Source organism: Portunus trituberculatus, chromosome 47 (assembly GCF_017591435.1).
Source record: "Portunus trituberculatus isolate SZX2019 chromosome 47, ASM1759143v1, whole genome shotgun sequence".
Taxonomy (NCBI): Eukaryota; Metazoa; Arthropoda; class Malacostraca; order Decapoda; family Portunidae; genus Portunus; species Portunus trituberculatus.
Genome location: NC_059301.1, coordinates 16243 through 157238, shown reverse-complemented (window position 1 = coordinate 157238; position 140996 = coordinate 16243). Strand labels below are relative to the sequence as shown.

General features: G+C 40.6%; 1 protein-coding gene across 1 annotated transcript; it reads left to right on the top strand.

Annotated features, from left to right (window-relative positions):
- The first annotated feature begins 19489 nt into the window (after positions 1 to 19489).
- On the top strand, positions 19490 to 121382 carry LOC123520558. Its single transcript, XM_045282932.1, has 4 exons — positions 19490 to 19640; positions 74693 to 75655; positions 84608 to 87879; positions 121179 to 121382. The coding sequence occupies exons 2-4, from the start codon at positions 74693 to 74695 to the stop codon at positions 121357 to 121359; spliced, it is 4416 nt and encodes a 1471-aa protein (XP_045138867.1). The 5' UTR covers positions 19490 to 19640; the 3' UTR covers positions 121360 to 121382.
- Positions 121383 to 140996: the final 19614 nt, after the last annotated feature.

Here is a 140996-nt window from a genome sequence, read left to right as displayed (position 1 = left end):
TGAATTTGTTCATGCTATAAAGTGCATTGAATTCTAAAGCAAACTAATGTTTCCATGACTATTTTTTTTTTTAGCACAGATGAAGTTTAGCAGTCCCTCGCGTTGGAACCCAAGTACAGTACCACCGCAGCCCGTATACCCTCACTCGACTACTTGGGGCGGCCTGGGACCGGATCCAAGAAGCAGGTTGTTGTCTATGTTGGTGCAAACAACCTCCATACCAACCTCTCACTCGCATAACAACCCTCGTCAAATGACATCCACAAAAATTGGCAGGTGGAGATAGCAATGGTAGCCCGCCTAAGAGTGCTCATTGGCTGCCAGGGCTGATACGTCACTACCGTGTCGTCACAAGGACAAGCAGCCAATCATAAGGTGGTTTCATGTTATCTCTACTCCAGGGCCTATAGGAAATTACATGGCATTGTTCACAAACACTGATACAGCGTCACGTGCCCACAGCTACTCAACACAGTCAGCAGTCCTCAGTGTTTCATCATGGCTAATGATCCCCATAATAAAACAAAGAAACAAGGGCCGGGCATGCAGTTAGCAAGATTAGTAGAGCAGTTAGCATGAAAATAGCGATAAAAGACAGAAAGAGATGCAATATTTCGGCGGTGAGAAAGAGGCTGAAGAGTCAGTCAGGCAGAGGAGGGAGTTGATGAGACGAAAAGCTTTTGATTCCACCCTATCTAATAAAACTTTCTGGGTGGAACCCCTCCAAACACTTGAGGAGTACTCCATACAGGGACGGAGTTAGCAATTGGGGGAGAGAAAAAATCTGGTGGAGACACTGCAGAACGCCTAACTTCATAGAAGCTGTTTTAGCAAGATATAATATGTGAAGTTTCCAGTTAAGATTATGAGCAAAGAACAGACAAATGATATTCAGTGTGGAAGAGGGAGACAGTTGAGTGTCATTGAAGAAGAGGAGACAGCTGTCTGGAAGGTTGCGTCGAATTGATAGATGGAGAAATTGAGTTTTTGAGGCATTGAAAACTACTAAGTTTTCTCTGCCCCAATCAGAAATATTAGGAAGATCAGAATTCAGTCGTTCTGTGGCTTTCCTGCGTGATCTGTTGACTTCCTGAAGGGTTGGACGTCTCTGAATGGACGTGGAAAAATGGAGGGTGGCATCATCAGCGTAGAAGTGGATAGGGCAAGTAGTTTGGTTAAGAAGATCATTAATGAATAAGAGAAAGAGAGTGCTGACAGGACAGAACCCCGAGGAACACCACTATTAATAGATTTAGGAGAAGAACAGTGGCCATCTACCACAGTTGCAATAAAACGGTCGGAAAGGAAACTTGAGATAAAATTACGGAGAGAAGGATAGAAACCATAGAAGGGCAATTTGGAAATCAAACAATTGTGCCAGACTCTATCAAAACCTTTTGATAAGATTAACGCGACAGCAAAAATTCACCTATTAGAGATTTTAGTGAAACACACACACACACACACACACACACACACATATATATATATATATATATATATATATATATATATATATATATATATATATATATATATATATATATATATATATATATATATATATATATATATATATATATATATATATATATATATATATATATGTGTGTGTGTGTGTGTGTGTGTGTGTGTGTGTGTAATTCACCTCGGTCGTCTGCTGATCACCCAGCCAGCCCTCTGCATTACGGATCGAGCTCAGAGCTCATAGACCGATCTTTGGTTAGAACTGAGACCACAACACACTCCACAAACCGGGAAAGCGAGGCCACAACCCCTCGAGTTACATCCCGTACCTATTTACTGCTTGGTGAACACGGGTTACACATTAACAGGCTTGCCCATTAGCCTCGCTGCTTCTTGAGACTCGAACCCGGACCCTCTCAGTTGTGAGGTGAGCGTGCTAACCACTGCACTACGTGGTGTGTGTGTGTGTGTGTGTGTGACTCCCTACCTCACAATCTTAGGTTGTACAATTTTCTCGTTAATGAAAATGTCTATCTCCAACGTAAATGCTATTTCTGGGAACTTTGTATTGCGTCTACAGTATCTCTCTCTCTCTCTCTCTCTCTCTCTCTCTCTCTCTCTCTCTCTCTCTAACATTCATAACATCATAAAAATCAAGAATAAAAAAATACACCATCACCACCACTGTAACCTACAACCACACCCTTAGATCCAAATGGTGAAGAAGAATAGTGGGGGAGCCGGGGTTGAGGGGGATAGTGGACAACCTCTCTCCACAGCAGGAGCAGCGGCCCTCACTGTTATCATATTGAAGGAAAAATTAGCCAATCCAGAGAGAGAGAGAGAGAGAGAGAGAGAGAGGAGCATGCTTGGGCCTGAATGAGTGACGTCACTCAAATGGCGGGAAAATATTCCTGGTAGCATAGACCGCCAAAAACGGCCGAAAGTAATGTTACGGAGTGCGGACTGGCGATCGTCTTTATCTATTTTTTTTTTTTCCCTTGAAAATTTCAGGTGCGGAAGTGCAGATTCAAAATTTCACTTTTCTGCACCTGTCTCAGGTGTGGAGGTACGGACTTAAAATTTTGTCTTTCCCCATATGTCTCTAGTGCGGAGGTACTGACTTAAAATGTCGCCTTTCCGTACCTGTTACTTCCGCACTTTTGAAAATATTTCCGCACCTCTGCACCTCGTTTGGTGGTACGCAGGTACGGAGGAGCGGAGGTGCGGACCGAGGTATGGAAGTGCCTAGCTCTGGAGTTGTGATACACAAAGGGAAACGTTCAGCGAGATCACAACTATTAAGGTAGATCACAGAGTAGAGTCCTTATGGCTGGATGTTAGAGTAAACAAAAGTAAGGTTATTAGAGTAGGAGCTTTTTATAGGCCACCTAACCAGTCAGCAGAGGTAGACAACCTTATGGTAGATGAGATAAATAGGGGGTGTACTAGTCAGACAATTATCTTAGGGGATTTTAATCTTAAGTCAGTAAACTGGGAGAGGATGGTAGGAGATGCTAGTGAAAATAAGTTTATGGAAAGTTTTCAGGATAACTATTTAGTGCAGATGGTAGATAAACCTACTAGGGGGAGGAAGGTTTTAGACATAGTACTAACAAATATTGAGCATTGTTTAAAGGAAGTTGAGGTAGGAGAGACTTTAGCAAACAGTGACCATCATATAATTAGATTTATCATTAATTCCAGTAGGGATAATATAGTGAATAAGACTAGAGTCCCAAACTATCAGAAAGGCAATTATGGTAGGTTACGTCAGTTATTAGGAGAGGTAAACTGGGAAGATAGTTTTGGAAATAAAACTGCACAGGAGATGTGGGATATTTTTAAGGTTGTAGTAAAGGGTATAGTGATGCAGTGTATCCCTTATAAAGATATAAGGCAGAGAAACAGGAAGCCATTATGGTGGACTCATGAGATAGGTAGCCAGATCAGAGAGAAGAAGAGGCATACAGAGAGTTGCAGAAAAGTGGGAAGATGTAGATTTGATTAGGTACAGACAGGTCAGAGATGATTTGAGTAAGGTTATAAAAAAAAGTAAAAGGCAGGCAGAGATAAAACTAGCTAGAGCTGGGAGTAAAGATCCCAAAAAATCATATAGTTATTACAAGGTCAGTGATAAAAGAAATAAGGATAGGATTGGACCACTCAGAAAAGATGGTGTAGTAGTGGATCAAAATGAAGACATAGTAGAATTATTAAATGAACAATTTTCTTCAGTATTTACTAGGGGAAAGAATAGGAAATTCTGTTACAAACAGTGCGACGAGTAGTTTAAGAGCTTTAGAAAATATTGATATAAAACCGGGAATTGTTAGGAAATTTATTCTTGAACTAGACGATAGGAAAGCTAGTGGTCCTGATGAGTTACATGCCAGAGTACTTAGGGAGGGTGTAGACAGTATTTCTGAAGCACTTAAGTTAATCTTTGAAAGATCACTTAGGTTTGCTGAGATACCACAGGACTGGAAGTTAGCTAATGTTACTCCAATATTTAAAAAAAGGTAGGAAGGATGATGCGAATAATTATAGACGGATCAGTTTAACTAGTATAGTATGTAAGATCCTAGAGAAAATCATTAAGGGTAGTATTTGGGAGCATTTAAATGAGAATAGATTAATTAGAGATACCCAACATGGCTTTAGATCAGGGAGGTCCTGTCTTACAAATTTGCTCGATATCTTAGAATATATTACCAAGGAGTTAGATGATGGAAATAGCATAGATGTTATATATCTAGATTTTAGCAAGGCGTTTGATAAGGTACCGCATAGGAGGCTAGTGTACAAATTGAGACTACATGGGATAGGGGGTAGGTTAGTTGATTGGATTAGTGAATGGCTTTCTGATAGGAAACAGAGAGTAGTATTAAATGGGGCAATGTCTGAGTGGAAGGAAGTGGTTAGTGGGGTACCCCAAGGATCAGTGCTAGGACCTCTTCTTTTCTTGGTGTACATTAACGATTTAGATATAGGAATTAGTAGCAAAGTATCAAAGTTTGCAGATGATACTAAGATAGCATGTGCAGTACAGGGTGAAAAGGACAATTACAGAATACAACGAGACCTGGACAGGCTGATAGCATGGGCAGACAGGTGGCAGATGGAGTTTAATTCTAAAAAGTGTCAGGTTATGCATTTAGGTAAAGACAACACAAACTTTAACTATGAGATGGAGGGATGTTGGCTAGAGGCAGTAGATGAAGGAAAGGATTTAGGAGTAGTGATAGACAGGACTATGAAATTTTCAAAGCAATGTTTAGAAGCAAGAAATAGGGCAAATAGGATCCTGGGTTTTATAAATAGAAATGTTAGTTATAAAAGTAAGGAAGTGGTGCGTAGCTTATATAATTCCTATGTTAGGCCCCATTTAGAGTATTGCATACAGGCCTGGTCACCCCACTATAGGCAGGATATCAACATGTTAGAAGCAGTTCAGAGAAGAGCAACTAGGATGATACCAGCTTTGAAGCGCCTGGAGTATAGAGATAGATTAAAGGCATTAAACATGTTTTCATTTGAGAGGAGATGTATAAGAGGGATATGATAGAGTTATTTAAAATGTTCTCAGATACAAACTACATAGATGTGAGATCTTTCTTTACCTTAGAGGAGGGAAGTAGGACTAGAAATCATGGCAGGAAGATTAGAAAGCAAGGCTGCAGGTTAGATATAAGAAAATATTTCTTTAGTCATAGGGTGGTAGACTTCTGGAATGCATTGCCAGAGACGGTTGTAAATAGCACTAGTTTGACAATGTTTAAAAACAGATTAGATAAGCACTTAAATTTATTAGATTTATAATTATGTATAGCGCTGCATGATAGTTTTTATAAGAAATTTACTATAGTTAAACAAGACATGATCCCCATGTATGGGGATTACAGATTGTAGAGGAATTCGATGCAGGACTTAGCCCTGTTAATGGGCCAAATATTTAGAATTAGTATATAATGTATTGTGTACTTGTAAGTGTATCTTTAAGTACTGATGACGAGGTCGCTGTGCGACTGATACAGGATAACCTAGATGGGCCCTGGTGGCCCTTTGTTATCCTATTATTTATGTTATATGTTATACCTTTAATGGAAGGTTCAGAGCACCTCCTGAACTAGTGCTATTAGACCTCAGTTAGGAGTAAATTATCGTTTTGGTAGGTGTGTACTACCTCCTCACTGTAATTCCAGTAGGAATTTTTTTTTTCTAATATTTTGTTACCCTTGGCAACCCTCCCTCTTGCACAAAAAGAAAAGAAAAAAATGTGCTTGGTTTACATATCACTGTGGGGGAAAAGTTTTGAAAACGTTGACTCCCATAAATGGAAAGCTAGATGAGAAGTTACTTGGTCAGAAGTTGAGAAAACAGCTTAATATTTCAATAACCTGTATGGAAAAGCTGTATTTGTTAATAGTCCTTTTGAGTAGGTTGTTCTAACCAAACACCACATTTCAGAATCTGCTGAAAAAAAAAACTTGGAAGAAAATCTGAAGTAAAATGGGTCGAAAAGTTCAGGGACTTTAACGAAAAAGGATCTGTCGGTTACTAATCTCAGGCACGTCACGGAATTTGTATTTTCTTTACCCGGCACCTCAGCCCCTGTGGAGAGAGTCTTCTGTATCATAAATAATATTTGGTCCCAGACAGAAGTAACATGCCAGAAAGCACCTGTTAATTAAAGCCTTGATTTCTTGCAAGATGAACATAGACTTAACACAATTTTTTGACAAGGTAAAAAGAGACCTTAAAGGTGGTGTCACACTAGCACTTTTCCGTCAACTCTTTCTGTCAACTTTCTGAAGACTGTCAACTTTTCTCGACGCTCGTCGTCACACACAAGGTCGCTTCCGCCATTGTCACGTGTGTGAACTGTAAACAAACATGACGGCCCCTTCAGCCCCCGCAAGCTGTTGCTATTTTTTCGTTCCTATTTTTGGCCTTTAATGCTCTCTATGAGAAACTCCTCAGACAGTTTTGTCCACTCATAAACAATAGAGCAGCTCATCTTGGCCAGTTGTTATTTATAAGTTCTGTCTTGGAGCGTCGCAGTCCCAGAGAAATGTTGACAAACATTTTTTTTTTTTTTTATACCCACTTTTCACTGCTAGGCTAGAACATATATATATATATATATATATATATATATATATATATATATATATATATATATATATATATATATATATATATATATATATATATATTTATATATATTCTATTAATTTGAGATTATAGCATCATTCCAGTTAACAAGGAAATAAATTTAATTATAAGAATGTTAATTAGAATTCATAGATATTAATTTCACTGAAAATTAACGCTAGAGGAAAACGGTGCATTTCGCCTGGCTCAAGACGACGGAAAAAGTTGACGGAACACTAAAATAGAAGAAAAAAAAAAAAAACACTGAAATCGTCGAAGGCGACGAAAAAAGTGCTAGTGTGACACCGCCTTAAGAGGCGGAAGAAAGTTAATTATCTCTACTAAAAAGGTATGGGAGGTCGAAAAAAAGAGTATGGTAGTAGTAGAGCTGACAAAAAAGTCTCTCACCGTATATAGTCTACTCCTGTTTTCACTTAGGTAGTTCAAGCAATTCTATGCTTAAGTACTGTAGAAGATATAAATGCGTTATATTACTTTTTTTCTGTATATTGTACTGTAATGTTGCATAATCTTTTCTGACTGAAAACAAAATACATTCACAGTATAAGTATAGCAGTGTGAATAACATGTGAATGCATCATAATAAAAAAATTGTCCCGGTTTATAAGTAGAAATTTATGGTAACCCTATTTGGTGTCTGAAGATGGGATTACATTTGTCCCGAAACGTCACAAGTGCTTGAACAGAAATGGTGATTTTATTAATTGGGGCTTTTCTTCAACCCCCCTCCCCTTTCTCTCTCTCTCTCTCTCTCTCTCTCTCTCTCTCTCTCTATATATATATATATATATATATATATATATATATATATATATATATATATATATATATATATATATATATATGTGTGTGTGTGTGTGTGTGTGTGTGTGTGTGTGTGTGTGTAAAGGTGAACAGCAGATCCGTCACATTTGACTCGAATATTTATTTCATTCGGTCAAAAACCTGTGAGAACACATTTACGTCAACAAGTACACTAGCAGTTACAAAATAATTTCAACAACGTTTTACAATGACAACTCAGCTTAATTGCTACAATGATAACTTGTCTTAATACCAGAATTACTTTATCTTTATTCATATCTCAATCACGCCTCCTACGCAACACCATCTAGGAGCGAAGTACGACTAACACAATATAGGCATAAACAGCAGTCATCAAGGTATTATCATATCATCCTCATTACTCGTACACGTGAACGACCAAATTGGGGGATGACAGCGAACTTACGTGTTTGGGGTCTTCTATAAGACAAGGGTGAGCTCGACCTTTTCATGTATATATGCAATACGTAGTGATACTACGTAGCCACCCTGTGAGATTGTGATTTATCCCTCCCTCCCCCATGCCCTGACAAACGACAATAGTTTTGAGATAGGTATAGGATCCCTGTGTGAATGAAGCGTGCATGAGAATATGTGAAGTCACTTAATGTTAAGATATTAAAAAAAAAAAAAAAAAAAAAATATATATATATATATATATATATATATATATATATATATATATATATATATATATATATATAAACAAAATAAATAAATAAATAAAGCCATTAAAAAAAACTATATGCTTTATTCTAAAAGGAATATTAAAAAAAATATAAAAAAATAAATAAATGGCCTAATACCCAAAACAGGGTGATGGCCATTATTAAAAAAAAAAAAAAAAAAAAAAAAAAAAACGACCTTCCATAGACTCGGCCAAGACACCGTGCTTTAAACACGTGTCGTCCTGCGCTCTGTCCTTCACCCACCTCTGTGTGTTTTTTTTGTACGCCCATCAGGCTTAGGTATTAGTCAAATAAAGTTTCCCATTGTCCCGTGTTTTTAGCTTTGCCTTTTCACTATCCTCTCTTTAGCGGCAACAGAAGGTGTCTGTTGCCAGGTTGTCAGATTGTCTTTCCTCTCACACCTACGGAGGATCCGCCTCAGTGAGCGTGCTTTTGGGGTGAATTAACACCGTCCGGCCCCCCTAGAGTGGTTAGGCAGGACAATCTGACATTAGGTAACTCCTCCCTGACCACCTCCCACTTGTGTCCCGCTCGCATATTTCTGGACTGTACCACAGTACTGCGCGCTGCAGTGAGAACGGATGGAAGACACCGTTTGAGGAGAGACTTAACTAGACCTCGCCGACGCTCACCTTACCCCCCCCCCTCTCTCTCTCTCTCTCTCTCTCTCTCTCTCTCTCTCTCTATTATGCACATGTGTGTGTGTGTGTGTGTGTGTGTGTGTGTGTGTGTGTGTGTGTGTGTGTGTGTGTGTGTGTCTCTCTCTCTCTCTCTCTCTCTCTCTCTCTCTCTCTCTCTCTCTCTCTCTCTCTCTCTCTCTCTCTCTCTCTCTCTGATGTGTGTGTGTGTGTGTGTGTGTGTGTGTGTGTGTGTGTGTGTGTGTGTGTGTGTGTGTGTGTGTGTGTACATCGTGTCACATTTTTTTTTTTTTTTTTCAGGTGCAAGGCATATAACACCGTTCAGCTCATGATTTTCATGGTTGAAATTTTGACTCTTATATGAAGAAGAGATTAATAGACGTTGCTGTAGGAAGGCGGAGGACAAAAAATGTAAGTATGGGGACACTGTCCCTTGACGCTGTCACTTCCCTAGGCAACGGAAGATATACTGTGAGGAGCCAGTCTGCTGCATCCCTTGAGTATGCTGTAGATGTGAAGGCTGGCTTCTGTGAATGTAACGTGGGACAAAATGGTGCTCTCTGTAAACACCAAGTCGCCTGTGCAGAACACAGCATGACAGCCCTCCCCCAAGTATTCGCTGCAACAAGTGAAAACAGGCGGTGGCTGGCGTCAGTGGCAGTCGGAGAAGAGAACACCCCTCCAGAAACTTTTTTCAGAGGGTTGTTAGAACCACCGCCAGAAGTGGAGGCTGTCGGCAAAACAACTGTTTTTCCAGAAGAGAGAGAAGAGGACACTGAACCACCACAACAAGTCATGAAAATAAAGGAAGAACGGTGTTTAGATATTTCAGAATTTGTCGCTGCTGTACAAGATGCGACGGAAAAACACGGAGATGAACATACCGTGGCAGCTTTCGCCGCAGCAGTAAAAAGGATAAGAAAGATAAAAAATTCAAACATGCTAAACAGCATGCTGTACACTTTGGGAACTGATGTCACTACTACTGGAGCTGGCCGAGGAAAAATTCGGTGCCAACCACCATCAATTGCTCGAAAGGGACAGGGAAAACCGAAGGGCGCAGCACCTCTCGGAAAAGGAAGAAAACCTAACTCTTTGATGCAAAATGCAAAGACAAAGAGGCCAAGAAATCTAGCTGAAAATATTGCAAAAAACTTGGCTAATGCCAAGTCGCACGGGAGTGGCCATTAGGACCACACACACACACACACACACACACACACACACACACACACACATATATATATATATATATATATATATATATATATATATATATATATATATATATATATATATATATATATATATACACACACACACACACACACACACACACACACACACACACACACACACACACAATAATATTAAGAGCATGCTTTTGAAATTTATCTAATATAAGCGTATGTTTACTCCTTAAAAGAACGCTTTTTATTGATCCCACTTTAAAATATATAACCGAGAGAGAGAGAGAGAGAGAGAGAGAGAGAGAGAGAGAGAGAGAGAGAGAGAGAGAGAGAGAGGAAAAAATACACACACACACACACACACACACACACACACACACACACACACACACACACACACACACACACACACACACACACACACAGACACACACACACACACACACACACACACACACACACACACACACACACACACACACACACACACACACACACACACACACACACACACACAGAAGCGATACGAAAACACACACACACACACACACACACACACAAGCGATACGAAAACACACACACACACACACACACACACAGAGAGAGAGAGAGAGAGAGAGAGAGAGAGAGTGTGTGTGTGTGTGTGAGCGTCGGCGAGGTCTAGTTAAGTCTCTCCTCAAACGGTGTCTTCCATCCGTTCTCACTGCAGCGCGCAGTACTGTGGTACAGTCCAGAAATATGCGTCCTGTCCATGCCTGACGGACCTTCCTGCCCTCCCCCCGTAAGGGGGAGGGAGGACACTGATCGACGACCCCCGACTGCCAGACTGTCTATTGACCCCTCCAAAGCGACTTTTGTGACTCTCCACTCAAAGACGAACACCCGCCTATCTACGGTTAATTCTTTTATAATAAAGAAGGTCATCGATTGTAATATTGGAAATGTTGCTAATGTTAAAAAACTTGCCAGTGGTGATTTACTTGTTCAGACAGTTAACGTAAGTCAAGTCAAATCATTGTTGAAGCTCCGGTTCATTCATGACATCGAGATCGAGATCGAGGCTTCGATTCCAGTGTCCATGAACTCGTGTCGGGGAGTCGCTTCCCACCGCGATTTTGTGGATATGGAACCGACCGAGATCGTCGATTGCATGACTGATCAGGATGTCATTGAGGCTCGGAAAATTACTAAAATGGTTGACGGTACAAGAAGGAGCACAGCATCAGTCATTCTCACCTTCAGTGCTGCTAAGTTGCCAGAGAGGATTCATGTAGGGTACGAGTCGGTTCCCGTTCGTCCCTACATTCCGAATCCTCTCCGTTGTTTCAAGTGCCAGCTTTATGGTCACCATGGTAACGCTTGTCGGTCTTCCCACGCTTACTGCGGTAGATGCGCAGGAGAGGGCCACTCTGTGGAGCAGTGCACATCCTTGGTAGAGAAGTGCCGTAATTGTGAAGGTGCTCACTCCACTTTTTCACGCGATTGTCCCGCGTGGAAAGTGGAGAAAGAGGTCTGCACGGTTAAGGCTACTGAAGGGATCTCTTACTATGAAGCAAGGATGCGAGTGAAGCAGACGCAGGCCGCGCCTGCTTCAAACGTCTCCTACGCTTCAACAGTAAGGGCTCCACCTAAGATGTGTACTGTTGCCATACAGACTGACCTCAGCGACCTGCTGCCTGAGGACCCATCTGCCACCACAGCTTCCACTTCCATCACTTCCTCATCATCTGCCAAAACTACTACTACTACTACTAAAACCTCTACTCCTATAACTTCCTCTGCTCCATACCTGTCTGCTATTTCTCGTACTCCCAGTAAGGGTGAGAAGACAGACAAGTCTAATAAATTAAATTTAACAAAACTTGAACGTCAACGCCCTTCTCATGTCATTGCCGCTCCCGCGCCGTCGAGAAGGGGTTCTCACGCTCCCTCTCTCTCGACGAGCTCTGGGGAGTTAACAATTGATGAATCGATGGATGTCACCATTAGTAAGGGCCGGGAGAGGTCCCCCGGCAGCGCCTCTGAGCGCAAAAGGACTAAGAAAAACGGCCGCCACCACAACTCTTAAGCCATAATGTTCAAGGTGTTACAGTGGAATTGCAGAAGTATTCGGAATAAAGATCCATATTTGTCACTTTTAGTGAACATACACAGGCCGTCCGTTATTTGTCTACAGGAGACGAGACTGCAGGATCAGCCTGATCCTGCAGTGCTAAAACACTACCACCCGTATAGAAGATATGAGGGACACGGCGTTGCCATATATATACACAAAACACTGACACAAACAGAAGTGACGTTGAATACACCTCTGGAAGCGGTCGCGTGCAGGGTGAGATTCAACGACACGTATCTGGCTATCTGTTCCCTCTACTTGCCTCCCAATACCTCCATTGTTGATGATGATATTACATCTCTTATTAGCCAGCTTCCGGGCAACAGGCTAGTTGTTGGCGACTTTAACGCCCATCATCAACAATGGGGAAGTGAGAGGTCAAGTGTACGTGGGGAGCAGATAGTGAACATTTTATTACAGACAAACCTCTGTCTTCTGAACGATGGAAGTGCGACTCGTGTAGATGATCGGGCTGGTAACGCGTCTGCCATTGATCTGTCGTTGCTCTCGCCAAATATACTCCTGACTTCTCCTGGGAAGTCATCGACGACTCCCACGGAAGTGACCATCTGCCTATCTGCATCTCTTATGCACGCGACATCCCGCCCACCCCCGCCCTCCCAAGTTTAACTTCAAGAGAGCAGACTGGGCAACCTTCCGTGGGGTTGCCGACGTGGATATATCTGGCGAGGACATTGACACGATGGTCAGCAACGCAACACAATCCATATTACACGCCGCTGAGGCTTGTATTCCGAAGACTTCTGCAGTTTACACTAAGCATGGAGTCTCATGGTGGACAACGGATTGCCGACAAGCACTTCGTGAGCGCAATAGACGATACAGGTATTTCAGCCAGCAGCCCAGTCAAGCAAATTTCATAGCCTATAAAAAGGCAAGGGCTCAGGCAAGGAAAGTCATCCGTAATGCAAAGAAAGACTCATTCAGACAGTTTATCACATCTGTTAACCGCACTACTCCTCTCTCTAAAGTATGGAAAACAATAAATATTTTGAATAACAAAAAAAAAATATACACCTATCACTACTCTTAAAATAAACAATCAATAATAGACAACCAGGATGAGATTGCCAACACAATAGCCCAACATTTTGCATCAAGCAAGCAGCACAACTTATATGACCCTGCCTTCCTTCCTCGCAAGGAGGCGGCTGATCTCACTGTCTCAGACTTTGCCACGGGAGACGTAAACTCGGACTACAACACAGAGTTTACGTTGGATGAACTCCTCTTTGCCCTGAAATCCTGTAAAGGGTCCAGTCCCGGTCCAGATAATATTACATATAACATGCTACAACATCTCGGCCACCATTCCCTTTCTAAATTATTAAACATTTACAACACAATCTGGACCTCTCACAGTCTTCCCCCAGTCTTGGCATTTCTCTCACACCATCCCAATTCCTAAAAAGACTGGACGCCTTACGGACCCCAGTGTGTTTCGTCCTATTGCGCTCACGAGCTGTCTATGTAAGATCATGGAACGTATGGTAAAGCGAAGGCTACTATTTGTTTTAGAAGCGAAGGGTCTGTTAGGTGATCAGCAGTCGGGCTTTCGGAAGTACCAAAGCACGATGCATCACCTAACACACCTGGAGCATTGCATTTCAGAAGCTTTTGCCAAAAAAGAATTCATGATAGGGGTGTTTTTAGACATCCACAAAGCCTTCGACATGACATGGCGACACGGTATCCTCATGAAACTCTACGTTCATGGCTTCAGAGGTAACTTGCCCATTTTTGTTTATAATTTTCTTCAGGACAGAACATTCTCTGTCAAGCTTCCTGGTAACGTAATCTCGGACGTTTTCGTCCAGGAGAACGGGGTGCCGCAGGGTAGTGTTCTTAGTCCCATTTTATTTTGTATAATGATTAATGATATTCTGTCAACAACTCCCGTCCCCAGGAATCTTAAATACTCATTGTACGCCGACGATTGTGCGTTATGGCACTCCTCGCCTAACGCACAATTCTCAGCGGGGCGGATTCAGGATGCTCTTGATTCCGTCCAGCATTGGGCCTCACTGTGGGGATTTAAGTTTTCCGTTGCTAAGTGTATCGGTGTTGTTTTCACTAGACGTAACGTACCTGATTTGCAATTAACTCTTCAAGGCCAACCGATACCGTTTCAAAATTCAGTCAAGTTCTTGGGTCTGCATTTTGACAGCAGACTCAATTGGAAGACTCATGTTAATGAATTGCTCATTCGTTGTCGTAAAAAAATCAATGTCCTCAAATACCTTTCTGGTACTTCATGGGAGCAGACAGAAAATCTTTATTAATGGTGTACAAGTCCTTAATTCGTTCTCATTTAGACTATGGCTCACTGGTGTATGGGTCTGCGTCGGAACCAACACTGAGGAGATTGGATGTACTACAGAATGAATGTGTGCGAATGTGTCTTGGAGCCCTGCGCTGCACTCGTGTGGCGCGGATGGAGGTTGAGGCCAATACACCACCGCTACAGCTACGTCGCGACGCCCTCCTTTTATCCCATGGGATAAAAGCGGCTCGGAAAGCTCCCCTCGGTAACACAGCAAACAAGATTATATGGCAGCACCACCACCTCCACAATGCGGTCCGCCGTCCAGTCTCAGTCAGACTACACGCTCTGCCAGCAAACGGGCGTGAGACTGGACGATGCGGACCAGCTCGTGCTGCCCACCCTTCCCCCATGGAAACTTCCCACCACCACCTTCAACATCAACTGGCTTCAGGGGAAGAAGGCTGTGGTTACCGAGGTGGAGCTCCAACACCACTTCCGGGCCCTCGTCGCTGGCCTCCTCCATCCCTACATCTCTACACAGACGGCTCCAAGACAGGTGAATGTGTGGGTGCAAGTGTGTGGTCGTGTGAATGTGCCCTCAGGTTCCGGCTGCCTACCCATACATCGGTGTTTTCTGCTGAAATTTTTGCTATTGACAAAGCCATAGATTATGCTTTAAATTCACTTCATAATTCAGTTGTCATTTTTTCGGACTCTATGTCAGCCCTTCAGGCAATAGAGTCCGGCCGCACGGATACAAATGAAATCCAGGGCAACATCATTAATAAGCTGAATTCATGTCATAAATCCTTCTCACTGGTTTGGGTGCCTGGACATTCCAGTATACGCGGGAATGAACAGGCTGACATGCTAGCTCGGTCTGCTGCAGAGCTCGAGGGAGCATGGAACCTCCGTCGGGATCTGCAGTCCTGTCTCTCAGTTGTTAAATCATCAGCAAAACTCCTGTGGCAGAGTCACTGGGACAACCTCCACCTCCACACCAGGGCGAGTGGGCCTCCTCCAATCGCCCCACAAGGCGGGAGGAGGTGGTCCTCGCACGCCTCAGGATGGGCTGCACCCTCCCCACCCACATGCTCCCCTACATAGCCAACGCCTTCCCACCACAGTGTTCCAGCTGTAATGTCACTCTCTCTGTCGAGCACATCCTGCTTCACTGTGTGCGTTATCGTGAGTAGAGGCGGCCTTTGGCGGCGTATTGCCGGGGTCGCGGCCTCCCGCTAACGCAAACCACCCTCCTGGGTGATGAACACCCGGATGTGGTCGATAGACTGATGATTTACCTGACTGAGGCCAATTTAATCAGAGAGTTGTGATTTATGTGTATATATTATGCTATCTATTTTCCACTTTGTAAATATTTGTAAAATATATATGTAAATAAAAGTATGAAAGTGTATATGATTACAGTTTTGCGTGATCTGATATGAATGTTTTCCCTTTCATGTATATATGCAATACGTAGTGATGCTACGTAGCCACCCTGTGTGATTGTGATTTATCCCTCCCTTCACCATACCCTGACAAAGGACAATAGTTTTGAGATAGGTATAGGATCCTTGTGTGAATGAAGCGTGCATGAGAATGTGTGAAGATACTTAATGTTAACATATTTAAAAAAAAAAAAAAAAAAAATATATATATATATATATATATATATATATATATATATATATATATATATATATATATATAAAAAACCAATTAAAAACTGTATACATGTTAAAATAAAATAAAAAGCTTTATATTAAAAGAAATATAAAAGTTAAAAAAAGTACAAACAAATAAATGGCCTAATACCCAAGACAGGGTGGCCAAAAAAAAAAAAAAAAAAGAAACACCTTCCTCGCCTTTACCACACCACACCTTTCTCTGTGAGGTCGAAACGTAGTCTGCCCCTTCCTGAGGTGCTGGGGTGTAATCTGGGGCCTCGTTACTTCGTCATCATCAGGAACTCTCTGTTCTTATCTGTCCCGAGCGCCCTCGTGACCCCTATATAGGGGTCGTACTCTCTCCGTCATGTAGGCCCAGCTCAGCATCCCTTCCATTAACGGCCGACAGTTTTGTAAATACATGTGATGTATACTTCTCACCTTTACTTCTTTATGTACTCATTATGTACTATCCTTATGATGCTGCTCCACATTTTACTCTTAATCCAGTACCTTAAAATTACGCATATATATATATATATATATATATATATATATATATATATATATATATATATATATATATATATATATATATATATATATATTGCTGCGACCTCCTTCAGCTTCTTCAGGAGGGACGCCTCACAATCTTCTCGGGATTCGGGGCGTGTGTCGGGAGAAGGACTTTACCTGGGTGGCGCGGCGCGGCTGGGGTGGAGCGGCGGGCAGATAAAACCCTCAGGCCTGGCTGTCTGCTTCTATAGCACCCACTCTCACTCAGCTCAGTCACACAGAGTGGGGAGAAGGAAACACTTCTTCCTTATTTCTCTATATTACAGCAACCATATATACACGAGTCACCGGGAACAGGTGGCGGCGGCACACAGGACGGGGCAGGGGGCGGCAACAAAGTACGGGTAACACTTTGTTAGTTCGTCAGGCACTTCACTGTCTCTCTGTCTCTCGTTCACTCTCTGACTGCTCCCCAGAGTACGACTTGTTCTTTCGAGGTCTCTTGCTACACTCCTCTCCTCTGTCCTCGTCGGTGGCACACAGTGCCCCACAAACCACGCCTCCTGTGCCGTCGCACCTGCCAGGCAATGTCCTTACGAGTCTATTTCAGCTCATTAGATAACGCTATCTACCTTAACCGCTAATTACCAATATATCCCTAATAATGCTGGCTACAAGCAATTCACACATGCATGCATTTATTTACACGGTACCGTATGAAAATTATCCCAGGGCTGGCCAGTGCCCTCACCCATACACACACACACACATTCTTATCTCCCCGTGACCTCCGGGGTCACATCTCCTCCGTCATGGAGGCCTAGCTCAGCGTCCCTTCCATTAAGGTGTGACAGTTTCATAAACACGAGCAACCAACACCTCGCTCACCCTCTAGCTAAAGTCTGCACATATGTACTCATATGTACTACCCATATGTACTCTCTTATGACGCTGCTCCACACTCACACAGGCACACGTACACGTATGGGAGGCTGCTGCAATACACCTTCGCAACAATATATATATATATATATATATATATATATATATATATATATATATATATATATATATATAATGACCTTCTTAACCAAACTTCTTGCCCTATCCACTCCTACGCTGATAATCCCACCCTACATCTTTCCACGTTCTTTCAGAGACGTCCAACCCTTCAGGAAATTAACAGATCACGCGGGGACGCCACGGAACGCCTGACTTCCGATCTTTCTAAAATTTCCGATTGGGGCAGAGAAAATCTAGTAGTTTTTAATGCCTCAAAAACTCAATTCCTCCATCTATCAACTCGACACAACCTTCCAGACAACTATCCCCTCTTCAATGACACTCAACTGTCTTCCTCTTCCACAATGAATATCCTCGGTCTGTCCTTTGCTCATAATCTTAACTGGAAACTTCACATCTCATCTCTTGCTAAAACAGCTTCTATGAAGTTAGGTGTTCTGAGGCGTCTCCGCCAGTTTCTCTCGCCCCTCCAACTGCTTACTTTGTATAAGGGCCTTATCCGTCCCTGTATGGAGTACTCTTCGCATGTTTGGGGGGGTTCCAGTCACACAGCTTTGCTTGATAGGGTGGAATCGAAAGCTCTTCGTCTCATGAACTCCCCTCCTCTGACTAACCAGGGCCCATTGAATTATAGGGTCCCTCCACGCGCAGGACTGGGTAGCCGTGGGCGGGACCAAAGCTCTGTGACGTCACGGGGAGCTCTGCTGGGAGGTGCGCTCTCTCTCTCTCTCTCTCTCAGCAGAGCTCCCCGTGACGTCACAGAGCTTTGGTCCCGCCCACGGCTACCCAGTCCTGCGCGTGGAGGGACCCTATAATTCAATGGGCCCTGTGACTAACTGTCTTCACTCTCTTTCTCACCGCCGAAATGTTGCATCCCTTTCTATATTTTATCGCTATTTTCATGGTAACTGTTGTACTGATCTTGCTAACTGCATGCCTCCCCTCCTCCTGCGGCCACGCTGCACAAGGCTTTCTTCTTCCTCTCATCCCTATTCTGTCCAACTCTTTAATGCAAGAGTTAACCAGTACGCTCAATCATTCATCCCTTTCACTGGTAAACTCTGGAACTCCTCCTGCATCTGTATTTCCAAATTCCTACAACTTGTCTTCTTTTAAGAGGGAGGTTTCGAGGCATTTGCTCCCCTAATTCTGGCTGACGGTTTTGGCACTTTTTCTACTCTTTGGAGAGCCAGCGCTCAAGTGGGCCTTTTTCTAACTTTCTTTTTTGCCCTTGGCTGGCCCTCTTCCCTACGTAAAAAAAAAAAAAAAAAAAATATATATATATATATATATATATATATATATATATATATATATATATATATATATATATATATATATATATATATATATATATATATATATATATATATATATATATATATCAGAAGATGATATGCAAGTGCATGAATGTGAAATTCGCCTCAAGGAATTTAGTGCTGAGTTTTTATAAGGAACCTTAAAAAATTAGACATAATTATGGATAGGTGAAATATTTTTTTTTTTTTTTTTATACCGCACCTTTGGGCACTAGAGGCTATGACACACAGCCTGCACAGCCCCAACAAACCCCCAAGAAGAAGAAGAACAATAGTTTGAAAAAGGTGAGTATGCTCAACAGGGATTGCACGTGAAGCTCTGACGGATTTTTTCTTTTTCTTTTTTCTTATGAAAACTGTTGAGAATAACCAGGTACAATAAATTCAATGTTTTGTTTAGTATTTCTTAAGCGTTATGTGTGATGTTTTTACGTGTAAAGTGATGGACAGATTCAAGTAATTGAAAACTACAGCTTAGAAACATGATAGGATAGTTAAAAACGGTACGTGATTAAGTTAACATCTGTAAATTCGAAGATCGCGCGTCCACACCTGGAGGCCATGGGAACCAATGGGAGACGATGCTGCTCGCGCCTTGCACGGCCCCTCCAGTAGTAATGGCTGACTGGTGACACCCAGATACGGCAAGTGTGAATAGCTACCCGTTTCGTCGAACCCCAAGGAAGGATATATTATTTCCACGCAGAGGATAATCCAGCAAGGTGAGGACGAGACTCTTGGACGAGTGGGGTGGGGGGTGGGGGCGTGGCTAGAGCGTATGGCAGGTGAGGGAGAGAAGCTGCTAGCCTCGTTCAGTGGTCTCCGAGGCGCCATGGTAGAAGGCTGAGAGAGGCTGGCGATGTTGATAGTAATTTAAATAAATCCGTATTAGAATGCATGTTTATTGTTTATAGTCGGTGACGTCACATGTAGATAATAAAAGAGGTTGTATATATTTTGTAAATGCCATTAGTTCGCTTTTGTTGTTTGCTTCATATGTAAATCTAGGCTAATGTAAGACTGGAAGTGGAGACTTGGCAACATAGGGGAAGGCAATATGGAGGCTGGGCGAGGCTAGAATCCTTCCAAATTTGCTAAGTGAACCATTGACTATGCGGCAGTCGTTGGGGTTAGATGTACAAGTATCTTTTCCCATGGCACATTGATGAAAATACGTACATACTAAATAACTGTATCGTTCATTGTGGTTAACTAAATGTGTTAATTTGTATGTCGAAGGTTATTGTGTATCAAATATGTGAAAATTATATTCTACGTTTGATGAAATTATTCCTCAGCAGTTATTTAGGCGCAATATTTCCCAGTGAACAAGTTTAGGCTTTATTTTCACTTTGTGATATTGGATTTACCCAAAGTTTATATTTATAAAACATCACTGGTGTATTCAGTAGTTGCGGAACTAGATTTATGTGGTTCCGGTATTATTAACATCAAAGGGAACAATATTTTATCGTCTTCATATCGGAAAGAGGAAGATGATTAGGTCAATAATCTTACCTACATCATTTTTTTTCATTCTCTCCATTGCGTTTTTAACGATTTTGAGGATGGAGTTTTTTTACAATGCATTATGAATAAATATGGTAACGGAATCTCGTGATAATATATAATAACTGCACGGTAGAGGAGGTGCGATTTAGCTTGGCTCTGCAGCACACACACACGGAAGGTGAACTCAAGCTTTTCTACAGGTTTTTAAATGGTAAGATGAAAAATAAGGAAGCAATAGAAAAAAAATTAGTTAAAATAGGGAAGACATACCAAACAACAGAGGAAATGAGTGAAATAATGAATGAGAGTTTCAAGACTGTTTTCACTGAAGAAGAGGATTTTACAGAACCAAATAAGACATTGCAAGAAATCATAATGTACAAAAAAGAAATTGGAAGACTATTAAGAAATTTGCATGTCAAAAGTTATGGGACCTGATGGTGTCAGGTTGGGCACTGAAGGAATGTAAGATCAATTGTTAGAACCAATTTGGGAAATGGTTACAAGCTCATTAAAGTAAGGGAGAATGCCACTGGAATGGAAGTGAGCTAACATAATCCCAATATTCAAAGGAGGAGAGTGAACTGTGCCATTAAATTACAGAGTGGTGGGGAAGATATGTAAAATTGTTGTTGAAGAAATATGGGTTAAATATCTGCAAGAAAAGCAAGTTATATCAAACAGGCAATTTTGGTTCAGGACAAGGTCATGTGTGTCAAGTTTATTAAGTTTCTACTCAAGAGTAGTGGAAGGACCAGAGAGCAGAGATGGATGGGTGGACACTGTGCACCTTGACATAAAAACAGCTTTTGATAAAGTCCCTCATAGCAGACTACTTTGGAAATTGGAGAAGATAGGAGGACTGAGAGGAATGATATTAGATTGGATAAGGGATTACTTGAAGGACAGAGAGATGAGAAATGTGATGAGGGAGGGATACATACTCATCCTGTGGCAAAGTATCAAGTCAGTGTTAGCCCCCCATTTTGTTCCAGGTACATGTAAACGACACACAGTATGGAATGACTAGGTAACTATATTAATTTATTTGCTGATGATGCAAAATTATTATGAGTAATTAAGACCCGAGAAGACTGTTTGGTGCTGCAGGAAGATTTAGACAAAATTTATGAGTGGAGTAAGAAATGGAAGTTGGAATTCAATACCAAGAAATGCTATGTAATGAAATTAGGAAATAGAAAGAAAACCAGTATGGAACCATTTGATGAGAGAGGACAAATAATGAAGACTAAAGAAGAAAAAGGTCTGTGAGTGGTTATACAAGAAATTCTGAGCCCTGAAAAATTCATAAGTAAAATATTTTGAAAAAAACATAAAATGTTGACTAATATTAGAATGGCATATCAATATATGGACAAAGTTATGATGAAAAAAATTATTATGACTTTGATAATATGTCCACAGTTGCAATATGCAGCAATGGTGTGGTCACTGAGCTTGAAAAAGGATATAAGAAAATCAGAACACATAGCTACAGAGATGGTGCCAGAACTAAAGGGCCTAAAATATGAGGAAAGGCTGAAGGAAATGGGACTGCCAGCCTTACAAGATAGAAAAGAAAGAGGGGATTTCTATAATAGCAATGTATAAAATGGTTAACCCCTTCAGTACCATGACATGTTTTCATATTCACTCTGCTTACTGTTTGGTGGTTTTACACAGCTTCAGAAACTTATGTGGGGATTAAAATAGTGAAGACTCTGGCCATTAATCTTAAAACTTCCATAGACTCTTCATAATGTAAATAAAATTGTCTAATCACACCCAAAATGCAAAGTAAAAATGCATCCCAGTACTGAAGGGGTTAATGGCATTGAAAAGATAAACAAGTAAGACTTGGTCCTGGTGACAGGAGAAACTGGGAGGACAAGAAGATATGCAAAGAAGATTAGGAAGAAGCATTGTGTGAAGGATATTGGAAAATAGTTTTTCCACTTAGAACGGTGAAAAAAGTGGAATGCTTTGAATGTTGAAGTTGTTCCATCACATAATGTGCATAGCTTTAAAGAAAAATTAGGTATGTGGAGATATGGAGACAGGACACTAGGAGCCACGCTTGAAGCCTGTACAATATAACCAGGTTAAGACAACTATGTAAATGCACACACACACACACACACACACACACACACTTCTATGAGGGAAGCTATATTTTTTCACATCTCTCCTATAAGTGGCCATTTTTAGTTTTCCCATGCCCTCTCGACATTCTTCCATTCCACATACACAGATCTTCCCTATCCATTTTTTCCATGCCAATCATCACTCTGTATATTGCTATCAGGTCTCCCCTTTCTCTTCTGTTTTCCAGGGTTGGAAGTTGCATTCTTTTCAGTCTGTCTTCATAAGTCAAATCTCTTAAGTCAGGCACCATTTTCGTTGCAGCCCTCTGTACTTTCTCTAGTTTCCTTATGTGTTTCTTTAAGTTCAGCCCACTGTGTTGTTGCATATTCAAGCCTCGGTCTTATCATTGCAGAAATTATTGAATGCAGTGATCCCTGGAAAACAGAAGAGAAAGGGAGACATGATACAACATACTGAGTGATGCCTGACAGACAAAATGGATATGGAGATCAGAAATGGAATGGATGAATGTGGAGGGCATGGGATCTGTGTGAGATGTTATGGGAGAGATGGAAAATATGGCTTCCTCATAGAAGAAGGTGGAAGCATGGAATAGTTTAGACGTGGAAGTGGTCAGCGCAAGGAATATTCATGATTTTAAGAAAAGCTGGACATTAATAGATATGGAGACGGGACAACACGAGCATAGCTCTTTTCCCGTATGTTACAATTAGGTAAATACAATTAGGTAAATACACACACACACACACACACACACACACACACACACACACACTAGAAGAAAAACTGGATAGAGTTCTAGCCGAGAATGATTAGTTCAAAAAAGAGATCTATTTGTTAACGTTAGCGAATAAAGAGCTATTGAAGGAAAAAGTAGAGATGGAGAAAGAAAACCAACAACTAAGGAAACAATGTGAAGAGATGAAGGCTAAACTCATGGAAATGGAGATAAAAATATCCGAAGGGGACTTGAGGAAGGAGGAATGCCTTAATCTAATTGATACCAGGATGAAAGAAGTGAACCATGAACATCAGGAGGTACAAAGGTCGTTTAGGGAGATAGTAAAAAAGCAGGAAGAGGAAAATAAAGGGGTTATGCAGAGGGAAATGGTAAAAGCACTAAAGGAAAATGAGTATGTGGTGAGAGATATTGCTGAAAAGAAAAAATGTGTGATCATAATAGGATTGCGGGAGGAAACTAACAGGAACTGGCAGGACAGGAGGGATAAGGAAAATGACAGGATTAAGTCTTTACTGAACAAGATCTCTGTGGAAGAAGAGGACCAATATGCTGAGGTAGAAGAAAGTGTGAGATTGGGAGCTTTTGAGGAAGGCAAGAATAGACCATTAAAATTGAAATTACAGTCTCAGGTGGCAGCGAAGGCCTTGTTGAGGAGGGCTTGGAAACTTAAGGACTCTGAGGAAACCAAAACAATTTACATAAGAAGAAATATGTCACAAAATGAGCGAATGAAAATGAAGGAGCTTGTAACTGAAGTGAAGGAGAGGAATGACGAAAAAACAGAGGAGGAAAAGACCAATTTTTTTTGGAGGATGAGAAATGGGAGGCTAAAGAAGTGGTGGATAAAACAGATGGAATAGGCATTACATGGAAGAATGAGACTAGGAATAGAATAAAAGTGACTTACACGAACATAGATGGATTTCTGTCTAAGAGGCTAGAATGTATGGATTACCTAAGAAATAACGAACGGACATAATGTGTGTAGTGGAAACAAAGCTAAGGCCGAAATAAAGCTAGACTGGTTTGTTGTAAAACACTACAAAGTATGGAGAAATGATAGAAAAATAAAGGAGGTGGTGGTATAATGGTTCTTACTAAGGAAGATCTGATAGTGAAGGAGGTGAACTATAGTAAGAGAAATGAGGAAGTGATAAGTATGCTTATAACAGATGGCAAGAGGGACATTAATATTATAACAGTATACATACCACCCAGAACCAGTGCTTGGGAATATGAACAGTACCAAATGGTGATGAGAAATACTCTAGACAGAATGAAGCAAGAACTCATCAGAAAGGATAGAGTGATGATAGTTGGAGACTTTAATTGCAAAGAAATAGTGTGGGAAGACTACAAGTGGTGAACGGTGGTGAGTGGGCAGAAGAATTGTTAAAGGTAGCAACAAATAACTTGATGACACAGTGGGTGAGATCACCAACAAGGTGCAGGGGACAAGATGTTGCAGCAAGGTTGGATTTGGTATTTACCAGGGGAATCTCTCTAAAAGAGGAAATTGAACATGAAAGTCCCTTGGGAAAAGCAATCATGATGTCCTAAGCTTTGAGCTGGATACAGAATTAAGCACGAATAAGATTGTGGAACGCAGGGAGGAAAAATTAAATTATACTAGGGCAAATTATAACCATAAAAGGGAATTCTTTAATGAAATTGACTGGTCCGTGGTATACCAGGAAAGGGATATGCAATTGAAATACGATAAATTTATGGATTTGTATAACTCTGCTGTGAAAAAGTTTGTGCCATATCACAGAAAGAGGACTTTAAATAATAAACAGTGGTTTAATAGAAATTGTGAAGAAGCAAAAAAGAACAAAGAAAAGGCATGGAAGAAACTTAAGAAAAACAGTGATGTATTATCAAGAGAAGTCTACAAAACAGCAAGGAATAGATATGTTGAAGTAAGGAGAACAGCACAGAAGGAATATGAACAGAGGGTGGTGGAAAACTGTGATAGTGACCCAAAATGTTTTACAAATTCATAAATGGAAAACTAAATAAAGGGAGGCAATAGAAAAGGTAAAAACGGGAAGAAGTATATGAAGATGCTGGAGATATAGCTGAAATTTTGAACGACAACTTTTGCAAAGTGTTTACAAAGGAGGAGCATTTTATGGGAGGAAGGCCTACGGAAATAAAGCAAATGCAGGACATCATGGTTACTAAGGAAGATGTAAGGAAAATTATAAGCAATCTGGATATTAATAAATCAATGGGGCCTGATGGCATATCTGGGAGGTTGCTAAATGAATGTAAGGATCAATTGTTGAACCCGTATTTGATATTGTGGAAACCTCCATACGAACAGGATTAGTCCGAAAGAGTGGAAAAGAGCTGACATTGTGCCTATATATAAGAATGGTAGTAGAATGGAACCGCTAAATTATAGACCAGTATCGTTGACTAGTATATTGTGCAAGGTATGTGAAGAAGTAATTAAAGCTAAGTGGAGTGAGTATCTAGAAAGTGAAAACATTCTGAGTGAAAGACAGTTTGGTTTCAGAAAAGGAAGATCGTGTGTATCCAATTTATTATGTTTTTATTCAAGAGTGACTGACATACTACAACATAGAGAGGGATGGGTGGATGCTATCTACCTGGACTTGAGAAAGGCCTTTGATAAAGTACCACACAATAGACTGATGTGGAAACTAAAGATGATTGGAGGAGTAAATGATAAACTAGCAAAATGGATGGAAAATTACTTAATGGGAAGAGAAATGAGAACAGTGGTGAGAGGAAGGAAGTCCGAGTGGAAGAAGGTAACCAGTGGAGTTCCACAAGGGTCAGTGCTGGGTCCCATCATGTTTTTGATTTATGTTAATGATATGCCAGTAGGAATTGACAGTTATATGAACATGTTTGCGGACGATACTAAAATTATGAGGAGAGTAAAGAATGTGGAAGATTGTAACAAGTTACAGGAAGATCTTGATAAAATATATGAGTGGAGTAAGGAGTGGCAGATGGAATTTAATATAGACAAGACCCATGTTATGAAAATGGGAAGAAGTAGATACAGACCAAACAGGGATTACAGGCTGGGTGATGAGAAAATTAAAGAGACCAATGAGGAGAAAGACTTAGGAGTAACCGTGCAAAACACCTTGTCACCGGAGAAACACATTAACAAGATTTTTTGGAAAACATACATGCTTCAAAATATTGGCCTTGCATTCCACTACCTAGATGAAGGAATGATGAAGATATTATGTACCTTAATAAGACCCCAGTTAGAATATGCAGCATGTGTCTGGTCACATATGAAGAAAAATGTGAAGAAGGTGGAAAGGGTACAGAGGCTGGCAACAAGGATGGTACCAGGACTCAGGAGTTAGACTATGAGGAAAGACTGAGGAAGCTGGGGCTGACCACATTAGAAGAGAGAAGAACAAGAGGAGACATGATAACTATGTATAAATTGGTGAACAAGATTGACATACTGGATAGAGAGTTGATAAAGGTGACCACAAGTAATCATCTCCGAGGACATGGAAAAAGCTAATAAAGGACATCTGTCTAAATGACGTGAGAAAATACAGTTTCCGCATCGTAGCATTGATAAGTGGAATAAACTGAGCAGTGATGTCGTTGACGCGGTGTGTGTCAATCAGATGAAAGAGAGATATGACAGGAATGGACAAGGAGACAGGACACAGAGAGCTTAGCTCGGGCCCTGTAATACACAAATATGTAAATACACACACACACACACACACACACACACACACACACACACACACACACACACACACACACACACACACACACTTAAGGAAACTTAAGGACTCTGAGGAAACCAATACAATTTACATAAGAAGAAATATGTCACAGGATGAGCGAATGAAAATGAAAGAGCTTGTAACTGAAGTGAAATAGAGGAATGACGAAAGATCAGAGGAGGAAAAGACCAAGTTTTTTAGGAGGATGAGAAATGGGAGGCTAAAGAAGTGGTGGATAAAACAGGCGGAATAGACATTACATGGAAGAATGAGACTAGGAATGGAATACAAGTGACTTACATGAATATAGATGGATTTCTGTCTAAGAGGCTAGAATGTATGGATTACCTAAGAAATAACGAACCAGACATAATGTGTATAGTGGAAATAAAGCTAGACTGGTTTGTTGTAAAACACTACAAAGTATGGAGAAATGATAGAAAAAATAAAGGAGGTGGTGGTATAATGGTTCTTACTAAGGAAGATCTGATAGTGAAGGAGGTGAACTATAGTAAGAGAAATGAGGAAGTGATAAGTATGCTTATAACAAATGGCAAGAGGGACATTAATATTATAACAGAATACATACCACCCAGAACCAATGCTTGGGAATATGAACAGTACCAAATGGTGATGAGAAATACTCTAGACAGAATGAAGCAAGAACTCAACAGAAAGGATAGAGTGATGATAGTCGGAGACTTTAATTGTAAAGAAATAGTGTGGGAAGACTACGAAGTGGTAAACAGTGGTGAGTGGGCAGAGGAATTGTTAAAGGTAACAACAAATAACTTGATGACACAGTGGATGAGATCACCAACAAGGTGCAGGGGACAAGATGTTGCAGCAAGGTTGGATTTGGTAGTTACCAGGGGCATCTCTCTAAAAGAGGAAATTGAACATAAATGTCCCTTGGGAAGAAGCGATCATGATGTCCTGAGCTTTGAGCTGGATACAAATTCATTGCTGAACATCAGACCAGAAATCTTCACATTTCCTTCTCCGTGGAGGAGAAGCCGACCAGATGAAGGAGAAGAATCGCGAGGTGGGTCATCTGCAAGAGGGGACAAGGGCAAATAAACCATCAGATTAAGATGGAAGTGTAAACATGTATAGCAGAGAGATGAAAAGACCAGGGCAATCAAGGAGAAGCAGGCAAAACAGCAGGCTAGGCAAGGCAAAACACTGAGAGCTGAGCTCTGTGTTGACAGGAGACAGATAACAGACTGGGAGGAGGCATAGACATCTCATTTGTTTATGGCGTTTTAAATATCGTGAAAGTAAATTGGAGTTATGGAGACTGAAGGAAAATTGTTAAAATGGATGGAAAACTATTTGAGATGGAGAGATGAAAACGGTAATAAGGGATGCAAAGTCAGATTGGTTGGTGGAGAGTGGAGTCCCAAGGTTCAGTGCTGGCACCACTACTTTTCCTTTTCTGTATAATGATGAGAGTAAACAGTTATTTAATTTGTTTGAGGATGATGCAAATTGTAGAAAAAGAGTGAAGAAGATTGAAATACACAGACTGATGGATTTGGAATTAGCAAAAGGTGGAGATGGAATTTAATCTGACAAAAGTCATGTAATGGAGATGGGAAGAAGATGGCCAGAATTATATAAGATGGGTGAAGAGTAGTGTTGAAAAGTGGAAAAACAAAAAGGATTTGGGAGTGATAATACAAGACCATGGGCAGTTTGAGACTCATATTGATAAGATGTTTGGAGAAACGTATAATTTGATAAGAAATATTGGATTAGCCTTCCATTATATGGATAAAGATATGATGAAGAAATTAATTAGTATGGTAATTAGACCAAGATTGGAATATGCTAGGTGGTTTGGTCCCCTAATAAAAAGAAGCATATAAGGAAGTTGGAGAGATTGCAGAGAATGGCAACAAAATGGTTCCGGAATTGGCAGAAATGACCTATGAGGAAAGATTAAAAGAAATGAATTTGCTCACCTTGGAACAAAGAAGAAAGAGGAGATTTAATACAGGTTTATAAACTGTTGAGGTTTGGATGAAGTGGATAATGAGCAAATGATGTTGAGAGAGAAAATTTTAATAGAACTACGAGATCGCATAGTAAAAGAATAGCCAAGGGAATATGCTTGAAGGATGTGAAGAAATATAGTTTCCCACAGATGTGTGGAGGTGTGGAATAATTTGAGTGAGGAGGTGGTGTCAGCGAGGAGTGTGCATAGTTTTAAAGGAAAGTTGGATGTGTATAGATATGGAGACGGGGCACACAGTATAATACCCAGGCCCTGTAAAATTATACAACTAGGTGAATACACACACACACACACACACACAGACATACACACACAAACAGAAAAGGAAATGTGTGAGAATAATGAATGAAGAGTTTAAAAGGTATTCACTGCAGAAGATGATTTCACAGAACCTAATAGACATTGGATTGCCAAGGATTACAGATTGCAGTTCACAAAGGATATTGGAAGATTACTGGATAAGTTGGAAGTCAGAAAGAGCAATGGGGCCAGATGGTGTATCAGGCTGGGTGTTAAAAAGAATGTAAGAGCAATTACTGGATCCAATTTGGGAAATAATTCAAGTTCAATAAATGAAGGAAAGTTCCACTAGAGTGGAAGACAGCCAACATAACAATATTTAGAGGAAGGACAACTGAACCACTAAACTACAGACCAGTGTCACTTACAAGTGTTGTAGGAAGTTATGTTAAATAATTATCAAAGAAAAAATGGGTTAAGTCAGATGTGGAAGGGAAAAACAGAAATGGATGGGTAGACACAGTATACCTGGACATTAAAAAGGCTTTGATAAAGTCTCATGGAAGACTTCTTTGGAAACTAGATAACATGAGGAGTGTGGAACCTTGTCGAATGGATAAGAGATTATTTGAAGGATAGGAAATGAGAACTTTGATCAGAGATACATACTCATCTTGGGGTAAAGTAACTAGCGGAGTGCCACAGGGTTATGTTAAAAGTTTATGTAATGACATTCACATTGGGATAAACAGTTAGATAATTTGATTCTGATGATGCAAAGTTGCTAAAATTATCAAAACCAGAGAGGACTGTCTGCTATTGCAGGAAGATTTAAAACAAGATCTATGAATGGAGCAAGTGAAATTGGAGTTTAATGCCAGAAATGACATAATGGAACTAGGAAAAGAGTGAAGACCAGTATGGAACTACAGGCAAAAGCAAAGGGATGAAACCTTGTCAGAAGAAGAACTTAGATTAACAAGATTATAAAAGTTAAAAGTGAATTCCATTGAGGTAAACAAAGTGAGATGCATCATAGTACAGTGAAAGGTTTAATGATAAAAATTATGAGTTAAACATTTAGGTTAAATTTAATTTAAGTCATTATAATGTACAAATGAATGTATGTACATAACTTTATAATGTTGATGATCTTAAATTTATGAAGGAGAGAGTGAAACAGGAAAGACATTAAGACAACATGTGGAATGTAAACAATGGATAATTGATCACATAAAAAAACTTATGTACCACATTTCCACAGGCTTTCCATTTTATCCATTAGAGTCACGAGTTCAGGTGGTCTTTTAGCTTGCAAGGGAAGATAGGTCTCATGAGCCTTCTTAATAGATCTGTGACTTGAAAATAATAGAGACAGTAGATGGAGTCAAGATGGTGGCGAACAATGTGTGGTTTTTCACTGCTGTGTCTGTGAATAATATCCAGCTTCACTTCGAAGTAAGAGACTTCCTGGTCTTCAATGAGGACATTCAGCATTTGGTGATTACAGGAAGACAAGCTGCTGTGAGGTGTTATTTTTTTTACAGGGATGAGATGGCGTGTTGTCCAAGGAGATGGTGGATATTCAAAAGCTGTTGCGAGATGACTATGTTTCAATGGACAAAATTATGGATAAAATTCATTAAAAGCGATTTGGTGTTTGTTAAACAGGAGATGGTAGAATGAAATGAAAATAAGTTGTAAGTTGTGTGAACAGTTAAACAATAGGTGATGTAAAATGAACCAGTAACAAATGGAGATAGACTCACTATATGTAGTTCTTAGAGTTGTCCAATAAGGAGACCATACAGAGGATGCTGATGAATTAAAGTGCTCCTACATCCTTGTCTCCACCAATCACTAAAGATAAGCTACATGCATAGTGAAAAATGAATGGCAGATGTTACTCTTCTCTCTCTCTCTCTCTCTCTCTCTCTCTCTCTCTCTCTCTCTCTCTCTCTCTCTCTCTCTCTCTCTCTCTCTTTTTCTCTCTCTCTCTCTCTATCTTTTATTTATATATATTAAGATAAGTTACATGTTGAATATTGAGATGAAAAACACACACACACACACACACACACACACACACACACACACACACACACACACACACACACACACACACACACACACACACACACTGGTCCGTGGTATACCAGGAAAAGGATATGCAATTGAAATACGATAAATTTATGGATTTGTATAACTCTGCTGTGAAAAAGTTTGTGCCATATCACAGAAAGAGGACTTTAAATAATAAACAGTGGTTTAATAGAAATTGTGAAGAAGCAAAAAAGAACAAAGAAAAGGCATGGAAGAAACTTAAGAAAAACAGTGATGTATTATCAAGAGAAGTCTACAAAACAGCAAGGAATAGATATGTTGAAGTAAGGAGAACAGCACAGAAGGAATATGAACAGAGGGTGGTGGAAAACTGTGATAGTGACCCAAAAATGTTTTACAAATTCATAAATGGAAAACTAAATAAAAGGGAGGCAATAGAAAAGGTAAAAAACAGGGAAGAAGTATATGAAGATGCTGGAGATATAGCTGAAATTTTGAACGACAACTTTTGCAAAGTGTTTACAAAGGAGGAGCATTTTATGGGAGGAAGGCCTACGGAAATAAAGCAAATGCAGGACATCATGGTTACTAAGGAAGATGTAAGGAAAATTATAAGCAATCTGGATATTAATAAATCAATGGGGCCTGATGGCATATCTGGGAGGTTGCTAAATGAATGTAAGGATCAATTGTTGAACCCCATATTTGATATTGTGGAAACCTCCATACGAACAGGATTAGTCCCGAAAGAGTGGAAAAGAGCTGACATTGTGCCTATATATAAGAATGGTAGTAGAATGGAACCGCTAAATTATAGACCAGTATCGTTGACTAGTATATTGTGCAAGGTATGTGAAGAAGTAATTAAAGCTAAGTGGAGTGAGTATCTAGAAAGTGAAAACATTCTGAGTGAAAGGCAGTTTGGTTTCAGAAAAGGAAGATCGTGTGTATCCAATTTATTATGTTTTTATTCAAGAGTGACTGACATACTACAACATAGAGAGGGATGGGTGGATGCTATCTACCTGGACTTGAGAAAGGCCTTTGATAAAGTACCACACAATAGACTGATGTGGAAACTAAAGATGATTGGAGGAGTAAATGATAAACTAGCAAAATGGATGGAAAATTACTTAATGGGAAGAGAAATGAGAACAGTGGTGAGAGGAAGGAAGTCCGAGTGGAAGAAGGTAACCAGTGGAGTTCCACAAGGGTCAGTGCTGGGTCCCATCATGTTTTTGATTTATGTTAATGATATGCCAGTAGGAATTGACAGTTACATGAACATGTTTGCGGACGATACTAAAATTATGAGGAGAGTAAAGAATGTGGAAGATTGTAACAAGTTACAGGAAGATCTTGATAAAATATATGAGTGGAGTAAGAGTGGCAGATGGAATTTAATATAGACAAGACCCATGTTATGAAAATGGGAAGAAGTAGATACAGACCAAACTGGGATTACAGGCTGGGTGATGAGAAAATTAAAGAGACCAATGAGGAGAAAGACTTAGGAGTAACCGTGCAAAACACTTTGTCACCGGAGAAACACATTAACAAGATTTTTGGAAAACATACAACATGCTTCAAAATATTGGCCTTGCATTCCACTACCTAGATGAAGGAATGATGAAGAAGATATTATGTACCTTAATAAGACCCCAGTTAGAATATGCAGCATGTGTCTGGTCACCATATGAAGAAAAATGTGAAGAAGGTGGAAAGGGTACAGAGGCTGGCAACAAGGATGGTACCAGGACTCAGGGAGTTAGACTATGAGGAAAGACTGAGGAAGCTGGGGCTGACCACATTAGAAGAGAGAAGAACAAGAGGAGACATGATAACTATGTATAAATTGGTGAACAAGATTGACATACTGGACAGAGAGTTGATAAAGGTGACCACAAGTAATCATCTCCGAGGACATGGAAAAAAGCTAATAAAGGACATCTGTCTAAATGACGTGAGAAAATACAGTTTCCCGCATCGTAGCATTGATAAGTGGAATAAACTGAGCAGTGATGTCGTTGATGCGGTGTGTGTCAATCAGATGAAAGAGATATGACAGGAATGGACAAGGAGACAGGACACAGAGAGCTTAGCTCGGGCCCTGTAATACACAAATAGGTAAGATTACTATGGAAGTTAGAGGAGAAGGGTGGCTTAAAGGAAGCACATTGAGATGGATAGAAAATTATTTGAGGGAGAGAAATAAGGACGGTAGTTAAAGATATGAAGTCAAGTGGAGAGCAGTAGAAAGCGGAGTGCCACAGGGGTCAGTATTGGCACCAATACTTTTCCTCATTTATATTAACGACATGCCAGAAGGGTGAACAGCTACATAAATCTGTTTGCAGATGATACGAAACTGTGCAGAGTTATAAAGCAAAAGGAGGATTGTGAAATACTGCAAGAAGACCTAAATAAGATCTGGGAATGGAGTAAAAGTGGGAAATGGAATTCAATGTGAACAAAAGCCATGTCATGGAAATGGGAAAGAGTGAAAGACGACCTGTGGGAATCTATAAGATGGGAGATGGAGTAGAACTGGAGAAAGTAAAAAGGAAAAGGACTTAGGAGTGACGATGGAAGAAAACAATCAACCAGTAAGCCATATTGATAGAATTTTTAGAAACATATAATTTGCTAAGGAATATTGGAGTAGCATTTCACTACATGGACAAAGAAATGATGAAGAAATTGATAAGTACTATAATAAGACCCAGATTGGAATATGCAGGAGTAGTGTGGACCCCTCATAAAAGAAACACATAAGGAAATTGGAGGCTACAAAAATGGCTACAAGAATGGTTCCAGAATTTGAAGGGATGACATATGAGGAGAGACTAAAGGCTATGGATCTACCAACCCTGGAACAAAGAAGGAGAGAGGAGACCTGATACAAGTTTATAAATTGATCAACGGAATGGACCAAGTGGATAATGAGAAACTGATCCTGAGAGAAGAATATGACATCGAAGCACAAGATCGCATAGTAAAAAGCTGAGAAAAGGAAGATGTCTGAGAGATGTTAAAAATGGAAATGGGAAAAAGTGAAAGACGACCAGTGGGAATCTATAAGATGGGAGATGGAGTAGAACTAGAAAAAGTATAAAAGGAAAAGGACTTGGGAGTGACAATGGAAGAAAACAATCAACCCGTAAGCCATATTGATAGAATTTTCAGAGAGACGTATAATTTGCTAAGAAATATTGGAGTAGCATTTCACTATATGGACAAAGAAATGATGAAGAAATTGATAAGCACTAAAATAAGACCTAGATTGGAATATGCAGGAGTTGTGTGGACCCCCATAAAAAGAAACACATAAGGAAATTGGAGAGACTACAAAAAATGGCTACAATAATGGTTCCAGAATTTAAAGGGATGACATATGAGGAGAGACTAAAAGCTATGGATCTACCAACCCTGGAACAGAGAAGAGAGAGAGGGGATCTGATACAAGTTTATAAATTGATTAACGGAATGGATCAAGTGGATAATGAGAAACTAATCCTGAGAGAAGAATATGACATTAGAAGCACAAGATTGCATAGTAAGAAACTGAGGAAGGGAAGATGTGTGAGAGATGTTAAAAAATTTAGTTTCCCGCAAAGATGTGTTGAGACTTGGAACAGTTTGAGTGAGGAAGTGGTGTCAGCAAAGAGTGTACATAGTTTTAAAGAAAAATTGGATAAGTGTAGATATGGAGATGGGGCCACACGAGCATAAAGCCCAGGCCCTGTAAAACTACAACTAGGTAAATACAAGTAGTTAAATACACACACAGCAAGTCCTATATACAACATCATAAAATGCTCAATAGAAAATGGAACAGTACCAGTAGAATGGAAATGAGCTGAGGTGGTTCCCATATATAAGAGTGGAAGGAAGGAAGAACCTTTAAATTACAGACCGGTATCACTAACAAGTGTAATATGCAAGATGTGTGAAAGAATAATAAGGAAACAATGGACTGAGTTCCTTGAATACAACAAATTAATATCAAGTAGCCAATTTGGTTTTAGACAAAGACGGTCGTGTGTGACTAATTTATTGAGTGTCTATTCTAGAATAGTTGATAAAGTACAAGAGAGAGAGGGATGGGATGTCTGTATTTATTTGGATTTAAAAAAGGCATTTGACAAAGTGCCACATGCAAGATTACTATGGAAGTTTGAGAAGGGTGGCTTAAAAGGAACTGCATTGAGATGGATAGAAAATTATTTGAGGGGGAGAGAAATAAGGACGGTAGTTAAAGATATGAAGTTCAAATGGAGAGCAGTAGAAAGCGGAGTGCCACAGGGATCAGTATTGGCACCAATACTTTTCCTCATTTATATTAACGACATGCCAGAAGGAGTGAACAGCTACATAAATCTGTTTGCAGATGATATGAAACTGTGCAGAGTTATAAAGCAAAAAGAGGATTGTGAAATACTGCAAGAAGACCTAAATAAGATCTGGGAATGGAGTAAAAAGTGGGAAATGGACTTCAATGTGGACAAAAGCCATGTCATGGAAATGGGAAAGAGCGAAAGACGACCCATGGGAATCTATAAGATGGGATATGGAGTAGAACTGGAGAAAGTTAAAAAGGAAAATGACCTAGGAGTGACGATGGAAGAAAATAATCAACCGGTAAGCCATATTGATAGAATTTTTAGAGAGATATATAATTTGTGAAAGAATATTGGAGTAGCATTTCACTACATGGACAAAGAAATGATGAAGAAATTGATAAGTACTATAATAAGACCCAGATTGGAATATGCAAGAGTAGTTTGGACCTCTCATAAAAAGAAACACATAAGGAAGTTGGAGAGACTACAAAAAAATGGCTACAATTATGGTTCCAGAATTTGAAGGTATGACATATGAGGAGAGACTAAAGGCTGTGGATCTACCAACCCTGGAACAAAGAAGGGAGAGAGGGGATCTGATACATGTTTATAAATTGATCAACGAAATGGACCAAGTGGATAATGAGAAACTGATCCTGAGAGAAGAATATGATATTCGAAGCACAAGATTGCATAGTAAAAAGCTGAGAAAGGGAAGATGTCTGAGAGATGTTAAAAAATATAGTTTCCCACAAAGATGTATTGAGATGTTGAACAGTTTGAATGAAGAAGTAGTGTCTGCAACGAGTGTGCATACTTTTAAAGTAAGATTGGATAAGTGTAGTTATGGAGATGGGGTCACATGAGCATAAAGCCCAGGCCCTGTAAAACTACAACTAGGTAAATACAACTTGGTAAATACACACCCCACCACCCATATCTCGGCGCCGTGACCTGATCTCACTTCACCTGACCTTATGATTACCTGCCATTCCGTCCTGAAGACACACATGACCTCAGGGTTAACGAGATGCGAGATTGCAGTGATTTTACCTTGGAACCAAAGCACTCCAAACGACAGCGCAGGAATAGTCACTTGGAAACAAGCAGAGGCCAGCCCACAAACAGCCTGGCCGCCAATGCACCCCACCACACAACCACACGCTCCCAGGAAGAGTGATAGACATCAAGATGGATAGACCAGTAAGAAACAAGTTACCAAATTCAAAATATGTTGATGAGGCTCAGGGAGTTAAATCAAAATCAATCATTCAAAGTATGAGTCCATCATCAGGAGCATCGGTTCAAGGTAGATTGGTAATGTTAGAGAAAAAATTTGAGGATTTGGTGAAGGAGTTAAAAGTTCAAAGGAGTGAGGATGAGCAAGACAGAGAATTCTGCAAGGCTTTGAAGGAAAGAGTCAGGAGATTGGAGGAAAATGAAAAACGATTGGAGGATGAGAATGCACACTTGAGAGAGGAGGTTGAAAAATATAAGAGATGGTTGAAGGAGAAAATGGAGAAAGTTGTAAAAGAGCAAGATGACTTTAAAGAATTGATCAGTGAGCAAAGTGAGAAATTTAAAAGAGTGGGAACTGAAGAAGACACAATGGACTGAGTCGAGGGAAGCTGAGATTATAAGAATTAATAATTAAAGACCAGTTGAATGAAGACAAAAATGAAAGGACTAAGGAATTGGTTAATGTTATGAGAAACAAGGAAACATTGATAAGAGAAATAGCAGAAAAGAAGAAGAGTGTGATAATATTTAGGATGAAAGAACAAAATATAACACATAAGCCTAGGAGAATTAAAGAAGAATTGAAAACGGTAAGAGATCTGTTCAAAAATCTAAATGATGAAAGAAAAGACCTACAAGAAGAAGTGGAAGAGATCAATAGATTGGGTCCCTATAAGGAAGGAGTAAAGAGACCGATTAAAGTAGTACTAAAGTCACAACAAACTGCAGAGGACATTTTATATAGAACATCAAAATTAAGAGAGTTAGAAGGTTGTGAAGAGGTGTACGTAAGAAAAATTAGAAATGAGGAAGAGAGAGGATATAATGAATTGTTGGAAGAGGCGAGAAGGAAAAATGATGAACGGTCTGAAGAGGAAAAGCAAAAGTTTTTTTGGAGAGTTATAGGAGAGAGAGTCAGAAAATGGTATGTGGAAAGAAGGAATGCAGAGGAACCCCTAGAGGGAGCAGTGGGTGGACCGTAATGTATACTAATATAGATGGGATACTGTCAAGTAGATTAGAATTGCAAGACTATGTGATGGTGGAGAAGCCTGATATAGTGTGTTTGACTGAGACAAAATTTCATGAAAAAACAAAGGTAAATTTGGATAATAAATATAATATATGGAGAAAGGATAGAGAGTAAAGGTGGAGGAGGAGTTATGATTATGATGAGGAAGGAGATAAATGTGGATAAGGTTTGGTATGGGAAGAACAACGCAGAAGTGATAAGCATAAGGTTAAAAGTGATGGAAAAGAATTAATAATCATGGTGACCTATGTACCTCCTAAAACAAATTCTTGGACATTAAGGAATACGACAATATGATCAAGGATACTTTACAGAGTTTGGAAAGTGTATTATCTGGAAAAAGAAAGGTGATACTAGTAGGAGATTTTAATTGTAAGGAGTGGATTGGGAAAATCTAGTAAGTGGTGTTGAGAGGAAGCATGGGGAGAGATTCTTAATCTAATGATGGAAAATATGATGGAACAGAGGGTGAAAGAAAATACTAGATATAGAGGAGATGATGAACCGGCTAGACTGGATTTGGTGTTAACACGAGAAGTGTACCTATGTGGGATATACAATATAAATGTCCATTGGGAAGAGTGATCATGTGGTTATGGAAATGCAGATGGCAATAACACAGCAAAGAAGAGATGAGACATACAGGAGTGGTAGATTGAATTATAGAAAGATGGACACAGAAAGTTTGAAAATTATTTTAGAACATTAGATTGGGAGATGTTACAAATCAGAGAAGTGCAAAGATAATATGATATTTTTATGAAATATTATAAAGAATGATTTATGAAATTTGTACCAAAGTATAAACCGAGAGAGGAAGGAAGAAAGGATTGGTTTAATGCAACGTGTTAAGGCTAAAGGAAAGGGAGATGTGGCTTGGAAAAGATGGAAAAAGAACAGGAACATACTAAATAAGGAGAATTATAGAGTGTCGAGAAATGAGTATGTGAGGGTAAGGAAAGAGGAAGAAAGAAAATTTGAAAAAAGATATTGTAGACAAGAGTAAGGAACTTCCAAAATTGTTTTACAGGTTCATAAATGATAAACTTAAAAAGAGAGAGTCCATTGAAAGATTAAAAGGAGAGCAAGGGATAGTAGATGACCCGAAGAATATAGCAGAATTGCTAAATAATAGATTTCAACAAGTATTTACTAAAGAAACAATGTGGAAGGAAATGTGCTCATGGATGACATTAAGATACCTAAAAAGGAGTTATATAAAATGTTGGAGAAACTTAAAGATGATAAAGCGATGGGGCCAGATGAAGTTTCAGGTAAATTATTGAAGGAATGTAGAGAAGAAATGATAGATCCATTATATGATATTATAAGGTGCTCATTAGAAACGGGGGAAGTACTAGTGGAGTGGAAAAGAGCTGAAGTGGTGCCCATATATAAGGGAGGCAGTAAGGAAGAGCCTCTTAACTATAGACCTGTGTCTTTAACAAGTGTGGCCGGTAAGATTTGTGAGAGGGTGATAAAGAATTATTGGATTCGGTTCTTGGAGGATCATAAGTTATTATCGGATCATCACTTTGGTTTTAGGAAAGGGAGATCATGTGTAAGGAATCTACTGAGCTTTTATTTGAGAGTGGTTGACAAAATACAAGAGAGAGATGGATGGGTGGACTGTGTATATTTGGATCTGAAAAAGGCTTTTGACAAGGTACCACACATGAGACTGCTATGGAAATTGTAAGATTAAACGATACTTACCAAGTTGAAGTTTGATCGTAATTTCACGAACATTTAAACGACGTCACTGAGGCAGTAAATGAGATTATGCTGCTCCTCGTCAGTCCTTCAGAGTGTTGGTTTTAGGAACAAAGCATAAAAACTAAAAATTAAACAGTGAGTGAAGAAAACCCCAAAACACAGTGACCAAGAAGCCGGGGGAGGGAAGGGAGGGCATTTACTGCCTCAGTGAAGTCATTTAAATGTTCGTGAAATTACGATCAAATTTCAACTTGGTAAGTGTCGTTTAATATTACAAAAAAATCTTCACGATATTTAAACTGACGTAATCGAGACAACAAATGAGAGCTTTAGAGCAGGTTCTTAAACCAAGCCGAACCCCAAACCAGGAACGACTTAAAACCATATAGTATCTTCTTCATGTATTCCAAGCCAAAAGCATATAACTAAATACAAATATGTGGACAAACAATGAAAACATATGAAAACCACCACAAAAACCCCATAGTACATAATAAATATTCATGGAGGAGACCCAACCTCCACCAACACCGCCTGTGCAAATAACCCCTTCTTGCTAATTGGCCTCCCATAAAACTTCGCAAAGGTAGACTCCCTGGACCAGCCCACAGATGAAAGGATGGAGGACAGCGGAAGACGGAGCGCAGCCTTGCTAGACGCGGTGGACCTAGTACAGTGAAGTGAAAAAATTGTGAGGTCAATATCCGCGGCCCCCATAACCTCCCTGACCTAGCGCCATAAAGTATCCTGGGAAGTCACCTTAATAGGGGGTTTGGTAGTCAAAAGAAGGCCAGTAATGGAACCCCTAGAGTCCTTAGTCCTCTCCAAATAATTAACAATTGTAGTATAGACACAGATAAGCTGGTCCGGAGAATATTTTTCAAAACATAATTCAGAAATGTGGCAACCAGGCCTAGAAGTTTTAAGGAGATCCCCAATACGAAAAACTATCGTGGAATCCAAGATAGACATATTACGGATATCTAAGAATCTTAAGACTTGGCCACGCTGCCCCGAAACCAGTAACAGTAAGGCAGTTAATTTGCGGAATAACTGAATGAGTGAAAGACGTTAATCAGGGCCGAGACTCTTTAAGTAGTTGAGCACTAAATCTGGGTCCCAGGTAAATTGACAGTGAGAAAAAGCAGGCCTCTCCTGAAAGACGGCTCGCATAAACCTAATAACCAACGGATGTTGACCCGCTGGTTGACCCCCGATCGTAGCGATGGCAGACACGGCCAAACGGATGTTATTCATAGTACTATAATTCCGAACAGGAACCCTCTGAAACTCACACAGTAGGAAGTCTAAAAGAAAACTTAAAGGTGGTAGAAACGGATCAATTTCCCGCCGGAGACAAACTGACACCCATCTTGAGAGATACGGCCTATACTGTTGTAAAGTGCTCTTCCACCAGGAGTGAAGCAAAAGCTGGGCAACGTCTCGCGATAGGCCTTGGACTTCAAAGGATCGCCTGATAAACTCATCGCAGTCAACACCAGAGACCGGGCCCGCGGGTGGATGTAAGCGGGGTTCTGCGATAATGACACAGGGAGGCAAGGGAGGAGGACTGGTGGCTGAACAAGGAACTGAAGGGCTTTGGGAACTATGCTTGCGACGGCCAAAGAGGTAGAATCGCGATCAAGGAAGCCCGATCCTCCTGGAGTTTCCGCAGCACTCTGGCAATGAGACTGAAAGGAGGAAAGGCATATGAAGTCCTGTCCGCCCAATTAATTGAAAAAGCATTAACAAAAGTAGCTGCAGGGTTAGGTTTCCAAGAAACATAGGTAGCCACCTGGGCATTTAAGCGCGACGCAAACAGGTCAATATCGGGAACATAAAACATGTCACTTAACCTTCGAAAGACAAGGGGGTCCAACATCCATTCGATGTCTAAATTCTTTAACCTAGACAAAGAATCTGCCTCCACATTGTGGGTACCCTTTACATGAGCTGCAGACAAGGTAATGCCCCGAGACCCGGCCCAAGCATAGATCTCCTCTATCAAAAAGTTAAGACGGAGCTTTGTGCTCCCACCGCGAGTCAGGCACGCGAACGAAGGCGGATGTGGGCATTACTGACGTCCTTACATAGTGACTGGAGACCAAGTAATATAGCTCGCAATTCTAGGCAATTGATGTGGTCTAACTCCGCGTGAGCCCAAGAGCCTCCCGACACCATGGATCCGACAATGGCACCCCAACCTGTCAGACAAGCATCGGCAAACAATTCAAGGTCAGGGGAAGAGGAACGCAGTGATTTAGATTGCAAGGGAACATTATTAACCCACCAAAGGACTAATTCCTTAGCATGATCATCCAAAGAAACTCTAGTGTCATAATCCCCATAGTGCCGGGCAAGCTCCTTGTTCCTAATGATCTCAAGGTACTTGTAACGAACGGGGGCCAGGTCAACTGCTTGCTTAGCAGCCACAGTGAGGCCAATGAAGGAAGCTAAATCACGCAAAGAGACACGGTCCTTCAACAGCAACCGACCTAGTTCCTGAATTTTGATAATTTTCCTGAGAGGCAGAGTAGCAGTCATGAGGCATGAGTTTAGAATAATTCCCAAAAATTCCACCTCCTGAGTAGGCACCAAAACTGATTTTTTAACATTAATAGTGAGCCCAACAGAATAAAAAAGATACAGAGCATAACTCACATTGCTAATTATCTCCTCCTCCAAGGGAGCAAAAAAGATGCAATCATCAATATAACAGATGACCATAATCCCAAGGGACCGGAGGTGACAGAACACTGGTTTCAATAATTTTGTAAAGATCCGGGGGGGCAGATGTTAACCCTTGAGGAAGACAGGTAAAGTGAAAACATTGGCCCTTCCAAAAGAAATGGAACCAAGACCTTTCCTCAGGTCTCACATACACAGAATAATAAGCATCCTGAAAATCAATAGTCATGAAAAAACACTGGGGCTGGACTAAATGCACCACATCCTTAAAAGAATCCATTTTAAAGTGAGTGTGAGTAACATAAAGATTTTGCTCTTTAAAATATAGAATGACTCTGGCAGTAGTACCATCTTTCTTTAGTGGGAAAAACATTGGAATAAAAAGCATTGCCAGGAGAGGGCTCACATCTCTCAACAATACCCTATTCCACAAACCTAAGCAGTGCGGCATCTAGGGCCGCCCTGCCACTTTCTGAAAAGGACAGGGGCCAAGGCAGAGCAGATTGTAAGGGAAGCTCATCAAATTTAAGCACATGGCCACAAACCACATCAAGGATCCATTTATTGGAGGAAAGAGCTAGCCACTGCTGTCTGGCCGTGAAAATTTTCCCGCTCATAAAATTGTCAGAGGTATTGGATAAAGAGTTAATGGTAATACTCACTCGGCAAGGGTTCACTGGGCCGGCCTGTGCTGCTGGTTCCCCCTCAGTGGAGGAGGCCACTGGCCTAAAAAAGGCTTAGACCGAAACCTTGAGTTCTGGGGAGGAGGGGCCCTCCTGGGAGCCTGGCGGGAAGCAGCTGTCCACCTGGGACCTCCTGACCGGTATGGGCGGAAAGAAGGCCTGCCCAGCCGCCTGGCCCAATGCAACTCCTCACACTTCTTAAAGACATCAAAGGGGAACAGCACTGCAGTGCCAACTTCACAATCCCAACGGCAAAGCACCGCAAGGGCTGAATCGTTCACGTGAATGTGGGCCACTTCCTTCCTGAGCTGGTTAAGGTAACACACTGCAGAAGTCAGGAGATGTACACAGTTATTCAGGCCATCCAGGTAAGCATCAACAGGCTTACCTTTCCTCTCCCCAATGTCAGTCAGGCACTGGGCAACCAGTACCAGGGCCTTGGAGAGCAGGCCAGTGGTGAAAAACAGATGAGCATCAATCAGCCTGCCCCCCACACTTAGAGCCTTGGTAATAACTGCATTTGTAGCAGGCACAGTCAGATTAGGAACATTGCTGGGCAACCTCACCTTACTACAGGTAGTCTTCACCCCCTCCGAGGTGGGGCGACGTCTGAGGCTATCATCTAAAATGCCTGCTAAACGGTCAGAGAGGGGGTCATCTTTCTTCTCCTGACAATGAAAGTGCCCCGCCAGTTCTTCCAAAGCCCGATGAAAATCAGCGACGTCAAGCGCGCCCCGTGGGCCGGCCAGGTCATCCAGCCCCGCTAGCGGGTCGGCCGCTGGCTCCCGCACTTCACTGTCTTCGGATCCTGTGCTGTCGATGCTGCCAAAGCCACTGAAGTCCCCGCTGTCAGCCTGGGGCAATCAGGTCCGCCACGACGGAACCCAAATGGTTGACACGATCCTCGAGGGACGGGCCAGCTGTGTTGACACCACTGGGCTGACTTGGCCCCGCCAGGGCCGAATCAGATGCCAGCTGAAGCGCACTGTCATGACCAGGGTCACAGAGGTCCCTTTTTCCCTGCTGAACATCAGACCAAGCACCATCTTCGCAGGGGCATTTCCTTCTCCGTGGAGGAGAAGCCGACCAGATGAAGGGACGAAGGGGCGAATCGCGAAGGCCTGCTGGGTCCGCCATCTGCAAACGGGGCCGCCTGACACCAGGGCAAATAAACCATCACGATCCTAAGATCGAGAAGTGTAGCACCATGTATCAGCAGCACGGGGCCAAGGAGAAGGTGAAAACTGACCAGGGCAACTCCAAGGAGAAGCAGGCAAAGAAAAGGGCAGCAGCAGGCTCCGAGGAGCAGCCGGCAAAACACTGAGAGCTGAGCTCGTGTGTAGACCAGACGAGGACGAATAACAGACTGACGAGGAGAGGCATAGACATCTCATTTGTTCCCTCGGTGACGTCAGTTTAAATATCGTGAAGTAAAATTGGAGTTTTATGGAGGACTGAAGGGAAAATTGTTAAAATGGATGGAAAACTATTTGAGATGGAGAGAGATGAGAACGGTAATAAGGGATGCAAAGTCAGATTGGTTGGTGGTGGAGAGTGGAGTCCCACAAGGTTCAGTGCTGGCACCACTACTTTTCCTTTTCTGTATTAATGATATGCCAGAGAGAGTAAACAGTTATTTGAATTTGTTTGAGGATGATGCGAAATTGTGTAGGTGTGTGAAGAGTGAAGAAGATTGCGAAATCTTACAGGCAGATCTAGATAGGATTTAGGGGTGGAGCAAAAGGTGGGAGATGGAATTTAATCTGAGCAAAAGTCATGTAATGGAGATGGGGAAGAGTGGAAGATGGCCAAGAGGGTTATATAAGATGGGTGAAGGAGTAGTGTTGAAAAAGGTGGAAAAGCAAAAGGATTTGGGTGTGATAATACAAGATGATGGGCAGTTTGAGGCTCATATTGACAAGAGGTTTGGAGAAATATATAATTTGATTAGAAATATTGGATTAGCCTTTCATTATATGGATAAAGATATGATGAAGAAATTAATTAGTACTGTAATTAGACCAAGATTAGAATATGCTAGGGTGGTTTGGTCCTCTAATAAAAAGAAGCATATAAGGAAGTTGGAGAGATTGCAGAGAATGGCGACAAAAATGGTTCCGGAATTGGCAGAAATGACCTATGAGGAAAGATTAAAAGAAATGAATTTGCTCACCTTAGAACAAAGAAGAGAAAGAGGAGATTTAATACAGGTTTATTAACTGTTGAGCGGTTTGGATGAAGTGGATAATGAGCAAATGATGTTGAAAGAGGAAAATTTTAATAGAACTACGAGATCGCATAGTAAAAAGATAGCCAAGGGAGTATGCTTGAAAGATGTGAAGAGATATAGTTTCCCGCAGAGATGTGTGGAAGTGTGGAATAATTTGAGCGAGGAGGTAGTGTCAGCGAGGAGTGTGCATAGTTTTAAAGGAAAGTTGGATGTGTATAGATATGGAGACGGGGCCACACAAGTATAATACCCAGGCCCTGTAAAAATTATAACTAGGTGAATACATACACACACACAAAGAAGGAAAGACATACCAAACAGAAAAGGAAATGTGTGAAATAATGAATGAGAGCTTTAAAAAGGTATTCACTGCAGAAGATGATTTCACAGAACCTAATAGAACATTGGATTGCCAAGGATTACAGATTGCAGTTCACAAAAAGGATATTGGAAGATTACTGGATAAGTTGGAAGTCAGAAAAGCAATGGGGCCAGATGGTGTATCAGGCTGGGTGTTAAAAGAATGTAAAGAGCAATTACTGGATCCAATTTGGGAAATAATTCAAAGTTCAATAAATGAAGGGAAAGTTCCACTAGAGTGGAAGACAGCCAACATAATACCAATATTTAGAGAAGGAAAGGCAACTGAACCACTAAACTACAGACCAGTGTCACTTACTCGTGTTGTAGGGAAGTTATGTTAAATAATTATCAAAGAAAAATGGGTTAAGTCTACTTGAGAATTATTGAAGGCCTTGAAAACAGAAATGGATGGGTAGACACAGTATACCTGGACATTAAAAAGGCTTTTGATAAAGTCCCTTACTGAAGACTTCTTTGGAAACTAGATAACATAGGACTGTGTGGAACCTTGCTCGAATGGATAAGAGATTATTTGAAGGATAGGGAAATGAGAACTTTGATCAGAGATACATACTCATCTTGGGGTAAAGTAACTAGCGGAGTGCCACAAGGGTTATGTTTCAAGTTTATGTAAATGACATTTACATTGGGATAAACAGTTATATGAATTTATTCACTGATGATGCAAAGTTGCTAAAAGTTATCAAAACCAGAGAGGACTGTCTGCTATTGCAGGAAGATTTAAACAAGATCTATGAATGGAGCAAGAAGTGGAAATTGGAGTTTAATGCCAAGAAATGCCACATAATGGAACTAGGAAAGAGTAAGAGAAGACCAGTATGGAACTACAGGCAACCCCCACTTAACGAAGGGGTTATGTTCCTAAAAAAACCTTCGTCAAGAGAAACTTCGTTAAGCGAACCGATTATAAGACGTTTAACCCCTGACTTGAACTTCCATTGAGAGTAAACAAAGTGAGAGTGCATCATAGTACAGTGAAAGGTTTAATGAAAGTAAAAATTATGAAGTTAAACATTTAGGTAGTTTAATTTAAGTCATTATAATGTACACTAATGTATGTATGTACGTAACTTTATAATGTTGATGATCTTAAATTTATGAAGGGAGGGAGAGTGAAACAGGAAAGACATTAACCGGCAACCTGTGGAATGTAAACAAAGGTCGCATAATTTTATCACATAACAAAACTTATGTACCACATTTCCACAAGGCTTTCCATTTTATCCATTGTAGAGTCACGAGTTCAGGTGGTCCTTTTAGCTTGCAAGGAAGATACGGTCTCACCAGCCTTCTTAATAGAGTCTGCTGACTTGAAAATAATAGAGACAGTAGATGGAGTCGAGATGGTGGCGAACAATGCTATTAGTTTTTTCACCTCGCTCGTGTCTGTGAATAATATCCAGCTTCACTTCAAGAGTAAGAGACTTCCTGGTCTTCTTAGCAACGCTAGGCGACATTGCAGGGCATTTTGGTGATAAGTTGAGCGAGGGAAGACAAGCTGCTGCTGACGCTGTTATTTTTTTGAACAGGGAGAGTGAGTGGTGCGCGTGTTGTCCACAAGAGGTGTTGGTATATTCAAAAGCGTGTTGGCTTGCGTGATACGGCGGTGCTTTCAAACTTGGAAAAAATTATCTGGATAAAACTTCATTAAAGCGAGTTTGGTGTTTGTTAAACGAGGAGATGGTAGTAAAATGAAACCTTCGTTGTAGTGAAATTTTGTTGTGTGAACCTTCGTTAACCCCTTCAATACGGTGACGCCTATGTAGGCGTCATGAAGAGTAGCAAACGGTGATGCCTACGTAGACGTCATATTTCTTTTCTGAGCTTTCTTCAGTTCAGTTGTCCTGTATAGTTTTTTGGATACCACCTACACACGCCGTATGCTGTCCTTGAAATCTAGTGCTCCTCCCACCATCCTTGTCTCCACCAATCACTAAAGATAAGCTACATGCATCCCACCTTGTGTCTAAAATTACCCAATGGCATAGACTGTTCTCTCTCTCTCTCTCTCTCTCTCTCTCTCTCTCTCTCTCTCTCTCTCTCTCTCTCTCTCTCTCTCTCTCTCTCTCTCTCTCTCTCTCTCTCTCTCTCTCTCTCTCTCTATCTCTTCTCCTCCCATCTCCTCATCTCGAAGATAAGTTACATGCCTTATTCTCGAAGATAAGTTACATGCCTTGTAATATTCATGAAAACACACACACACACACACACACACACACACACACACACACACACACACACACACACACACACACACACACACACACACTGGTCCGTGGTATACCAGGAAAAAGATATGCAAGTGAAGTACGATAAATTTATGGATTTGTATAACTCTACTGTGAAAAAGTTTGTGCCATATTACAGAAAAAGGGCTTTAAATAGTAAACAGTGGTTTAATAGAAATTGTGAAGAAGCAAAAAAGAACAAAGAAAAGGCATGGAAGAAACTTAAGAAAAACAGTGATGTATTATCAAGAGAAGTCTACAAAAACAGCAAGGAATAGATATGTTGAAGTAAGGAGAACAGCACAGAAGGAATATAAACAGAGGATGGTGGAAAACTGTGATAGTGACCCAAAAATGTTTTACAAATTCATAAATGGAAAACTAAATAAAAGGGAGGCAATAGAAAAGGTAAAAACGGGAAGAAGTATATGAAGAAGCTGGAGAGATAGCTGAAATTTTGAACGACAACTTTTGCAAAGTGTTTACAAAGGAGGAGCATTTTATGGGAGGAAGGCCTACGGAAATAAAGCAAATGCAGGACATCATGGTTACTAAGGAAGATGTAAGGAAAATTATAAGCAATCTGGATATTAATAAATCAATGGGGCCTGATGGCATATCTGGGAGGTTGCTAAAAGAATGTAAGGATCAATTGTTGAACCCCATATTTGATATTGTGGAAACCTCCATACGAACAGGATTAGTCCCGAAAGAGTGGAAAAGAGCTGACATTGTGCCTATATATAAGAATGGTAGTAGAATGGAACCGCTAAATTATAGACCAGTATCGTTGACTAGTATATTGTGCAAGGTATGTGAAGAAGTAATTAAAGCTAAGTGAGTGAGTATCTAGAAAGTGAAAACATTCTGAGTGAAAGGCAGTTTGGTTTCAGAAAAGGAAGATCGTGTGTATCCAATTTATTATGTTTTTATTCAAGAGTGACTGACATACTACAACATAGAGAGGGATGGGTGGATGCTATCTACCTGGACTTGAGAAAGGCCTTTGATAAAGTACCACACAATAGACTGATGTGGAAACTAAAGATGATTGGAGGAGTAAATGATAAACTAGCAAAATGGATGGAAAATTACTTAATGGGAAGAGAAATGAGAACAGTGGTGAGAGGAAGGAAGTCCGAGTGGAAGAAGGTAACCAGTGGAGTTCCACAAGGGTCAGTGCTGGGTCCCATCATGTTTTTGATTTATGTTAATGATATGCCAGTAGGAATTGACAGTTATATGAACATGTTTGCGGACGATACTAAAATTATGAGGAGAGTAAAGAATGTGGAAGATTGTAACAAGTTACAGGAAGATCTTGATAAAATATATGAGTGGAGTAAAGAGTGGCAGATGGAATTTAATATAGACAAGACCCATGTTATGAAAATGGGAAGAAGTAGATACAGACCAAACTGGGATTACAGGCTGGGTGATGAGAAAATTAAAGAGACCAATGAGGAGAAAGACTTAGGAGTAACCGTGCAAAACACTTTGTCACCGGAGAAACACATTAACAAGATTTTTGGAAAACATACAACATGCTTCAAAATATTGGCCTTGCATTCCACTACCTAGATGAGGGAATGATGAAGAAGATATTGTGTACCTTAATAAGACCCCAGCTAGAATATGCAGCATGTGTCTGGTCACCGCATATGAAGAAAAATGTGAAGAAGGTAGAAAGGGTACAGAGGCTGGCAACAAGGATGGTACCAGGACTCAGGAGTTAGACTATGAGGAAAGACTAAGGAAGCTGGGGCTGACCACATTAGAAGAGAAAAGAACAAGAGGAGACATGATAATTATGTATAAATTGGTGAACAAGATTGACATACTGGATAGAGTTGATAAAGGTGACCACAAGTAATCATCTCTGAGGACATGGAAAAAAGCTAATAAAGGACATCTGTCTAAATGACGTGAGAAAATACAGTTTCCCGCATCGTAGCATTGATAAGTGGAATAAACTGAGCAGTCATGTCGTTGATGCGGTGTGTGTCAATCAGATGAAAGAGAGATATGACAGGAATGGACAAGGAGACAGGACACAGAGAGCTTAGCTCGGGCCCTGTAATACACAAATAGGTAAATACAAATAGGTAAATACACACACACACACACACACACACACACACACACACACACACACACACACACACACACACACACACACACACACACACACACACACACACACACACGTTTGACAAAGTGCCACAAAGATTACTGTGGAAGTTAGAGGAGGGTGGCAAAGGAAGCACATTGAGATGGATAGAAAATTATTTGAGGGAGAGAAATAATGACGGTAGTTAAAGATATGAAGTCAAGTGGAGAGCAGTAGAAGCGGAGTGCCAAGAAAGCGGAGTGCCACAGGGTCAGTATTGGCACCAGTACTTTTCCTCATTTATATTAACGACATGCCAGAAGGAGTGAACAGCTACATAAATTTGTTTATGGATGATACGAAACTGTGCAGAGTTATAAAGCAAAAGGAGGATTGTGAAATACTGCAAGAAGACCTAAATAAGATCTGGGAATGGAGTAAGAAGTGGAAATGGAATTCAATGTGAACAAAAGCCATGTCATGGAAATGGGAAAGAGTGAAAGACGACCTGTGGGAATCTATAAGATGGGAGATGGAATAGAACTGGAGAAAGTCAAAAAGGAAAAGGACTTAGGAGTGACGATGGAAGAAAACAATCAACCAGTAAGCCATATTGATAGAATTTTTAGAGAAACATATAATTTGCTGAGGAATATTGGAGTAGCATTTCACTACATGGACAAAGAAATGAAGAAGAAATTGATAAATACTATAATAAGACCCAGATTGGAATATGCAGGAGTAGTGTGGACCCCTCATAAAAAAAACACATAAGGAAATTGGAGAGGCTACAAAAAATGGCTACAAGAATGGTTCCAGAACTTGAAGGGATGACATATGAGGAGAGACTAAAGGCTATGGATCTACCAACCTTGGAACAAAGAAGGGAGAGAGGAGACCTGATACAAGTCTATAAATTGATCAACGGAATGGACCAAGTGGATAATGAGAAACTGATCCTAAGAGAAGAACATGATACCCGAAGCACAAGATCGCATAGTAAAAAGCTGAGAAAGGGAAGATGTCTGAGAGATATTAAAAAATATAGTTTCCCGCAGAGATGTATTGAGATGTGGAACAGTTTAGATGAAGAAGTAGTGTCTGCAACGAGTGTGCATACTTTTAAAGTAAGATTGGATAAGTGTAGATATGGAGACGGGGCCACATGATCATAAAGCCCAGGCCCTGTAAAACTACAACTAGGTAAATACAACTAGGTAAATACACACACACACACACACACACACACACACACACACACACACACACACACACACACACACACACAGACGAGACGCGGTCGAGGAAGGACACAATACCGTCGCTCCCGAGAATCAGCTGATCTTCACTACCTTTGTTTGGGTTTACAGTGGCCTGGGCGATAAGTGTGGACTCATTTTTTTTTTTCATGAATACAGTGTTAAATAATAATGAGTGATAAATATATTCCATCTAAATGCAGGTATGTACCAAGGGAAAGAATGAAAGCTGATGATGACAATGTTGGTGAGGGAGAAAGAGAATTTGAAGGCTTTGATACGGCACAAACTTCACTATTTGATAGAGTCTTGACTATCGAACGTAAATTAGATAAATTGATAAAGGAGAGTATGGGAATGAAAGAGAATGAAGAACAGGATAAAGAGCTCCAGAAATTGAAAGAAAGGATAAAAAGAGTGGAAGAAAACGAAACTAGGCTAAGAACCGAAAATGAAGAATTAAAAGTGCAAATAGTGAACTATAAGAAATTGATGGAAGAAGGACTTGGTAAAGCCGAGAAAGAAAAAGAAAAGCTAAAAGATCTAGTTAACAAAGAAGAAGAAAGAGTACAAGACGTGATTAAAAAAGAAGTACAAGCATGGAGAATCCAAGATAAGAAAGACAAGGAATCATTTCAAGAAGTATTTCAAGAACAGTTAAAAGAAAGAGATGAAAATATGACAAGCAAAATGATAAGAGTCCTCAAGAAAAAAGAAAATTTAATAAGAGAAATTGCAGAAAAAAAGAAGAGTGTAATTATTTTTGGACTGAAAGAAAAAAATGTTAAATATAGACCAAGAAGGGAAAAAGACGAAATGAAATCAGTAAAAGACCTACTAAAACATCTGAATGACGAGAATAGACAGAACTTAGAAGAGGAAGTAGAAGAAATCCATAGAATGGGACCATATCAAGAAGGAACAGTGAGACCAATTAAGATATTACTAAAATCACAAGCAGCAGCAGAAGAAGTACTATATAGAAAACGAAACTCAGAGAAACAGAAGGTTGCAAAGATATATATATATATATATATATATATATATATATATATATATATATATATATATATATATATATATATATATATAGAAAAATAGAAACGAGGAGGAAAGGAAGAGACACAATGAACTGGTGGCAGAAGCAAGAGAAAAAATAATGAAAGGTCAGAGGAGGAGAAGAAGGCATTTTTGGAGAATTATAGGAGACAGGATAAGGAAATGGTATATAAAAGAGAAAGAAGAGAAAAGAATGGAGCAAGTTTAACTAAAAATGATAAGAACAAGAGATTAAAATGATGTATACAAACATAGATGGGATTTTATCTAGTAAATTAGAATTAAGAGATTACATAAAGAAAGAAGAACCAGATATTGTATGCCTGGTGGAAACAAAGTTAAATGAGGCAATAAAATAGACATAGATAAAAGGTATAATATATGGAGGAGAGACAGAGTGGGTAAAGGAGGAGGAGGAGTCATGATGATGTTAAGGAAGGAGATAGTGGTAAATCAAGTGGAGTTTGGGAAGGAAAATCAGAAATACTGTATGTTAAGATGCATATTAACAAAAGGAGTTAACAATCATTGGAACATATGTGCCACCAAAACAAACTCATGGACTAACCAAGAATATAGAGACATGATAGATGACACAATAAGGAGTCTTACAAGAATCATTAAGGAAAGGAGAAAAGTGATATTGGTAGGAGATTTCAACTGTAAGGAGGTAGACTGGGAAAATTATGAAAGTGGTATGGGGAAGATGTCTGGGAGATAGATTCCTGAACCTAATGATAGATAATTTGATGGTCCAAAGAGTAAAGGAAAACACAAGATTCAGAGGAAACGATGAGCCGGCAAGATTAGACCTAGTTTTTACAAGGGATATACCAATTAACGATGATATAAGATACAAGTGCCCATTGGGAAAGAGTGACCATGTAATATTAGAAATGGATATAGAAGAAGGAAAGGAAGATAGAGATGAATCATACAAAGGAGACCGATTAAATTACAGAAAGGCTGATATTGAGAATCTCAAGAACTATTTTAAAACATAAACTGGGAGGAGATGGAAAACTCATTAACGGTTCAAGAGAAATATAACTTATTTTTGGAAATATACAAAACTGGGGTCAGGGAATATGTTCCAAATATAGACCTAAAGAAGAAGGAAAGAAAGATTGGTTTAATGCAAGATGTGCTAGGGCAAAGGAGAAACGAGATGGAGCATGGAAAAGGTGGAGAAGAAACAGAAATCCAGAAAATAAGGAAAACTTCAAAACAGCAAGAAATGAATATGCTAAGGTGAGAAAGGAAGAAGAAAAGAACTATGAAAAGGACATTGTCGAAAAATGTAAGGAACAACCAAAATTGTTCTACAGATTCATAAATGGAAAAATAAGACAAAAAGAAACAATAGAAAGGTTAAAAGGAAAAAACAGAATGGTGGAAGACCCAAAAAGTATGGCAGAACTGTCTTTACTAAGGAATCCAAATTTGAAAGACCACAGGGTAATAGAGAGACTGTCCATATGAAAGAGATTAAAGTAACCAAGCTTGAAATAAAAAAGTTGATGACAGAATTGGATGAGGAAAAGGCAATGTGACCGGATGAATTCTCAGGCAGAATACTGAAAGAATGTAGGGAAGAACTAGCAAGTCCAATATACAACATCATAAAATGCTCAATGGAACAGTGCCAGTGGAGTGGAAAAAAGCTGAGGTGGTTTCCATATATAAGAGCGGAAGGAAGGAAGGACCTTTAGATTACAGACCGGTATCACTAACTAGTGTAATATGCAAGATGTGTGAAAAAGTAATAAAGAAGCAATGGATTGAGTCTCTTGAAGACTACAAAATATTATTAAATAGCCAATTTGGTTTTAGAAAAGGTTGGTCATGTGTGACAAATTTATTGAGTTTCTACTCTAGAATAGTTGATAAAGTACAAGAGAGAGAGGGATGGGTTGACTGTATTTATTTAGATCTAAAAAAGGCTTTTGATAAAGTGCCACATGAAAGATTACTATGGAAGTTAGAGGAGAAGGGTGGCTTAAAAGGAAGCACATTGAGATGGATGAAGAATTACTAAAGGGGGAGAGAAATAAGGACGATAGTTAAAGATATGAAGTCCAAGTGGAGAACAGTAGACAGCGGAGTGCCACAGGGTCAGTATTGGCACCAATACTTTTCTCGTATATATAAATGACATGCCAGAGGGAGTGAACAGCTACATAAATCTGTTTATGGACGATGCGAAACTGTGCAGAGTCATTAAACAAAAGAGGATTGTGAAATACTACAGGAAGACTTAAACAAGATCTGGAAATGGAGCAAAAATGGGAGATGGAATTCAATGTGGACAAAAGCCATGTCATGGAAATGGGAAAAAGTGAAAGACGACCAGTGGGAATCTATAAGATGGGAGATGGAGTAGAACTAGAAAAAGTAAAAAGGAAAAGGACTTGGGAGTGACAATGGAAGAAAATAATCAACCGGTAAGCCATATTGATAGAATTTTCAGAGAGACGTATAATTTGCTAAGGAATATTGGAGTAGCATTTCACTATATGGACAAGGAAATGATGAAGAAATTGATAAGTACTAAAATAAGACCTAGATTTGAATATGCAGGAGTTGTGTGGACTCATAAAAAAGAAACACATAAGAAAATTAGAGAGACTACAAAAAATGGCTACCAGAATGGTTCCAGAATTTAAAGGGATGGCATATGAGGAAAGACTAAAGGCAATGGATCTACCAACCTTGGAGCAGAGAAGAGAGAGAGGGGATCTGATACAAGTTTATAAATTGATTAATGGAATGGATGAAGTGGATAATGAGAAACTGATCCTGAGAGAAGAATATGACTTTAGAAGCACAAGATCGCATAGTAAAAAACTAAGGAAGGGACGATGTCTGAGAGATGTTAAAAATTTAGTTTCCAAAAGATGTGTTGAGACTTGGAACAGTTTGAGTGAGGAAGTGGTGTCAGCAAAGAGTGTGCATAGTTTTAAAGAAAAATTGGATAAGTGTAGATATGGAGACGGGATCACACGAGCATAAAGCCCAGGCCCTGTAAAACTACAACTAGGTAAATACAACTAGGTAAATACACACACACACACACACACACACACACACACACACACACACACACTGTGCAGAGTTATAAAGCAAAAAGAGGATTGTGAAATACTGCAAGAAGACCTAAATAAGATATGGGAATGGAGCAAAAAGTGGGAAATGGAATTCAACGTGAACAAAAGCCATGTCATGGAAATAGGAAAGAGTGAAACACGACCCATGGGAATCTATAAGATGGGAGATGGAGTAGAACTGGAGAAAGTAAAAAAGGAAAAGGACTTAGGAGTGACGATGGAAGAAAACAATCAACCAGTAAGCCATATTGATAGAATTTTTAGAGAAACATAATTTGTTAAGTAATATTGGAGTAGCATTTCACCACATGGACAAAGAAATGATGAAGAAATTGATAAGTACTTTAATAAGATCCAGATTGGAATATGCAGGAGTAATGTGAACCTCTTATAAAAAGAAACACATAAGGAAATTAGAGAGACTACAAAAAATGGCTACAAGAATGGTTCCAAAATTTGAAGGGATGACATATGAGGAGAGACTAAAGGCTATGGATCTACCAACCCAGGAACAAAGAAGGGAGAGAGGAGACCTGATACAAGAGTTTAAATTGATCAATGGAATGGACGAAGTGGATAATGAGAAACTGATCCTGAGAGAATAATATGACATTCGAAGAACAAGATCGCATAGTAAAAAGCTGAGAAAAGGAAGATGTCTGAGAGATGTTAAAAATATAGTTTCCCGCAAAGATGTATTGAGACGTGGAACAGTTTAAATGAAGAAGTATTGTCTGCAACGAGTATGCATACTTTTAAAGTAAGATTGGATAAGTGTAGATATGGAGACGGGACAGAGCATAAAGCCCAGGCCCTGTAAAACTACAACTAGGTAAATACAACTAGGTAAATACACACACACACACACACACACACACACACATAAATGGAGTGATATCGGGGATTTTAGAACTCAACGATTACTTGAGGGACAAGAACCCAGATATTGTGGGTCTTACTGAAACAAAACTGAGAGAGGGAGAAGACCTGATGATGGTTGGAGAAGGGAAATATAATGTTTGGAAAAGAAATAGAGTAGGTAAGATGGGAGGAGGAGTGATGTTGCTGGTTAAAAAGATATAAAGGTGGATCAAGTGAAAGAAGGTATGGGAAAGGCAGAAGTGCTAAAGATCAGAGCAGAAACTAATGAAGGAAAAAGAGGCACTACATAGTGGTGTACGTACCACCTAAGACAAATGCATGGTCAGTACAGGAATATGAAGAAATGATAAGTGATACAGGAACATGTCTGGAAGAAATGTTGGGTGGCTGTGAACGAACTATAATGATGGGAGATTTTAATTGTAAAGAGGTGTGTTGGGAGGACTGGTCAATGGAAGGATCAGAGACAACATGGGGAAATACACTATTGACACTGGCAATGGAAAATGTGTTAACTCAGTGGGTCAAAGAAGATACTAGGTTTGGAGGAGAGGGAGCATCGTCAAGACTGGACTTGGTCTTTAGTACAGAGCCAATGGTCATTGAGGAGATGAGGGTGGAGTGCCCTTTAGCAAAGAGTGATCATGCAGTTTTGGAGTTCAAGGTGATAGATGAAGAGAAATCTAGAAGAAATGAAGAATATAAAGTGGGAAGATGGAATTATGCCAAGACAGATTTTGGAAACCTAAAGAAATTCTTTCAAGAGACAAATTGGATGAAATTCAAGAGTGCTAAGGAGCAAATGAAAAGTGGAAGGAATTTATAAAAATATACAAAGAAGGTGAGAAAAATTTGTACCAATAAGACAACATAGAGAAGTTGGAAAGCAGGACTGGTTTAACGATAGATGTGAAAAGGCTAGAACAAGAAAAGAGGATGCATGGAAGAGGTGGAGAAGGAAAAGACGGATTAAGCAGTGGGAAAGTTACAAAAGAGCAAGAAATGAATATGTGTTGATTAGAAGAGAAGAAAGAAACAAGAAAAGGATATAATTGATAAATGTAAAGACCAACCAAGGCTTTTTTACAGACATGTGAACAACAACATCAAAAATAGAGAAAGTATTGAAAGTTTAGAAGTAAATGGAGTATGCAGTGAAGATCCCAGGGAAATGGCAGAGGCTATGAATGGATGCTTTCGGAAGGTATTCACAAAGGAGACTGCTTTTGACAAACCACTGGTAATGGAACAGAAAGGGATTATGAAGGAGTTTCAAGTAACTGTGGAGGAGATCAAGAATATGATGGGGAGTTTAGAAGTGAGAAAAGCTGTGGGACCTGATGGGGTATCAGGATGGATTTTAAGAGAATGCAGGGAGCAACTGGCAGAAAAAGTTTGTGAAGTAATTGATGCCTCATTAAGGGAAGGTGTAGTGCCCCAAGACTGGAAAAGAGCTAACATTGTCCCAATCTATAAATCAGGTAACAAGAGAGACCCATTGAACTATAGACCAGTGTCACTTACAAGTGTGGTAGCTAAGATGTGTGAGAGGGTGGTGAAGAATAGATGGACAGACTTCTTGGAGAAAATGACATACTTTGTGAGTGTCAATTTGGTTTTAGAAAAGGGCGTTCATGCACGACAAACCTGATATGTTACTATTCGAGGGTGATAGATGTAATACAGGAAAGAGATGGTTGGGCTGATGGAATATATCTGGATTTAAAAAAGGCCTTTGATAAGGTACCACACCGGAGACTGATCTGGAAACTTGAAATGGTAGGAGGAGTGCATGGCAGTTTACTAAAATGGATGGAAGACTTTTGGTAGGAAGAGAAATGAGAACAATAATTAAGGACAGACCATCAGAATGGGGCTTGGTGGAGAGTGGAGTTCCACAGGGATCAGTGTTGGCACCAGTAATGTTTGCGGTCTACATAAATGACATGGTGGATGGGGTGTCCAGTTATGTGAGCCTATTTGCAGACGATGCAAAATTGTTAAGAAAAGTGAGATGTGACAAAGATTGCGAACTACTCCAGGAAGACTTGGACAGAATATGGAAATGGAGCTGTACATGGCAAATGGAGTTCAACACGACAAAATGCAAGAAAATAGAGTTTGGCAAGAGTGAAAGAAGAATCAGGAGTATGTACAAGATAGGAAATGAAGACATAAAACCAGTCATGAAGAAAAAGACCTTGGGGTGACAATTACCAATGACCTATCGCCAGAGAGACATATAAACAAAATAATTGGAGAAGTATTGAACTTATTGAGGAACATAAGAGTGGCGTTCAGATATTTAGATGAAGAAATGATGAAGAAAATAATTACTGCAATGATAAGACCGAGGCTTGAATATGCAACAATACAGTGGGCTCCGAACTTAAAGAAACACATAAGGAAACTAGAGAAAGTACAGAGGGCTGCAACAAAATGGTGCCTGACTTAAGAGATTTGACTTATGAAGACAGACTGAAAAGAATGCAACTTCCGACCCTGGAAAACAGAAGAGAAAGGGGAGACCTGATAGCAATATACAGAGTGATGATTGGCATGGAAAAAATGGATAGGGAAGATCTGTGTATGTGGAATGAAAGAATGTCGAGAGGGCATGGGAAAAAACTAAAATGGCCACTTATAGGAGAGATGTGAAAAATATAGCTTCCTCATAGAAGGGTGGAAGCATGGAATAGTTTAGACGTGGAAGTGGTCAACGCAAGGAATATTCATGATTTTAAGAAAAAGCTGGACATTAATAGATATGGAGACGGGACAACACGAGCATAGCTCTTTTCCGTATGTTATAATTAGGTAAATACAATTAGGTAAATACACACACACACACACACACACACACACACACACACACACACACACACACACACACACACACACACACACACACACACACACACACACAAAACAAAAACAACAAATTTTCTAATATCTCTCTCTCTCTCTCTCTCTCTCTCTCTCTCTCTCTCTCTCTCTCTCTCTCTCTCTCTCTCTCTCTCTCTCTCTCTCTCTCTCTCTTCCTTTCCCCTCTCTCTTCCTCTTGAAATATAAGCTACATGCTTCCCGCTTGTGTCTAAAATATTAGCAAATGTCACACTCTCTCTCTCTCTCTCTCTCTCTCTCTCTCTCTCTCTCTCTCTCTCTCTCTCTCTCTCTCTCTCTGAAGAGAGAAGCGTCCACTTTCCTCTTCAAAGGCGATATAGTGACTTTTTAAAAAATAGCAGCATAATACAAAGACGACAAGTATGACAAGCTTGCATGAGTTTCCCGCGCTCGAGTGCGCGGCACTACCACCCATATATCATACAGGCTGGCTTTTTAACATCTGGTGCGAAGGGGTTAAGAGGGAGGTTGCCTGTATATATATACGTATACAGTAAAAGTCCTGAAATTCGGAAGTCATGGGGGTTCAGGCATTCTGGATTCTAGGATTTTCCATGTTGTAAGATAGTAAGGCTGAAAGTAAGATTAAAATCTTGAGAGTACTATGTAAACCCCACTAAACTAGCTCCAACTTTCTATATTTCTTTGTAGTACTGTCATAACACCTTACAGGGATTGCTACTACCACCATTCCACTGATTACTTCCTCACCACACCACACAAGATTTACGTAGGCTTTTTTTTTCTTGAAGATTTGCCAGACTATCGGGGGAGTGGCATGGGTCTTTCCAGCCATTATGGCGGCCCATATGTGATGATTGCTCTTTTCCTACTTGTCAACTTATATGTGTAGGTGATTTCACTATTTTATGTAGGCTATTCCACCATCCACATATACTGAGAAGTTTGAGTAATTGTACTGTACTGTACCCCACATAATATGTATACAGTCCACAATACTTATGTCACACTTTATAAGATAATTTTAAGTATAATACAAAACACATTTCATAACATAAAACATTTACTGATGTCTGATAAAGGGAAACAAAAAGAAAGAAAGGCATCCAACATCATATGCCAGCCAATCATGTCACTGGCGTCGAGCGTACACTAGCTGGACCACCCACGCAGATAATGGGACTCTGCAACACACACACACACGTGCACGCACGCGCTCACATCACCTACAGAAACATAAAACACCATTTATAATACCTCCAAATATTATTCTCTTACGAGTTTGTGTTAAACTCAATGTGGGTGATAACATGTTCGGTTTCGGCTATTATTATTATATATTTATTACTATTATTTCTTACTTTTTACATATTTAACTCAGCCTTTCAGATTTTCCGGATTGTAAGGATTTCCGGATTATGAGGTTCCAGATTTAAGAACTTATACTGTATACAGGCAACCCCTGTTTAACGAAGGTTCACGCAACATAATTTTGCTACAATGAAGGTTTCATTTTACTACCATCTGCTCATTTAACGAACCCCAAACTCGCTTTAACAAAGTTTTATCCAGGTAATTTTTTTCAAGTTTGAAAGCCCCGCCATATCATGCAAGTTGACTGGCTTTTGAATACACCAGGAGGTGCTGATACTAAGGCCTACCTCAAGAAAAATCCTGGGACACCTGTAGAATCAAGATCAAAATCAAACCTCTCGTGGACAACACACGCACCACTCACTCCCCTGTTCAAAACATAACAGCGTTGTCTTCCCTCGCTCAACTTACCACCAAAAGGCCCAGCAATGTAGCTTAGCGTTCCTAAGAAGACCAGAAAGTCTCTTACTCTCGAAGTGAAGCTGGATATTATTCACAGACACGAGAGGCGAGAAAACTATAGCATTGTTCGCCACCATCTTGACTCCATCTACTGTTTCTACTATTTTCAAGTAAGCAGACTCTATTAAGAAGGCTGGTGAGGTTGTATCTTCCTTGTAAGCTAAAAGAACCACCTGAACTCGTGACTCTACAATGGATAAAATGGAAAGCCTTGTGGAAATGTGGCACATAAATTTTGTATGCGATACCATGATGTGCCCTTTGTTTACATTACACAGGTTGCTGGTTAGTGTCTCTCCCATTTCACTCTCCCTCTCTTCATGAATTTAACCCCTTCAATACGGTGACGCCTATGTAGGCGTCATGAAGCCCCAGTAGCATATACATTGATGCCTTCGTAGGCGTCATATTTCTTTTCTGAGCTTTCTTCAGTTCAGTTGTCCCGTATAGTGTGTTGGATACCAACTACACAGTGTGCTGTCTTTGAAATCCTAGTGCTCCTCCCACCATCCTTGTCTCCACCAATCACTAAAGATAAGCTACATGTGCCTTGTGTCTAAAATTACCCAATGGCATAGACTGTTCTCATCTCTCTCTCTCTCTCTCTCTCTCTCTCTCTCTCTCTCTCTCTCTCTCTCTCTCTCTCTCTCTCTCTCTCTCTCTCTCTCTCTCTCTCTCTCTCTCTCTCTCTCTCTCTCTCTCTCTCTCTCTCTCTCTCTCTCTCTCTCTCTCTCTCTCTCTCTCTCTCTCTCTCTCTCTTTCTCTCTCTCTTTCTCCCTCCCTTTTTTCTTCCTCTCGAAGATAAGCTACATGTCCCGCTTGTGTCTAAAATATTAGCAAATGTCTCTCTCTCTCTCTCTCTCTCTCTCTCTCTCTCTCTCTCTCTCTCTCTCTCTCTCTCTCTCTCTCTCTCTCTCTTTAAGAGAGAAGTCCATTTCTCTTGGCAGGCGATATAGTGACTAAAAAATAGCAACATAATACACAAAGACGACAAGTATGACAAGCTTGCACGAGTTTCCCACGCTCGGGTGCGCGGCACTACCACCTGTATATCATACAGGCGGGCTTTTTTAACATCCGGCGCGAAGGGGTTAAGATCATCAACATTATAAGGTTACATACATACATACATTAGTGTATATTATAATGACTTGAATTAAAATGTCTAAATGTTTAACTTCATCATTTTTACTTTCATTGAACCTTTTAATGTACTATGATGCACTCTCACTTTATTTATTCTCAATGGAAGTTCAAGTTGGGTTAAACTTGTTATAATCGGTTCGCTTAACAAAGTTTCGCTTAACAAAGTGTTTTTTAGGAATGTAACCCCTTCGTTAAACGGGGGTTGGCTAGGTAAGCCCCGTTTAACGAAGGTTCACACAACGAAATTTCGCTATAACGAAGGTTTCATTTTACTACCGTCAGCTCGTTTAACGAACACCAAACTCGCTTTAACGAAGTTTTATCCAGGTAATTTTTTCCAAATTTGAAAGCCCCACCGACCACCGTATCATGCAAGCTGACAGGCTTTTGAATACATCAGGAGCTGCTGGTACTAAGGCCTGCCTCAGGAGAAATCCTGAGACACCTGTAGAATAAAGATCAAGATCAAGCCTCTTGTGGACAACACAGGCGCTGCCGATACAAAGGCCTGACTCAGAAGAAATTCTGCGTCACCTGTAGCATCAAGCTCAAGATCAAGATCACGCGCACCACTCACTGCCCAGTCAAAACATAACAGCGTCACCAGCAGCTCATCTTTCCTTGTTCAACTTACCACCAAAATGCCCTGCAATGTGGCCTAACGTTCCTAAGAAGACCAGGAAGTTTCTTACTCTCGAAGTGAAGCTAGGTATTATTCACAGACAAGAGAGAGGCCAGAAAACTAATAACATTGCTTGCCACCATCTTGACCTCATCTTCCTTGCAAGCTAAAAGAACCACCTGAACTCGTGACTCTACAATGGATAAAATGGAAAGCCTTGTGGAAATGTGGTACATAAGTTTTGTATGCGGTACTATGATGCGCACTTTGTTTACATTCCACAGGTTGCAGGTTAGTGTGTTTCCCGTTTCACTCTCCCTCTACGTACATACATACATTAGTGTACATTATAATGACTTAAATTAAATTACCTAAATGTTTAACTTCATAATTTTTACTTTCATTAAACCTTTTACTGTACTATGATGCATTCTCGCTTTGCTTACTCTAAATGGAAGTTCGAATCAGGGGTTAAACTTGTTATAATCGGTTCGCTTTATGAAGTTTTGCTTAACGAAGTGATTTTTTTAGGAACGTAACCCCTTCGTTAAACGGGGTTGCCTGTATATATATATATATATATATATATATATATATATATATATATATATATATATATATATATATATATATATATATATATATATATATATATATATATATATATATATATATATATATATATATATATATATATATATATATATATGTATATTGTTACGTAACCCACACGGCTGCGGTTAACTGCTACAGCTCACTAGAGTGTTATTCTGGCCAAATCGCCAACTTTGTTACGGTCAGTACAGTGGGGATTATAAAACACTCCACAGAGTCCCTACTACTATAAATCACAGCCGCTGTAACCCTCAGGTTCTTTCAAGGTCGCCAACAGTGTATAATTTCCCCCACTGTAAGGGAATCTCCTCAGCAACTCCTTCTCCTCCTGTGCCCAATCAAGTAGAATTTATAAATGGTAGATGTTATGTGTAACAGGGCGAGGCCTTAATACCCCCTAGAGAAACCGCCCACAAGGACAATTCCACCCACTTCTCTATGAAGTAGTAATGCCTGTACACCCACCTTGTCCACAGACTGTGATAACTCACAGACCGGAACAACACGCGCGGTATATTATATTACTATACTATCCTACTGCAACAAGTGCTTACTAACACATGTCAGACTGACATCCCTTGCCTACTACTACTGCAATATATGATGTGTACAGCACATCCGGTGATGTACACACAAGACCAGACACCACCTACGGGTGACACCAGCTATACACGGAGTCCAAATACTCGTCGCAGACAAGTCTGGCGGACGACAACTACGCACCACTGGCCGACATGAAACCTCTCAGCATTCAATAGTGTGCGTGGCTACTACCACTACAGTACAGTATACTACTGAAACTATACAAAAGATGGTGGGGGCACACAGCCACCCACCAAACCCCACTGGTGACTACAACCACCAACAGCAAAAACAGGACGAAACAACAACAAGTCCCTCCGCGTCGCTCCACCCGAGTGGACGAACGCACGAGAAATGCAGCCAAACTTACTACACCTCTCTCAGAGCAACAAGCCCGTTGCTCTAACAGTCACGGTCTGCCCAGTAGCATGCCAGCTACTCAACAGGAGGGCACAACTCCCAGACCGATGACTAGCGAGTACTTGTAACGCACAGTCCAGCCACACGTGTCTCTTACTGTGCCGAGAATGTATGTGTTAACTCCGCTGAAGACTGGCCGGTACTATAAACAATATACTATTGATACTACACAACAGATGGTGGAGGCACACAGCCGCCCACCAAACACACTGGTGACCACGGCCACCACAACAACAAACAGGACGAGACAATGCCGCGTCTCTCCCACGCGTTGCCGCCACAATACAGGACGGACTCAAAACAGAAGTGCAGCCAAAGCAACTGCACTTCTCCTAGAGCAACAAGCCCGTTGCTCTAACAGTCACGGTCTACCCAGTAGCAAACCAGCTACTCAAAAAGGAGGGCACAACTCCCAGACCGAGACTGGTGAGCACCCAGAACAGCCCAGCAACACATGTCTCCACCCTGTGCCAGAAACCAAGAGCGCACGTGTCTACCTCCGCTGAAGACTGGCTGGTTACTGATGTGAAGCTCACAGGCACACAAAATGGTGGAGAGAGGGAGGCTGGTTGTCTGCTCATCAGAACAGCCCGAGGGGCCCTCGCTTGGTAGCCATAGGCTACACATATAATGAAATAATAAAGTAAAGGGGATTAAGACGGTGCTCATCACAATATATATATATATATATATATATATATATATATATATATATATATATATATATATATATATATATATATGAATATATATACATACATATATATATACACATACATACATACATACTTACATATATATACAGGCAACCCCTCTCTTAACGAAGGTTCACAACAAAATTTTGCTACAATGAAAGTTTAATTTTACTACCATCTGCTCGTTTAACAAACACCAAAGTCGCTTTAACAAAGTTTTATCCAGGTAATTTTTTCCAAGTTTGAAAGCCCCACCGTATCACGCAAGCCGACAAGTTTTTCAATACATCAGGAGCTGCTGATACTAAGGCCTGGCTCAGGAGAAATCCTTGGACACCTGTAGATTAACCCTTAACTTCCGGGATTAAAATATTTTTCCTGTCTAATGACGGGAAAAATGGTACACCTAAAATTGTCAGAACACAGTTTGAATACTGATAATTATTTTCTCTGTGTTATTCTGAATACAATGATGTACTTTCCAGCTCGATATGACGTCTGAGAGTTTAGTTATTGCCTTATCAAAGTTTCCTCCTCCGGTGTTACGGTGTGACCAGTCAAGAGGAAACAGCCCGAGAGCGACGCCGCTCTCTCTCTCTCTCTCTCTCTCTCTCTCTCTCTCTCTCTCTCTCTCTCTCTCTCTCTCTCTCTCTCTCTGTGAGAGAGAGAGAGAGAGAGAGAGAGAGAGAGAGAGAGAGAGAGAGAGAGAGAGGAAGGAAGGACATATTATCACTGATTTCTGAGACACGTGTGTGTGTGTGTGTGTGTGTGTGTGTGTGTGTGTGTGTGTGTGTGTGTGTGTGTGTGTGTGTGTGTGTGTGTGTGTGTTTACCTAATTGTATTTACCTAATTGTAACATACGGGAAAAGAGCTATGCTCGTGTTGTCCCGTCTCCATATCTATTAATGTCCAGCTTTTTCTTAAAATCATGAATATTCCTTGCGTTGACCACTTCCACGTCTAAACTATTCCATGCTTCCACCCTTCTATGAGGAAGCTATATTTTTCACATCTCTCCTATAAGTGGCCATTTTAGTTTTTCCCATGCCCTCTCGACATTCTTCCATTCCACATACACAGATCTTCCCTATCCATTTTTCCATGCCAATCATCACTCTGTATATTGCTATCAGGTCTCCCCTTTCTCTTCTGTTTTCCAGGGTTGGAAGTTGCATTCTTTTCAGTCTGTCTTCATAAGTCAAATCTCTTAAGTCAGGCACCATTTTCGTTGCAGCCCTCTGTACTTTCTCTAGTTTCCTTATGTGTTTCTTTAAGTTCGAGCCCACTGTATTGTTGCATATTCAAGCCTCGGTCTTATCATTGCAGTAATTATTTTCTTCATCATTTCTTCATCTAGATATACGAACGCCACTCTTATGTTCCTCAATAAGTTCAATACTTCTCCAATTATTTTGTTTATATGTCTCTCTGGCGATAGGTCATTGGTAATTGTCACCCCAAGGTCTTTTTCTTCATGACTGGTTTTATGTCTTCATTTCCTATCTTGTACATACTCCTGATTCTTCTTTCACTCTTGCCAAACTCTATTTTCTTGCATTTTGTCGTGTTGAACTCCATTTGCCATGTACAGCTCCATTTCCATATTCTGTCCAAGTCTTCCTGGAGTAGTTCGCAATCTTTGTCACATCTCACTTTTCTTAACAATTTTGCATCGTCTGCAAATAGGCTCACATAACTGGACACCCCATCCACCATGTCATTTATGTAGACTGCGAACATTACTGGTGCCAACACTGATCCCTGTGGAACTCCACTCTCCACCAATCCCCATTCTGATGGTCTGTCCTTAATTATTGTTCTCATTTCTCTTCCTACCAAAAGTCTTCCATCCATTTTAGTAAACTGCCATGCACTCCTCCTACCATTTCAAGTTTCCAGATCAGTCTCTGGTGTGGTACCTTATCAAAGGCCTTTTTTAAATCCAGATATATTCCATCAGCCCAACCATCTCTTTCCTGTATTACATCTATCACCCTCGAATAGTAACATATCAGGTTTGTCGTGCATGAACGCCCTTTCCTAAAACCAAATTGACACTCACAAAGTATGTCATTTTTCTCCAAGAAGTCTGTCCATCTAGTCTTCACCACCCTCTCACACATCTTAGCTACCACACTTGTAAGTGACACTGGTCTATAGTTCAATGGGTCTCTCTTGTTACCTGATTTATAGATTGGGACAATGTTAGCTCTTTTCCAGTCTTGGGGCACTACGCCTTCCCTTAATGAGGCATCAATTACTTCACAAACTTTTTCTGCCAATTGCTCCTGCATTCTCTTAAAATCCATCCTGATACCCCATCAGGTCCCACAGCTTTTCTCACTTCTAAACTCCCCATCATGTTCTTGATCTCCTCCACCGTTACTTGAAACTCCTTCATAATCCCTTTCTGTTCCATTACCAGTGGTTTGTCAAAAGCAGTCTCCTTTGTGAATACCTTCCGAAAGCATCCATTCATAGCCTCTGCCATTTCCTGGGATCTTCACTGTATACTCCATTTACTTCTAAACTTTCAATACTTTCTCTATTTTTGATGTTGTTGTTCACATGTCTGTAAAAAAGCCTTGGTTGGTCTTTACATTTATCAATTATATCCTTTTCTTGTTTCTTTCTTTCTTCTCTTCTAATCAACACATATTCATTTCTTGCTCTTTTGTAACTTTCCCACTGCTTAATCCGTCTTTTCCTTCTCCACCTCTTCCATGCATCCTCTTTTCTTGTTCTAGCCTTTTCACATCTATCGTTAAACCAGTCCTGCTTTCCAACTTCTCTATGTTGTCTTATTGGTACAAATTTTTCTCACCTTCTTTGTATATTTTTATAAATTCCTTCCACTTTTCATTTGCTCCTTAGCACTCTTGAATTTCATCCAATTTGTCTCTTGAAAGAATTTCTTTAGGTTTCCAAAATCTGTCTTGGCATAATTCCATCTTCCCACTTTATATTCTTCATTTCTTCTAGATTTCTCTTCGTCTATCACCTTGAACTCCAAAACTGCATGATCACTCTTTGCTAAAGGGCACTCCACCCTCATCTCCTCAATGACCATTGGCTCTGTACTAAAGACCAAGTCCAGTCTTGACGATGCTCCCTCTCCTCCAAACCTAGTATCTTCTTTGACCCACTGAGTTAACACATTTTCCATTGCCAGTGTCAATAGTGTATTTCCCCATGTTGTCTCTGATCCTTCCATTGACCAGTCCTCCCAACACACCTCTTTACAATTAAAATCTCCCATCATTATAGTTCGTTCACAGCCACCCAACATTTCTTCCAGACATGTTCCTGTATCACTTATCATTTCTTCATATTCCTGTACTGACCATGCATTTGTCTTAGGTGGTACGTACACCACTATGTAGTGCCTCTTTTTCCTTCATTAGTTTCTGCTCTGATCTTTAGCACTTCTGCCTTTCCCATACCTTTTTCACTTGATCCACCTTTATATCTTTTTAACCAGCAACATCACTCCTCCTCCCATCTTACCTACTCTATTTCTTTTCCAAACGTTATATTTCCTTCTCCAACCTTCATCAGGTCTTCTCCTCTCTCAGTTTTGTTTCAGTAAGACCCACAATATCTGGGTTCTTGTCCCTCAAGTAATCGTTGAGTTCTAAAATCCCGATATCACTCCATTTATGTTGGAATACATTACATTTCGCTCATATGTAAGTTTCTTTAGTCCTTTCTTGCTGTACTTTTCTGGGTTATGAACCACTTCCTCAGTCTCATATCCAAGATTCTCCAGAAAAACTCTTTCTTCTCTTCTTCTGTCCTCTCTTCATTTTTTTCAAAGCCTCCTTTCTCAACTCATTTAACATTTCTCTTTCCTTTTCACCGAGATCTCTTCTCAACCAAATCTTCCTTGTTGTTTCCTGCTGGGCTAGCCTCCATGACTTCTCCACCAATTCATCTACATCCTTTTGTGACTTAAGTTTGATTCTTATTGGCCTCATACCTTCTCTTGTGAACTTTCCAATTCTATGGAAGTCCTCTATTTCTTGTACTAGGTCTTTTCCTCCTCTTGCACCACATTAATGATATTATTTATCACCTTTTTATGTTTTCTCTCTCTCCATTTTACTCGGTGTCTTATCCTCCTCCACACCAAATATCACCACACATCTCTTTTTGTCTACAGTTTCCCTCACCAATGTCTCATTTGACTTAATAACCTTCACCACTTTCTCAGCTATCTTCTCTTCTATGATCTGTTGATCTATAATTTCAGCAAGGCCCAAAGTTTTCTCCCTGACTCTTTGATTTCCTTTTCCAGACTTGCAACTTTGTAATTTACCTCCTTTCTTTCCACTTCCTGACTTTTTTTCCATTCAGCCTGCTTCTCCATCACTTTTCCTAGAGATTCTCCACATTTTTCGCAATTCACTTTAATTAGCTTAACTTCCTCTTTCAGTGCTGCATTTTCCTTCTTCATATCGGCACAGTCTCTCTTTACATTGTCATAACTCGTTTCCAGGCCCTCATACTTTTCAAACAGTTTTTCAATTTTACCTTCTAACTCCAGAATTTTCTTCACATAAGCGCTCTTCTCCATTATTCCTTGAAACCCTGTGAAGTCTGATTCCTCTTTCGAGTTCACGGCCGCCATGTTGCGCAGACGTAAACAAACCAGCTGATGGCTCAAACGCAGGCTACAGTTTATATTTACCTTCACTGGACATTATTTTGCTAATCAACAGTTAACATGACTATATGGAGACGGGACAAACATTACCAGCTCCTTTCCCACCTTGGTTACTCTTAGGTAACTGTAGAATTATAGATGATTGCTCTGGAGCTCAGCGACCACCTCCGCCATCGACGATGTCCCGTGTGTGTGTGTGTGTGTGTGTGTGTTTTTCCACTCTTTCTCGTATGGGGCACATCATCATCATCTGTGTTTCTTCATCATGAAAAGTGTTGCTCTCACTCACTATATGGTCCAAGAAAGCATCACTGAGAAACGCCATGAAATAGTCACAATTGTGTTGCACAGGAGGGAATTCAGCTGTTATGCCAGGAGACACAGATAAATCAGGCATAACTGGGAAAAAATCATCATTGAATTCCCTCCATTGAAAGACAGGTCGGGGTCTCGCGCCACCTCTGCCACGCCCCCTTGATCGTCTCCCCAGAATGCGAGGAGCACGCGCATGCCTCGTCTCCTAGAAACACTCTGTGAGTCTGTTCTTCATCATTATTGCCTTCACTGTCACTTATACTGTGTAAGAGTCTCTGTCTCTCTGTCTGTTCTCCTGAGAAAGCAGGTGAATGATGCTCTACATCCATGTCCTCACTACTAGTCTCTTCACTTTCCCCAGTTTCTTCTTCTATATATTCACTGTCACTTTCTTCTAGCTCAGAACCACTGCTAAGTAAAAGGGTTCTGCCTTGCTCCATGGTGATTTACAATCTGACCCGATCCTTCGCTGTTATCACTGACCTTTCTACCCAGCGCCACGGAGTTGCCAAGTGTCGCCCATAAAACGGGAAAACAGTTCAGTTACCTCTAAAATTAGGAGCTCTTGTGGAAACACTTGTGTGGTAAAAGATGCCAGATACTTCTACTCACCATCCGCCTCAAGAGAGCGCGCGAGAGACTTAAAATTACCGGAAAAATCTTGATTACTGGGACGAATCCCGTCACTTCGGACGTTCTGACGCAAACGTTTATATACGACCGCCGGAAGTTAAGGGTTAAGTGTTACTGCCTAGCAGGATCGAGGGATCGCTTGTGTGGTAGGTTTGAATATGCTTGGGGGTAGCTCTGGATAATAGCGAATTCCGGAAAGTGGCGATCCGGATACGCAGGCAATTACAGGGAGTCCTCGGGTTACGATGGTCTCGACTCATGACATTTCGTGGTTATGAACGCGCCCATAAAAACATAAAAAATAATATTAGGCGTCATTTCATCTTATGTGGTTTACCGTCGTAAGCGACGTAAACAAACACGAACTAGTTTCGGGCACGCGGCGGAAGAATACGCTTTTTTGTGGTTGTAGGGCGAGGAAGACAGCGTCTCCAAGTCTCTGTACATACGCCATTTTGGTTGTTTGCACCGTCTCTCTCTCTCTCTCTCTCTCTCTCTCTCTCTCTCTCTCTCTCTCTCTCTCTCTCTCTCTCTCTCTCTCTCTCTCTCTCTCTCTCTCTCTCTCTCTCTCTCTCTCTCTCTCTCTCTCTCTCTCTCTCTCTCTCTCTCTTGGTTATGGCTCCCAAGCATAAGGCAGACTCTTCTGATGGTAGTGCATCAAAGAAGAGAAAGTCCATCACCATGGAAGTTAAAGTGGACATTATAAAGAGATCACAAAAGGGAGAAACACCAACAAACATTGGCCGGTCGCTTGGCCTTAGTCGTTCTACTGTGGCTACCATCATCAAAGATAAAGAGCGATAAACTGCCCCAGAATCTCCAGCACCTTCTGCAGCTTCCTCTACACAATAAGCTTGTCTCTTCCTCCCTTGCAATGCCTCCTTCCAGTGTGCTAGCCAACCAAAGGAATAAAGGTAAGAATTTCCCCCCCCCTCCCCCGATGTTCCGACTAACGCTGAAATTTGGGTTACTACGCGTGTCAGGAACGAATCAACATCATAACTCGAGGACTCCCTGTACTGTATTTCTAAATTACTTATCAGAATTTAAGAAGGAAGGGCAAAGCTACAGTATAATGGACACCATACGTTCGGCCATATCTACATTAGCCAATATAAGTGAGCATCCTGCTGGACTGCATCCTTTAGTTATCAGATTCATGATGAATATGCCATCTTTTCCTCACTGCCATACAAGCTTGGATCCACAAGTAGTCCTTAATTACTTATGAAGCCTAGGACCAGATGATGAATTAACATTCATTCAGCTTTCAAGAAAACTTAACGGTTCTCATGCTATTATCATTTGGTCAATGTGGTCAAAACTGTACCCTTACTTGACACTAGAAATATGACTGTGTCAGAATCAAGAGTTATTTTCAGGATAGATGATTCTCTTAAAACCTTAAAGCCAAGTGCCCATATGTCTGAATTGACATTTGATGCCTGTCCCTCAGACATGAGATTGTGTGTCGTTACTTCAATTGTAAACCATCTTGTTAGGACAAAATGCTTTTGGTTGGACCAGGGACGCAACCTTTATGAAGTTCTGCAAGAGACCCATAAGTAAACATAGCCATTTTGCAAGAGTGATTCTCTCCTTAATTGCATTTTGTTGTTAAAAGAGCAGGTCTCTCATAAGTTATGTATATGAGCCAGGATTATACATACTCATTGAATTTGTGTTTTTTTTTTTTTATCAACAATTTCTATTGATTTTTTAAGCACATTACTATATTGTCACACATTGTTTATAAAATTTGGAAAGTCTAAATGTCTTGTCTTCACACTGGGTTTTCCTTTATTACCCAATGGAATACTCTGACCAGAGCTTTTCAGTACTTGGTGGGTTTGAGGAATCACTCTGAAGCTCTCATTGGCTACCGGTGACGTCAGTTAAATGTTGTGAAGTGAAATTGTAAGATTAAATGAACACTTACCAAGTGTGATGCAATTAAATGTTCGTGAAATTGGTAAGTGTTCGTTTAATCTTACCCTCTCGGATTTCTGCCAATCATGGGCCGTCATTCCCAGCCACCTGGCAGGCTGACTCGCCAATGTAGTATATAAGCTGATGTTTTCCGTTTGCCTGTACACTCTCTCTGAAGATGGTCTTGTGACTGAAACGTTAGAGAAAGAAAATAAAGTACCTTGTCTCAACTTGTGTTTTCCTACCACACAATACACACATTTGTCTTCATCTCCTCAGACATATGCCAAGGTCTGGCCTCTGTGGTAGCCTTTCTTGGTCTGGCCATATGGGCCTGGCACTGGGCATGGGACAGTGACCTCACTCGCTGACACAGTACTCTTCTTGTCCATGGGGTAGGACAGTCAACGTTTTTGAATGTGAACATCCTGGCCGCTCTCTCTCTCTCTCTCTCTCTCTCTCTCTCTCTCTCTCTCTCTCTCTCTCTCTCTCTCTCTCTCTCCAAAAAATAGCTGTATTATCCAACTTATCATGAAAAGGCATATCAAAGAGTTGACATTCTTTCATAATTGTTGTTTTCTTTACTACTGGCTTGTACACTTAGTTTGTTTTATTTCTTTTTTTTTGTTTTGTTTATTGACTTGTTTATTATTTGTTTTTACTTTTTATATATCATGCATGTTCATTGAGATAACATTTTATTTACCGGTCGGTCACCTGCTGGTCACCCAGCCAGTCTTCTCTGTTACGGAACGAGATGGTGAGGCCACAACCCCCCAAGTTACATCCCGTACCTATTTACTGCTAGGTGGACAGGGGCTACTCATTAAGAGGCTTGCCCATATGCCTCGCCGCTCATGGGATTTGAACCAGTGCCTTCTCGGTTGTAAGCAGAGCGTGCTAACCACTAAACTACACTTATCACCTCATTTCTAGCAAAATAAGCTAGAATTTTAGTTTACAATTGTAGTGGTGTAGATAAGCCTTTTAAAACTGTGAACAATTTTTTGTTGTCATGGCCTTTAGTGGTTGTGATGGATTTAGCATAAAAAAAAAAGTGTTGCAATAAAGCATTGTGTATGGGCAGCTTTTGTTGTGCATCCCCCAAAAAAAAAAAAAAAAAAAAAATATTTTCCAAGCAATGTGATGTGATGCAATTTTTGTGACTCACTGATAGCAATAATTACTGTAAGAGCATGTTCATGAGCAATTTTTGTAGCTTGGATAATGTCAACTATTTAGTGAAAAAATGAGTAAATCTCTACTTCCCTTACTAATGATTAGGATGAAAATATTGTTGTCATTAATATAAAAATGTATAAAAGATACAAACTTGTTCTCATCTCATACTGATTATGATAGAAAATTGTGAATACTTTTTTTGTCATATTCATTCAGATATATGTATTTTTGTTTGGAAAACAGATTTTTCCTCTATAATGAAAAGATGAAACCAATCTTTATTTGAAAGTTTTATATTTATAAATTGTAAACTAGAAGTTCATAATTGCTAACCAATCCTCAACTAGAATACATTTTTTCACATTTTATATCTGATGTTCTGTTGTAAATCTAATTATCTTCAAGATTTTGTCAAACATGTTTATCCCAAATTATCTGAAAAAAGCTTGTTCTTCGTACTTTGTATAGAAATTTTCCCTTAATAACTGGACACTATGTATTGTTTTTTCCATTTTTTCCTTTTCTTCTTCAACAAGAAAACACAAACATATGCAGTCATATGAGGTCTATGTTGAACTGAGAGAAAGTAACTGCCATAAAAATCAGTGATGTGTGAGTTCAAGACAAAATCTGTGGGCCATGAGTCTATGACAACCATAAATATCTCCACCAAAAAGAAGCCTTTTTGCACTTTACCTAAGGCTGTTTAATTATTGCTGTTCATTTTTATTTGTTTAGTTCTTTGAAACACTTTTGTCTATTTGATATACACATATGATGTTATGCTGTTGGTTTTTATTTGTTTATTTCCTTGAAACACTTTTGTCTGTTTGATATACACATATGATTTTACATGTACCTCATATTTTATATTTTCTAGATGAGAGATGGCAGTAGACCCAAGGTGTACAAGAATCTTCGTGGCAGCCAAAGTTCAGGAATTAATTCACCATTGGTGGAAACTGCAACTCGGAGTCTCACACAGGCTCCATTACCCGCACTCACTCGTTCCCAAGCTGTCACTACTACCTACATGCCAGTGCTTCAGACTGAAACTCTCCAGCAAGCATCAACCTTGTCTCAGGCTCACTCACAAGTCCAGGAACAGACTAATAATATAGAATCACACAGACACATCCAAGCACAGCCTCAGTCACTCATTCATACTCCTGCCCAGTCAGTCACACATGGTGAGACTATCAACTGTACTCAGTCACAGACACTGATACAGGTGACACCCAGAGTTCTTACCCAGGCTCTTGTATACTCACATCCTCAGGTGCTTCCTCAAGTGCATATGAGCACACAGTCAGAGATACACTCATCACAGGTACAGTCCCAATCACATATGCACACTCATTTGCAAGTTGCCACACAGTCTCAAGTTTTCACATCAACACAGCTACAAACTCATACCCAGGGAAGCACACAGATAAATAATATGGCATCAGTATGCACACAGTCACAAGCAAATCTTCCACTGCCTCCTCAGGTACTGACACAGTCACAGATTTATCCACATTCACAATCACAGGTACATACACAAGTACCTACATCACAAGTACTCACTCAGGCACAAATGCACACTCAACCACAGACACATACCCAAACTCACATCCACATACAGCCACAAGTACACACCCATGCTCAGGTGCATGCACATAGTCATACACACATGCACTTACATTCAGACTCCCAGCTACAGGTGGAGTCTACTCCCTCAACAGAAACCCACATTCCTGTCCAGTCTCAGCTGCAACCTTTGCCTATTCAAGCACAGATACCAGCACTATCTCAAGTTTCACTCTCCAGCACTCTCCCCAACTTAGTAGACACTCCACAGGTAAGCAGTAGAATAGAAAGTGCTTTTTATTCACAAAACAATGATATTCTGTATTTTGGTGATTAGATATTGTTCATAAAAGATGAGTCCCAAATTTCAGTTTATATTCATTAGTTTTAGCTGATAATGGTGGTATAAGATGATACACAGATTACCAGAGTATCTTGTGAAGTTTAAGTTAGTAAGAATCAGACAACTGAGACAGTGATATACCAGTGCAATGAATAAAATTTCTTGGTAGCTTCAATCACAAAACTAAAATGAAAATAAAATTCTCATTAGAAGGTTTTGTACATTTTCATGAAAAAGAATGGATGGATGGAGATGTGTAAAAGTATGTTTAGGCAATATGCAGTAAGCTTAGGTTTCCTAAACATAATAATAACAATAATAATAATAATGATGATGATAATAGTAATAATAATATATGGTTTATTAGGAATTGCAGTGCATACATAATGAAAATATACATAGTGGTGGGGTAGAGAGGAGGCTTAAGACTAGTATAGTAGCTTAGTAGTTTATGGCCCGTACCATGGTGGATATCACACTGTTTTGACCGGTCAGTTTGAGGGGCCCTTATGGGCATGACCACATTGTTGTGGTGTGTGGCGTGGACAGGGCGAGGAGTGTCATGTTTCTTTAGATCAGTGGTTCCCAAACTGGGGGGCGCGCCCCCCTAGGGAGGCGTAAAGAGAATTCAAGGGGGGCGTGAAGTCATCTGCTAAAAAAGATGTTTTAATAGATTATAAGAATAATAAAATCAAAATGTCTCTCTGGAATGTACTATTATTTGTTTGAGTGGCTTTCATTATTAAAATTTAATACAAACAGAGATCTGTTTTCCTGAACAGTGCTAAGAAATAAATGCAATAAAATAGAATAAGTTCACATGAGCAAAAGAGGAAGTGGGAGGGGGGGGCGTGCAGGTCTACTGGAAGGAAGAAGGGGGCGTCAGGTAAGATAGTTTGGGAACCACTGCTTTAGATACACCAACATTCTTCATTTTTTTTTTTTTCCCCCTTTTCTCGATATGGACGTTGTCCCTTTGAAATAATTTATGCTGGAGAGATTCATCTTCTCTTTTCAATGGAAATATGTTTCAGCACATTTTCTCAAAAGAGATTCCTAGTTTACTGTCTAACTTCCTTAGAAGTCATAATGTAAAATCAAAATGATTAAAGTCCTCATTACAGTGGATTTATGCATGAAATTTTAAGGTCATTGTTTTTGTTTAAATTATATTTCTTAAGATAATTCAAACATCTTTTATGCCAAAATATATGGTAATTATAAGATCATTGTAACTTACCTTGGTAAGTGTATGATGATTGGGCTTCCTTTTAGACTGTGCTGTCCAACTATGCATGGTCATGCATGACTTATGTAGTGCTGACACCAAAGCCAGATTTCATCCGGAGTTGGAGATGAGAAGATGATGTGGTGGACCACATCACCAGAAAAACAAACACTCCTAAAGCATAACATTGAATTTACGTTGTCAGAGTTGGCAAGAGTACAGGCAACCCCAGCTTAACGAAGGGATTACGTTCCCCAAAAAAACCTTCGTTTAGTGAAATTTCGTTTAGCGAATTGATTATAACAAGTTTAACCCCTGACTTGAACTTCCATTGAGAGTAAACAAAGCGAGAGTGCATCATAGTACAGTGAAAGGTTTAATGAAAGTAAAAATTATGAAGTTAAACATTTAGGCAGTTTAATTTAAGTCATTATAATGTACACTAATGTATATACTATGTACTTAACTTTATAATGTTAATGATCTTAAATTTATGAAGGGAGGGAGAGTGAAACAGGAAGGACACTAGCTGGCAACTGTGGAATGTAAACAAAGGGCGCATCATTATATCACATACAAAACTTATGTACCACATTTCCACAAGGCTTTTCATTTTATCCATTGTAGTCACGAGTTCAGGTGGTTCTTTTTGCTTGCAAGGAAGATACGGTCTCACCAGCCTTCTTAATAGAGTCTGCTGACTTGAAAATAGTAGACAGTAGATGGAGTCAAGATGGTGGCAAGCAATACTATTAGTTTTCTTGCCTCTCTCGTGCCTATGAATAATATCCAACTTCACTTCGATAGTAAGACTTCCTGGTCTTCTTAGCAATGCTAGGCGACATTGCAGGGCGTTTTGGTGCTAAGCTGAGCGAGGAAAGACGAGTTGCTCCTGACGGTGTTATTGTGGGCAGTACCGCTGTCTACATGATGGGACACCCCCACAAAACTCTTCCAAGTTTTTTTTTTTTTTTTTTTTTTACATTACAAGGGCACTGGCCAAGGGAAAACAGTGTTGGAAAAAAAAAATCCCGCTGGTTGCCAGGCCCTGTTGAGAGGAAAGTAGGAGAAAGAAAAAACAAAAAAATCTAAAAGGAGGGTCCAGTTAGTCCGACCTGGGGACATTTATGGTCCCCTCCCCAGAGGGGGACTCCGAGGCAGGGCGTGGTGAAGCCATTATTAAATTTTGATTTGAAGAGAGTGTAAAAGTGTAAGGTGTTGTAGTGTAGTGTAGGAAGTAGTAGAAGTTGTCTTTAGAGGGCAGGCTGCAGCTGCTCAATTGTATAAATGAGACCACAAAGGGAACCGGGAAGAGAGTTGGCCAAGTACGATGGAATCTCCCTCAAGTCTGGTCCCCTGTACCTTATTCACTTGTTCACTGAGAATAGAGAAGCGATTGTAAGTCGTTATGGGGAGGTGAGTGCGTCACATGTCTCGCCTTGATCCATTTCTGATGGGTATGAAGGCAGGATCCTGGGAGAGGGACAAGCATGAGTGAGAGTCATTTGGAGTGCCAGGTATGGCTGGAGATCTGGGGTTGTGTGGCAAACTGATTTTTTTGGTGCTCCTTCCAGTATTCGCTGTGACAAATTCCTGTGGAGTGTCAAATCTATTTTTTAGTTCATTATACAGGCAACCCCCACTTAACAAAAATTCACACAACAAAATTTCACTACAACGAAGGTTGTATTTTACTTCCATCTGCTCGTTTAACAAACACCAAACTCGCTTTAACAAAGTTTTATCCAGGCAGTTTTTTCCAAGTTTGAAAGCACCGCCATATCACGCAAGCCGACAGGCTTTTGAATATACCAGCGCCTCTTGTGAACAACACGCGCACCACTCACTACCCCTGTTCAAAACATTAAGAGCGTCAGGAGCAACTCGTTTTCCCTTGCTCAACTTACCACCAAAACGCCCTGCAATGTTGCCTAGTGTTACTAAGAAGACTAGGAAGTCTCATACTCTCGAAGTGAAGCTGGATATTATTCACAGACACGAGAGAGGCGAGAAAACTAATAGCATTGCTTGCCACCATCTTGACTCAATCTACTGTCTCTACTATTTTCAAGTCAACAGACTCTATTAAGAGGGCTGGTGAGACTGTATCTTCCTTGCAAGCTAAAAGAACCACCTGAACTCGTGACTCTACAATGGATAAAATGGAAAGCCTTGTGGAAATGTGGTACATAAGTTTTGTATGTGATACAATGATGCGCCCTTTGTTTACATTCCACAGTTGCCGGTTTGTGTCTTTCCCGTTTCCTTCTCCCTCCCTTCATAAATTTAAGATCATCAACATTATAAAGTTACTTACATATATTAGTGTACATTATAATGACTTAAATTAAACTGCCTAAATGTTTAACTTCATAATTTTTACTTTCATTAAACCTTTCACTGCACTCTCACTTTGTTTACTCTCAATGGAAGTTCAAGTTAGGGATTAAACTTGTTATAATCGGTTTGCTTAACAAAGTTTCGCTTATCAAAGGTTTATTTTTAGGAACGTAACCCCTTTGTTAAGCGAGGGTTGCCTGTGCCTGTTGTTCCCTTTTGCGACTGCTTCTTCCAGATGTGTTCGGGTAACTTGCAATGAATCAATGTTCCTGTTTCCTTCTGCTACGTCTTCCTTGAGACGTGAACTGGTGTTACACAGTCTGCAGAGTGGCTTGGAAAAACAGTCCATGAAATACCGCAGTCCCTGCAGTATTACTAATGAAATACTGCGGTATTTTACTAGTAATTCACTATCACTCACTGCCATGGAGTCAAGGTTATCCTCATGGCATGAGCGTATATGAATACTAAGATATGATATTCCATTATAGCAGGCAATAGAGGAGTGGAAACAAATTTAATATCGTGGTGAAAGACAACACACCAAGCTAAAAAGGTCACAAGGAGAAGAAGAAGCGACCAAGTCGCTGGAGTCTTCGCCATCTGTGGCCAATCTCATCATCTCTGCTTTATTATTTGGTATTTCATGTAAGATTTCACTTTATGCATTACAAAACAATCCTTTCTTAGGGGCAAGGTTTGTTAAAAGCTAATAGAAATGTTGTTTTGTGAACATATATGCATATATAAGACAGTAACACCACCTCCAGAGGTGTTCCCAGCAACCTCAGAGCAACCTCGTCACTGTCCCTCCAAGTATTCATGGAAACCATTTCACAGCAGGAGGTTGCTCTGAGGTTGTTAAAGAATCTTGGATCCAGCTCCAGGAGCGCTAGAGACAGGCGGGGAGCCAGACAATCACAGCAAAGCTGTCATGTTCGGTCCCTCACCCGGCAAATTCAAACCCAGAAAATTCGCTAAAACGGATGTGGTTGTACGTTATGCGGACTTTTTGGTCTAACTTTATATAGTACGTTAAACCGGAAATTTGTTAGACAAACGTTCATTAAGCGGAGTCTTACTGTACTGACTTTAACTTGACCACCTTTGGAGCTTATTATCTCTTCCCTTCCCCCCTCTTTTTTAACTGCATTACATATTACTTACATGCATTACCAATTAAATGAATAAATGGAATATGAAAGGGTCTATTGTAAGCATAAATATAATCATAATAATCTTGGCAAACACTAAAAGCCTACTACAAGCGGCAAACCATAAAGCAACTGATAAAGGACACAGATGTGCCTGGCAAACCCACTATCAGTGAATGGTGGAAGTCGTATAACATCAAGCATACCTTAGATAACATCAAGTCATCTTGGGACGAAGTGAAGATGTCTACCATGAACTTGGCGTGCCACTCACAGTACTGACTTTAACTTGCTCACCTTTGGAGCCTATTATCTCTTCCCCTCCCCCTTTTTTAACTGCATTACATATTACTTAAATGCATTACTAATTAGATGAATAAATGGAATATTAAAGGGTCTACTGTAAGCACAAATATTTCTTAATAATAATGGCAAACACTAAAAGCCTACTACAAGTGGTGAACCATGCAGCATCTGATAAAGGGCACAGATGGGCCTTGCAAGCCCATTATCAGAAAATGTTGGAAGTCGTATAACATCAAGTCATCTTGGGACGAAGTGAAGACGTCTACCATGAACTTGGCATGAAATAAAGTATGGCCGGAATGCACGCATGACATCCAAGGCTTTGTTGAAGACAACATCGGTGCGATCAGAAATGACATAGTAAATCTGTGCCATAGGACTGGCTTCGATGAAGTTGATGTTCAAGATCTTTTGGAAAGCCATGCTGAATCTTTCTCTCAAATGATGAACTTATAAAGCTAGACAAAGCATCACAGGAGGCAGAAAAAGAGGGAGACAAGGAAGAAGAACCTGTGTGTGGCCTGGACATCAAAACTTAGAGATAATGTCTCGGTGGTATCGATAAAGCTCTGGAAACCCTGAAGGAACATGGCCCAAATCCTGCCAGGAGTAGCAAAGTGACTCATGACGTAGAGAAAAGTGTCCAGATTTATCAAGAAATCTATGATGAAAAAACAAGAAAAAATTAACTAGTCCTCCATCTACTCCCTACTCTTTTAGGGAGGCGGTGGCGTAGTGGATAAGGTGGTGAGCGTGGGATCGAGCAGACATCCACACGTAGGTTCAAATCCCACCACGTAGAGCCTTAAAACACTTTGTCATTTGTCGAGTAGTTTAAAGTTACCTACATGTCACCATGATACCCAGTTCCAGAGTTTTTCGGAACCAGGGATTGATGCCTTACTTTGCGTCTAGATAAAGGGACGTACATGTACATGTGTAGGGGTCGTGATGCATAATGAGTTATGAACCTGATACTTGAGTAATGTAAGGGATGGCTAACTACTTTTCCTCAATAATGGCAGTACTGAATAACTGCAGGAGGAAATTTTTTGCAGTTTGAAATTTGGCTGTACTTTTTGGATGGTATTGTTTGATGTCGGACAGAGGTTTAGTTGCCATACACAGCAGCAAGTTTTGAAAGAGTATTCCAGATCTGATGCATGTACGAGTACATGTATTTTCCAGGGAGAAGCGGCAGTTTTACCGATGCAAAAGATTGGAATGCTTTGCATTCCAATCTTTTACATAATAATAATAATAATAATAATAATAACAATGATAATAATAATAACAATGATAATAATAATAATAATGATAATAATAATAATAATAATAATAATAATAATAACAACAACAATAAAACAAAACTCAAAAGTGCCACATAACAAAAATTAACACCAACTTTTTTTTTTTTTTTTTTCACCCTCTCCCCCGGTGTAGTGTAGTGGAGTTTCCCCGATCCGGTTTCCAGCCTTGCTCTAGATGCATGAGCGGCGCAGGTGTGGCTGCGATACTATTAGGTGATTCGTTTCCACGCCACCCCGCCAAACAGGTCTCCCTTCCTGACACTCATACACTCCCTCGTCCCCAGCAACTCACCACCTCTTGTTGTATCGTACTCTGAAAAGTCTCTGATACCTCGCTACGTCACACCAGACTCAAACCATTAGCACAAACGGCAGTAAACACGGGGGCTACGTGCCATATCCACATTTATCATCGCAGTATATGCATATACATTATATAACATTTCTTTCACTATTTTAGATGCCCATGTCACTAATACTTCGCCGATTCATCATCAAACATTATTCATGATGTACAAATACATAAAAAATAACTCAAATATCCAGATGTTTTGGCCTGTAACATCAAGATCAAGATCAAGATCACTTGTGACGTCACGGCTCTTATGCCTTTTCGATTAAATGCCACTATTTTGCTGGTCCGTATATTTCTCATGGTTTCCTTCAATTTTGAGGCCATTCCAAGGTATTCTATGGGGTACAACCTCGACAGAGTGACTGCATCATAGATGATTAGACGTCCACCATCATTACCAGGCAAATCTGTACTAAACTATTCTGTTGTGTTCCATCAAAGCTTTCGTCGTGTAGTGCCACCTTGTGGTGGGTTCCGGGAACATTGCGTCTAGGTGGTTACTCCCAAGATGAGCTGTGGGGGTGATATGGGCCCTAATATGGGTACCACTATAAGTAAAATTGCCTGCACCACTAATGGGAGGAAGCTGAACAACACTTCCCATACACTCTTCAAGTGTGCCTACAGGCACTATAGGCCTTACTGTAAAAAAAAAAAAAAAAAAAAAAAAAAAAAAAAAAAGAAAAGAAAAGAAAAGTCAGACATGCCGTCTCTATCATACCTGCCGACCCTGCTACAGCTGGCCCTTCCTCTATATCCTCTTTTTTCAAAACATTGAAACGTACCGACCCCGATGCAGCTGCTTCCAACAGTGCAGACGTCGATGTCTTATCCTTGTCTGCCCACTCAGCAGAAGATGAGTAAGGGCTGAAATCCCTACTGTCCCTTAGCCCCGGGGAGGACATCATCTGATAGAATACATAGTGATTGAAAGGTAAATAAGAATATTTTCTGTTTATTTCTTTTGCGCAGTAGTTCACTTGTTTTTTTTTTTAGTGATTATTTTCATGTATTTTCATTTCTGTAGGGGTGACTTTTGACGTGCTGGAACGCATTCCCTATTATTACATGTTATAATGGGGTTCAGTATACGGTAAATTTGATATACGGTAAGGTTTTCTTCAGGAATGCATATGTACCGTATAACGAGAACTTACTGTACATGGCGAGTGAAAGGTAAATAAAAACATTTTGTTTGTTTCTTTTGTGCAGTACTTTGTTTTTTTTAATGACTTTTCATGTATTTTAGTTTCTGTATGGGTGACCTTTGACGTGCTGGAACGCATTCCCTAGTATTACATGTTATAATGAGTTCGGTATACGGCAATTTCCATTTACGGTAAGGTTTTCAGGAACGCATATGTACCGTATAACGAGGACTTACTGTATAAGATGGAATTAACAGTACCTAAGTTATTGGTACAAAAGTACTACTAGAAACAAGCACACAAGTGAAAAGGCGGAAATCTATATACTGACAAAACAAAAAGTGTTACAATGTTTGTGTCAAGATGTTTTGTGTAATCTGTATGAACTGTAAGTTATTCCAGGAAAGATAAAAGGTTAAACAAAGCAAAACTTAAAACTTAGCATGTGGCTGCTGGTAATGCTAGGTAGGACAGTCCCTGGAGGTCAGGTCACATGTTTGTGCAAGACAAAAGTGTGGGCAAGTGTTGGGAGATGATAGTGATGATGATGATGATGATGAGGAGGAGGAGGAGGAGGAGGAGGAGGAGGAGGAGGAGGAGGACGGAGACGACGACCAGCCTCCTCCTCCTCCTCCTCCTCCTCCTCCTCCTCCTCCTCCTCCTCCTCCTCCTCCTCCTCCTCCTCCTCCTCCTCCTCCTCCTCTCCTAAGACTTGCGAGCGGAGGGCACGAGCAGAGAGCGGAGAGCAGAGAGCACAAGTGGACAGAGGGAGTACAAGTGGAAGCACGAGTGGAGAATGAGGAAAAAGATTGTGATGGGAGAATTAGAAGAAAAGAGCTGTCTGCTCCGCTGCTCTTATTTCTGACTTTTGGTGCTCGCACTCCTCCGCTTGTGATTTGGAAGTCCACTCTGAGCGGAGTGGAGGAGTGGAAATAAAAGTGCTCTTGCCCACCTCTGTTGATATCATATGTAATGTAGTTAGGTTACTAACTGATAATAGTAGCATATTATAAATTATTTTCTTTGATTTACATTCCAGATTGAGAATTCATCACAGAAGAATTCGGAAGGATTAGAAGTTGTTCACATCCCTGTTTCAAGACATCTTAATTCTTCTTCTTCTGCCAATCTCCAAGAGCTCCACTCATCTGTCACTATGAATGATGTGCTTTCCAGTAATTCGCACACACAACTCATGCATACTCTTACTGCATTTCCTTTGACAGATACACTGAATAATTCCATCAATCTTCAGCAGAATAGTGCAACTCTCTCACCAGCTCTTACTCATTCTCTTACACAAAGTCAAATCCTGGATGCTCTTAGTGTAGAGAGAGTGCTTTTGCCTTCCAGAAGTAACTTGGGACAGGCAATAGGTAGTGAGGAACGTACAGTGGAGATGAATGATTTGTCTACAATTCAAGAACAGGAAAACTTTACTTCTTGTCCAGAGCAACCAGGTTCTTCATCAGTTGTACCCTCAGTTAAGGAATCAGAAGTCTCTAAGTCTATAGATGCCTCCAATCTTTGTACTTCACAGATAAATTCCCACCAGATAAGTGCACCACAGTTGGGTAATTTGCATCTTTTAGCAGAGAATGATGTTGATGCTTCTCTCTCTGAGAAGGTCTCCACTGCTACAACTACCACCTCATCAATAATTGCTTCTAATCGCATGTTAAATAAACTCCTGGACACTACCAAGCCTCACATTCCATCCCAGGTGAGCAAGGCAGCGGAGATAGCACATCTTGTCCCCAACCCTACTGCTCGACTCTCTTCCAGCTCTTCTGCTCGCTCTGGGGAAATAGAAGATGGTACAGAAATAGCTTTCACTGTTTCTAGCTGTGGCTCAAATTCACTTACTTCAACTTGCAGCTCTATGGCCAGCATGTGTACAGTTACTACCAGTGTGACTGGAGCTGGTGGAGGAATAGGAAACAAGGCATTGTCATCTTCATCTAATGATAGTATCTTCAATTTGCCAACAAACTTTCCAACTCCATGTGCTACCCTGGTAGTACCTACTTCTGTCTCTCATGGTCAAATCACATCTCAGAGACAGCTAGATGCTGTCAACCAAGCTTTGATAAGCTCTCAAGGCACACCCAGCATTGGTGAACAACAGTTGGAAGGATTAAATGCTGTTGGTTTAAGACATTTCTCCACAATGTCTAACATGTCCCAAAATCACACAGTAACCAATTGCAATGTGTCTAATGTCAGTAGTCTTGCCATTGTGTTACCACCAGACAAAGCTGCAAGAAAAGGAGTGTCTAGTCTTCAGCCAAGTAATTTGACTAAATCATTCAATGTGATGGGAGTCCTAGAAGGGCTCAGCAAAGGAGGGACATTGTTGGACCCAAACCCTCGGTTTCAGAATGGTTCTTGTACTAAATCAGGTCTTATTACTTCTACTGATCCTATGTTTACATCTGTGGCAGTTACCTCTAGATGTTCTTCTCCAGCTTCTCTTGGTTCAGTAATAACAACAAGATCTGGCACCTCTTCCACTGAAGGATCAGGGAGGATTAAGGCTAATCTCTCAGATACTAAAGTTTCTCATCAGACTCTAGTTGAGCTTCTCACCAGAGCTCCAACCTCTCATGGAGGAGGTAATAGTGGTGGAGCAGGCATGTCCCTTATGTGTCTGCCTGATTCTCGACCTCCCCACACTAGTGATGTACTATTGTCAGAGCTTCATCGTAGTGATGAAAGTGACCTAAGTCTTGGTGCTACGCTGTCCTCCACCACAGGTGAGGAAATCCACAATGCAAGCAGCCTGGCAACAGACGCTTCACTTGTCACTGGCATGGGAGGGGATTCTGCTCCTTTGCAAGAACTACCTTCCCCTCCCCTCTCCAGTTTCAATTTGCCAAATATAGCAGGAGACTTTATGGTTAATGAAGTGTCTGGAAGTAAGAACTGTCATCCAAGTCAGGTACAGCTCTCTGCACTTCTCTCAAACCTCCCCACAACTGACTTTGACAGATTTCTTGATAACTCAAACACAAGTATGTGCATAGACATAAGTCTATCAGACTCTGAAGTTTCACTTAATGCTGAATCTTCTTTTACCTACTCTCCAGGCAAATCACATGTCCATAAAAAATCACTATCAACTACAGCTTCAGAGCTAACTTTTACCAGTGCCCTTAAAGCTGTCACTACAAAATCTGGTAGTGAGGAAGGAAAGCTACCCTCAGATCATGAATCTCCCTGTAAATTACTGAACCATGAACAGCAACTTGCTTCAGAACAAGAGCCAGCCAAGTCTCTTAAGGTTAATTCAGTGTTAGATAGTTCAGACTGTTTCCCAACCCAAGAAAGCCTGAATCAAATAGAAAAAACAGAAACACCCGCAGTTAACATTTCAAAAACAAATATGAAAATACATAACAAGTCTCAAAGCCAAAAAGGAAAGAGGAAAGAAGTACTTCGAAAAAACGAACTTTTAGTACAGCAGGTGGCATGTTATAAGTGTCGTTTGTGTTCCTTTCTGAATCAAGATAAAAATGAGATGGTTATTCATATGAGAGAACATCACAGGCAGTACTATTCTGATACTGAGGAATCTGAGGATGAAGTTGGGCAAAGGGCAAATTCTAAGAAAGTTAAGATACTGATGCCCCAGAATGCATGTGAGCAACCCGAAGGTACAAGTAGTGGCAATGATGACAAAAGATCTGTCAGAATTATCAGGGAGAACAATAAAAAAAAAAATACATCCCTAGAGTCTGCTAAAGAAAGAAGCCATCCGATGAAGGAAGAAAATGAAGATGTATCAGGAAAGGTGGGTATGCATATCAAAAGTGAACCAAGAGATGTGGGTGAATTTGAAGGTTGCCTTATTGACGAGGAGGAAGAAGAAAGTGCAGGACTAACCATTGAACTTGGTGAAAGTGTTGGGAATAATACAGGTAGTGAGCAGGAATATGCAGAGGAAGATGATACTAATGAAAGCATTGTAACCAGTGAGAGTGCCATCACAACTACAAAAGTTAGTGGAATACAAGCCAGCCAATATCTAGGTTCAAAAAACAAGGTAGGCATCAAGAAGAAAAATGCCAAAAAATCAGTGGATGACACAGCTTGTATTCGCTGTGATGTTAATGGGTGTGGTGTGCGTATGAAGAGTGAAACGAACATAATCTATCATCGCAAATGCCATGTCAACTCTATGCTGCAGTGCCAAGAGTGCCTTTCTACCAAGTTTCAAGGTTGGCGAGATTTAGCACTTCATCTATGGAGACATCATCTCATTGACATGGAGCTTCATAAGTGTGACAAATGTGACTACAAATCCTACAGGTAAGTTATTTTTTTTTATGCAGTTTGTGAAGGGACTATCACACTAGCACATTTTCTGTCAACTTTTATTGTCAAATTTCTGAAAATTGACAATCTCTAATGTTTGCTCCATCACATGCATAGCCTTTTATATACATATTTGTCAACAGTAAACAAAAATGGCTATGGGCTCTCTCTCTCTCTCTCTCTCTCTCTCTCTCTCTCTCTCTCTCTCTCTCTCTCTCTCTCTCTCTCTCTCTCTCTCTCTCTCTCTCTCTCTCTCTCTCTCTCTCTCTCTCTCTCTCTCTCTCTCAACTAACTCTCCAGGCGACAGACTCAGCCAGTCCAGGAACACAATTCTCCATGAATGTAGCTCTGGTATTGCAGGGACAAACAGTCACTGTTCCTCACCTTATTTCAAGTTTTGTAAGTTACAGGTGAGCCAAATGAGTTAAGATAGTATCCAGTATGCAAAAATAGAGAAACAACTTCCAAAATATAAACATTTATCAAGTCAAGTCAGCCACTTCTTGGCATTATATATCCACAAGATATATAATGAGTGAAATATCTAATTGATATTTTTAAGAATAATGTTTATTACTATATCTATACATAAGAACATAAGAAAAGAGGGAAGCTGCAAGAGCCCGCCAGGCCTATATGAGGCAGTCCCTGTGTGTTTAAGCTACCTAGTTCCATCTATCATCCCCATCCATGAACTTATCTAACCTTCTTTTAAAGCTCCCCATTGACTTGGCCCAGACTACACGATCATTGAGACCATTCCACTCATCAACCACTCTGTTTGAAAACCAGTTTTTTCCCATTTCTTTCCTAAACCTGATTTTTCAAGTTTAAACCCATTTTTTTTGTGTGTAATTTAACTTGTCATTCATATACTTATTTTGCAATTTGTACAGTGTTTTCTTGTCACATGCTGTGCTACACATAAGAAATACTATAAAGAACAACAAAACTCAGAGAAACAGAAGGTTGCAAAGATATATATATATATATATATATATATATATATATATATATATATATATATATATATATATATATATATATATATATATATATATAAAGAAAAATAGAAACAAGGAGGAAAGGAAGAGACACAATGAACTGCAAGGGGAAAAAAATAATGAATGGTCAAAGGAGGAGAAGGCATTTTTTTGGAGAATTATAGGAGACAGGATAAGGAAATGGTATATAAAAGGACCACAGGGTAATAGAGAGACTGTCCATATGAAAGAGATTAAAGTAACCAAGCTTGAAATAAAAGAGTTGATGACGGAATTAGATGAGGAGAAGGCAATGGGACCGGATGAAGTCTCAGGCAGAATATTAAAAGAATGTAGAGAAGAACTAGCAAGTCCTATATACAACATCATAAAATGCTCAATAGAAAATGGAACAGTACCAATAGAATGGAAAAGATATGAGGTGGTTCCCATATATGAGCAAAAGGAAGGAAGAACCTTTAAATTACAGACCAGTATCACTAACTAGTGTAATATGCAAGATGTGTGAAAGAGTAATAAAGAAACAATGTATTGAGTTTCTTGAAGACAACAAATTATTATCAAATAGCCAATTTGGTTTTAGAAAAGGTTGGTCATGTGTAACAAATTTATTGAGTTTCTACTATAGAATAGTTGATAAAGTACAAGAGAGAGAGGGATGGATTGACTGTTTTTATTTAGATTTTAAAAAAGGTGTTTGATAAAGTGCCACATGAAAGATTACTATGGAAATTAGAAAAGAGGGGTGGCTTAAAAGAAAGCACATTGAGATAGATGGAAAATTACTTGAGGGGGAGAGAAATAAGGACGGTAGTTAAAGATATGAAATCCAAGTGGAGAGCAGTAGACAGCAGAGTGCCACATGGGTCAGTATTGGCGCCATTACTTTTTCTCATATATAAACAACTTTTTTTTTTTTTTTTTATGTAGGGAAGAGGGCCAGCCAAGGGCCAAAAAAAGAAAGTTAGAAAAAGGCCCACTTGAGCGCTGGCTCTCCAAAAAGTTCAAAAAGTGCCAAAACCGTCAGCCAGAATTAGGGGAGCAAATGCCTCGATACCTCCCTCTTAAAAGAAGACAAGTTGTAGGAATTCGGAAATACAGATGCAGGGAGGGAGTTCCAGAGTTTACCGGTGAAAGGGATGAATGATTGAGCGTACTGGTTAACTGTTGCATTAGAGAGTTGGACAGAATAGGGATGAGAGGAAGAAGAAAGCCTTGTGCAGTGTTGCCACAGGAGGAGGGGAGGCATACAGTTAGCAAGATCAGTAGAACAGTTACCATGAAAATAGCGATAAAACATAGAAAGGGATGCAACATTTCGGCGGTGAGAAAGAGACTGAAGACAGTTAGTCAGAGGAGGGGAGTTGATGAGACGAAGAGCTTTCGATTCCATCCTGCGAAGAGTACTCCATACAGGGACGGATAAGGCCCTTATACAGAGTAAGCAGTTGGAGGGGCGAGAAAAACTGTCGGAGACGCCTCAGAACAACTAATTTCATAGAAGCTGTTTTAGCAAGAGATGAGATGTGAAGTTTCCAGTTAAGATTATGAGCAAAGGACAGACTGAGGATATTCATTGTGGAAGAGGGAGACAGTTGAGTGTCATTGAAGAAGAGGGGATAGTTGTCTGGAAGGTTGTGTCGAGTTGATAGATGGAGGAATTGAGTTTTGAGGCATTGAAAACTACTAGATTTTCTCTGCCCCAATCGGAAATCTTAGAAAGATCGGAAGTCAGGCGTTCCGTGGCATCCCGCGTGATCTGTTGACTTCCTGAAGGGTTGGACGTCTCTGAAAGAACGTGGAAAGATGTAGGTGGTATCATCAGCGTAGGAGTGGATAGGGCAAGAAGTTTGGTTAAGAAGGTCATTAATGAATAATAGAAAGAGAGTGGGTGACAGGACAGAACCCTGAGGAACACCACTATTAATAGGTTTAGGAGAAGAACAGTAGCCGTCTACCACAGCAGCAATAGAGCGGTCGGAAAGGAAACTTGAGATAAAGTTGCAGAGAGAAGGATAGAAGCCGTAGGAGGGCAGTTTTGAAATCAAAGCTTTATGCCAGACTCTATCAAAAGCTTTTGATATGTCTAACGCAACAGCAAAAGTTTCAACGAAATCTCTAAAAGAGGATGACCAAGACTCAGTAAGGAAAGCCAGAAGATCACCAGTAGAGCGACCTTGACGGAAGTCATACTGGCGATCAGACAGAAGATTGTGAAGTGACAGATGTTTGAGAATCTTCCTATTCAGGATGGATTCAAAAACTTTAGACAAGCAAGAGATTAAAGCTATAGGACGGTAGTTTGAGGGGTTAGAACGGTCACCCTTTTTAGGAACAGGCTGAATGTAGGCAAACTTCCATCAGGTCCATAAGCCTTCCGAGGGTTTAGGCCAGCAAGGGCATGGAAAACATCATTACTAAGAATTTTGATTGTAGACATGAAATAGTCAGAGGGAGGAGGAGAGGGAGGGACAAGCCCAGAATCGTCCAAGGTGGAGTTGTGAGCAAAGGTTTGAGAAAAGAGTTCAGGTTTAGAGACAGATGAGATGGCAGTGGTGCCATCAGGATGAAATAAAGGAGGGAAAGATGAAGAAGTGAAGTTATTTGAGATGTTTTTGGCTAGATGCCAGAAGTCACGAGGAGAGTTTGAGTTTGAAAGATTTTGACATTTCCTATTTATGAAAGAGTGTTTGGCAAGTTGAAGAACAGACTTGGCATGATTCCGGCAGAGATATAAAGTGCATGAGATTCAGGAGATGGAAGGCTCAAGTACCTTTTGTGGGCAACCTCTATCATGTATAGCACGAGAACAGGCTGAGTTAAACCAAGGTTTAGAAGGTTTAGGTTGAGAAAAGAATGAGGAATGTACGCCTCCATGCCAGATACTAACACCTCTGTTATGCGTTCAGCACAAAGAGATGGGTCTCTGACACGGAAGCAATAATCATTCCAGGGAAAATCAGCATAATACCTCCTCAGGTCCCCCCAACTGGCAGAGGCAAAACGCCAGAGGCACCTTCGCTTTGGGGATCCTGCAGAGGATTGGAAAAATAGGACAAGATACAGAAATGAGATTGTGATCGGAGGAGCCCAACGGAGATGAAAGGGTGACAGCATAAGCAGAAGGGTTAGAGGTGAGGAAGAGATCAAGAATGTTGGGCGTGTCTCCAAGACGGTCAGGAATACGAGTAGGGTGTTGCACCAGTTGCTCTAGGTCATGGAGGATAGCAAAGTTGAAGGCTAGTTCACCAGGATGGTCAGTGAAGGGAGAGGAAAGCCAAAGCTGGTGGTGAACATTGAAATCTCCAAGAATGGAAATCTCAGCGAAAGGGTAGAGGGACAGAATGTGCTCCACTTTAGAAGTTAAGTAGTCGAAGAAATTACTATAGTCAGAAGAGTTAGGGGAGAGATAAACAGCACAGATGAATTTAGTTTGAGAGTGACTGTTAAGTCGTAGCCAGATGGTGGAAAATTCGAAAGACTCAAGAGCGTGGGCACGAGAGCAAGTTAAGTCATTGTGTACATAGACGCAACATCCAGCTTTGGAATGAAAATGAAAATAGAGAAAGTAGGAGGGAACAGAGAAGGGGCTACTGTCAGTTGCCTCAGACAGCTGTGTTTCGGTGGGGAAAAGAAGATGAGGTTTAGTAGAGGAGAGGTGGTGTTCCACAGATTGAAAATTAGATCTAAGACTGCGAATGTTGCAGAAGTTAATGTAGAAAAAGTTGAGTGAGGTGTCAAGGCATTTGTGGTTTTCAACAGGAGAGGTGTCCGACCTGGGGACATTTTTGGTCCCCTCCCCAGAGGGGGACTCCAAGGCGTTGTTTATTTGGGGTCCCATTTTTCTTTTAAATTTTGATTTGGAGTGAAGGGTGTATGTGTGGTAAGTGCATGTAGTTTTGTGTGAAGAAGGAGAGCTGTCTTTAAGAGGGTAGGCTGTGACTACCCCCTTGAGTTGTGAGACACAAAGGGAAACATTCAACGAGATCACAACTAGCTTTAATGGAAGGTTCACAGCACCTCCTGAACTAGTGCTATTAGATCTCACTGGGAGTAAGTTATTGTTTCGGTAGGTGTCTACTACCTCCTCCTCCTCCTCCTCCACAAGCTAGAGGGAGTGAACAGCTACATAAATTTGTCATTGAAATGGGAAAAAGTGAAAGACGACCAGTGGGAATCTATAAGATGGGAGATGGAGTAGAACTAGAAAAAGTAAAAAGGAAAAGAACTTGGGAGTGATGATGGAAGAAAACAATCAACCGGTAAGCCATATTGATAGAATTTTCAGAGACATATAATTTGCTAAGGAATATTGGATTAGCATTTCATTACATGGACAAAGAAATGATAAAGAAATTGGTAAGTACTGAAATATGACCTAGATTGTAATATCCAGGAGTTGTGTGGACCTCCCATAAAAAGAAACATATAAAGAAATTGGAGAGCCTACAAAAAAATGGCTAGAAGACTGGTTCCAGAATTTAAAGAGATGACATATGAGGAGAGACTAAAAGCTATGGATCTACCAACCCTGGAACAGAGAAGAGAGAGAGGGGATCTGATACAAGTTTATAAATTGATCAACGGAATGGATCAAGTGGATAATGAGAAACTAATCCTGAGAGAAGAATATGACATTAGAAGCTCACGATTGCATAGTAAGAAACTGAGGAAGGGAAGATGTCTGAGAAATGTTAAAAAATATAGTTTCCCGCAAAGATGTGTTGAGACTTGGAACAGTTTGAGTGAGGAAGTGGTGTCAGCAACAAGTGTGCAGTTTTATGGAAAAATTGGATAAGTGTAGATATGGAGACGGGGCCACACGAGCATAAAGCCCAGGCCCTGTAAAACTACAACTAGGTAAATACAACTAGGTAAATACAACATGCACCTTAGGTCAGTTTTTTGCTAGCTTTTTTATGTAAAGAATCATTCTTACAAGCTTCGTGAAACTTTGCGATATTCTATTGCTATCCATAGTTATTTTCATTGGAAATTTTATTTCTGTCACAGACACCTGTTTTTCATACAAAATATAGCAGTTTCACTGCTCCACATACCTTTTCGCCGAGAAACCACCCACTTTAGCGCTACACCTGGCAGCGCGGCGCTCATTGCTGCCGCCAGCACACTGCGTGGGCAACCGTCAGTTATTTCACGGCGCGCAGAGCGAGTAGACCTGTGTTTCCGCCGCTGCTTCCTTTCTTCCTCGCCTTTTTTCGCCTTTTTTTCTCCTGTTTCTATGGAGGAAGATTCTAGTGATGTTCCTGTGTCTCCGGGGCTGTCTGTTCCCGTCCTGGAGGGTGTTTTGGCCAGCCATATGGACGCCCCTGCCGGTCCTTCTGCAGTGTTTACGTCTCCTTCGCCACAGCCCACGAGGCGGATTTGCTCTAGGCCTGACTGTTCCAGGGTCTTGGGTAGTGTCCTCCATGATCCTCATTCGGTCTGTATCAAGTGCAGGGAGTTTTGCAGCCTAGGTAAGAGGTGTGATGAGTGTTCTGGCTGGAGCAAGGATAAGATTCTTACCGCCTACAAGTATCATGCGGGTTGAGGCGCAAGCGGGAGGCTAAAGCTAACTTAAAGGGTAAGTCTAAGGGCTCTCTTACCCGGTCTGGTATCAGCAGTGACACAAGCCATATGTCTGGGGATTCTAGCTCTCAGGTCTCCTCTGCTGGTTCTGTTGGAGGTGTTGCCCTTCAGGCAGGCAGTGTAATTTCTCAGGATGAGCTCACTGCTGATGATTCAGCTTCTCCAGGGGTCTAAGCCTCCAGTCTCTATAGATCTTTCCCTGTTTTTGGAATCCTGGCAGGAGCAACTCCTTGCTTCTGTTGACAGCCTGGTGTCTTCACATGGTTGGGAGAGTTACATAACCCTGTGTCTTCCCTGGCTACTGACCCACCTCTTTCAGCTCTCCCCTCGTCCTCGGACAGAGACCTGATGAAGTTCAGTGTCCTGCCCCCCCAGAGTCCTGACGCAAAAAGGTGTGTGCAGTCACATCAAGTCAGGGGGCCAGGGGGGGCTGTCCGGGGCCTTGAGGTGGCTTCCAAGTGTTCTCATCCTCCTAAGGATGATGCTAGAAGGATCAAGAAGTCCTGCCCCACCTCAGTGGTGACCGGTGCCCTGGCTCCTTCCCAGGCCTGGTCGGTGGGGGGGGACAGGGAGAGGGTGGACCAGTGCACTGCTCCTGGCCCCTCCCCCAAGGCCCCGGGTGAGGGCCCAGGCAAGGGTGATGCTCTGCCCCTTCGCCAACCAGGTGGCTTGCCCACGCCCTTTCCACGGGCTGCCACCTATGTCCTTTCGGCCGCTAGGGGCTCAGAGTCAGCCGACCCCCCTACATCCTACCAAACCCACTGTCTTACGCCAGAGAGGCACCAGGACCTCCTCTCCCCTCGAGGTGTGCACTTCCCCTCTGAGGCTGGCGTCTCCGCTCCTGGAGGCACCCCCCGAACTGCCCATCTCCGGGGTAGTGACCTTCTCCTCATGGATAGCACTGATAGACAGGTACTCCATGGTTCCCTCAGGCCTTCTTGTTCGGGGTGGCAGGGCCTGGCCTCCTTGTCTCCAGGACCTGCCCCGTCCCTCCACATCCCCGGGGGGCTGGAGGAGGATGAGACCCAGCCCCCATCGGCCTCCATGTACCATCGCATGATGGATTACATCAATTCAGTGTTTAAGTACGCGAGGGGCCAAAGGCTTGAGCAAGAGGGTCCTCTCGCCCGGAGCTGGTGCACCTGAGTCACAGGGAGGGCCAATTCTCCTCGCTAGGGCTCAACCCTCCAGTTCTTCAGGGAGCAAGCCAACAATGCTTACCTAAAGGCCAATGACAGGAAGCCGGCTTCTCTTGGTTATCCTTCAGGCAGGTTTGCGAGGATGTACGCAGTATTGGACCAGGAAGGCTCAGGGAAGGCTACTGCCGTTAACCAGGACTTGCACTATGCCTTGAACTCGGGCTCCCGTGAGCCGAGGGTTATCCGTGACCAGCAGGAGGTCGCCAGGATGGAGGGAGTGGTTGGTCGTTCTCTGGACGCACTCAACTACTCTTTTTGGTGCTTAGGTGCCCTTCGCCTACTGACGGTACCGCATCTCCCCTCACACCTGTTGGATTTAGAGGGACAACTCTTTATGGTTGTTTGTATGGCCTTGAATGACATCTGCCGTGATTCTACTTACGTCAATGCCAATCTTCGGGCCTGGAGAAGGGAGTCCTACATTGCCCACCTCAGACCCACCTTCTCTCAGGTGGAGAAGGGAGTCCTACATTGCCCACCTCAGACCCACCTTCTCTCAGGTGGAGAAGGGCATCCTTAGACGGTCCCCCATCTTTTCTCCTCTCCTCTTTGATGAGGCCAAGCTGCAGGAGGTGTTCCAGTCTTCCAAGAGTAATGCTGCCATGACTCTCCATGAGACTGCTCTCAGGGCCCTGGCTCGTCCACGTCTGGCCACCGGTACTCCCTTGGTGGAGCGGTTCTCATCTTCCTGCCCCTCAGCCTCGAGGCCTCCGGCTGCTCCTCCCGGCGAGCACAAGTTCGCCTCGCCTTGGGAATCCTCGGGTGGATCTTCCGACTGCTCTCTGCCCGCCCTAGTGGGCAGTCAGGAGGACGGAGGGTAAGCCCTTTCGAAATGACAGTCTTTCTCACCATGGGGTGGTGGGGGCTGTCTGGCCCTTTGCTGGGAAGGTTGGCTCAAGATCGGGCAGAGGAATGGGTCCTCAGCGTTCTGGAAGGCTACCAGATCCCCTTCTTCTCCTCCACCCCTGACCACTCTCTTCGAGGATCGCAGGGGTTATGCCCCAGGGTCACCCAAAGGCCTTGCCCTCGAGATGGAGCTCCAGCGTCTCTGGACAAAAGGGGCTATAGAGGAAGCGCCTCCCTCCCCAGATTTCTACAGCCATGTGTTTGTCATTCCAAAGGCCACAGGTGGGTTCCGCCCCATCATCAACCTCTCCCTCCTCAACAAGTACGTCGTCACCACCAAATTCAGGATGGAGACTGTCCGGACGGTAATGTCGGCCATCCGACAGGACGACTGGATGGTGTCACTGGACCTTCAGGACGCATATCTTCAGGTGCCCATTCATCCCCACAGCCGTCAGTTCCTGCACTTTGTGTGGGAGGGGTACCACTTTCAGTTTCGAGTCCTCTGCTTCGGTCTCTCCACTGCTCCGTAGGTTTTCACTCGTCTGATGGTTCTTGTCTCGGCGGAGTTCCATCGTCGGGGCTTCCGCATCCTTTGCTACCTCGACGACTGGTTGGTACTGGCCTCTTCAGCGGTAGAAGCTCGACACGCCACAGCTTGTCTGCTCAGGCTCTGCTCGGACCTGGGCATCCAAGTAAATTGGGAGAAGTCATCCCTGACCCCTGCACAGGAGAAGACCTTCCTCGGGATGGTGATTCGCTCCCCTCTTTTGAGGGTTTTCCCGACCCAGGGGAGGATTCGAGGCCTCCAGGATTTACTCCGCTCCTTCCTCAGTTGCCCATCCCCCCAGCGGAGCACTGGTTGAGACTTCTGGGGCACATGTCTTCCCTCATACATCTAGTGCCGGGATCCAGGAGGCGGACGCGTCTCCTGCAGATCCAACTGAACCAGCAATGGGACAGGTGGTCGATGCTAGACGACCATCCGGTCAGCTGGGACAGTGCTTCACGTCAGGACCTGGAATGGTGGCTGGAGGACGAGAACTTGGGGCATGGTCAGCCTCTTCAGGTTGCCATTCCGGACCACCTTCTCTACACGGATGCCTCTACAGTTGGCTGGGGTGCGCTCCTCCAGGCTTCTGTGAGTGGCCTGTGGAACATCCAGGAACAGACGCCCACGTGAACGTTTTAGAACTCCGTGCGATCCGCCTCGGCCTCCAGCACTTCACGGAGGTGGTGAGGGGCTCAGTTGTCACTGTCTTCTCGGACAACACCACGGCCCTCGCTTACCTGCACAGGGAGGGGGGTACTCACTCTATCCTTCTCAATTTTGAGGCACGCCAGGTCCTCGACTGGGCAGAAGCGCATGCAGTGTCGATCTTTCCCCAGTTTGTGAGGGGCTCAGTCAATGTGGTGGCCGACTGCCTCATCCGCCGACACCAATCCCTGTCCACAGAGTGGACCTTACATATGGATGTTTGTCACCTGCTGTGGCGGGTTTGGAGCTACCCGACAGTCGACCTGTTCGCCACTTGTCTCAATTACCGGATTCCGAACTTTGTGTCCCCCTTTCAGGATCCGGCAGCCATTGCCACAGACGCCTTCCTCTACAATTGGGACAACCAGGATCTGTACGCCTTTCCACCCTTCCCCCTCATCAGAAGAGTTCTCAACAAGCTCCGGGCTTCCCGGAACACCCGTCTCATCCTCATAGCCCCTTACTGGCCTCAGAGGGAATGGTTTCCAGATCTGTTGGTGGTGTCGGTGGAGCCTCCCCCCCGCCTCCCTCTTCGCAAAGATCTATTGAGACAGCCACACATCCACAAGTTCCACATTGGTCTCCCCGGGCTTCAGCTGACAGGGTGGAGACTATCCAGCGCTTTCTGAGGCACAGGAGTTTCTCCTCTAAGGTGGCACAATTCTTATCTCACGACAAGAGGCCTTCCTCTGCTTCCAACTATCAGCACAAGTGGAAGGTGTACAGGAAGTGGTGCAAAGATCACGGCCACACTGTCTCCAATCCCACGGTCCAAAAGGTCACAGATTTTCTCGTTCACCTGCGCCAGGATTGCAATCTCTCTACTTCTGCCATTAAGGGTTATAAGGCCATGCTGAATGGAGTCTTTGCAATCAGGGGCGTGGACCTCAACAATGACCGGGTGTTGAGTGCTATTGTCAAGGCGTGCTCTTCTCAACCCTGCAGACCTACTAGGAATCTTAGTCCTTCCTGGAACCTGGATGTAGTTCTTCGCTACCTGTCCAAGGCCCCCTTCGAGCCCCTTCGGCTCGTCCTCCAGGGACCTGACCAGGAAGACTCTTTTTCTCCTGGCATTAGCTACAGCGCAGAGGATAGGGGAGATCCAGGCCCTCTCCTCCCGGACTAGCTGGCAAGGACAGGATCTTATGGTCTGCTATCTCCCTGAGTTCATTGCTAAGATGGATACGGGAGTTCACAGCACGCCCCGGAAATTCCGTATTGAGAACCTTACTTCCATTCTCGGTTACATGGATGAGGAGCGCTTTATGTGCCCTGTTGGGGCTCTCTGCCACTACTTACAACGGACTGCTTCAGAGACAAGGCCCAGGAATCTGTTTGTTGCAGTTAAATGCCCTTCTTGACCTATGTCGAAAGCGGCCATCTCATACTTCCTCAGGGATACCATCAAGTCTGCCCATGAGGCTATTTCTGACTCTGTCTGCCTCGAGGTCAATGCCCGTGCCCATGACATCCGTGGCATTGCTGCCTCCATGCTCCTCTGGGAAAACTGCTCGGTTCCGACCATCCTGAAGGCAGCACGCTGGAGGACTCACTCGGTCTTTGCCGACCATTATCTCCGCGATATAGTGCGGAAGGAAGGCGACGTTTTTTCCCTGGGTCCAGTTGTTGCAGCCGGTCACATTGTGGGCTGACAATTAGCACAAGGTCCTCCTTGCTCTTGGGTAATGCTTCGGCTCCCTCAGGTGAACACCCCAGTGCTCACTTACACTGCTCGTCTTAGTTGATTGGGTCAGTAGCCAGGATTCTCTCCTCTGCGTCAGGGTATTGAGCACACTCCTGGAACACTCATCCCCTGACCCCTAAGTCCTGCTCCCTTTTAGACACACGGGTTAGGAGGACCACCTAAACCCTCAGCCGAGCCCGCTGGCACCCCTATGCTGCCCGGCCCCAGCCAAGAGGTTAGTGTCTACATATGGACAGTTTGTTTTCACCTCTCGCCTGGCACTTTCTTCTGACTCCGCCTCCTTCAATGTTGGAGTCTGCTATATTTTGTATGAAAACAGGTGTCTGTGACAGAAATCTAATTTTTAATACTAAAATTAATTTCTTCACTTACCTGTTTTTCATACAAAACTTCACTGCCCTCCCTTCCTCCCCCAGTCAGGTTCTCTCCCTTGAGAAATAACTGATGGTTGCCCACGCAGTGTGCTGGCGGCAGCAATGAGCGCCGCGCTGCCAGGCGTAGCGCTAAAGCGGGTGGTTTCTCGGCGAAAAGGTATGTGGAGCAGTGGAACTGCTATATTTTGTATGAAAAACAGGTAAATGAAGAAATTAATTTTAGTATTAAAAATTAGATTTACCTAGTTGTATTTACTTTGTTGTATTGTACAGGGTTTGAGCAGGGCTCATAGTGTCCTGTCTCCATGTCTCCATTTATCCAATTTTTCCTTAAAGTTATACACATTATGTGCTGTAACAACTTCATTATTCAATGCAGTCCACTTCTTCAACCCGGCTTCGGTCAAACTACATGAAAATAGTGAAAGTGTGTGTGTGTTTATTTACCTAGTTATGTTTACCTAGTTCAGTGATTCCCAAAGTGTGTGCTGTGGCACACTAGTGTGCTGCCATTATCTCTGTGGTGTGCAGCGAAAATTATATAATTTTGCTTGTTATTGAGGATTTCTCACATTGATCTGCGAGGATAATGCTTGTACTGCGCATATATATATATATATATATATATATATATATATATATATATAGATATAGATATATATACAGGCAACCCCCGTTTAACGAAGGGGTTACGTTCCTAAAAAACACTTCGTTAAGCGAAACTTCGTTTAAACTGATTATAACAAGTTTAACCCCTGATTTGAACTTCCATTGAGAGTAAGCAAAGTGAGAGTGCATCGTAGTACAGTGAAAGGTTTAATGAAAGTAAAAATTATGATGTTAAACATTTAGGTAGTTTAATTTAAGTCATTATAATGTACACTAATGTATGTATGTACGTAACTTTATAATGTTGATGATCTTAACTTTATGAAGGGAGGAAGAATGAAACGGGAAAGACACTAACTGGCAACCTGTGGAATGTAAACAAATTGCGCATCATTGTACTGCATACAAAACTTATGTACCACATTTCCACAAGGCTTTCCATTTTATCCATTGTAGAGTCATGAGTTCAGGTGGTTCTTTTAGCTTGCAAGGAAGATACGGTCTCACCAGCCTTCTTAATAGAGTCTGCTGACTTGAAAATAGAGACAGTATAATATGGAGTCAAGATAGTGGCCAGCACTGCTATAGTTTTCTTGGCTCTCGTGTCTGTGAATAATATCTAGCTTCACTTGGAGAGTAAGAGACTTCCTGGTCTTCTTACGAACACTAGGCCAATTGCAGGGCGATTTGGTGGTAAGTTGAGCTAGGGAAGACAAGCTGCTGCTGACACTGTTATGTTTTGACTGGGGAGTGAGTGTTGCGCGTGTTGTCCACGAGAGGCTTGATCTTGATCTTGATCTTTATTCTATAGGTGTCCCAGGATTTTTCCTGAGGCAGGCCTTAGTACCAGCAGCTCCTGGTGTATTCAAAAGACTGTCAGCTTGCGTGATATGGTGGGTCTTTCAAATTTTGAAAAAAATAACCTGGATAAAACTTCGTTAAAGCGAGTTTGGTGTTCGTTAAATGAGCAGATGGTAGTAAATGAAACCTTCGCTAGAAGCGAAATTTCGTTGTGTGAACCTTCGTTAAACGGGGTTGCCTGTATATATATATATATATATATATATATATATATATATATATATATATATATATATATATATACACACACACACACACACACACACACACACACACACACACACACACACACACACACACACACACACACACACAGAGAGAGAGAGAGAGAGAGAGAGATATCACAGGGCAGGTGTGCCGCCAAAATATTAAATATTTTTTAATGTGCCGTCATACTAAATAGTTTGAAAACCACTGACTTAGTTGTATTGTACAGGGTTTGAGCGGGGCTCATAGTTTCCTGCCTCCATATCCCCATTTATATATTATTTCCTTAAAGTTATGCACATTATGTGCTGTAATAACTTCATTATTCAATGCATTCCACTTCTCCACACTTCTCACACACTGCCTCATTCTGATCTTTTTTTCATGTCCTCTTGTCCTTCTATCTTCTTTTGTCACTAGCACCAGGTCATCCTTGTCTACCTTTCCAATGCCATTGACTATCTTGTACATTGTTATTAAGTCCCCTCATTCTCTTCTATCTTGTAAGGTTGGTAGTCCCATTTCCTTCAGTTTTTCTTCATATGTTAGGTACTTTTAGTTCTGGTACCATCTTTGTAGCAATCTTCTGTGTCCTTTCTAATCTTCTTTATCCTTTTTAGAACTCAGAGGCCAACACCACTGCTGCATATTCCAGCTTTGGATGTATCATGCTTGTGATGATTTTTTTCATCATATCTTTGTCCATGTAATGAAATGCCACTTGTATATTAGTCTTCATTATTTGTTCCTCTCCTATCAAATAGTTCCATACCGGTCTTCTTTTACTCTTTCCTTATTCTATTGTGTGACATTCCCTGGCATTAAACTCCAATTTCCATTTCCTACTCCATTCATAGATCTTGTTTATATCTTGTAACAGCAGACAGTCCTTTCTGGTTTTGATAACTTTTAGCAGCTTTGCATCATCAACAAATAAATTTATATAACTGTTTTATCCCAATGTGAATGTTGTTTCTTATAAATCTGAAACATAATGGGGGTAACACTGACCCTTGTGGCATTCTGCATGTTACTTTACCCCAAGATGAGTATGTATCTGATCACAGTTCTCATTTCTCTATCCTTCAAATAATCTTTTGTCCATTCAAGCAAAGTTCCTCACAGTCCTCCTATATTCTCTAGTTTCCAGAGTAGTCTTCCATGAGGGACTTTATCAAAAGCCTTTTTTATATTCAGGTGTACTGGATATGAAAAAAAGATGTGTTGGACCAGTGGTGCTAAGTGGACCAGTGACTTTCCCACCTTAACCGATGATACAAAATTTCAAACAACAGCTGTAATATCTTTCGGTAACATAATGTAAATCACCCACCAGCTTTGTTACTGAGAGAAAACTTTATTTCAGCTGAAGGGATCTAAGTTGAGAGTTTTGCAATACTTGATCAAGTTTTGTTGTGATAATTTCTAAAGAACAGTGGTAATATTGCTAATACAGGTTGAACCTCCTTAATCCGGTATTGTTTCATTCAGCAACACCTGTAATCCTGCAAAATTTTTGTTTGCTGGAATTTTTGAATTGGTCGGAGTAATTTGCCGGACCGCGGCGGCGCTGTACTGTGTTTTGGAGCCCAGGCATTCTGGGGCAAATTTGGATCAGCACCACGCTGCCAGTCATTGCAAGCACCACCCCCCTAGGTGCATAAACATTTTTTTCTGTAATATTTGCCCCTAAACATGGTTTCAAAGTGACCAGGAAGTGATAGTATTGTGTGTGAACCAAAGAAAAAGCGCAAACATATGACAATATCAGTGCAATAGAAAGTGGACCTATTGAGGAAGCTAGATAAAGGTGTTTCAGTGCGGATCCTATGCCAACAGTACAACATTGACTCATCAACTGTCTATGATATAAAAAAGCAGAAGAATCAACTTCTCAAGTTTTACAGTGAGTGTGAGAGCAAAAAGAACATGGAGGTTCGTAGAACACTTAAGGAGGGTAAAAGCAGTGATTTAGACAGTGCTCTCATACAGTGGTTTAAGCTTCGGCGCGCTGGTAACGTCCCTGTGTCCGGCGAGATGATAATGGCGCAGGCAAAAATTTTCCATGCTGAACTTAATTTACGTGCTTTTCTATATACTTCTGCATGTATATTTTCATGTACAACTATCATATATCAAAACAATGTTACAGCTACACTTGTATAATGCAGGATAAGTATATAGAGGGTGTTTTGGGGACCACCTATAGTTCAAAATTTTCCCTGGTCCGGCAAGTCTAAGGTCTGGGGGTTGCCGGATTTGGGAGGTTCAACCTGTATAAGCAAGGCTGGTGTGAGAAATGAGAATCCTTGCCACAGGCTTGCATAATGTTATTAAACATGTTTGTCTGAATATCACTTATGGAACTGGCTACAACTGTGTGTGTTTACCTAGTTTTTTATATAGTTGTGAGATGCAGGAAAAGATCCACACTAGGTTTTTGCTGTTCTGCCCCCCAAATACACTTCTGTCAAAATTTTGCTTAGATTTGTGTATGGTCTTTGCACATACCGTTTCATCATCAATTTTGTTCCACGCTGCTATGCTATACATCTATGAGGAAAGCTGTATTTCTCGATGTCTCTTCTGCAGTCACTCATTTTCAGTTTTCTTCCATGTCTTCTGGTGCTCCTCATATCAAGTTTGATGAGATTATCTCTGTCCAGCTTCTCTATCGTTTCTAATATCCTATACAGTGCTATCATATCACCTCTTTCCCTCCTTTTCTTCAGTGTAGTCACTGTAGTTAATCTCAGTTTTTCCAACCTCTCTTCATAACTATATTAACTTAGATATGGTGAGATTTTTGTTGCAGCTTTCTAGATTCTTTCCAGCTTTCTGGTTCTTTTTTTGGATTTGGTGACCACACTAATGCTGCACACTCCAAACAGTCTTATCATTGATGTTATCAACTTTCTTGCCTTATCTTCATCAATGTACGTAAATGCTGCTCTGTTCTCTTAGCACTCTTCCAAACTCCATCATTAGTTAGTATTTGATTTAAAAAGATTTATGTATTACTGTGCTGAAATATGTAAAATTTGGCACCTATTTTCTAGGCATTGTACTGCACTTAGTCATTCCTTTTTTTTTTTTTTTTTCTTTTTTTTTATACAAATAATCACAGTGAAATGTGATTATAATCATAATCTAATCATAATCATGCATAAAAAGAAAAAAATCATAATAAAAACCAGCAAAACTCAAGTAATCATAATCAAATCATAATCAGCAAAATGAAAAAAAAAACAATCATAGTTGAATCACAATAAAAAAGTATTCCAGACCATAATCAAAATCAAATCCTAAGAATTTTTCATAATCATGTTCTGTATCTCCAGCCAGTTTTCCTATCCTCACCAGTATTAACTTTTAGTAACCTTATGGATCCCTCGCTATTTTTCAAGTCAATGCATTTCTTAAATTTTTTTCTCTAGACCTTATTCTTCATCCTGAACTCTTGAAATATTCTTTTTAACAATTCTTTCTCCTTTTCTATCACAAATTTCACTTGGTTTTTCTCTTTTAGTCTATATATAACCATACATTTCTTTTAATGTGTTGTGTTTCTCTCTAGTTCTTCCTTTTCCTTAATCACCTGTATCACTGTCCTTTTTTTTTCTTGTATTTGTTGTTTAACCACTTCTACAAATTTCATTTTTTCATCTTGATGTTTTTTCCATGCTTCCTTACACTTATCTAATTTTTCTTCACTCATTGCTCTCTCCTCTGCCTCAACCTTTTGCCTAAGCCCTTCCAATGCTGTCTCATAGCTCTTACACTTCTCCCTTAGGGTTAACATAACATAACATAACATAAATAATAGGATAACAAAGGGCCACCAGGGCCCATCTAGGTTATCCTGTATCAGTTGCACAGCGACCTCGTCATCATTACTTAAAGATACACTTACAAGTACACAATACATTATATACTAATTCTAAATATTTGGCCCATTAACAGGGCTAAGTCCTGCAGCGAATTCCTCTACAATCTGTGATCCCCATACATGGGGATCATGTCTTGTTTAACTATAGTAAATTTCTTATAAAAACTATCATTCTCCTTCTTTTTGTCTCTTTTAGTGTTGACCTCATTGTATTGTTGACTTTGTTACTCAGACCTTAAAAAAAAAATAATACATCATAGATCATGGAAACAATAAAAACATGTTTTCATCTTACTACCATTTTTTGGCGGCATATAGGATGCACAGGCATGTAAGATGCACCCCGTTTTCAGCAGGCCAGATTCAGGGAAAAAAGTTTTTAGTGTATTAAAGCATATACTGTTGGAAACAATCTAGCAGCACATTATACAAACAAAATGCATGGTTAGTTTGTAGTTTCACCCAACCATAGAATCTGGGATATGGCTTATGTTTTTCAGGTGAGAAGTGTTGTGAAATGTTTGATTGTATGTCATTTTGATCAAAAATAAATATTTTTCATGTTTTTATTATTTTTTGAACTGCAAATTGTTCCTACCTCTCATTCCCAAAGATCTCGAGGATCTATGGGAAATAGGGGTTTTTGGATGTGGGAGCATTACATAAAAAAAAGGGAATTGCAAAAAGAGGTCTGAAATCAACAAAATTACATGAACAAAAAATCTGAAAATGCTTTGATATTGGGGGCAGTGGGTGGACGCTTCAACCCAGTGGTTGGTTTGCCTACATTGAGCAGTGTTGCTAATGCTGTGCTTCCCATAAGAACATAAGAAAAGAGGGAAGCTGCAAGAGGCTGCCAGGCCATACTTGTGGCAGTCCCCATATGATTAAAGCTACCTAATTCCATCTATCATCCCCATCCATGAACTTATTTGATCTTCTTTTCAAGCTCCCTAATGATTTAGCACTGATTACATGACCACTTGAATTTGTTCCACTCATCAACCACTCTGTTTGAAAACCAGTTTCTTTCCATTTCTCTCTTAAACCTAGATTTTTCAAGCTGAAACCCATTATTTCTGTTTCTGCCCCTGCTACTGATCCTAAGAACTTTGCTCATGTCCTTTTTGTTGTAACCCTTATACCACATAAATACTTCTATCAGTTCTCTTCTTAACCTACATCTCTCTAAGGAATGCAAATTGAGTTTGCACTGACTCCAATGGAACTATATCCTTTCTGTAATGTGGGGACCAGAATTGTACTGTATAGTCCAGATGTGGTCTGACCAGCGCCAAGTATACTCGTAATTTTAATATTACTTCAGGACTTCTGTTTTTAACACTCCTAAAAATTAATCCTAGTACCATATTTGCCTTATTTCTAGCCTCAATACATTATTTGCTTTGACTGAGGTTGGAGCTGACTAAAATTCCTAAAACTAAAGTTTTGTCATATTTTGAACTTCCCAGTACCTTGTTATTTATTGTATACCTATTGTGTAGATAATCGCTACCTAGGCTCAGTACCCTGCACTTGTTAATGTTGAACTGCATATTCCATCTCTCTGTTCATTATTTCATCCTATCAAATTTGCCTGCAGTGCAATGGCATCCGAATCCGATTTAATTAATCTACCTATCTTCGTGTTGTCTGTAAATTTACTAATGTCACTACTAATTCCACTATCCAAGTCATTAATGTATATTATAAATAACATTGGCCCTAAAACTGAATGTAGTGGATGATTCCAGCCAACACCAAGTAATACACTGAGCAGAGTTTTTTTTTTTTTTTTTTTTTTTTACGTTTCACTGGCTGTCTTGCCGTTCAGCTGGTAACTGACTGGCCGAGTGCCTGAACTCCACTACCTTGGCTTGGAAATCCTGAAAAAATGTTAAGCAAACAAGGTAGTTAACCAACCCTTCAGCGCCACTTCATCATCACCAAAACCACACAATCCCTGGGTGATGCTTCGACTCAAGCCACTAATTCAATGGGGTGTTATTCTCAAGTAACTACCATTACACTGAAGCCTCTGGCACCCCACTAATTACTTGACCCCACTTGGAATTAGATCCATTAATTACTACCCTCTGCCACCCATTGCCTAACCACGCTTTAATTGAACCTAATATTCTACCCTCTATCCCATGTGCTCTAACCTTTCTCAAGAGCCTCTGGTGTGGTACCTTGTCAAAAGCTTTACTGAAATCAAAGTATAGGACTTCATAATTATCACTGTTATCTGCTGCCTCATAGACCTTACTATAAAAACTCGACATTTGTAAGGCATGACTTTCCTTTTGTAAAGCCATGTTGTGAGTGATTTATCAAGCAGTGTTTGTCTAGGTGTTCCTTAATGTTGTTCACTATTAATGATTTCATTAATTTCGGTTGTATCCATTACACCACGGCCCACAAGGGGTACTAAACGAAACCCAACCTTAAAACCAAGCAATGTCATCCTCTAGTTCTGGCTAGTGCAAGGCTGGGCAACGAATTCTATGCTTATCTTTCCTTGTGCTCTTCATCTGGTCTTCTTGCTGTCACCAGACACACATTTCTTTCCATCAGTGGTGGCCCAAAAATCTTTTCTGCTGTTCTATTGCTATGCTCCATGACATTATCTGCCACTCTGCCACTTGTTGTTTGTAGGAGACTGTAGCTCATTTGCTTTCCTCCTGTATCCATAATGGTAGTGAGGGGGTTAATGATATTTGTTATGATTGGCTCGGATTGGATGTAAAGTCGGTGGATAGTCTTTGCAATGGTGATCAAGATGTTGTTTACTCTTTTGTTGTTGCTGGTTTGTTTATTTTTTCTTTTTTCCACAAGCAACATTTATCTATTTTCTTCTTTTCTTTCACCATCAACTTTATGACCATGAACTTGCTGTTACTTGTCACTGACAGATGGCATCAAGTCTGGATTCTGACAGACCAATTGATATTTATAAACACTGCCTCACAGGTTAGATTGCTTTCATTTTCATGAAAATTAGTTTTTAAAGCAATAATACTGGTAATAATAACAATACCAGCATTAAAATAATGATGCATATGCAGTTACAGTAGGTAGAGGTATTGATCATGTGCTAGGTTAGTAAGTGTTAAGGAAAAGATTAGCCTACAAGAAGTCTCAACTTTGCTTATTGGACGCAGGGCAATTTTTTTTTTTTTTTTTTTTTTTTTTTTTAGTCCAAATTTTAGGAAAAAGGTGCATCCTGTAAACCGTCAAAAACGACACTGGTGGTGCAAAATGTGTTCTACCTTAGTTCCGTTGTATGGACAATCATGGAGAATCACCGAGGTCTTTTTTCCCCTTGCATAGCAATATAACACTTCCATCTTCTTTTCACTGGTCACAGTCTTCTTTGATTTCTTGGTACCACTTTCCTCTGAGGAGGTTGTTGGACAGGACAATTGGATGCCATAGTTTAGGACACTTGGTGAAAACACAGAAAATGATCCACTCACAGTGTAGGTTAGCTCCAGACTTGAGGAATAAGATCTCATATATACATATATGTTCACAAAACATTTCTGTTAGATTTTACAAGCCTTACCACCAAAAAAGGATTGGTTTGTGATGCACAAAGTGAAATCTTGCATGGAACACAGAAATACAAAGCTGATGAGGAGGCATTTGTCTGCAGCCGACCACTTCTTGCGACCCTCTATAGCTTGTGTGTTGTTTTTGCCGCAATATTTATGTTTCTGCCCCTCTCTTGCTTGCTATTATAAATATCATACTTTTGTATTCATGTACAGTTGTAGTGGAAAGTTTGGGTGCAAAACTATAGGCCACCCAAACTTTTTACTAAACTCAAACACAAAAAATACTTAATCTTTCATTATTTTTCAATGGCATGGTTTGTACCACTGTTTAGCAGAGAAAATATGCATGACTTAGCAACTCTGTTGAGTCGCTCCAAGGCCCACGTGGTGCCAATCTGCAAGCATACATCACGTGGATTGCATGTTTTTTTGTTTTGCGGTGGTCTTTGTGTTTTTGCCTCAATATCTCTGAAATGGGAAGTGAGAAGAGACTCATTTGTTGCTATTATAACTCTCTGTAAATGTAAAGATATAGCCACTCATGTGGGAATAATAGTGCAGCAAGTTCAAAAGTGGACCAGAAAATTTCGAGATGGGGAAGGTGACACCATTTCTATCTTCGAGCCTCGCTCTGGTCAATTAAGGAAGATATCAAATTGTACTTCCAAGGTCATTAGGAGGCAGTTGGATAAAAATCCAACACTCAGCTAGAAAAACTGAAGGAAAATAATCCTTCACTGCTTTAGGATGTGTCTGTAAGATGTACCAATGATAATTTGTGCCAAAGTTCTTCCCTTTCTTAGTGCAAAAAACATGCATGATTACATGGCTTTTTGTAAGAAATATAGGGATTGGACCCTAGAAGACTGGGACCAAGTCAATGTTTGTGGTGTCTTTGGGCTGCAGATCCAAGCGTGTGAGGCGCCCCAGGGGTCTGACCCTAATGACCCGTGCTTTACAGCTAAAGTGGTAAAGCATGCTCCAAGTGTTATGGTGTGGGGTTACTCTGCGTTTGGTGGAGTTGGCACTTCAGTGTTTCTTGAAAAAAATGAGAGTATAAAGCAGCACAGTTATTTTTGAGTTATTATGTGAAAGTTTTGAAAAGTGTAATGCTAGTTGGTTTATGCAAGATGGAGCTCCTGCTCACACAGCTCAGTCTGTTATCCAGTGGTTAGAGGACTGTGGTGTAAACTACTTAAAAAAGTGTCCTGGGAATTCACCAGACCTGAATCCCTTAGAGCACGTGTGGCACATCATTACAAAACAGCTTTAGGATTGTGACCTTTTTAGTGTAGCAAAGTTAAATATAGAAATACAAGATATTTGGGATAATATTATTCCCAATCATGTAAAAAACTGGCTAGAAGCATCCCAGCATGTTTGGAGAAGAACATCAAGCATAAAGGAAAATTGCTTGGTAAATAAGGTATATCATGTACCATTTAAATGTCTCCATTCCTTCTCAAGGAAGGAAGGAACAGAGCATCTTGGAAATATCACTCAATGTCATAGAGTCAAGGTGATCCTCATGGCATGATTGCTTGTGAATACAGAGATATGATATCCATTATAGCAAGCAATAGAGAAATGGAAACCTAAATATTGTATTGAAAGTAACACACAATCTAAAGAGGGTCACAAGAAGAAGAAGAAGAAGAAATGGCCATTGCTGATTGGCAATGGACAAATGCCTTGATGCTCATCTGCTCTACTTTTCTCTGTTCCATGCAAGATTTCACTCAGTGAATCACAAAACAATCCTCTCTTGCTGGTAAGGCTTGTAAAAAACTGATAGAAATTTTGTTTTGTGAACATAAATGTATATGTGAGACAGTAACACCTCCTCAGGAGGTGCTAGCAACCTTGTTACCATGGCAACAGTGTCTCCCTTTGTGTTCTTGGATACCATTTTGCTGCCAAAAGTTGCTCTGTTCGTTAAGGGTCTTGGATCCTGGCCTAGTATGGTTCTCACCTGAAACAACGTGGGAGTGCATGACGTTATCAAGTTGAGCTAACCCATGTTAACTAGAATAAATCACGTTATTTGATATTATCTCCTGAAAAACCAAGTTACTTTAAATCAAAATCGTGTTATTCAAACTTGTTAATTGAGAATTGACTGTATATATTGTAGATCCTTGATGCAACAGACTAAAAGGGGAGGATCACTTGTCTGATGCAGCCGATTGTTCGTTGCATTGAGGGGACCATCCCATGGGTATGAAAATATAAGATAAACACAGCACTACTGTCCATAAAAAGTGCTACACATGTACACGTGATCTACAGCATAATGAACAATATAAACAGAAATGTAAATATTGTAATTATATGCATAAATAACGTAAATAGATTTGTAAATATAAGTAAATCTGTAAATAATGTAAATTTTGTCTACCTTGTCTGGTGGAAAGAGGAGTTTCTTTTGCCATGATTGTATAGTGGGACTCAAAATAGGTATTACTCTGAGAGTCAGAGAAGCTGGGAAGCTCCACTTCAGTGCTGCTGGTGAATATTGCAGCATTGCTTGTGCTGGGGTGTGGTGAAAATGGTTGTGTGGTTGCTGGAGCTTTGCAGGTACTATACTGGGGTCCTAGATGGAATGTTTGGTGTTTGGAAAATGTATCAATCTTTAACTGTTTGCCTCAATTATATTGTTCATGAATTACAAGTTTTCTTAAAATATGTAAATGTTCATAATTATCTTGAATTTCATGGTTGTCTTATCCATCAATGTAATTTATGAGTTGGTCAAGATACTTTCTCGCAGCAACCATTTTCAGTCTTGGTAATGTTGCTTCCTCCTCCTCCTCACTGCTACTATTTTCCACCTAGTCCTTATCTGCCTGAATAGCTTGAGCTATTTCATCCGTTGACAATACCTGGTGACCTGGATCAGCATCATCCTCTTCAAGCTAGTTCTCAATATCTTCCAGAGTAACATCTGTCTCCAATCATGAAGTAAACCCTGGTGAAAATCTTCAGACACAATCCAAGGAAGTCAAGATCAGCATCTCCATCTATTAGTAGTTTTTTCTAGCTGTTTGACAGATAGTCCGTGAGCCAGACACTGTTTTTTATGGTTTGAGTACCAAATGGGGAGACTAAATGCCATAGTGATTTTCAAGTAGTTGAAACCTTCAACAATATGGATTTATATGATGGACAAGTCAGATGTACAGCTAAATGTGTTTTTAGCCACCATATTTAAAAGCATCTTGGATTTTTGGGTGGATTTCGATTGTAAACAAAATTGGGATATGTCTCTTTAATGGTTGATCCTACAAAAAATATACATGAATCAAAATGTGTTTAAAATTAAATTTGACATTAGGTAATGTCTGTTTCATTAACTTATTATCCATTGGTATTAAATTATTCCCAGAAGTATTGAAAATGTGCATTTTCACTTCACAATATTTAAACTGACGTCACTGAGGCAACAAATGAGATGTCTATGCCGCTTCTCGTCAGTGGCCATGTGCTTGAGTTTGATGAGCTTCCCTTACAATCTGCTCTGCCTCGGCCTCTGTCCCTTTCAGAAAGTGACAGGGCGGCCCTGGATGCCGCGCTGCTTAGGTTTGTGGAACAGGGTATTGTTGAGAGATGTGAGCCCTCTTCTGGCAATGCTTTTTATTCCAATGTTTTTCCCACTGTAAAGAAAGACGGTACTACTGCCAGAGTCATTCTAAACTTGAAAGAGCTAAATCCTTATGTTACTCACACTCACTTTAAAATGGATTCTTTTAAGGATGTGGTGCATTTAGTCCAGCCCCAGTGTTTTTTCATGACTATTGATTTTCAGGATGCTTATTATTCTGTGTATGTGAGACCTGAGGAAAGGTGTTGGTTCCGTTTTTTTTTGGAAGGGCCAATGTTTTCACTTTACCTGTCTTCCTCAAGGGTTAACATCTGCCCCTCGGATCTTTACAAAATTATTGAAACCCGTGTTCTGTCACCTCCGGTCCCTTGGGATTATGGTCATCTGTTATATTGATGATTGCATCTTTTTTGCTCCCTCGGAGGAGGAGCTAATTAGCAATGTGAGTTATGCTCTCTATTTGATTCGGTTGGGCTCACTATTAATGTTAAAAAATCAGTTTTGGTCCCTACTCAGGAGGTGGAATTTTTGGGAATTATTTAAACTCATGCCTCATGACTGCTACTCTGCCTCTCAGGAAAATGATCAAAATTCAGGAACTAGGTTGGTTGTTGTTGAAGGACCGTGTCTCTTTGCGTGATTTAGCTTCTTTCATTGGCCTCGCTGTGGCTGCTGAGCCAGCTGTCGACCTGGCCCCCGTTCGTTACAAGTACCTTGAGGTCATTAGGAACAGGGAGCTTGCCCGGCACCATGGGGATTATGCAGCTAGAGTTTTTTTCTTTGGATGAGCATGCTAAGGAATTAGTCCTTTGGTGGGTTAATAATGTTCCTTTGCAATCTAAATCACTGCGTTCTTCCCCTGACCTTGAATTGTTTGCTGATGCTTGTCTGACAGGTTGGGGTGCCATTGCCGGATCTGCGGCGTCGGGCGGCTCTTGGGCTAGAATTGCCTAGAATTGCGAGCTATATTACTTGGTTTCCAGTCACTATGTAAGAATGTCAGTAATGCCCACATCTGCCTTTGTTCAAATAACACCGTGGCTGTCGCGTGCCTGAATCGCGGTGGGAGCACGAAGATCCGTCTTAACTTTTTGATAGAGGAGATCTATGTTTGGGCCGGGTCTCGGGGCCTTACCTTGTCTGCAGCTCATGTAAAGGATACCCAGAATGTGGAGGCAGATTCTTTGTCTAGGTTAAAGAATTTAGACACCGAATGGATGTTGGACCCCCTTGTCTTTCGAAGGTTATGTGACATGTTTTATGTTCCCGATATTGACCTGTTTGCGTCGCGCTTAAATGCCCAGGTGGCTACCTATGTTTCTTGGAAACCTGACCCTGCAGCTACTTTTGTTGATGCTTTTTCAATTAATTGGGCGGACAGGACTTCATATGCCTTTCCTCCTTTCAGTCTCATTGCCAGAGTGCTGCAGAAACTCCAGGAGGACCGGGCTTCCTTGATCGCGATTCTACCTCTTTGGCCGTCGCAAGCATGGTTCCCCAGGGCCCTTCAGTTTCTTGTTCAGCCACCAGTCCTCCTCCCTCGCCTCCCTGTGTCATTACCGCAGAACCCTGCTTACATCCACCCACGGGCCCGGTCTCTGGTGTTGACTGCGATGAGTTTATCAGGCGATCCTTTGAAGTCCAAGGCCTATCGCGAGACGTTGCCCAGCTTTTGCTTCACTCCTGGCGGAAGAGCACTTTACAACAGTATAGGCCGTATCTCTCAAGATGGGTGTCAGTTTGTCTCCGGCGGGAAATTGATCCGTTTCTACCACCTTTAAGTTTTCTTTTAGACTTCCTACTGTGTGAATTTCAGAGGGTTCCCGTTCAGAGTTATAGTACTATGAATACCATCCGTTCGGCCGTGTCTGCCATCGCTAAGATCGGGGGTCAACCAGCGGGTCAACATCCGTTGGTTATTAGATTTATGCAAGCCGTCTTTCAGGAGAGGCCTGCTTTTTGTCACTGTCAATTTACCTGGGACCCAGAGTTAGTGCTCAACTACTTAAAGAGTCTTGGCCCTGATGAACGTCTTTCACTCATTCAATTATCCCGCAAATTAACTGCCTTAATGTTACTGGTTTCGGGGCAGCGTGGCCAAGTCTTAAGTTTCTTAGATATCCGTAATATTATTCTACTCTACTCATCATCATAATCATCACTGATGATGAGGATGATCCAGTGCAAGATGAAGATGATATGTATCACATTGATGATTATGATGATGAGTAGAGTAGAATACTGTAATATTTGAAAAAAATTCTGGGTTACTTTTTATCTACATACATAATACATAATAGCTCCTTATTAGAATGTAACAATGAGGGTAATTGTCAAGAATTAAGAGAGAAAAGAAATAAATGGTTTTATTTCAGTTATGTATATTTTACTTCATATTGCAGCCAAATGACAGTTTTATTATCTATTTCTATTATAACTATTAAAAGAAAGTCACAACTAATGTAAATTGTATATACGGTAAAGTTAAAAAGAAAAATCTTCTTTTCTTACTCTTCATATTAAAATTATTGATGGTCATACCAAAATTTAATAAAATTTTCATTATAATTTTGTAAATCATCGTATCGATTAAAACAAAATATGGAAATATACATACCAATATCCTCTGATTTTGTAATTACTTAATTATTATTATTAGTTTAATAGGGATGAAATAAGTAAGTAGTTATGGTGAAAGTCATTCCGTGCGCCGCTAAAGGGATTTTGACCTATTGTGGTTGCTGGGCTATATCGCTAAAAGGTACATAGATTTCAAATGTTTTATTGTTTGTTTTTAATGCCAAGAGGTTTTAGTTCAAGCTGAAATAAAAGTTTTAAACTTTAATGTTGTTATCATAAAATTATAGGAAACTATATTGTTAAATCAGAAAAACACCCAAACAATGCACATTTACAATGATACTTCTGGGAATGATTTAATACCAATGGATAATAAGTTAATGAAACAGACATTACCTGATGTCAAATTAAATTTTAAACACATTTTGATTCATGTATATTTTTTTGTAGGATCAACCATTAAAGAGACATATCCCAATTTTGTTTACACTCGAAATCCACCCAAAAATCCAAGACACTTTTAAATATGGTGGCTAAAAACACATTTAGCTGTACATCTGACTTGTCCATCATATAAATCCATATTGTTGAAGGTTTCAACTACTTGAAAATCACTATGGCAGTTAGTTCCCCCATTTGGTACTCAAATTTGCTCTGGCTCATGGACTAAGAAGTAATTTTTACATTCTGCCATGCTGATGCAGAATTATAGATGGCTGACTTAAGATTGTAGGTCTTTTTGTTATTAAGAGTTTGTCGTTCTCTTGTGTCATCCAGTAATGCATCGTGTTCCTCTATTATAACCAAAACCTCATCAAGATATTAACGTTGATAACACCTCTTGCATGAAGCAGTTACGCCCTGATCCATAGGTTGTATCAGAGCAGTAGTGTTTGGAGGGAGAAAGATGCTATGAATCTTGCCATTGCTGCTGATTAATTTGTCTGGGTGTGGATGTGCTGGTGCATTATGCAATAGCAGAACAGCTTTGATGTCATCGGGATGAATGTGTCGAACATGTTCTTGAAAGTGATGAACTTCTGGTACAAAATATTTGAATGCTTGAAGAGCCAGCCCTCAAAAATAGCATTATTATACCATGAATTCTTCTTGTTGTAATACACTACTTCTAAACGACGGAAGTTTGACAAATTTGCCAACAACTACAGGTTTAAGATGGTGTGCACCTGTAGCATTTGCACCCAATAAGACGAGGAAGTTTTTTTTTTACTAATTTTTCTGTCAGGAATACAGTCTTCATTATTAGAGGTTTAAGTGTTTTTTGGTAAGGAATGCCAAAACATAGCCGTTTCGTCAGCATTATAAATCTAGGTTAAATGCAGGTCTTTTTAACCCCTTACATACATTTTTTTTTTTTTTTTTTTTTTTAATACCTTCCTTCCCTCCCAGCCGACCAGTTCCGGGTATTTTTCAACTTTCACCAAGAGATTTTTTTTTCCTTATGGGATTGTAGATAATATTTTTCTGCATCAGAAATTGAAATCCACAACTTTCTAAGTGCTCTGGTTCAGCCGTGGCGGGCTGCCAAATTCTGAAAAATAAAGAAAATATCCCCCTACAGGCCAACAGAAAATGGGGATTTCGCCTGTCAAATGCAAGTTTTGCGTATACATGTCCCGATGCATTGCACCACATTAGAGTGAGTGGTGTAATACAGGAAACATCATGACACCATGTGTATGTCTGCATCATACAACTATCACCTGCAATCATGCAAAAAAAAAAATCTAAGTTCATGGCTCATTTCTGGTGCACACAAATTTTGTGTCTGTATGTACGAGTGTATGTGCGCCAGAGGTTTACATGGCACCCAAACAACCCTCCACTGAGGTACACAAAGGAAGGGGGAGCCTAGGGAAGGGAGAGGAGGCAGGAAAAGGGAGGGACAGGGTCAACCAGATCCTCTGTGAATCACGTGGGGATTAGGGGGGCGGGGTGGACTTCTAGTACACAGCAAGGGCCAGAGTCACAATAGTCAGTCCTGACCTACAGAAAAAGCTCTTTACAATAGTGCTAACACTAGCTTGCTACCTCTTACTGCCAGTTTTTTACAGCCCTTGCTATATGGAGGCTGATCAGCATTGCAGTTTCAAATTTCACCCACACGTAAGGGGTTAATTAATGCATTCAGTTTAAGCCTGAATGGTTCAACAGCACTAAAATCAGCATTGTCAGCTTCGCCATGTTCCACTTTCTTGCATGTACCGTGACAGTTGCGAAAACACCACAACTAACTGCCACTAGCTTTAAAGTTTATAACCATATGATGAGCAAGTTTTCTGCTGCTATTGCGATCTCCATACCCTACATCTTCACATGGGGAGGCAGTGGCATAGTGGATAAGGTGGTAAGCGTGGGATCGGGCAGACGTCTATGCGTAGGTTCGAATCCCACCATGTATAGCCTTAAACACTTTGCTATTTGTTGAGTGGTTTAAAGTTACCTACATGTCACCATGATACCCAGGTTCTAGGTGGTTACACCCAAGATGAATTTGGGTGGTGATATGGGCAATAATATGGGTACCACTATAAATAGAATTGCCTGTGCCACTAATGGGCGGAAGCTGAACAGCGCTTCCTGCATACTCTTGAAGTGAGCCTGTAGGCCAGTGGTATTCATTGCGTGGCTCGCAAGCTGCTGACGGCTTGCGACGACTCAATTTGCAGCTCTCAAAAAATAAATTAATTAATTAATAAAAACAAGAAAGCACACTTCCGCTCATCACCGCATTAAGTATGTTTGGTCTTTGTTTTGCTATTAATAACAAGATATATAGGCTAATATTACCATGTCTAATTTTTCTTATTTACTATATTACACTAGCAGCCCAGTACTACTTAATTTAGTTGAGTTACACTAATTTGTAGTAGCAGCGGCTCTCTCAATGAATGTGTTTAACCGAAGTGGCTCCCTTGCAAAAATTAGTGAATAACGCTGCTATAGGCCATAATGGGGGGCGACATTCACCGAATGCAGTTGAACATACCACTTAAACACCGCCTCTTCAAGCTCCTCATTCTGAGGTTTAGCACAACCTGTTCTCGTGCTATACATGATAGAAAGGTTGCCCACAAAAGGTACTTGAACCTTCCATCAACTGAATCTCATAAACTTTATATTTCTGCCCAGAATCATGCCAGATCTGTTCTTTAACTTGCCAAACACTCTTTCATAAATAGAAAATGTCAAAATCTTTCAAACTCAAACTTCCCTCGAGACTTCTGGCATCTGGCCAAAAATATCTCTAATAACTTTACTTTTCTTATTCATCTTTTCCTCCTTTATTTCATTTTGATGGTACAACTGCCATCATATCTCTTTCTAAAGCTGAATTCTTCTCTCAAACCTTTGCTAACAACTCTACCTTGGATGATTTTGGGTATGTCCCTCTGTCTCCTCCTCCCTCTGACTATTTCGTGCCTACAATTAAAGTTTTTCATAATGATGTTTTCCATGCCCTTGCTGACCTAACCCTTCAGAAGGCTTATGGACCTGATGGGGTCCCTCCTATTGTTCTCAAAAATTGCTTCTGTGCTTGCACCTTGCCTGGCCAAACTCTTTCATCTATGTCTATCAATTTCTACCTTTCTTTCATGCTGGAAGTTTGCCTACATTCAGCCTGTTCCTAAAGAAGGTGACAATTCTAATTCATCAAACTGTAGCTTTAATTTTTTTTTTATCTAAATTTTTTTAATCTATCCTCAATAGGAAGATCCTCAAACATTTGTCACTTCACAATTTTTTTTTTTTTTCTGATCGCCATTATGGCTTCTGTCAAGGTTGTTCGACTGGTGATCTGGCTTTCTTTACTAGTGTTGGTCATCTTCTTTTAGAGATTTCAGTGAAACTTTTGCTCTTGTGTTAGACATATCAAAAACTTTTGATAGGGTCTTGCACTAAGATTTGAATTCAAAACTGCCCTCTTACAGTTTTATTCTTCTCTCTTCAACTTTATCTTAAGTTTCCTTTACAACCGTTTTATTGCAGCCGTGGTAGAGGGCCACTATTCTTCTTCTAAATCTACCAACAGTGGTGTTTCTGAGGATTCTGTCCTGTCACCCACTCTCTTTGTTATTCATTTTCTTAACCAAACTTCTTGCCCTATCCACTTCTAAACTGATGGTACCACCCTACATTTTTCCACGTCTTTTCAGAGACGACCAATCCTTCAGGATGTCAACAGATTGCACAGATTCGCTACAGAATGCCTGACTTCTATTCTTTCTAAGATATCTGATTGGGCAGAGATAACTTAATAGTGTTCAATACCTCAAAATCTCAATTCCTCCATCTATCAAGTCAACAGTCTCCCAGACAACTATCCCTTCTTCTTCAATGACACTCTGCTGTCCTTATGTTCTACAATGTATATCCTCAATCTGTCCTTTTCTCATAGTCTAAACTGAAAACGTTACATTTCATCTCTTGCTAAAACAGCTTCTATGAAGTTAGGTGTTCTGAGGCATTTCTGCCAGTTTTTCTTGCACCTTCAACTGCTAACTCTGTACAAAGGCCTTATTTGTTCTTGTATGGAGTACTCTTTGGATGATTTTTTTTGTTCCACTCACAGTTTTGTTAGATAGGGTAGAATCAAAAGCTTTTCATCTCATCAACTGCCCTCCTATGACTGACTGTCTTCAGCCTCTTTCTCACTGCCAGGATGTTGCATCTCTTGTTGCTATCTTTTAGTGCTATTTTCATGCTGACTTATTATTATTATTTTTTTTTTTTACAGTAAGGCCTATAGTGCCTGTAGGCACACTTGAAGAGTGTATGGGAAGTGCTGTTCAGCTTCTGCCCATTAGTGGCGCAGGCAATTTTATTTATAGTGGTACCCATATTAGGGCCCATATCACCAAACAAGCACATCTTGAGTGTAACCATCTAGAACCTGGGTATCATGGTGATAAGTAGGTAACTTTAAACCACTTGACAAATGACAAAGTGTTTTAAAGCTGTATGTGGTGGGATTTGAAGCTACGCGTGGACGAGACTGACTGCTCTATTGATCTTACTGACTGCATGCCTCCCCTTCTTTTGCAGCTTTGCTGCACAAGACTTTCTTTTTCATCCCACCCCTATTTTGTCCAACTCTCTAATACAAAAGTTAACCAATACTTTCAGTCATTCATACCTTTCTCTAAGGCAGTCTTGCCTTGTCTTGTATTTTTTTTCTTTTCTTTCTTTCTTTATTATTATTTTTTTTTTGTTGTTATAGCCTATAGTACCTGTAGATTTACTTGAAGAGTATAGGAGGTGCTGTTCAGCTTGCACCCATTACTGGTTCAGGCAATTTTACTTATAGTGGTACTCATATTAGGGCCTATATCACCACCTAAGTGCATCTTTGGTGTAACCACCTTGAATCTGGGTATCATGGTGACATGTAGGTAACTTTAAAACAGTTGACAAATGGCAAAGTATCTAGCTGGTATGTGGTGGGATTTGAACCTATGGGTGGACGTCCGTCCAATCCCACACTCATCACCTTATCTATTAGGCCACCGCCTCCCTAAATATCACAAAGATATATAGGGAGTGGTATTGTGTCGCTACACAAGACCACTTTCAGCCCTACTTTGTCCAACTCTCTAAATGCAAGAGTTAATCATCTCTCACAGGTAAACTCTGGAATTCCCTGCCTGCTTTTCTGTTTTCCACATCTCATGACTTGAATTTTTTTTTTCAGAAATGTCTCGAAGACACTTATCAAACTGGATGATGTTTTTTTCCCTTCTTTAGAGAGTGGCACATCAGTGGGCTTTTTTTCATTAGATTTTGTTGCCCTTGACCAGTATCCATCTTACATTAAAAAAAAAAAGATAAAGAAATATATAATGGAGAATTAGGAGACATAATCTCACAACCTCAGGTAGTTGACCATTTACTCTCTAGTCTAATTTGTGGTATTACCTGTGGACATAGATTTTTCTACAAATTATTATGCATATTTAATCAAATTAAGTAACTGATGTTTCTATTCTCAGCTACAGCAAACTGATGAATGTTCACCATAAGATTCACAGTGATGAGCGCCCATCTCTTTGTGATATTTGTGGTAAACGCTTTAAAACACCAAAGCAGCTTCGTAACCATAAGGTAAGAGTTACATTCATGCAGTTTACCCAACTGTCCATTTCCGTTTTTCTTTATCTTTTCATATCATAAATGATTATGATGTAACCATTTCATTTCTTGTGTCTGTAGATAGATGATTTTTTACTACAATTTATGAAACTTTCACAGCTTTACGGATTATAGCACCAACATGATATATGTTATTGATTTTTTTTTTTTTTTTTTTTCAGTATCATGCCTTGTTTTTGTTTTGAATCTATACAGGGAGTTCCCATTACACAAGCATTCATTATTTGAGAAACTAATGATATAAGATGTGTAAATGAGGGAGAATTTCTTCATACAGTTGCTACAAATGGTTGGACCTCATGGGCACAAAGTGCACACAAAGTAGTAGTCACATAATGTGGAGGTTTTGCTGAAGTAGTGTAATTTGTGGTCTAGTGGTACCTAGCAACTCATGGAGATTAGACCCTTTTGTAATACCCAAAACCTTGGTGCTTCCTGGGTAATAATAGAATGGGGTGGATGCTTGTTGAGCTAGAGTTTTACATTTCAACTTTTTTGTTTTTTCTCTAATTATTACAAGCCTGTAAACCTTATTCTTGCATTTAGTATTGGTCCCAAACCGCTCACAAGGGAAGAAAAGGGTCGTATTCTAGTCCTAAGGTGCTTAACATGTCAGTGGAAAGGACAGGTTACCTCCATCTCTCTCTCTCTCTCTCTCTCTCTCTCTCTCTCTCTCTCTCTCTCTCTCTCTCTCTCTCTCTCTCTCTCTCTGAATTGTGTGATTTTTGATAATGCAGGATTTATATATATATATATATATATATATATATATATATATATATATATATATATATATATATATATATATATATATATATATATATATATATATATATATATATATATATATATATATATATATATATATATATATATATATATATATATATATATATATATATATATATATATATATATATATATATATATATATATATATATATATATATATATATATATATATATATATATATATATATATATATATATATATATATATATATATATATATATATATATATATATATATATATATATATATATATATATATATATATATATATATATATATATATATATATATATATATATATATATACATACAGTGCTTACTCCAATTTTGTAAGAAATGGGGTGGCATTGTGAGTCACAAATTTGGATATCGCAAAATTGGAAGTATTATTCCTATGGGAAAAATTGAATATGGTGAACCCCTCGTCCATGGTCGCCTAATTTTTCAATATTTTCCTAATATTTTGCCCATATTTATATCACATATATATATATATATATATATATATATATATATATATATATATATATATATATATATATATATATATATTGAGCCAGGTATCCTTCCATATGTATGATCACAGTGTTTGTACAATGGCTACGAGAATAAAAAATCTGTCCACCATAGGTTTTTACAGCTTTTTCAATTTTCTCACTGTTTTTAAACACCATTCTCACAGTTGATTTTCCCACACCAAACTCTCTGGAAATATCACAGTTCCTTTTTCCATTTCTTTTCATTTTAATTATCTTTATCTTCTGCTCCCAAGTTAGCCTAATGTTTTCTTGGTTGGTGGAGCCATGCCGCACAAAGTCAAGCACAAGGGTTCCTCCAAATTTGCAGAGAGAACTCCGTGGAAGTGTACGTAAACAAATGGAAGGCGGGAGGGAGCAGGGCAGTGTTGCCAGATGAGCTTCGTTGAATTACCGCCAGATTTTTATGAAAACTAGCCAAACATCACCGAACTATGATAAATATAATATATATAAATATGATAATAATATAGTATAATATGATAAATATTGCCTATATAATACAGTAATATATAATATGCGGGAACGCTCTCTCTCCCGCCACCACTCGCAATACTGGGAGAAAGGAACAAGATGGGGAAATTTTTAAAATGGCAATTTTTGGTCCTTGGTCGCAAAATTAGCATATCGCAAAATTTGAACTCGCAAAATTGGAGTAAGCATTGTATATATATATATATATATATATATATATATATATATATATATATATATATATATATATATATATATATATATATATATATATATATATATATATATATATATATATATATATATATATATATATATATATATATATATATATATATATATATATGATATATACAGTGGTACCTCGACATATGATTTTAATTCGTTCCATGACAATCGTTGCATATAAAAAAAATCATATATCAAATCAATTTTTCCCATAGAAATTAATGGAAATAGAATTCATTCGTTCTTGTGATATGAATTTACCTCCCCCCAAAAATTAACATGCTTTGAATATCAACCAAATATCGATTTAATATAAGATAAATACAATGTTTATTGTATGCATGATATAAATTAACTACAGGCAATCCCCGCTTAACAAAGGTTCACAAAAAGAAATCGCTACAATGAAGGTTTTATTTTACTACCATCTGCTTGTTTAACGAACACCAAACCTGCTTTAACGAAGTTTTATCCAGGTAATTTTTTCCAAGTTTGAAAGCACCGCCATATCACGAAAGCCGACAGGCTTTTTAATACACCAGCGCCTCTCATGGACAACATGCGCACCACTCACTGCCCCTGTTCAAAACATTAACAGCATCAGCAGGAGCTCGTCTCCCCTCGCTCAACTTACCACCAAAACACCCTGCAATGTCGCCTAGCATTGCTAAGAAGACCAGGAAGTCTCTTACTCTCGAAGTGAAGCTGGATATTATTCACAGACAAAAAAGAGAGGCGAGAAAACCAATAGCAATGCTCGCCACCATCTTGACTCCATCTACTGTCTACTATTTTCAAGTCAGCAGACTCTATTAAGAAGGCTGGTGAGACCATATCTTCCGTGCAAGCTAAAAGAACCACCTGAACTCGTGACTCTACAATGGATAAAATGGAAAGCCTTGTGGAAATGTGGTACATAACTTTTGTATGTGATACAATTATAAAGTTACGTACATACATACATTAATGTCTATTATAATGACTTAAATTAAACTGCCTAAATGTTTAATTTCATAATTTTTACTTTCATTAAACCTTTCACTGTACTATGATGCATTTTTGCTTTGGAAGTTCAAGTCAGGTGTTAAACTTATTATAATCAGTTTGCTTAATGAAGTTTCGCTTAACGAAGTGTTTTTAGGAACGTAACCCCTTCGTTGAGCGGGGGTTGCCTTTATATTGCCCAAAATAACAACTTAACCTGCAAAACTCGGGACACATCGATGGATGTTCATTAAGCAAGACTCAGGGCACGTCAATGTAGGCTTTTTACGGCTCTATTGTGGCTATTTTCTTCCTGTTTTCTTTGCTTGTGAGCTGGCAACACTCATCAGGAGTAAACATATGCTGTACGTCACTGTATCACCAACGATGGATGCATGCCGGGAGCGACAGTGATTTCACTGTGTCTGATTCCGCCACCTCTCCCGTGCACCTTATTTCTATACCTTGGGTCTCTTGCCATGTTACAGGGAGACAACTTTTGAAGGAGAGTGGTATCAGAACTGGTGGCAGGAGAGAGAGAGAGAGAGAGAGAGACAGACAGACAGACAGACAGACAGACAGACAGACAGACAGACAGACAGACAGACAAAGAGGGAGGGAGGGAGGGAGGGAGGATACAGGGGGCCTGTTTTCTCTCACTCTAGCCAAGGCCGCTGAACTCGATCGGATGCAAGGCTACGTAAACCGATGATACTATCTCATTCAACCTGTGATATTATGGTAACCATGACATCTAGAGATTTCTGGATTTTTGCATTGCAAAGAGGAAGAATTGCTTGTGGGCAGAACACCATTTGTACTCACTCGTTTATTGAATTTCTAAGTGTAATCAGTATGTGAATACAGGCTATTTTTTGTGTTTCTCACCAAACTTTTACTTTGGGACCCATGATCTTGAGTTCACAAAACTTAAGAAAAAATACACATTGCTGAGGAACACAGACACATACATGCACAAAGGATGAACAACGATACATAACGCAGGCTGAATGTTCAGGTGGATGTGGGTAGCTGAGCGATCTCTGCGCCACTTACCGATGGCTATTCGTATCTTAAAAATATCTTTGTATATCAAGGCGTAGATTATATGAAATTTTTCATCGTACAAAAAAATTGTATGTTGGGGCAATCTTGAGGTATTACTGTATATACACACAGTGGATACTCCATACTCAAACTTAATTAATTTCAAATGGCTGTTTGAGTATTAAAAAGCTTGACTATTAGTACCTATAAATCAAATAATGACAAAGAACACTACAAACACGCAGAATAGTGCCGCCATTACTTGAGTTGTCGGCAAGTGAGAGCAGGAGGGCATGGGAGTAAGTGCTGCCGCCTAACAGGATCGAGGAATCGCTTGTGTGGTAGGTTTGAATACGCTTGGGGGGAGCTCTGGATACACAGGCGATTACTGTATACATATACAGCAATACTCCACTTAACAAACAGGATAGGGGGTGTAAAAGTTGTTCATAGAGCGAAAATTCGTTAAGTGGACGTAATTTTCCCCATAGGAAATAATGGAAATAGGGGGATGCATTCTGGGCCTGGTCCACACAACATATCACATGGGTTAAAAAAAAAAAAAAAAATATATATATATATATATATATATATATATATATATATATATATATATATATATATATATATATATATATATATATATATGTATATATGTGTTTGGCAGCATATTGGGCCACTGGTGTACCACTACTTTTATGATGTCATATGAGTCATTGGAGGTTAGAGGAGCTACGTACAAATTCTCCCACTGATAACTCTACTGTAATTTGTGCAGGAGTGGATCAAAGTTCGCCGCAGTGAGGCAGAGTCTAGTGTATTGCACTAACACGGGTAACGTGTTAAGTGGCAAAAGCATGTTGCTAAGCGGAGCAAAAATACAGGTCAACCTGTTCGTACTGCGGAGTGGGACAGAGTGAGATAGAGGCAGCCAATACCAGCATTACGGGCTGGATCCAAGAAGCTGGTTGTTGTCTATGTCGGTACAGACAGCCTCCATAGCAACCTCCTGCTCACATACCAACCTTCGTAAAATAGCATCCACAAAGATTCGTTGCTTTTGGCGGGTGGAGATTGGTAGGATCCAAGAAACTTTAACAACGTCAGAGCAACCTCCTACCGCGAAATGGCATCCATGAACATTTGGAGGGATGGTAACGAGGTTGCTCTGAGGTTGCTGGAAACACCACCTGGCGAGGTGGTTTGAATTTGCCGGGTGAAGGACTGAATGCGGTAGCTTCGCTGTGATTGGCTGGCTCCCCGCCTCTATCTCTAGCGCTCGTGGAGCTGGATCCAAGATTCTTTAACAACGTCAGAGCAGCCTCTTGCAGCGAAATGGCATCCATGAATGCTTAGAGGGACGGTGACAAGGTTGCTATCAGGTTGCTCTGAGGTTGCTGGGACCACCACCTCTCCAGGTGGTGTTACTGTCATATATATGCATTTATGTTCACAAAACAACATTTCTATTAGCTTTTTACAAACCTTGCCCCCAAGAAAGGATTGTTTTGTAATGCATAAAGTGAAATTTTACGTGGAATACCAAAAAATAAAGCAGAGATGAGATCGGCCACAAATGAGGCGGAGACTCGCGGCGACTCGGGCCGCTTCTTCTTCTTCTTCTTGTGACCCTTTTAGCTTGCATGTTGCTCTCATCACGAAATTAAATTTATGTTTCCGCTCCTCTATTGCCTGTTATAATGGATATCATATCTTAATATTCATACACGCTCATGCCATGAGGATAACCTCGACTCTGTGGCACTGAGTGATAGTGAATTACTAATGAAATACCGCGGTATTTCTTGGATCCATCTCCTGGCAGCCAATGAGCACTTTTAGGCAGGCTACCAACCTCCACCCGCCAACAGCAACAAATTTTTGTTGGTGCTATTTTACGAAGGTTGGTATATGAGCAGGAGGTTGCTAGGGAGATTGTCTGTACCAACATAGACAACAACTAGCTTCTTGAATCCGGCCCCAGATGTGCTAGAGACAGAGATGGGGAGCCAGCCAATCACAGCGAAGCTACCACGTTCGATCCCTCACCCAGCAAATTCAAATCCAGAAAATTTGCTAAAACGGATGTGGCTGTACGTTATGCGGACTTTTGATCTAACTTTGTATAGTACACTAATCCAGAAATTCGTTAGACGAATGTTTGTTAAGCGGAGTATTACTGTATGTGTCTAATTATATATATATACAGTAAAGTCCCGGGTTACGTCGGTCTCGAGTTACGTCAAACTCGTAGTTACATCAGTCCACTATAAGACAATTTAAGATTAAAGAAATTGAAAATTTATAAATCGTAAAGCGCAGGATTTATTTTTATTGTTGGCTGCCAGGCGTCACTAGTGGTTACCCGTCACACCGCCCGCCTCACGCTTAAATACAATAACACCCTGCCTCAGTTCCACCACACCGTCGCCCCTGGCAAGTGTTATCCTACATCTGCGTTTACTGACTCAAGTTTTTAGTATCTTGCTCAATAGCACCAAAGAGAAAACTCCTTAGTGACAGCAGTGATGCTAAGAAAAGGAAAACCATTACACTACAAGAAAAAGAGGACATAATTAAAAGACATGAGAAGGGAGGCAGCAGCTGTGTGTGAGGGAGGGAAGAAGAAAATGGGAAGCCCGTTACCATGACAACTGGGAGGTTGACGACAATAACAACTCCGGAGCCTTCACCTGGGCCACACGACACTCGCAGCTCACTTGCACCGTCTTCACCTGTCTGCTGATCCCTATTGCCCTTTCCTATTGCATTTCCTGCTCCGCTGCCCACGCTTCTACTCCCACTGCACTGCACTATGCTCCCAGCTTTCCGCCCTGGGCGTCACAACATTCGACCTGCCCACCCTCCTGGCGGCCTCAGGCATCCACCCCTCTCGGCAACCTGCAGTCCTTCGTGTTCGCGGCCCAAATCAACAACAAAAACAAGCTTGTGTTTCATATTCATATATAGTTGTAAATAATATAATGATATAACCTTTAACTTACCTGAATGACCATAAACAATGATTGGTTGAAAACTCGATAATATGCTTTGAAATGTACGGAAACTCGAGTTACGTACAAAATCAACTTACGTCATGTTTCAGGAACGTAACTCTAACGTAAACTGAGACTTTACTGTATATATATATATATATATATATATATATATATATATATATATATATATATATATATATATATATATATATATATATATATATATATATATATATATATATATATATATATATATATATATATATATATATATATATATATATATATATATATATATATATATATATATATATATATATATATATATATATATATATATATATATATATATATATATATATATATATATATATATATATATATATATATATATATATATATATATATATATATATATATATATATATATATATATATATATATATATATATATATATATATATATATATATATATATATATATATATATATATATATATATATATATATATATATATATATATATATATATATATATATATATATATATATATACATACATACATACATACATACAGGCAACCTCCCCTTAACCCTTTCCTTCCGGCAATCGTATATATACGATTGCATCAATGTGTCCGTAGTGATGGCGATCATACCCGTAATCAAGAATTTTCGCGCCTCAATTTTGAGCTCCAAGTGCGGTTTCTCGAGTCAGATGGTGAGTGGAAGTGTCTGGCATGTTTCCACATGTAGTGTTGTCACTTTAGCTCTATAAATTTAGCGGTAACTAAGCTATTTTCCCTTTCTCCGGGCGACACTTGGCAACCCCAGCGACCCGCCGGGTGGAAAGCACCATGATAAGTGCGAAGAGACATCCTGATAACAGCGAAGGATCTCGATCATAACTCACCATGGAGCAGGACAGAACATATGTATTTAGCAGTGCTTCTGAGTTTGAAGACAGTGACAGTGAATATATAGAAGAAGAAACTGAAGAAAGCGAAGACATTAGTGAGGACTCGGAAAGTGAAAAAAATATTACCTATCATTCTTTCATGTTAATTTTTTCATTATTTTCGATTTTATAATAAAATGGTAGAAGGTAACTTGTCAGAGAGAGAGAGAGAGAGAGAGAGAGAGAGAGAGAGAGAGAGAGAGAGAGAGAGAGATCAACTAACAGGTTAGCGCATGAAAGCGTGTGTAATTCACCTCGATCGCCTGCTGGTCACCCAGCCAGTCTTCCCCATTACGTGTGCGTGTGTGTGTGTGTGTGTGTGAGAGAGAGAGAGAGAGAGAGAGATAATGTTATTTGCCTCGGTCGCCTGCTGGTCACCCAGCCAGTCTTCCCCATTACGTGTGCGTGTGTGTTTGTGTGTGTGTGTGTGAGAGAGAGAGAGAGAGATAATGTTATTTGCCTGAAACTTGATATGAAAAGGGATGAAATCTCTCTCTCTCTCTCTCTCTCTCTCTCTCTCTCTCTCTCTCTCTCTCTCTCTCTCTCTCTCTCTCTCTCTCTCTCTCTCTCATTGGAAGTGTACAATTTCCCCTCCAAGATGTGAGAGAGAGAGAGAGAGAGAGAGTGTGTGTGTGTGTGCGTGCGGTGTCATCGCTCTCCGGGCTGTTTCTGGAAGACGGATCACACAGCAGGAGGAGGAGGAATCCTTGATAAGGCATAAACTGAACTTTCAGAGGTCACATCGAGCTACAAAGTACATCATTGTATTCAGAATAACAAAGAGAAAATAATTATTAGTATTCAAACAGTTTTCTGACAATTTCTAGGTTTACCATTTTTAGCCGTCATAGCAAACGGGAAAATAGTTTAAGCGCTGGAAGGAAAGGGTTAACAAAGGGGTTACGTTCCTAAAAAATACTTTGTTAAGCGAAACTTTGTTAAGCAAACCGATTATAAGAAGTTTAACCCCTGACTTGAACTTCCATTGAGCAAACAAAGTGAGAGTGCATCATAGTACAGTGAAAGGTTTAATGAAAGTAAAAATTATGAAGTTAAACATTTAGGCAGTTTAATTTAAGCAATTATAATGTATACTAATGTATGCATGTACGTAACTTTATAATGTTAATGATCTTAAATTTATGAATGGAGGGAAAGTGAAACGGGAAAGACACCAACCGGCAACCTGTGGAATGTAAACAAAGGGCGCATCATTGTATCACATACAAAACTTATGTACCACATTTCCACAGGGCTTTCCATTTTTATCAATTGTAGAGTCACGAGTTCAGGTGGTTCTTTTAGCTTGCAAGGAAGATACGGTCTCACCAGCCTTCTTAATAAAGTCTGCTGAATTGAAAATAGTAGACAGTAAATGGAGGCAAGATGGTGGTGAGCAATGCTATTAGTTTTCTCACCTCTTGCTTTTGTCTGTGAATAATATCCAGCTTCACTTCGAGAGTAAGAGACTTTCTTGTCTTCTTAGGAATGCTAGGCCACATTGCAGGGCGTTTTGGTGGTAAGTTGAGTGAGGGAAGACAGAGCTGTTGCTGATGCTGTTATTGTTTTGAACAGGGGAGTGAGTGGTGAGCGTGTTGTCCACGAGAGGCTTGATCTTGATCTTGATGTGGATTCAACAGGTGTCCCAGGATTTCTCCTGAGGCAGGCCTTAGTATTGGCAGCTCCTGGTGTATTCAAAAGCCTGTCAGCTTGCGTGATACGGTGGGGCTTTCAAACTTGGAAAAAATTACCTGGATAAAACTTCGTTAAAGCATGTTTGTTGTTCGTTAAACGGGCAGATGGTAGTAAAATGAAACCTTCGTTGTAGTGAAATTTCATTGTGTGAAGCTTCGTTAAGTGGGGATTGCCTGTATATACAGTAAAAGGTCAATTAGTCGGACCTTATGGGGGGAAAACCAGTCCGTGTAAGGGTTTGTCCGACTATGTGCGATAATGACCCATTTTTACCCTTTTTTTACCCTTTTTTTATTTTTTATTTTTGTACCTTACTTCACTGTCATTAATTTTACACTCTTTACTGCAATTAGTTGCAGTAGAGGGTGTACTTAACCTTTTTGCAGCATTCTTAATCTCAATCCCTCGAACAGCAACCCCAACGCCCACCTGTTGCCGATGCCACTTCATTACAGCTTCCTCAAGGGTTTTTGATCTCCCATACTGCACTCGTTTTCTTTCTAACCCTGTTTTCTTATATTGGGTGCTTTCCCTATTATTATCACTTTCTGAGACAAATTCCAGTAGAGATTGCAGGAGCCAGTGAGTGTTATGGCGGCGAGTGGATGACTGGATGTAAACAAACCAAAGTCCGAACTCGAGAGCAAGTTGTGGCGTCTTTTTTACGGTTCCCCCCATAAAAAAAACCCCAATTATTTCAAAAAAATTATTTTGGCTGTTTTACGTTTCCTATACAGAATCTCCCCAACTTACGAACATAATGGGGACCGAGAGGCTGTTCGTAACTCCATTTGTTCATATATCCAAAGTCGGGTCTCCATTGCCTTTTTTCCCATTGTTTTAAAGTTTTATTTATATTAAGAATACTTGTACATAAATCCCAATAAGTACGACATACCTTATACATTACCTGTAATATGTAATGCTTTTAATATTATTTGATGGTGATTCATACAACTTTAATGTAGAAACATACTTTATTTAAAAAGAAAATATATTGTAGTGGTTACCTGTAATATGTAATGCTTTTAATATTATTTGATGGTGATTCATACAACTTTAATGTAGAAACATACTTTATTTAAAAAGAAAATATATTATAGTGGTGACTGGCTGGCGAACCGATCGATAAGATGGCGTGTGGTCAGCTAGGTAGGAAAACACAACCAGGGCTGTCACACAACACAAAGCCTATCCGTTAGACCAGGGGATGACACCATACCATACTGAGAAAGATCGATAAACATGGATAGATTAACATGGCGTCGATCAATGGGGGTTGAACAGGTGTCTATAAATCTGGGATGACTAAGCGTCTGTATATCGGGGTCAAACAGCTGACATGGTTACCGCTAGGTTACAGACTTGCATTCAGGTTACACATTTTAACGTTAGGGCTATGTCAGTTACATACATGAAAGCATTTCACATGAAATATAAAACAGAAAACATTGCATGCTTGAAATAAAAATGAGGAAACTCGTAAGATTTACCTTGTTCACTTGGATTTGTTGGGGGAAGTGGCGGGCGAGGAAGGGGGTGACGAGATGGGGGAGGGGTCGTCAGCATCGCTGTCAGCGTCAGGCGTGTGGGTAGAGGATGAAGATGGCACTGGCTCAGGGGTAGATGGCACTGACTGAGGAGTGGATGGTACTGTTGCCTCATGTTTATCTACCCGTTTGAAGAACTGATGAAGCGACAACTGGCTCACAGCCTTCTTTTTTTCCTTGTATATAACGCGGTAGCATTTCAGTGCATCATGAACAGCTGCTGACACCTTGGCATGTCATTCTTCATTTAGGTCCTGTTCTTCAAAATTTGCCAAGGCTGCCTCTATGGATGCAAAAGCTTCTGCCATTTTTTTTAGTTTGGAAATGTTTTGGTGGCATTTCCACTTCTTCCTCCTCTGCCTCTTCTGCCTCCTTCCTCTGCTTCTCCAATTCACGTAGTTCATCATTAGATAGCTCCTTGTCATGGTCATCAAAGATCTCTGTGGAGTCCTGCTCCTCCAGCTCTAGCTCTAGTTTCTCACTCATGGAGATTAAATTGTCAACAACCTCCTCCTGCTCCTCCTGAATATTTTCAAACCCAGTGAAATCATGAACAACCTGAGGGCAGTGCTTTTTTCATACGGTATTCATACAGGTGGTTGTAACTTCCCACCAGGAGGTATTAATGTTTTTTTATTGCATTGTAGATGTTATATGACTTCCAAAATTTGCTCAGAGTCATATCATTCTTGTCTGTTGCCCTCAGTGCCTGGCGGAAAGTGTGCCTTAGATAGCATTTTTTGAACGTTGCAATGACTCCCTGGTTCATAGGTTGTATAATGGAGGTTTTGTTGGGTGGCAGGTAGACAACCTTGACATTAGGGTGAAAGTCATCTAGGTAAGGTGGGTGGCCAGGGGCGTTATCCAGCACCAGGAGGATGTTGAATGGAATGGAGTTGCTCCGACAATACTTCTCCACCTCAGGGATAAATTGATTATAAAACTAATGAAAAATCGCCTGTGTGACCCAAGCTTTAGAGTTACTCTTCCACACAGCTGGAAGAGACGCCTTGGCAATGTTTTTCAGGGCTTGTGGGTTTTCTGAGGTGTACACCAGTAAGGGCTTTAATTTTAAATCACCACTAGCATTACCCCCAAGCAGTAGCATCAGTCTGTCCTTTGCATCTTTGAAGCCAGGCATCGTCTTTTCCTCCTTACTGATGTAGGTTCGGTCAGGCATCTTTTTCCAGTAGAGGCCAGTTTCATCCACATTGAAAATCTGTTGTGGTGTGTAGCCTCCCTGGTTGATAATTTCTGCTAGTTTTCCTGGGAATTCTTCAGCTGCCTTAACATCTGCACTTGCCGCCTCACCAGACACCTTCACGTTATGCTTTCTATTTTATCCATTGTAGAGTCATGAGTTCAGGTGTTTTTTTTAGCTTTCAAGGAAGATGCGGTCTCACCAGCCTTCTTAATAGAGTCTGCTTATACTGAAAGGGGGAAAAGTGTACAATTTCTTTCGAGCCAGGTCATTGTGAAAGCATTAGTATGTATAGCACATGGGTCTGGCTTCCATGAAACATAATCAGGTAGCTGAACGCTAATTCGGGTGGCAAAGAGATCAAGCTCAGGCATAGGAAAAAGCTGACATAATCTATGGAAAATATGGGGCTGCAAAATCCACTCAGTATCTTAAGTTTTTCACACAAGATTCCTTGTCTGCGAGAGGACAGGTGTTAACAGTGCAGATGTCAGACCCTGCGGTAGACAAGTGAATCGGAACTTCTCATTACGCCAGAAAAATTTAAGTCATATTTTGTCCTCTAGCCGAACGTAAACTGAGAAAAAGGAAACATCCCTGTTCAGAAGGAGCAAACCCTGTGCCTTTATGTGTTCTTTCTTATGGGACGTCAGGGTGGAAGTCATGTTTACAGAATTCAAAATTAACCCAAGGAATTCTATCTCTTGGGTGGGTGTTAGGACTGATTTATTAAGATACATAGTGAGCCCTAAGGAGTCAAGAAGATGTAAGGCATAAGTCACATGAACCCTCAGAGTCTCAGTGGAGTTAGCAATAAAATGACAATCGTCAAGATAGCAGAACACAGTTATTCCCAGCTTAAGGTGCGAGAGGACAGGTTTTAACAATTTAGTGAAGATGCAGAGTGCAGATGTCAAACCCTGCGGTAGACAAGTGAAGCGGAACTTCTTGTTATGCCAGATAAATTGAAGCCATTTCCTATCCTCTGGCCGAACATAAACTGAGAATTAGGCATCTGTCAAATCTATAAACATGAAAAAACAATTGGGGAGGATTAGAGGTATGACATCCTTGAGTGTCCAGTTTAAAATGAATGTGTTCAACATGATCATTATGTTCTTTTAGATTCAGTATGACTCTGGCAGTACCATCCTTTTTGAGAGTAGGGAACACATTAGAAATGAAACCATGATCCCCTGGTGGACATAATTCTACTATACCGTGTTCAATAAATTTGACCATGGCAGTGTCCAGGGCAACACTGTCTGCAGTAGACAAATGTAGGGGACCTGGAGGTTTACTCTATATGGGAACATTCACAAAACTAGAAGTTTCCCATGAACCATGTCATGAATCCATTTATGAGAAGACAAAAGGCACCACTGTAACTTAGCATTAAAGATCTTACCCCCACGGAAATTTGCAGGAGTGTAAACCAAAGTAGGTACAAGAGAGCTTACTGAAAGTGATCTCACTGGGGAGTTCTGTGCACAGGCTTCCCCTTCCCCTGGGGAGGTCTCTGGCCTTAAAAAGGCCTCGTCTGGGACCATAGGCGTGCCTCTTGGGGGTAGGAAGGCCGGTCTGCCAAGGTGAGGCAAACCATTTTCCCAGGACTCTTGTGAGGACGGAAGGAGGGCCTCCCAAGTTTCCTAGACTTGTGGATTTCCTCACATTTCTTGATGACGTCGAAAGGGAACAAGTCATCCTGGCCAACTTCACACTCCCATTTGCAGAGCTCTTCAAGAGCAGAGTCATTTACATGAGTCAGTGCCACCTCTTTCCTCAGCTGATTAATGTAGTTGACAGCAGAAACAAGGAGTCTGAAGCTGTTATTAAGGCCCTCAAGGTAGCAGGTAATGGGCTGAACATATCTATCGCCAATGTCGCTTGTGCAATGTGCAATAGGGACTAAAGCCTTTACAAGCAGGCCATTAGTGAGGGAAAGTCGGGTGTTCACTAACATGCCCCCAATACTCATAGCTTTGGTGATTGCAGAATTGGTGACTGGCACCTTTAAATTTGGCACATTGTTAGGGAGCTTGATCCTGTTACATGTCTGTTTAACTCTGTCTGAAGAGGGCCAGTGTCTCAGACTCAGGTTGAGGATGGATGCCAGGTGCTCAGACAAAGGGTCACCCAACTCCTTGCCGTGGAAGTGGCCTGTGAACTCCTCGAGAGCTTTTTGGAAGGCCACGTCAGCAACAGGATCACCTTGAGGTTGTAAAGCGGTGAATGTGTTGAGATCATCCAGTAGGTTAGACACGGATGCCTGAGATGGACAGTCAGGAGCTGTAACAGCCTCATCCTCTGACAAAGAGACGTCATGGAAACCACTAAAGTCTGCTGACTTGTCTAGTTTCTTGATGAGGCCACTAATAAATGGAGACAGATGGCCCAACTCGGCTTCTTGCAGTGGAGATGTGGCTGGTATGTTTACACCACTTGGGCCAGCTATTGGGGGGAAGACGATTGAGAATGCATAGGCGGCCTTCCCCAGAAGCTTTCATCCGCTTTGCTCTACAGTCCAGCGGGTTCTTCTCACGATGCATCCCTTCAGAGGAAGAATGCTGTGGGGTTCCCTGGCCCTTGTCCCGGTCTGACGTAACTCTTCCAGAAAAAATTAAGAAAATGCTGGGTAAAACAACAGGTAAACAAATTTATGTACTTGGATCATCCATATGTAATCCACAAAAATGTATCACCATAGCACCAACATATGTGTCCTTGGATCACATGTGTGTAATTACCATATTGCTAACATATGTATCCTTGGATCATACATGTGTAATCACAGTAGCACTAACATATATGTCCTTGGATCATATATGTGTAATCACAGTAGCACTAACATATATGTCCTTGGATCATATATGTGTAATCACAGTAGCACTAACATATATGTCCTTGGATCATATATGTGTATCATAGTAGTGCTACTATATACAGGCAACCCTGTTTAACGAAGGTTCACACAACGAAATTTCGCTACAACGAATGTTTCATTTTACTACCATCTGCTCGTTTAACGAACACCAAACTTGCTTTAATGAAGTTTTATCCAGGTAATTTTTTCCAAGTTTGAAAGCCCCATCGTATCACGCAAGCCAACAAGCTTTTGAATACACCAGGAGCTGCAAATACTAAGGCCTGCCTCAGGAGAAATCCTGGGACACCTGTAGAATCAAGATCAAGATCAAAATCAAGCCTCTCGTGGACAACACACGCACCACTCACTCCCATAAACAGCGTCAGTAGCAGCTCGTCTTCACTCGCTCAACTTACCACCAAAACGCCTTACAGTGTGGCCTAGTATTCCTAAGAAGACCAGGAAGTCTCTTACTCTCTAAGTGAAGCTGGATATTATTCACAGATATGAGAGAGGCGAGAAAATTACGGAAGTGCATGAGACTTACCTTCGGTCAGTTGAAATGTGCTTCTGGTTTTACGAGGCAAGCCACATTTGCTAGAGGGGTGCGTGCTTTCACATGAGATAACACCGCGTTGCTCCACACAGTCAGAATTTGAAGCATACAAGCACCCACTTGAATGTGAATGTTATAGTAAGAAGAAATCCTGTCGTAAACAAAGCCAGATGATATAGCAAACACCGCTGCCTTACGAATGGGGGGCGAGGAGGGCATGTGAAAGCACCCCTCTAGCAGACGTGGCTTGCCTCGTAAAACCAGAAGCACATTTCAACTGACCGAAGGTAAGTCTCATGCACTCCCATAATTTTACTTCGGCAAGCCACAATGTCTGCTAGGGGGCGCAACACATGAGATTTTAAAGCCATGTGGGTGTTGTACTGAACCTTCTAATAAATCTTCCTATCGCTTGAAAGCATGAAAAAAGTCCCATGTCAAGTAGCTTACACCTTCATTAAAGAAACAAAAACTTAGTGTAACATGTATGTAAGTCACCAATACATACTGAACTTACACAGAACCAAGAACTACATGTTGGAATGCATCAGATTCCTGAATGATGTGCTTGTTGTAGTGCCTTGCAAAAGTGGTCTCCTGTGTCCAGCCGGCCTTGGAGGTGGATGCTGGGCGCACGCTGCCTGTCGTGAACTTTGTGGTGTCAATCCCACAAATGCCCAACATAACCTTTAGCCACCTTACCACAGTGTCCTTGGACACAAACTTATGAGGCCTGATGCAGCTTATGAGAAGTTTGCCATGGTCATTACCAAAATCCTTCCTTAGTTTGTCAGTGTATTCAATATACTTTTTCAGAGTCGTGACCACGCACAATCTCGCATCCTGTGAGTAAGCATGAAACCGTACCAGTTGAACGTTGTATTTGGGTCTACATTGTTTGATATTACCACCTAAATGGACTGAAACGGAGGCCTCACCAAAATCAATTCCATCCCCACAATAGTAAATGCAAGGCGGCTTGAGTCAGCGCCATCAACATCACCAACTTGAGTGTTAAGTCTTTAAGGGAGAGGCTGTGTAAAGGGTCCATGTGCCTAAGTTTCTCTAATACCGGCCATACATCCCAGGTTTCAGCATACCTGGGTTTGGGCGGTCTCAAGTTAAAGACCCCTCGCAGAAAACTGCTGACTAATGGATGGTTGCCTACTCTGCAGCCCTCCGCCACAATGCCGAGGGCTGAGAGTGCTCCCCTTGCTGTGTTGACGGACTCGTAGCCAACCCCTCTGTGAAAGGTGTCAGACAGAAAGTTAATTATGTCTGTTACAGAGGGATTAAAGGGATTGAGGTTTCTTCCACGACAAAAGTTTGTCTGTTACAGAGGGATTAAAGGGATTGAGGTTTCTTCCATGACAAAAGTTTGTCCACCTGTTGATGTGGGGATGGTACTGTTTCTCGGTCCCTGGTTTCCAGGAGGCCAAAATGATGTACGTACTCTCTTCCGATATGCCTCGTTTTTGCAGCTGTCTCTGGAGAGCCGACAAGCCATCAGTTCTGTGTGCCTCAGGATTGGATGCACCTCTGCTGACGAAGGGTGCACAAGGACCCTCTCCCGGTATCTAATGACACGAGGATTGTCGACCAGCAACCGAAGAAGGGTGCCCCACCAAGGTTGTGATACCCAAAGGGGCACTACCATCCAACTGGTCGCTTCCTCGTACCGCAGCTTCTAGAGGCATCTAGGGATCAGAGAGAAAGGAGGAAAAAGGTAAACCAGCTGAAAATGCACCCAATTCAGCGTAAAAGCATCAACATGCTCCGCCTCAGGATCCGGCCTCCAGGAGCAGAGACGGTTCAACTGTTTGTTTAGGCGAGAGGCAAATAAGTCAATACAAGGTCTACTGAAGATGAGGCACAACTGAAAAATTTCGACATTAAGCTGCTATTTGTGCCTGTCATTAAAGGTACATGACGCTGTGTCGGCTGAAGTGTTCAGTCGACCAGGAATGTGAGCCGCAGTAATCCACGCAGAGTTCCTGATGCACCAATCCCAAATGTCCAAGGCAATGTCATTACAAACAGGGGACTTAACCCCCCCCATTTCATTAACATAATTAATAGCAGTAGTGTTATCACACAAAACTTTAATATGTTGCCCTCTAAGATGGTGAGTAAAGGATCGCAGCGCAAACAAGATAGCCTTGAGTTCCAGCGCATTAATGTGCAGAGTACTCTCTTCATCCGACTGCCTGCCGTTGGTAGTAACTTCATTGACACATCCTCCCCAACCCAAGGTCGATGCGTCAGTAAAGAGGGCAATTGTAGGCGCTGGTCTAAAAATTTTCATGTCCTGAGAGTCAAGTTCATTGATCCACCAATGCAACTCCATCCTAATCTCATCTGGGATAGCCATCCATTTATCAAAGTTGCCATTCACATGTTCTAATGCCTTAACATTAGCCCTTTCTATCTTCCTGTAATGCAACTTTCCAAATTCCACTGCTGGGATGGCAGCAACCAGCAGTCCAATAACCCTCGCTACTTCTTTGATTTTTGCTCTTTTTCTGAATCAGAAGTGAGCTGTGCTGTAAAATTTTTTCCTTCTTACGTTATGGTAGAGTAACTGTCATGTGCACTGAGTCAATAATATTGTCTAGGTACTCAATACGTGTAGTGGGAACCAAAACTGATTTTTCCTGATTAATGCAAAATCCCACTTTCTGAAACAATTGAAGGGTGTCCTGTATACAGTCATAGCACCCTGCCACAGAATTACTGCACATGAGTAAATCATCAATAAAACTAGTGATATTGTGTCCCATCATTCTAAGCTTTGAATAAATGGGTTTCATAAGTTTAGTGAAGAGGCGCGTGCCCTCAGCGACACCATTAGCAAGACAAGTGAATTGATAAATTTTACCGGACCATCTGAAGCATAAATACTGTTGTTGTTTTGCAATTTTCACCGAATAGTAAGCATGGCGGAGATCAATGGAGGCCATGTAGTCACCTTGACTAATGAGACTGAGAGCTTGATCAGAATTTTCCATCTTAAGATGTTTGTATGGAATGTGTTTATTCAATTTTTCTAAGTTAATTACCATTTTGAACTCCCCGTTCTTCTTTTCCCTTAAGAAAATGGAGGAGAGAATTTGCTGATCCTGTCTATGAGTAAGCTTAATGACTTTAAGGGTAAGTAACTTTTGAATTTCACGATCAATGATATCATGCTCCGCCTTGCTAAAATTGTAAACAGTGTCATCTGAAAACAAATGAGCAATCTGAGACTCATCAATATCAAGATGGCAGTGTTGCACAATGTCGAGAATATAAGGGTCATGTGTAAGTTTGCACCATTCATCTAGAAAATATTGAAGCTGACCGCCTCAAACTGTAGGCCCACCTGGATTAGTGCCGGGGATTGCTGTGTCCCTGACCCCTCAAGTTTTTTTGACATCGAGGCTTGACGTGGAGTGGTGTGCTGGCTGTCTCCCCTCGGGCTGCCTCTCTGTTGTCCATAAGGATGATACCTAGATGAGGAGCCGCGAAAAGGAGTCTTCCCGAAGAAACCCCGAGGTCTAACCCCACCAGGTTGCCTAGAGCTAAAGGTCCAAAACGGGTGGTGCTTCTTGGAGAACTTGCTGCGAAGTTTTTCCGCTTCTTCGATTTGCTTGGCAGATTGTGAAGATATCATCACCAAACAACAGCTGGGTCATGGGTACCTTGGAAGAACACAAATGAGCATACTTTTGATTAATTTCTCTCTTAATGATGTGTTGTCGAGTCAAGTTATTCCTGAAGTTGGCGTTGCTG

Coding starts and splice junctions, on each gene's coding strand:
- LOC123520558 (XM_045282932.1), top strand. CDS start 74,693: ATGAGAGATGGCAGTAGACCCAAGGTGTACAAGAATCTTCGTGGCAGC. Junction 75,656..84,607: donor ACTTAGTAGACACTCCACAG/GTAAGCAGTAGA, acceptor TTTACATTCCAG/ATTGAGAATTCATCACAGAA. Junction 87,880..121,178: donor TGTGACTACAAATCCTACAG/GTAAGTTATTTT, acceptor TTCTATTCTCAG/CTACAGCAAACTGATGAATG.